Below are 143591 nucleotides of genomic sequence, written 5' to 3'. Positions count from 1 at the left end.
AGTGGACATATGTGGTGGGAGGGAGAGAGAGAGAGAGAGAGAGAGCAGAAGTGTGGAGATGATGGGAGGCTCCGGGAGAAAGAAGAAAACTAAAACTGCTGAAGAGGCTGTTTCTTTGTCAAGGTCAGTATCTCACTTGAGTCTCGTTCCCATTACATGCATGTGTGATTGTGTGTGAGATTGAATAGAACGAAACCCTTTGACACCAAAAAACACGACACGTGGCTTTTGTTAGATGACTTATTAGATGCGTAACAGCGCCGTTATCTTTTGTGCTGGGTTAAGTCAGATTTAATCAACCTAATATTGAAGTTCTCCCAGCTGAAAAGACCGGCCATATGTTACGTTCTGGACTCTGGTACCCAGCATGGTACTGGTGTGCTGGTTTGCCCCGACCAGAATGCTTAACCAGCAAGATGGTCAAAGAGCTTCACCAGAGAATTATTACAAATTCTTCACCATAAAACTGGAGTCCTTGTCAAATGAAACATCAGAATCAGAATCAGAAGAGCTTTATTGCCAAGTGTGCTTGCACACACAAGGAATTTTCTTTGGTGTTGGAAGCTTCTAGTACAGACATTCAACGCAATGACAATACAATATAATACGATTTACAGTCTAAAACATTCTAAATTGTGCATATATAAAATAAAGACTATTTTACAGAAAATGGGGGATAATAACATATAAGAGACATTGTACAGGGTAGTATATAGTAGAATAAACATATTAACAGATTGTATGTACACTTGTGCAAATGGATAATTTAGTAAGTGGAGGTAGTGTTATGTACATGTATACGTGTATGTCGTGATACATGAAGAGATACTTTATTATTCATGTCTGAAACTAGGGATGCACCGATACGTAAATTTAGGCCGATAACCGATAATTCTTTAACATTGGCAGCCGATGACCGATATATTGGCCGATATACCGTATCTAAATATTAATATAAAATTCCCTAAGACTGAAACAAAAGGCAAAAAGTGGACAACTGCTTCTATTTGAAAACAAGGTAACCATTAGTTCTCTTTTTCCCTTGAAAATCATGTACCAAGCCTACTTTACACAAGTTAATGATTCTTTAACCTTCAAACTTTTCTTGTATATTTTCTATTTAATAAATATTTTTTATTTAATAAACAAATTATAGATGTTCTTCCAGAGCAACCCCAGAAATATGTTCTTAATAGCCACATGTCTAACAGGTCTCAAGACAGAAAGCATTCAGACAGCAGTCGGCTTCAAACAATATGCTTTTGTTCCTATAATTTACACACTCATGTATCTACATACTGTACCTACATCAACAATGTTTTGCTACTAGCAGTAAGTGAACGATCAGGACAGAAAGACTGTGAAGTACTGTATTTTAACTGTGAGCAGCGTGCAGCTGAAGAAATTTAACCAGAGGAAATTACTTATGATTTATCGGCTATTATATATTGCCATAAATTTTATTATCGGCCGATACCGATGACATTAAAAATGACCATTTATCTGGCGATACCGATATGGCCCCACACAGGGATTAGAGACTAAACAAGTGTAAGAGCTGTCCAAACTGAAAACAGCTTGCACTGACATATCTCAAAATACATCAGTGCCTTTGTGCTGTCTCAAAATGCACACAAGTAATGTTTTTTGTAAAGCATGTGTGTTAAAACTACATACATTTTCTGATTAAACTAAGGCCTAGTCCTGGTTTAAAATAATCCCAGTCCGGGAAACCGCCCCTTGGTGTTACATACATATTTCATGTCTTGCATTAAAAACCAGCATCGCTGCTTTAATCTGATTGTAAAATAATAATTTACCCATTAAAAAAGATTAATGGATGGACTCTGACCAATCATTCTTAACAACAGCAAGATAATGACACATTACGAGTATTTTATAGATGGAGATTGAGCTATGATTTGTGTTGGGAAGGCAGTGGTTGGCTAAAGGTCAGATATAAGCCTGTCGCTGAAGCCATAGAAGACAGGGCCTGGCCTCCAAAGGCAGTACCATAATAGGCAGTACAAAGCTGTCGGACACCTCATATTTCCCCCATCCACGCAACAACCACAATTCTGCCGCCTCACGTCCAGTGTGTAAATGTCAACTCATGATATATGAATGTACTATTGATGTTGACATAAACTCTTACACACAAGCATGTACATGTGCAGAGACGGACGGGCAGGAGAGAGGGAGGATATTTGTTTACATGCAGTCATTTTTTACATTTACATTTAGTCATTCAGCAGATGCTTTTATCCACAGCGACTTACAGAGAGTTCAGGGAGCAATAAAGCGATATGTCATACAGGAGCAATAATACAATAGGTGCTATAGTTTCAACAAAAGCCAGAACAATACCTGTTGAGAGAAAGAGAGAGGGCTAGTGTTTTTTTTCTCTTTAATTGTTTAATAGTCAGACTTTGCATGTTGATCCAAAAGGTAAAAAAGATCCACACACATGCAGGATAGACCTACAAAGCTAGTAAAAAAATATTATACAGAGGGCAAATGTATATAAAAATAGCAAAAAATAACAATTATAGAACGTTTTCAGTATTATCCCTTCTTCATTGCCATGAGCACTTTTTACATACATTTGACATTAGTATAATACATTTTTATGAGCTTTGTTCCCGATCTTTTTTCCTTTTTGGATTATTGTATGTTTTGGATCTACGCACCAAAACACGTTTGAGATATATGTACTGTTGGGACTAATGTTTGGCGCTACGACCTTCTCTGTTTGTCATTTTTGAATGGAATTATATATATGAAAATATATTTTTTTATATTGAATATACTGTATGTTGAGGTCACTTCATATAACCAAATCACTCATGATTTTCATTCAACTTTAAATAATACATTTTATAATAAAAGTTTTTATTAAAAGATTGTTTTTTATTTATTAAATAAAGTGACATTTTTAATGTATTAATATAAACTATACTTACATTCAGATATATACATTTCTATCATTTTAACTTTAATTCAAATTCACGAACTGACTTGGGCTGCATTTCTCAATAACATTGTCTATTAGCTCGCTACGAAGACTCTAAGGTACACCTTAACTCCAGTTATACCTTTTCTAGGCGTGTTTCCTCAACTATACCTTAGGAGGTTATGTTCTTACATCCCACGTTACCAGGTGCTGAATTAATGGATATCGATCATTTGACAATAAATTATTCACTGCGTTATGTGCGGTAGCGGCGTTCTTTATAAAATAAGCACTTTAGAAATAGTTGAAGTTGCATTTATTATGACTCATAAAAATAAACCAAATTGCAAACTAAATCCATACATGGATATTATTTAATTGTACAAATGTTTACCTCAATTACAAGTCGCTTTCGGAAAAAGCGTCTGCTAAATGACTAAATGTAAATGTGAAATGAGTGTGCGAGCCCGCACTTGTCATGACCCAGATGCAGACAGCGGGTAAGGGGTTAACAGACTTTAATAAATAATACAAAACAAAAACCCACGAGGGAGTAATATAACAAAGATATAAACAGGAACACGGACTAACTAAACTAGACAGGACTAAAAAATAACATTTACCATATATTACACTACACTACACTACACTACACTACACTACACTACACTACACTACACTAATAAGACAGGACCTCACCACATGCAACGAATGACAGATAACAATGAACCAGCACAGGACAGAGAACAAAGGGGTATTAAATAAGTGATCAAATCAAGAGGGGAGAGGTGTGGGGCATGAACTAATAACAAGCACTAACGAGGAAACAAGAGGGCAGGAACAATGACGAGACCGGAGAGAGTATGGCAAGCCAAAAGGGCCAAAACCCCTCTCCCCACATGAAACAAGAGGTTCTGCCATGGCTCTGTCACAAGATCAAGAAAAGCAAGACAAGACGGGGCAGAACCATGAAAGCACTCTCATGCCCAAATGTATCAACCACTACACGAATACTGTGTCTATACCGGACACGCCACGTCCGGTGTGGACAAAATTTTAAATCATAACTTAATGTGTAACTGGCAGTATGGTCATTCAAAGGTTCTCAAACTTTGGGTCAGAGGGTCACGCAAAGCCACTTGCTGTTTTGGTGCATTAAAAAAGTTTATTCCAGCAACTAACAATTAAACTTGTATAGTTCACACGTTTGTTGTGCTTGGACACTGGATGTACAAGCGGCGCGTTTACAGCACGAAGCATGTTGCTTATGGCTGCATTTATTAAAACATTAAAATATAATCAACATTATTAATCACACTTACAATATCAAGGGGAATACGCCTTAATTGTACAGCCCTACAATAAGGTATTTTGATATTGCAATTAAACTGATAAGAAAATTAAAAGTAAAGGGCTGAATGTGTGTTTTCTCCCTATTTTCTATTGAAAAGGTGTGCCATGAGATAGATTATACCTGTGTTTGGGAACCCCTAATTTATCCTATCATATATGTTGCTATAGTGTCTTTTATTCAATAAAAGTGCAGAACGCAGAAGATAGCAGGAAAAACAAAAGAGCTGAATTGAGGGGCTGCTCCGTTGAGTTTGTCTTGACAAAGTTCGACCAACAAGATCCAGAAGCGGCTGAATTTGCTGCCGTGGCAGGTTAACTTTTCTATAATTATAATTGCAGCATAAATTGTAGCCAGGTTTTCACGGATTAAATGCACTAAAATGCGGATGTCGCCGTCGCCGCTGTATCGCTGCAGTTTGACTAAACTTCTTACCACAATCTTTCTCTTTCAATCTAAATTCTCTGGTTTGCCACCTTTAGATAATATGATTAAAAAGCTAACAACCATCAGTGTCATGACAATGATATTCTTTGCATGAAAACACATCAATATACTGGTGTATTTAACTTGCTGTATTTTTTCACAGTGGCCACTAGCGGAATGAACGCTCAACGGCGATAAGGTATAGCTAAGAGTGCTCCAGACCAACCTTCCGAACGTATGACTTTCAGAAAGTATACTTAACTAAGAACGTTTCGGGAAACACAATATTAACGATAAGGTACACTGTAAAACTTTGCTGTAATTTCGCAGCAGGTAGATTTAATGTCGAAGTTTGTTTTAAGCATAAACATACATAGTTTATAAATTTTTCTTTCATAAAACAAGACTTAATATCTTGGGTCACTTTTCTTGTTATGAAAATGTATTGTAATTTAAGAAGTTTTCAATATTTTTACAGAAAACAATAGAAAAATGCTGAGGAATAATGTCATTTTTTGCAGTGTTGCTGTGCTAATGCCAGTCTCTTCTTGCTCATTTCAACACGGTCTCATGAATTGCGTATAAATAACACGCTATTGTATTATCGTGAAATACGTACGCCAAAGTTCGATTTTTGCGTGCATATGATACGCCAATGTTCGCGTGCACCTCGCTGGAGAGCAGCCATTTTGAAACGTACATGAAGAGGAAACGCTGAAATAATAAAAATAATACTGTTAGGTTTAGGGTTTGGGTTAGGTTATAATATGCATGGACGCTAACATTAGATTTAGGGTTTGGGGACAGATTAATAAGACAAAATTGGCGTATCAATTGCACGCGCGCTAAATTGGCGTATCATATGTATGCAAAAATAGGAGTTTTTACGCACGCAAAATCAAACTTTGGCATACGTATTTCACAATAATGCAACGCGCGTGTTATTTATACGCAATTCATGAGACTGGGCTCCTCATTTTGAATCTCAAAAGTCTAAGTGTTTTCATTTTGATTTAAGTAATTGAAGACAATACTAAAAGTATAATTAAATCTATAGTAAGTTACTGGCAAACCTGCTGCAAAAACTACAGCAAAGTTTTAAAGTGTACAGCTTAAGGTATAATTTAAGAAGGATATAGCGCTAAGAAGGTTTCGGGAAACGTTGCCTTGGAATGTACGAGGCATTCAATTCTGAATGGTTCTGAAAATTGACGCACACACTCCAAGCCTTATTCTGTCTTTCTTTTTTATCAGTTTCACTCTTTTCTCATTTCACCCTCTCCACAGCGATGGATTCCTGCAGATTGAGCGGGTCAGGGGAGGTGAGAGGCAGAGCCGTCTCAATGTATCTGCGAGGTGAGTTGATATACGGGTTCTGACCTTTGAGAATCTCATCTCAGATCTTATTCCTCTACACCTGCACCTCATCTCTCCCTCTCTCCCTGTTCTCCCTGCCCTCAGATGAGACGAGACAGATGAGCAACATATTGGAGTTTTGTTCCGCCAATGACAAGCCGCCAAACAGCAGAGTTTTGCTGCGATACACGCTCTCCTGTTTGTCATTCCGGAGATCCGTGTCATTTAGATGTGTGCCAGTTTCTCACTGTAAGCATGCTAAGCTGCGGCTGCCATCTCCTCTGCACAGTTGGATCTCCTCTGAAAACACTGAATTACATTCATGGAATACCCGAGCAAACATCGGCTCGTGCTCCCCGGTGGCCGTATTCAAATAAGATCCAATTTTATCCTGGCGTCGAAGCTGGCAAAAGGTTCGCCCAGAATAGACCTGCGAGCTCAGGGGTCACATACACAAAACACATTCCTGAATACAGTCGACCCCTTCCGCGATATTTCTTTCTGTCTAAGACAACTCCTGTTGGACGTGGTGATTGACGTCTTTTCTCCGGCATTCTTGCCAGTTGGTTTGTATTTCCCCAAAGACGAGAGACTGTATTCAGTCACGATCAGGGCCGAACTGACATGTTTAACCCATTTAAATGTATTATTTCATATCCATGAAATCTGCCTCCCCGCCACCTGGCCAGAGGACTGCACCTGTGCACAATACCGTACCTTTTGCTTTGATAGCATTGACTCGCCTTATTAGTTTATTAGTATGAAACAAAAATGGATCTAGTCTGGGTTATCTGTTTTCTCTAAGGCAAAGGCTTACACGTTCTGTTTGCACACAGGAGCCCAATAAATCATAGCCACACATTTTTATTGCAGTTTTATTAATATTTTGAATTAGCTTTATTTATATAGATGCATAGTATATACTATATATATATATATGTAGAAAAATATAAAAAACAATATATTTTTTTGTTTTATTACAGTATATATATATATATATATATTTCTATATTTTATAAATAAATATATTTATATTTTTTCACATATTTTATATCATAGATTTTACATTAAAGCTTTACTTTTAGCTTGTCATTTCATCTGTTTATTTTTATAATGCTATATAAGATTTTGTTTTCGTTAAGTGTAGTTTGTTCATTTTCAGTTAATAATTTTAGTGCTTCAGCTTATTCAGTTTATTTCTGAAGCAACACTTTTGGTTTTCGTTTAGTTTAAGTTTTGCAAATAATATTTAGGCCATCATTTGATTTCATTTTAATAAACAGAAATGTTTTGATAGTTTTCGTTTTAGAAAACTATAATATGACTGTCAAACTTCAAAAAGGCCCCCAAAACAGGGAAAAGATCACCGCTGATATTCTTTACCATTTCTCCTTGTGTTAAACGGAAGAAAGTCATACCGATGTAGCACAACATGAGTTGATAAATGTTTTACCCTGATGTCCTTCAAAACCTGTATATGACTCTTTCTTCTGTGGAACGCAGAAGAAGATATTTTGAGAAATGTCCGAGTGGTTTTGTGTCCATACAATGGAAGTCAAGGGGAGTCAATGTTGTTTGATAACCAATGTTCTTTAAAATGTCGTCTTTTGTGTGCTGCAGAAATAAGTCATACAGGTTTGGAGTGACATGAGGGTAAATGATTTTAAGTATCTATACCTTTCTAGTTTCTGTACAAACTTAAGTTTAGTTTTAAAGATCTGTATGCTCTTTTTACATCTGCCAAACCGATACAACAATGATGTGATCGTGATAAGGTGTTTCTTTCCCTGCCCCTCTCACGCAGGAAGCTTAAAGCTTCTGTAGGTTATGGGGTTCTTAGGCGCACCAACATGAAAAGAGGCTCCGAGGGACTCAAAGCTGGAGTATCTGAGACGGGTTTTAGCTTCAGGGGGATGAGTCTTAGAGAGCCCTCCACCAGGGCTTTCATGTTACGCCCAACGCTACACATAACCCTCTGTTTCAAAGCTGCAGGGAGCGAATCCACAATCACCTGGGCTATAAATGTACTTCACCGGCACAAAAACCTGACCCTCCATTTCAGGTAATTTTGCCTGTGTTTGTTACAAAACATGGGCTTTTCTTTTAAAAACCAAGATAAAAACAGTGTTCTTGTTTAAAAGCACTAACTCTCTACAGACAGCTGAAAGTGTGCAAGAATAACAATGAACGTGTGCACTTGTGTGCACGTGAATGCACTGTTGTGTGTGTGTGCGTGTGCGTGTGTGTGTGTGTGTGTGTGTGTGTGTGTGTGTGTGTGTGTGTGTGTGTGTGTTACATGCACTTGAGCCCTTCGACCCTGGTTTCTGTGGCAACCGCATCAGTGAGATTGCCGTAGAGCTCGGTTCACTCCTGAGTGTCTTGACTCTCAGCAGTATTGTATCTGCTCTGAATTCATCACATATGTCTGAATACCTGCATCATTTCAACCGCAGGCTCTGTACACGGCACGCACACACACGCTTCTGTTTTCCTCCCACTGGGACAAATTTATCTTCTCATCATCTTTCTGTGATGTGACTTTAGGTGTGACCTCAGCAGATGGGCTCTGCCTGTAAAGCACGGCGTCAAAGGGCCAAGATTCGGAGGCACGCTGAGAAAGCAGCGGTGATAAGCGGCGCCGTTTCATCTTCATTCATCTCACGGGGAATGAGAAAGATGAGAAGTAAGGCACGCTTGACGTGTACTTAATGATCAGAATGGCGCCGTTGGTTACTATTACAGACCTTTGACCCATGGTTTCGATGACATCATTGTCACATTATGACATCATCATGTGCACAAGTCTTGGTGGCTCTTTTTGTATTTTAAAGCCGGAATGTTTAAAGGAACATTACGTCACATTATATTACAAGTTGTGTTTCGCTTTAATTTTCCCAGTTTCTTTATGAAGTTTAACATGTTGAATATGAAAATCACATACTTTTTTTAACATCGACCGTACTCAGAAAAAAAAAAAAAAAAAATTTCATACATTTCGGTATTATTACACGTACGCAGAAATGACAAGGTACTGGCATAACACTGAGCTAAAAACAACAGTTTAACAAATCAGTTACTAAAAATGAGTTGTCCAAAACTTTAGAAGTGTACGTTTGATCGTTTTTGTCTTTTATGACTAGTACTGTACTGTCCTCACGAACCAAGTTCCAGATGTAGTCGCCCATCATCTCTTTATCCCACCTTCCCTGTGCTACAGAAATCTCTAGAATTGACAATTGGAAAATACGTTTTAAAATATGTGAACGTTTTTACAGTTTTTGTTTATTTGCAATATACCGATATATCATAATTAATGATATGCTCAACATTTACTTGAGCTAAAATATACACTAAAACACTGATGCTATACAGTACGTGAAAATAAATATTACCACAATAATTAGCACCACAGAATTGTACAAGAACTATAAAAAGTTGTTTCGTTGCACAACGCCTTCAATGTTACATTTACATTTATTCATCTAGCAGACGCTTTTATGCAAATGCGAGAGAATTTTACATTATGTCAATGTCGTGCTCATGTAAAACAACATATAATCAGTGTCATACAGTGTCTCAGAATTAGGATTTTGCTTTGTTTTAATGTGTTTTTTGTCTTTAAATCGCAGGCGTAATGTGTCCTGACCCGCTCACGTTTTATTGCTTGTTTGGGTAAATCCTGCCCAGCTGAAGTGAGTCACCTGTGTCTCATTCTTCCCCAAGCAAGAATTGCTTATAATATAATTTAGGAATATGTTGTTTTGTAGCTTCTGTTTAATTTGCATGTATAGCGACAGGAAGAGAAGGATTTTGTTCACATTCGAAAAGTTATTTCCATACCGAAGAGCTCTTGTGTTTGAGAACATAATGAAACATCAGGAGGACCACATGAATGCAGCAGCCAGGTTGTAAATGAATGAAATTATCTAGAACCCTGTAGGCAAACTGGAGAGAATGAGCCACATGTCACACAGCTGTATATTTCCATATCCTCTCCAATTAAGGTGCCCGTCCGCATTGGCTAAAAAAAGTGTTAGCCAAATACGATCAAAGAGATTAGTAGCCGGAATACATTTACAGTGTTGCCACATTGATTTCTCATTACGTCGCCGGTCTGCTGAACTTTTTTTCTTTTAGAATTACGATTAATATGATAAAGTTAATGATTTCGTACGTACGCAAGTTATAGCGCTACCACACTGTGATCAATGAAAACCACTATACATTTCAGTAAGATCTGATTGCCTGTCAAAATGATTCACAGGAAGTTTTCTATATTTTAAATCCTCTCATTGCATTTTCAGCTCGTGCCACATGTGAAGGTCAGAAAACTTCGCCATCAAGGCCTATTTAAACTTTCTGCGAAGAAGTGCAGGCTGAACTACTGATGGATTTCAGATGAGTTGTTAGGTCCTGTCTTTCAACTTCAGTCATTGACACCACAAACGACTGGCTGCCTGAGGCTATGAATGACTTATCGTCTGCTGTCCTGGTTGAGTTTTTTCCTGTCAGGAAGAGTTTTCTTATCTTTTGTCCCATCGGCCGCATTCTCTGTCTGAGGTTCAGGGGTTTGCTCGACACCGCTGCGTCAGCAGTTACGACTGCGTGAACCCCTATGCTTACCAACTGGAATTATTTAATAAACCCACCGAATGACTGTCAGATTATTCAGTGTGATTTTTTTAGGTCATTTTAGTGTAGACGTGTGAAAATCTGGTGTTAGTGCTCAATAATTGAAATAATAACATGTATTGAACTACTGCTTCATCGCCGCATTGAATGTTCTAAAAAATCTGATTTTTAAAATTTATAAGGAAAGATTTCAGAAGACAGACACATAATTTAATCATACTAGTGTAGAAAAGATACTACGGTGTGGATTTGAATGTCCTAAAGGAAATACCAGTGTTTGTAAAGTGGTAAAACTGAGTTGTAGCTTTCCTGTAGCTAGCAACGCCAAGGTCATGGGTTCGATCCCAGGGATTGCACATACTCAGAAACAAATGTATAGTATTATGCAATGTAAGTCGCTTTGGATAAAAGCGTAAATGTACTGTAATGTGGGGTTGTTTTAACCCATGGTTAGGTAAAATAACCAATTTTAACCAAAAAATGTCCACATTTGACCCCACTTGGGTTGGAACATTGAGTCTAAACATTGAGAGGTCCGAGGTGATTTACTTGGTTAAAGGGGTCATATGACAGGGCTAAAACGAATATTATGGTTTGTTTTAGATGTAATGCAATGTGTATACACGATTTAAGGTTCATAAACGCTGTATTTTCCACATACCGTGCATGTTTTTATCTCCTCTTTGCCCCGCCTCTCTGAAATGCGTGGATTTTTTACAAAGCTCATGGCTCTGAAAAGCAAGGTGTGCTATGATTGGCCAGTTAACCAGTGTGTAGTGATTGGTCGAATACTGCAAGCGTGTGAGGGAAATGTAACGCCTCTTACCATATTTGGAACATCAGGTTCCTCTTCAATTGTACTGACAGGTACGCCCACCTTACTTGAGTATACATTTGGGCGGTCTCAGTCAAATCATACCATGAACTGATTTGTGGGGGTGTGGTTACATGAGGCGTTTCAGGCAGGTCTGGGTGAGCATTCGCTTTTAGATAGAATGCATCTTTTGTTCCCACACTTAAATTTTTGCAATTTTACGTGTCTAATACATGCATGGGCAACTTTTAACACACCAAAGACACAGAAGAACACATGTTCGTGCCATATGACCCCTTTAAGTTTAGAAACGTTTGAGGAATATCAACAGAGCGAACACTGTAATGATTTTTGTTTTTTCAATCTATTTCTTGACATGTATCCTGAAGAACTCAAACTGAGATAATTCACAGATAAGGCATTTGAATTAATTACAATTTAGATCAACTAAATACCCATCTCACACAAAAATCGTTCGAAACAGAAAATCATGTCGGAGTGACACGGTTTTAAGCACAGCCAAAATATTTCGTTTAATCTCACGAAGCATCTGATTTCAGGGCCCTTGGAGAACCTCTGATGGTCCTATTGTAAGGTTTCTTCAAGCACTACAATTCATCAAGACTTCAACCTTTTTTTAATTTAGAAAACCTATTCTGTTTATTTGAACTACTTTGTTTTTATGATGATTAGTGAAACATTCTTATTTCAATCAGTTCTGAATGTGACACAAACTGTCACCTCTTCTGTCTGCATTTATGCTGAGATCTGCATTCAATTAATTGATGCTCTCTTATGTTTTCAATTATGTTTTAGGCAAAAGTGATTAAAAGATAAGTGCAAAAACGCTGATGTTCCCCTCCAGTAGACTGGAGAGCATCGCTCTGCCTGAGGTAAAGACTTTGAATAAACAACAAAGGTTTGAATCCACCGAGCCAAATTACATTTATTTAAAAGGAAGTCATTCTTTATAAGGGCTTCCTGATAAAAAAACACACATTTGTCCGTTGACCATGTTCAATGACTGTAGCATAGTAGAACTTTCACTATAGTTTACTATAGTCTAAACTACAGTATTTTTTAAAGTGGGAGTGCACATAATTCACATGAAACCCTTACATGCTGGTAAGTAATAAATATACACTTTATTGTGTATATATTACAAAGAAAAAATAATATGGGGGCCTTGTTTGGTATGTTTTTGGGAGGCCTTACTCTGAAGTTTGGAAAGCTCTGCTCTGCTGTGATATTCTTTGGTTTAAAGAATACAGAATTAAGTTCTGTAGAGCTTAGATTCCCATTTTCACCATTTTTCATTCATTTTACGTTCTCAAAAATGCTGGGTTGTTTCAACCCATTGTTGGGCAAAATATGAACAAATTAACCTAGAAAATGTCCGCATTTGACCAGACTACACCCTTAAAAATGAAGGTGCTTCACGATGCCAAGAACCTTTGCTGTTAAAATGGTTCCATAAAGAAACTTTAACATCTGGATAACCTTTCTGTTCCACAAAAGGTTCATTGTGTAACCAAAAATGGTTCTTCCATGGCATCACTGTGATGAACCTTCTAAGCACCTTTATTTTTAAGAGTGTATGGATTGAAATAACCAGCATTTGGTTTTGTTTGTATTTTACCCAACAATAGGTTGAAACAACCCTTTTGAGATCATGTTATTCACCAGACAAAACTCATAGAAAAGTATTTGCACACTTTAGGGAACTATATGTTGATTGGGTTGTTTTATCCCATTGTTGGGTCAACATTTCTGGATTAATGTAACCCAGCGGGTTTGTCCCTTTTTTTGACCCAACGCTGGGTTAAAAATAACCCAGCACACTTAAGGTTAGATGTTTTGTCCCACACTCGGGCTCCAAAACCTCACGTGATTGGTAAATTGGCCTCGACTGAATTCCACAGCAATACCTGAACAGCAATACTTTGAGCATGAAGCCATTTACTTTGTTCCTCGATGTTTCTGTGGTCTCCGGACGCACTTTAATTGAAATTGTCCCCCATTGTTCACGCCGACAGTTTTGATTTACAGAGATAAGCGACTTTGCGGTGACCTTGCTAGGTTGGGACATGGGTCACGGGCTGAGGTGCTTTTGCACGCGTCCTCAATCAACTCTGGCTGGCCGGGATTAAACCGCACCATTGGCCCACAAAGATTAGTCCTTTATTTGCTCGGACTTCTCTTTCTTCTCCGTGGGCAGCGTTCTGAGGAGGGGGGAAGGAAACGTGTAAACAGTGCTTTAGTCAGCAGCCTGGCAGCCCCTTTAGTTCCAAATGACCAATGATATTGATTACCACCTCACTGACCCTCTATTGTACGCTGTTATCAAACCAGAAGCACAAAGCAAAATCATTTACTGTTTACTGTCCCTGAGAGGCTGAAGTTCACCTGTGAAAGATGCAAGCTGTGCGAGGTGAGTTTGAATAACTTTTCAATTCTATCAACAAAAACTTTTACCCCACAGTAGTGAATAAATTATATTTATGAAATCCCAGGAAATGGCTAGTAATAGATTTAATATTTTAATATTTTATGTGTTTTTCACAGACATGAAAATTCATACCGGTTTGAGACAACCTAAGCATAAAAAAATGATGAAAGAATTTTCATTGTCGGGTGAGCTGTCTCTTTAAGTTGTTACTGCACCACTCGAGTCTCAAATGTGTTTGTTCACCTTTTCATTACGGCGGTAAGTCTCAGTCAAGTGTGAAGTGAGTTTATTTCACATTAGGGCTGTTCAGTCATGACCTTGCTTACTGTAATTGATATTAATTGCCTGTCAGACATCTTGTTCTAGACACATACTTGGCCAAATCTTTGCACTCCTGCATAACATGATGAATTATTTAAAAGTCATATATTTCTCATGCCCGCTCAAAAGAAAATTGATTGTATAGAATAAAGCTGCCAAGCTTCTATTGGCCTGTAGCAGTTGCTTTGCTGTTGCATTTCCCACAAATAACTGAATAATTCACTTGTGAGTATCGATCCCATTCATTCATTTATGAATTAAAAGTGTGGGGCATGAAGATGCATTTTGATAAATCTGTAGCGCTGACAGACATTGCAAAGCTGGCTATGTTGTATCGTGAGTCACTTACATAAGGTAACAATGAACCACAACTAGTTTTAATCAGAAACATTGCTATGCAAACTCTACAAAACCCAACTGCAATAAAATATAAATTAAATTAAATGAAAATATTTAAAAAATAAAATAAAATAGCAAACAAGCAAGCAAACTTTATTTATAAAGCACTACAACCACTGAAATGGACCAGAAAATAAAATAAAGTAAAGTAAAAAATAAAATATGTGACCCTGGATCACAAAACCAGTCTTAACTAGAACGGGAACATTTTTAGTAAAAGACAAAAATACATTGTGTGGGTCAAAATTATCAATTTTTCTTTTATGCCAAAAATCATTAGGATATTAAGTAAAGATCATGTTCCATGAAGATATTTTGTAAATTTCCTACCTTAAATATATAAAAACTTTATTTTTGTGAGTGGATGGTCTGCCACAGTGCCCCTGATTAACAACTTCGAAGGCAATTTTCTCAATATTTAGATTTTTTTGTGCTCTCAGATTCCAGAGTTTTAAACGGTTGTATCTCAGCCAGATATTCTCCTATTCTAACAACTCACATATCTATAGATTTATCTATACTTATCTATATATCTATAGATAAGTTTATTTATTCAGCTTTCAGATTATGTAAAAATCTCAATTTCGAAAAATTGACCCATAAGACTGGTTTTGTTGTCCAGGGTCACAATGTGATCCTGGACCCCAAAACCAGTCATAAGTAGCACAGCGCCTCTGATGGATTTTCTCAATATTTTTTTGCACCCTCAGATTCAAGAATTTTAAATAGTTTCATCTCTGCCAAATACTGTCCTATCCTTTCAAAAAAATTGACCCATAAAATAATAAAACAAAACAAAACAAAACAAAGCAATGCAATGCAATACAAATACAATGACACATTTATAATTAGGAAGAATTTGGCAAAATGTTGCAAGTGGAGCTCTTTGAAGACTTCCACCTTAATCCCCTCTGCACCCGTGCCACCCCCTCCACAGCGTTAATTCCTGATGTCTAAGCCTTTCACCTGTCGAAAAGTAGACACAGGGTCAATGCAGAATAACACAGATAGCAGCAGATCGCGCCGTAGCTTTTCTCCCGAATACTTAATCCAGAGTAAATGGAAGGAGGATGAAGGACTATTGTTGGTGAATTGTACGTATATAGTGAATTCACATCTGAAGCTGAATGTTTGTATTTTTCTTATAATGAGCTACACGTAGCATTGTTTGGGTGCTCAACAGTCAATTATATGCAGGAGTAAGTGGGCTGTCGATATCCTCAGGGTGATATGGAAAGCTGACTCACATCATGGCTAAACCTAATCCTGGGGTTTAAAAGAATTTCAGCAGATGTGTCGCTGCGTTCCGTTTAATTTTACAGGCACTGGATTGTAATCAATAACTAATCAATGAAAAAAAAATGTATCGTTTCACATCACGGCTGGTCACCCAACGGTGAAATGAGGAACGGTCAGCTGAAGATTTTCTCGGCACTCTCAAAGATCTATAAAAGCGGAAGATATATTTCATGTTTGTTCTGGCATTGTGTGAGAAGAATGACTCTGCTCGCACTTCTTAAATGGACGCCTCTTTTGATTTACACGGCTAGAACAGGAAGCTTTAGAAAGATGGATGATGTTGACAAGTGAAAAATGGTGGGTGATTTGTGCTCGAGGGTCTCTGAATTTTATCTCGAAGAGGAAAAACGAGAAAGATGAATGTCTCTTGAGATATGAATCTGAATGAATCCGCACATTCGCTTGAAAAACAAAGACAAATTCATGAGGATTATTGTCAATATGTGGTATACACTATTGGACAAAGGTCAGGGCTTGGGAGGGGTTTTATCAATGATCATTAGCATACGACGGACGGTTCGTCATGTCATACAAATTCCATTGGTAATGTGAACCGCATTCTAAAAATTCAGGCCTAGAAATTCCTTTGGTTGTTTCTGCAATATCATTTTTCATTCGGTTCCATTCGATTTGGTTGGTTCTGTTCCTATTTTTCCCAACACCTAGAAATAAGGGGTGCTTCACAATGCCATAGAAGAACCGTTTTTGGCTGTATGGTTCTATAAAGATCCTTTAACGCCCAAAGACACTTTATGTATCACAAAAGGTTCTTCGGACTATAAAAGCGTACGAAAGAATGGTTCTTATGAGAATGGTTCCTTGGGAAACCAAATATTGCTCTTCTGTGGCATCACTTTGAAAAGCCAACTAACTGTTTGTAGGTTTTTAAGAGTGAACCATAGGTTGAAAACCACCCATCATTTTTTAAAGTGTGTGAACCTTGACTCATGATGTTCCTAATACCATGTTTTAGACAAATTCTAAGGCAGTATTGCAGTTATCCCTCATAGAAAAGGCAATCCCAGAATGCATTGTGGCAAGGAGCCTAGATAGCTTATTGGGGGACAGTAAGAATATAATCGATTTGTGTATGATTAGTATTGTTTATACAAAAATGAAAAATATAAATATAAAACAGTTCCATATAATTAAAATCCACTATTGTTTTTAATGTGTGTATTTGTATTTGCTTATTGTGAAATGCTAAAAATAGAACATTCTGTCTAGTTTAAACTGATCTATTATAACAAAACCCTCTTTAAAGTTAAAGACAACCAGGCTTATGTTCACTTGATTGACACTTGCTCGAATTAAGTTCACTTCATAAAGTTTCTGTGGTTTGAAATGAAGTCATTGTCAATCATCCTTTCTTTCACCCTTAATTGAATGTAAATGCTTGTGAACGTTTATTATCTTTTATCTTGTATTTGATTTATTTATTTATATTTGTACAGACAGGCACATTTTGATTGTAAATCTGTCAAAGTTATTCATAATGCACCGCCATTGTATCACATATGCATTAAATGATCTCCTCTTGTGTTGTACCGTAGAAAGAAAGTCATACTTTTTTTAAAGCAACATGAGGGTGAATAAACAATGACAGAATTTTCATTTCTGGTTGCACTCTTCTTGTTGTTGCTTGTTGCCCGGTTAAACTCTGACCCACCCAAAAAACATGACCAAGATCAAGAAACTGCAAACGTGCTAAAACGCACTTGTAATTATTGAGTGGCTTGATACGCGTCGCTCGATCTGTCATTCTCCGTGACACCGTCTGCCCTGCTTCAGCCTGACCTTTTGAAAAACCAGCTGTTCCTTTTTTACAAAATGTGACCGGAGGGGCGGTATTGCCAGACACCGATTGATTAGACGAGCATTAATCAAACAGAGGGATTATCCCTTTCCATTTCTATAGTAAACCAATTATAGCTCTCATCGCAGAGGAAGGTTAACTGGCTGGACGGGCAATCCGTTTAAATGGCTGACGCTCGAGATGTGAGAAAAGGAGAGTGAAGGCAATGTGCGAGATGGAGGAGACGAACACAGAGCCACACGACTGACCATTAAAGTTAATTGAGGAAATGGCCTTAAAAAGGGTACAAAACTCACAGATGCATGGCAACCACCACACTTGGCCCGAAAACGGTCCTGATGATGTTGCGTTTGACCGGGGGAGGATAGATTGAAGCCTCTTGGTTTTTAATGAATTTCACGGGTTTAATGATGATAGCCACTTCTTAAAACTTAATGGCGCTTTGCATCTCGGCAGAACTAAACTGACCTTGTTTAGGGCAACACTGAGTCATTACACCAGACGCCATAAAATTTTAACTGGTTCAATAAGCTATAAATCCTTAATTTGGGGGGAGAGGTCTATTGCTGCCTAATTATCTTTTTATTTAGTTCCAATGCTCGATTATTTCCTGCTCATTTTCATATCCGAGTAATGGGTGGAATGATATTTAATGCGGGTTGCCATTAGGACACTCTGTTATTTCACGGTGGTTTGATCTGGATTTCTAATTTAACCTGCACTTCCGGGCGCTTCATTTATGGCGTCTGTCATTTAGACCGTCTTGGGAGAGCATACCGCTGCTTTTAGGCATCTTTGATGTGCAATGCATCATCGTAACGTTTTCGAAAGTATACTTTTTCGAAAATCTCTAATCTCTTGCATGATTGATCGTATTCTAGTTTATCATCTATTCATCAGGCCAAAACAACATGAATTATTAACATGAATATTCATACTTTCCATATATCCGTAACAGCGGGAAGGCACGGGCCAGCTGGTAAGTAAACAGTCAGGGATGGCAATTTTTTCGCTTTGCTCGGTTGGACATCTAAAAACAATTTCGTGGCCTCATATATTGTTATTCACACATCTAGAACACCGTTGCTGCTTTTAAATGCTCCGCTGGTCCACGTCCCCGCAGATGAGGCCGTACGAACAAGCCGAATTTGAAAAGGTCACCATGCCGATTATTAATGGCATGTCAAATACCAGAGATCTGTATTAGCATTTTAACAATGTTGTCCCGGATATCTAAACGTCTGCTGGCTAAATACGATCTCGGGTCTGATATAAAGATGTGCTTTTAGAAATTCAAACATGCACGCGGGAATATCTGGTTCGTTAAAGAATTGGTTTCCCGCTGTGAAATCTCAGATGGTCATACATCCTAAACACACATGTGAAATATACATGTCATGTTTTGTGGTTATGGGGTGGTCCTGGGGTTTGATTGACAATGTTGCCCCCCAATGTTGACCTTTAGAACTGGGCACAGGTGGTGTTTCTAATGCGTCTCCATTTGGCTCAAAATCACTGTCTGATGTCCTTCATGGGTTTTTAAAAAATTTATAATGCCATCTGTCTATTTGAAGCAAATCCATTCAAATGCGTTTCAAATGAGATGGTGTTTGCAGAGAATAATATAACACAGTGTTTAATGTTTCTATGTTAAGAGATATAAAAATCTGGAATGGAACAAGATTATTGCAAAAATGTACAGCCGAAAAAATGAAGAGATTTCAAAATTATATTCAAAATTAGTTTTTCTGAATTTGCCATTTATGGGTATGTGTTTAGGTAAAAGGATTATTTTTGTTTTAATCTGTGAACTACTAACAATACACTCTTTAAAAAAGGTGCTTCAAAGGGTTCTTCGATGCCAAAGGTTCTTTGTGGCGATAAAAGATTCTTCAGATTATAAAAAAGTAAGAAAGAGATGGTTCTTCAAAGAACCTTTGGCTGAATGATTCTTTGTGGAACCAAAAATGGTTCTTTTCATGGCATCGCTGTGAAGAACCTTTAAAGCACCTTTATTTTTAAGAGTGTAGTTCTCCCAAATTTCAAATAAAAATGTGCATTTTGTGTTTCTACTAAAACTGGAGAACATTGCTGTTGGATGACTTTGTCACTCCCGAGGTTTGATTTTGTTGACATTCAACAGACACTGGACTACGGCCACAACACATCTAGAAATGCTGATTAAATGAAAATTTTAAATGGTCTCTTAATTTTTGCCCTGGCTGTATATGGTTTTAAAATGAATGTTTTTAATTAAAACATTAAATTTGTATAAAATTACACTCAAATTCATAAATAGAGTATTTGCAGCTCCATTTAAATTTTACAAACTTCTAATGAAATTTAAAGAAACATGTCGTTGTGGATTTACTATGATGAGTTCTCAATGCATTTTACATTGTTAAGTAAAGACATGATTTCATTACTCAACATTCAATCTGTCCCCCCGGGACACAGGGCTTTGGGATTTGGACTGAAAGAAAGTGATGAAATATTCATTGCATTAGTAGGAATACATAAATGTTTTCTAATTACAAGCAAATGGTCCCAGCCTGATCTGAATTCAAAACTATTTTACAAGGTGGCTAATTCATATGAATTCATGCAATTATTAACGAAACCTCAATACTGAAGCTCCTCCTCTGAACCATCAGTGGCGTAAAGGCAGATCATACTAAAACCACAATACATTATCTTCACAACAGTGATTTTCAATCCATTAAAATTCTGAAAAAGATTCAGCCAGGAGTCCCTGATGTTTCTTTGAACCGCTTGCCAGTTGGATTCCAGTGACCTTTTTGTCAGTGCTTGATGCCGGACTGAACAGCCCATCATTAAAGCGAACAAATGCCCACAATCCACTGGTGCATTTTAAATAGATGTGAAAGGTCACCAACTGGAAAGGCAATATGTTATAAGTTTCCTCCAAGATGCATCTTTTAGCATAAACAAAGGGCGGTTCTAGGGGAGCCAGTGCCCCTGTGTCAGCACACTTGGCCACCCCACTGGCCCCCCTAAATCTGGAATCGTTTCTGGAATTTTTACCACAACCGAGCAATTTCGGGTGCAATGCACAGTTTGTCCTGCGAGTGGCAAGCAAGCGCGCAAGCAAGACGCAAACAATGTCGAGTCTGTGCGTCTTCAGCAAAATTATGTCTACATCATACAGGTAATGGAAATATTTTGTAAAAATAGAAAGAAAATGCATATCATTACACATCATATTAAAATACTGACCTATATTTTCCGGTGTTGCGCGTGTTAAATCTACATATAAAGCAGTCGTGACTCTATGCCACATTTTCACAATTTTCCCATTTGCAGTTAAAATGAAGAAAAAATTCTAAGGATATGATGTCCTTTTTTAATAAGAAAACTAAAGATAATAGTCAGTCAAGGCTGGAGAAAGAAGATGCTTCTGAAAAAGAGTCAGAAATGCACAAAAGCTTAGAGAACGAAGAAAGTCCAGAAGAACAGAGGACCCATCAGCAAGGTGATTTAGTTGTGCAGAGAGACAACTTTTGTAACCCTGAAATTCCATGTGAAAAACATCCGTTTTTCAGTATTTAGCAGTATTTAGATAACATGGCATTCACATGAAAGTGTGCCAAAACCACATATATCACATGTGAAAATTTTGAAATTTATGTTTTTTTTTCCTTGTGTAAAGGAAATACCTGATAATGTGACTCATGTTTAGATGACTGCTTAAGTTGATTTTTGGATATCTTGTTTGTGGGTAGTTTTTCATTCATGTATGTACATTTAAGATGCAGAAAAGTGCTTAAATGTTATTATTGTTGTCATTGTTATTTTGACTATATACAATGTGTTGTGAAATAAATGACCGTGGAACATTAATTTGAGCTGAACTTGTTTTATTAGCTTATTAGTTTACTTCTAGAGAAAACAGTAATACATGACAGTGAAAAATGACTGAAAATTAATCATGACACATGTTAGTGTGCCCCCTAAAAGCATAAGTGCCTGGCCCCGAACCGCCACTGTATGGGAAACTTCCATGATTCTTCTGCTTTATTGTTCCCCATGGCTCTTCCGTGCCAGAACCTTGTCTTATATCCAGATGGCCACTTCATTAGTCTATGCGGTGATGCTACACTGGACGTGTAAACAGGCATGACAGACCTACGGTTAATTGATATGAATGTGGGTTTCTCACTGGTGAGGTCTCAAGAGCAACCACACTGAAATCATGAATGCAAATAAATGCAGTCACTGTTTTTCACAGTGTTCATTCCTGCAAAATGAAGCTTGTTGACTGCATGCATTGTCACCTGAAGGAATACTTGAAATTATGTTGTTTACCTATCTTCATGTTGTCCCAAATCTATATGACTTACTTTCTGCATACAAAAGGGGAATTTTAAAGAATACCTGGCAACACATTTCTTTATAATGACAGGGATTTAGGGCTAGGGCTGTCAAAGTCCAAATTACATCAAATATCATCACAGTATGTACAGTATGACATAACTAACACAGTAGGCCTATGTGTAATATTATTTTTTTCTTTTTTTGAGGCCATGCGAAGATTTTGAGTGAGCAATCAACCAGAAGGAAGTCATTATTCAGTTATGTAGAATATATGTATGAATGCTTTGATCATGAACCTTACTGATTTTGTCCTGAAGTTCAAATGTCAAAAGAGTAATCTTATGAACTACTTTAATTTTGCATTCTGCTTTTGTTTTCATCCTTTTCTGCAGCTCGAAACTTTATATGACATTCATTGTAATCGCATGTAAAAGAGCAACTAGTGCAATTGTTCAAATTCTCCGTCTCTCTTCCACGTAGAAAAGTCGTTTGAAATGACACGAGGCTGAATAAATAAAGACACGATTTTTCATTCTGGGGTAAACCGTTCCTTTCCAGAGGAAAATGTGACTGGTTACATGACACATGTGACAGACCTCTTGCAAGTGTCTGTTTTTGAGACTCCTTAAAAATGCATTTAAAATGATCTCGCCTCCTGCCAATTATTTTCAGAAAAAAAAGCACTGTTCAGAAGAACTTTTAGACAAGAAAAGGATGTTGGGGAAATAAGATACAGAGCTAATTGGAGCAAAGACACACTTTGAGACAGACAAGCGCTTGAATACGTTTTTGTGCTTGTGTCTTTTGATTGGTATTCCTGGAGACGCTCAGTAGCACGAGTGTCTTGCTCTCAATTCTGCACTTCTGAAGAGCGATTGATACAAATAGAGAGTGCCATTCTGAGTGAGAAGTCTTTATTTAAGTAAATGAAGGACCGGTTTCTCAGACTTTCTCGATAGAAAAGATAAGTACCGTGTTGAACTCAACCTTGACACCTCTTTGGCAAAAATGTATATTTGATCTGTTTCAAGAATGAATGAAATGACCTGAACCCTTTAAATTCACAGAGAGATCAATTCTTCTGGATTTGATTTTATGGAGTATGTAATGAAAGGTCGGTGTGTGCCTATAGTAGACGTTTCAGACCGATTTTTAAGATAATTCATCAAAGATGCCCCAAATACAAATGTACAATTACATCTCATCTTTTTAAGATTTAAAGCGCTACTTTAGCCTCAATTGTGTGTCATTACGATTACTGTGGGCTCGATTCCCAGAGGATAAACTGTGTACCCTGAATGCACTGAAAGTCGCTTTGGATAAAAATACGCTTTCTAATATATAATGACGCAAAAAATGTAAAGGAAAACACGATGCTACAATTTGAGAATCATCTAGCGTGTCCCAGGTCGTATTGCATCTTTTGCTCTGCACTCTCAGGTATTCCAACACAATCTCAACGCAAAACCGTAACTATTTTACGATGTTGCGAATTTTGGCTAATTGTATGAATTCGTACGATCTCGTTCGCACATTTTGGTACGATTTGCTTTCGCGCCAGTGACGGTAAGTTAGGGGCGTGGTTATGGGTGGGGCTTCAGTATTGCTTTTTTTAGTAATCGTACGTTTTTGTACAATTAACAACGTACGCAATCATACGAACAAGACACCTCGTCAAAAAATTACGAATTCCCGTGAGATCAGGTTGGGTGTTCAAAAAAGCATTTATTAAATCAGGCAGTATGGAGGTCAATCTTAATTCTGAAGGTCACTTCTTTATATTTCATTTCAACAAGGTCACGCGGGCTTTGGCGAGCTGTTTAAGTAATTGTGCTTATATTTTCTACACTCTGACAGGTCAATTCCATTATCGGAATTGTAAAGGAATAAATCTGGTTTATTAGATCATTTCCCTCATTTTGAATACAACACAAACTGGCAAAAATGGATGGAGCTGACAGTCGCTTTAATCCCATTCCCAATACATTCATATTCAAAGATGACTTTGATTTGTCAATATTTGTCATAGACATTTGAGTACCAGCACATTTTTGTATTTGATGGTGTTGACACAGAGTGATACAGGCAAGTAAATGGATGCAATCTGTAAACAAAAACAAAATTGAAGAACAAAGATAGAAGATGCAAAAGTCCCAGTAGTGCATAATGTTTAAATACAGCACAGTGCACACATTCTCCATGCATATTATGCATTGTTCATACTATATTAAAGCTCACACGCTCAATATCCCCCATCCACTTCGTTCCTTAATATATAATGAAAATGAAAAGAAATAAAGGTGGATTTGGGGTGGTGGAAGGGTGCCAGAAAAATTGTCACAGGAATCAGGTTTATATTGCATTGTGACTGACAGAGATGGATGGACATGCTCTTCACAGATTTTCATTTAAAGCTCCATTAAATACATTTAATATAAACTTTTCCTTAATTATTCCAATTCATTGATTCACAACGGGGGTACGCATACTCCAGGGAGTACTTGTGGTACTCTTGGGGGATGCCAAAAATGATATATTTTTATACATTTAAAGGTTGTTACATAACATACGATTTACATATATAATATGCAAAAATATTGTGCCGTCTATCATTTGCATTTAAAATTAGTTTGGGGAATTTATGAAAGATAATTGCTTTTCGTCCTCTATGTATTGGTTCACACAAAAAAATCTTTACTTTCTCCTTCGGCCAATTAAAAGTGATTTTGGCAACATCCCCTTCTCAGACAAATGGCCGACAGGTAGAAAAACAGAATCAATGTTTTTCCTCTGGTCATTGGTAACAGCTGTCTCCCTGTCCCCTGATTCCGGGAGGATGCCAAAGACATCAGATACATCAGAGGACCAGCCCCCACCAGCGCAAAGCTCATCCGAAGCCCATCATCTACTTGAATCCCATTATCAGAGACTATTGCTATAGACTGTCTCGCACACACGCAGAGGCGCTTATTCCAATATATATTTACAGCCCCGTGTCTCATCGGATAAAACATTTGAATTTCAAATCTCACCTCGAGAATCAATGTTTACATTACCTCTGGAAGCCACCCCACTCTCGTGAACGTGAATAGTGAGTTTGTTTGTTGCTACGATGAAACAAAGCTAACACGTCCCGCGATTGTTAAACACCCGATCGACGGTCTTTTAGTTTATCTAAACATCAAGACTATTAAAAATTCATAAAAGCCAGAGGCCCAAAACTTCAGAATGATTACACAGGGACAAAATGCCAGAGATGAGAAATTAGTAGAAGCCAAATGCAATTAAAGTTCCTCTCAAGCATATCGTGCGTGTCTGTAGCTCGATTTCATTATGGCGGGATACACCTATTCCTTTGGGCTCCGCGAGAAACCCGCATGAATAAACATGAGGGTGTGTTTTTTGCCAAACGCTAAAGGCCATGATGGCTCCTCTCTTGTGCCTGACAGACCACCTACATCTCATTAACCAAAATCCTTTCTCCTCCCTGTGTCCACATAACTCTGTCATGATCCTCTTATATTCGGCGAGATGTCGAATGTTTCTGTCAATAAAAAGTAAAAGGCCAAACGATTGCAGAGACTGTTTCAATTTTTGGATAAAATAAGCTCTCCAATGTATGTCTATATTAGTCATGACAATAAAACAGCATTGATTGACAATATTGATACAATCAATTTGAAACCAAGATAACAGTAACAGATGATTGTTTTTACAAAGAAACCAGTGTTCAAAACATTTATCATAACAATCATCTCTCTATTTGTTTATCTCCACAATGTGATGTGTTCAGGCTCACAGTCTACAGCATTAACGCAACTAGAACACATATTAAAATCTCCTACGAGCTTCAAGCTGTCTGAGAAAATTCAGTGGGTTGTAAGTGAACAATTCTTTCTCATGCACACTCAAACACACATATACAAAGCAGAAAAGCCCTATCGATCAGAAGACATCTGCAAGGGGAATGTGCTAAACCAAGACAAAGACAGAGCTGGAGACAAACACCTAACATGAAAAACAAATACTGCAGTTGCTGTCCATTAAAGGTCCAGTGTGCCATTTTTTGGAGGAGCTATCGACAGAGATGCAATATAATATCCATAACTACTGTATGTCTTCAGTGGTGTATAAAGACCTTACAAAATTATAAAGACCTTGGTGGCAATTCGCAACCTCACCACTAGATGCCGCTTAATTTCATACACTGAAAATTAATTTCATTATATGCCAAGAATAATTTGGACTGGAGTATACAAAATAAAAAACGATGTTTTGTCAACATCAACCGAAATAGGAATTTTTTAGACAGTAGAATAACACGTACTTAAACTGAGGGTCAAAGTTTGAACTACATTGTGATGCAAACAAACAGATTTCTCCATGCATGGCCCTTTGGAGAGCATCCAAATCTTAATACAAGCCACTAGGATCAAAGCAGAATCCCCACGGGTTTTGTTCACTAACAATCCACTGTCTTATTTATTAGTCCATGACTTGCAAATATAGATCAGAAAGTGAACCAAACAAGACTTGTGGCCTTAATGTTTTCTTTTTCTGTTTTATTGGCTTCTGCAGCTGCTATTTCATAGCACTAGTTCCACAGTTGTCGCGCTATTTTATCCGATTCCACCGCACACTCCACGTCCACGCATGCGCACGTACACAAACAAGTGCGTAATCGCGTCATTTCCACTCATTCTGCTCAATTCGACGATCAAACATTAGCGCAACTATCTGGTTGTAAACGGTATATTTAAGCAAAATGCCCAACATACAGGTATAATAAATTAGTCGAGTGAAGAATGAAGAATGGTTTTACGCAAAGAAAATAAAGTGAATTACCTACCTTCAAAACCACAAGCTCTTCTGAAGCGGTGATTTAATGGCATTTTCAAGTTACAGTAGATCCTCATCATAACCCTGAACTAAATGGGCCTTTCACTGGGCTTAATGGGCCGTTTAAACGATCTGTTTAAAGAAATGTGGAAAAAATAAACACAGAATGTCAAAGTATGCACCGAAGCACGTTAAAATATATTCATAACGCAAATATGCACCTTATTTTGCAGCGAAGCGTTTGAGGGAAGAACCACTAGAGGGCGCAGAAGAGCTACTTTTTAACAGCACACATCTGTAAACTCGATAGAAATATCTAAATTACCACATTTATTATATTTATTTTTACCATAACCTAACCCTAACATTACCATAACATGAACTAATGTTTTAAAGAGGAATATTACACAGTTTATAAAGTAAAATGTTCGAGCTGCCGATCTCGCGCCTGAAAGACGTCAATTCCTGGAGGATGATGTCATTAAGAAACTGGCTTTCGTTAGTTAAAGGGATTTTGAAGTAGACTAATGGGATGTAAAGTTGAATTGAGTTCACAGGGAAAAACGTAGGCTACACATTAATTAACGCAAACAACATTCTTAAGAAAATTATTTAATAATAAATGAAAAAATAAACGCATATTGCACGGCACACCTTAAACCAATATTCACACCTGTTCACTTAACTAATAATACTTACATCTTCAAAAACTGTTGAGTACTGCATAAAAAGAATGACCAATTCCCAAATTGTCACCATTATGGGAACACATTTTCCAAATTGTGCCAGAAATAAAATGCAATAAAATCCAAAAGAATTTCAGCGACCTCAATGTGACTTTTGTATCTCCAGGGTGTAAAGTTGAGAGCACCGCCCACAATGCTTTCTCAATCCTTTGAGGCTCTTAGCTGACCCCATTAGCTACTCTTGATGTGTCACACCAGACTAATCTCTAAAGTCTTTAAAGGAGCTCGAATAACTTCACAGATTTACCAGATTTACAACACTTGGTAATCTTTACACAATGGATTTTAATGTGTGTCTGAATATCTGAATAATATATGAAACCTTGGATGTGGTGTTGAGGATTTTTAAGGGGATCACGTGGTTTCTGCTTGAGATGTCTTCAGAACAATCGACAGTCGAGTGTTCTGTAGGCTAAGTTTGTTTTGATGCAATGCAAATGAATTGATAATTGACTCTGCTGCGAGTGTCCTCAGATAGGCCTACCTCCAAGATTACAAACACGGTGACCGGAAATTAAGGTCAGAGAACTTAACTTTAAACAATTATATGAGCTCAAGTAGGCTAACAAAATACATTAACTCATTAAATCTAATGAATTGGTGATTTAATCCAGAGCAGTTTGGCTGTCAAACCTAGCTAAAAGCAGTTTTCTGTTTGCAGGTGTCAAAATCTGTTAAGAATCTTAAGATTCTGGTGGTTTTCCAGTTCTCTGCTTTTTTCTGTCTTTTTTAGTATACAAAACTTTAGTTTAGTATACATTATTTGCTTTCTGTATCTTACTAGCGAAAAACTACAATAAAATGAGTGCTGTTATATGGCAAGGCTCTTGCTTTGCTTATAAGTATAATATAAATATTATTCTTCAGTGTGTAACAACTCGTCATACAAATACATTCATACATTTTTAACAATTGGACCTATAGACCAGAATATCATAACTATTTGTAAGCTGTTGTGGAGATGTAGTAAGCATATTTGATATAAGCATCTTTACCCTAGCAACCACAGCATAGCAACAGGCATAAAACCGCCGTTTTAAGTGTTGTGCTGCAGTTATAGTGGCAACCTAATATTTGTGGTTTTGAATTCATGGAACGTTGTTTATTGTGGGAACAATTCACGACACACAAGGCATTTTCGTAAATGCGAGAGTTTATTACTTCCAAATATTTTTTTGTTCTTTTTTTCACATGCTTTGTTAACATACAAAAATATATACAGCGCACAATGCCTTCAACAAACCAGCACGAATTTGCATCAGTTTATCCATAATAGATCAGAGAAGAAAAAAAACAGGGAAATATTCAACAACCTGGCTAGCAATTTGGCAGGAACCCCCACCCCCATGAAGAGCTACAGCCACCAAATACTGTGTGTCCCATTACAATTCTGATGCTCACAGGGTACAGCAATGAATACAAATCTGTGATGAAACAGCAGGAAAACAAATATAAACCCAGGACACAACCATCTGCAAACTCGTGTACTGAGCGAGAAGGTGGGAGTGCATGCAAGGTAAGGAGTTCCAAACGTTCCAGAAAGTCCTTGAGTGGATAGGACTGGAGACTGTTATGCTGGGGACACAGAAGACACTTCTGTCTTGCTGGTGGACACTGAGGACTCCTCATCTCCCATGGGGTTTTTACCGCAGAACAGAGTGGTTAGCATGCAGTTACGGAACTGTGAGGAGACACATGAGGGGGGTTAAAAGATTTTGATTTGACTGAGATGAGTGTTTTTACAAAGTGAGCGTACCTGTTTATTTAGCAGCACATAGATAATGGGGTTATAGATGGAGGAACTCTTGGAGAAGAAGGCGGGAATAGCCATGAACTGGGCTGTGAAAGGTGCTCCTTTGTTGAAAAAGATCCAAGCTGCGACAGTTGCATAAGGGGTCCAGGCCACCAGGAAGCCGAATACCATCAGGATGACCATACGTGTCACTTCCCTCTCAGCCTTCTGTGTGGAGGCTGAATCTTGCTGCTGCGCTGCGGCCTGTCAAGTCATAAAGCGTATATCGACTTGTCTAAACGGTTCTATAAAGAACCTTTAACATCTGAAGAACCTTTCTGTCTCTCAAAAGGTTCTTTGTGGCGAAAAAAGGTTCTTGAGATTATCAAAAGGTAAGAAAGAGATGGTTCCTTAAAGAGCCTTTGACTGAATGGTTCTTTTCCGAACCAAAAATTGTTATTCTATGGCATCGCTGTGAAGAACCTTTTAAGCACCTTGAAAATTCTTTCATCATTTACTCACCCTCATGTCATTTCAAACCTGTATGAGTTTTGTTCCTCTGCAGAGCGCAAAAGAAGATTTTTGGAGAACCAAACAACATTGGCCCCCACGGACTTCCATTCTCGGAATATCTTTTTTTGTGTCATAAACCGGTTTGGAATGACGAGGGTGAATAAATGATGAGAGAATTTGTATTTTAAAGTGAGTTATCTCTTTCATTAGTTCTTTTAACACCAGGTTGGTTTGAAAGACACCAACCCATCGCCATAGAATAAGGAGTGCTTTCAAGATTGCTTACCGCCTTCACTGTGCATACAAGGCGTCCATATGTGAAAAAGATGACGGTGACGGGAATGATAAAGTGGCAAACGAACATGTAGATCACATAGGACTCATTGTTGAATTTAGGGCTGAGTGTGTAGTAGTCTGGTCCACATGAACACTGCAGACCCTCGGGAATGTACCTGCAGAAACACACACGCAGAGTCATATTCACGAACAGACCAGTTTAAGTAGTCATTTAGCATAACATTTTTTCTTTCTTAAGCAAACTGAGAACAAAATATTCAAAATGAAATGAACCCAGCTCAGATCGCTAAGCCACATTCCTGTTCTCTATAATACAAGAACAGAGTTACAAAAAGGACACCATCCTTACCTAGACCAGCCGACAAGTGGTGGAGCAGCACAAGCCATGGCCATGAACCAGGTGAAACCTATTCCTGACATGGCATGTCCTGCAGAGAATTTGAAGCTTCCCATGGGTTTACAGACCACAATGTATCGTTCAATGGCCAGCACCACCAGCGACCAGAGAGCTACCTCACCTGGTGGGGAATCAACTTGATCATTAAATCAACATAATATGAAGTCTAAAATGAAGCCTCTGTTATGTAAAAAGTACAAGCAAGCATCTTTCATCATCACTGACCTCCAAGCGTCGCCATAAAACCTTCAACGGCGCATCCCAAGGGTCCCAGAATGAAGTAGCCGTTGACTGCTGAGGTGATGGTGATGGTGAAGCCGAATAACACCATGATCATCCCCGCGACGGCCAGATTGACCAGGATGAAGTTCAACGGCTGCCGGAGCTTCTTGTGTTGCGCCGTGACCACGAGAGTCAAGCCGTTGATGGGAAAACCTAAACAGATGAGCAAAAACATGTAGAACGCTAGAAATTTGAACTGCCACGGGTCTGCCAGGTAGTACTGCGGGTACAGGAAGGGGTCCCGCACCAGCCCCGTACGGTTACTCAAAGGAATGTAGAAGTTGTCCCCCTCGAAGCCATGAACACCAAGCATGTTTTCAGGCATCTTGACGGTTTGAGTGGTTCTCTGCGCCTCTCCTGACTTTCTGTGAATTCTGAATTGTAAAGGTGGTTTTTATACCTTGAGTAAACGGACTTACAGAGATTAATGGGGAAGGAACGAAATGGGATCAGGATGGACACGCAGAAAGTGACGGAGCTAATCTCATGGCCTCATTAGAAGGTGTGAGACATGCCAAACAATCACCTGTTGAGTCCAACAAGAGATCTGCGGGATTATCACAGCATCTGAAAGAGACTTTATAAGAATCTATAGGTAACATTTGACATTAGTTTCAATGTTTGACACGTTGCATAATAATACTTATGCACTTATGCACAAAACGGTTAAAATAGACAAATATAAATACACCATAGCATGGCCAAAAACAACGTAGTGTTGCCATCAATTAAATCTTTTGAAAAATTAAGCATTTATGTATTGTTCTTAATCGTACTCTTGTTTTGTGAAGACCTCCCAAGCGCTTGTATTTTTCACCAAGACACTAAATCCAGATTGAGTGACCGGCCCTTTTATCATCTTCCTCCACAAATGTCAAATGGCATCGTCTGCCTTCAAAAACTGACAGTAAGTGGCAAAAAATGTGGCCGTGACTTGACAAGGATCCACCTTAAATTACAACAGCAGCACTTAATTGTTGTTCGAAAATAGCACATGATGGGCCATTAATGCGCCAAAAGTGCATTTCCAAACTGCTTTCAAAAACCGGGATAGGCTTATTGTGTGACACCAATATTATATGCCTTCATAATGTCATCCAAATGTCAGATGAACTGTACTTATGGGTCAGGAAGATCAAGACGTGATGGATGAGAGACGTTACGCCTTTTTTTGGGCGGCCTCTTTTTCTATTCACGTTAATGGACTTTGACACCCTCCCTTCGCTGGCGTGTTCCATTCAAAGCTGATACAGAGCAAAAAATAACATGATATTGCTTTTCCTGAAAGCTGAAAAGGTTGCCGAGATCTGTCAAACATGTATATCGTTCAGTGATTTTAAGCAAATATTCATGAGAAAAGATGAATAAATGCAGGTTAAAGTTGCTTTAATCCAACTTCCTCTCTGTCACAATGTGACACGTCCCTTTTGCCAGCGTTCCTCAACCCAATCCTGTTGTCTAATTAGAATTAAGCAGACATCACTTAGAATTTAATGTCTCCCTTCATCTGTACAGTAAATAAGATTTAGGCTGTAGTAAATGTCAAATCATTATAAGTGCTTCTTAAGTTTTGGTCTTATTTGTCAAAGCTGGTTTTGGTGTTTTGGGTTTGCAGCAGATATATTCAGTGTTTGTCAATTATTTCCTTTTACAAAAAATCATTTCCACAGGAAAAAAATCAATTTTTTCAGTTTTTTACTGTACTTCTACATACAAAATATTAGTGTGCCAGTGATTTTGCGTGCATGCAAATGAACAGTAGCAGTTTTCAAGTAAATTTTACATTACATTATCATGCTAAATAATGTAAAGAAAATTCTATGAATATAACATTGATATCTTTAATATTGACTGAGTAATGCCATATCAAAGACTAAAATGATCATCAAAAATGAATGGTTGAAATAATAAACAGTTTTTGCTTTATGTAAGACCTCATCCAATCAGACTGTAGGGTCATATGAAGTATTTAAGAATGCCTAACGCTGCTCAAAATGTGCTACATTACCGACATCTTAAGTGATCTAAATTCATGGTGTCAGTTTTGCTGACGTTGCTGATGGGTTTGTCTTGTCGAAAACAGCATATAATGCTCCTAAAATAAAGGAATTTGACCATAACAATATTCCATTATTTGTTTCCTTGCAGAGTTAACCACACATAAACGAACTGTACATTTATAATCATGGCATAAAAATTGTTTCTTCGTGGCAATAAATGCGTTTCACTTACCTCAGCACAAACAGTCATATCTCACTGCAATAGCAGCACCGCCGCTAGGCGTAGTTAAGTGGACACCAGAATGCTGAATAAATTACTCGAAATGTTATGTTTGTACAAATTATCGGAGGCTGTAAGTGACAGGTACATTGCAGCCAAATCATTTTGTTTTCAGGATTTTGCACTCATTAGATCAGCATGGAAGCTATAATATATCTGGGGTGTTGAGACCGTGAGACAGTTTGGCTCTCTACTCTCCTCAACTAAGTGTAAACTGGATTTTTAGACGTAAATCTAGTGAGTGCCCGTAAAATCTGTCCATATACTGAAACTACTCCACTTCGCCACATGCTTCCGATACTGAAATAAATGATGTGGGTGCTGTGGATGCTTCTCATGGTGGGCTTTCTCTGTCTGCTTGGTGTGCGGAGGATAAGCCTACCAGTGTGATCTTTATAGGTTCTCACACAACAGATGGCTTGAGAACGTAATTCATTTGAGTCTTTTCAATGCTTTGACAAGCAATCATTTGCTCTGAAAACAAGTCAACTCTCTTGAGTGTTAGTGAATTAGTTCAAATACGACTTGAGTTCTGCTAGTTCTATAAATTAGAAAACAATCAAGTACAACAGCCGTTTTGTATATTTTGCTCCTTGAATTACACGGTATTTGCCAAGTGTGCTATATAATGTCATTCAGTAACATTTTGAAACATTCACATTCACAAACGGATATGAAAAGCTGAAACAAACATTTAATTTAAAGATTTAAACTACTAAATGTTGGTTGTTATGAACTGGAAAATAAGTTTGAAGACTTGAAACAACAGCACATTTCCTCACAATGTGAACACACAGTCACTTAGGGTTTGATGTTGTCACAGCACCTCTTCAAGAGTCGGGAGCACCTCGCCTTTCAAATAAGCATCTAGATCAAGTTCAGGATCATCCAGATCAAGGCTGAGGAATTTCTCCACCACCTCAGCACACCTGAATCAGAAAAGACAATAAATATTCAAAGCCAAACAGTGTGCTTTGGTTTCTAATGACACACATCCGTTGATTTTCAGCATTTAGGGCACCCCAAAAAAAGTCCACAGGACCTTCATAGCACTCCTAAGAGGTGACAACCCTGTTCCTATAACTGTGTACAAAACATTCCCACGCTTCCCCAGCAACCTTTTTTGAAGTGAACCAATCCACCCTCCATCAGCAAAGTGTAACAAATGTGTACTATTTGTGTGATTGTGCTTTGTACTTGCATTTCAATAGCTAACTAGATTTACATAATTTTATGACAGGTTATAGACCACAGCACAATTTGTAAAAACTGGTCCAGAAGCACTTCCTGTATTATATATATATATATATACTGTATATATATATATATATATATAAATGAAATAAATATATATATTGTTTCTGGTATAAATGATCTGTGAGTATTGTGTTGAAATGTTTGTGTAGTGTTAAAAATTGAAACAGGAAGTTCTTCTGGACCAGCCCTGTTTACGTCATCTTAAGTGGTCTATTTCATCATCATAAGAATGATGCTGTTTTTCTCTGTAGTACCTGCTGTACTGTTCATCTGCAGAGGGACTGTCCATCTTTCTGATTGTACTTCCTGTTCTGTACAACTCCGATACCTGCATAGTAGATTTAGAAGGAAAAATGTCCCTAGTGTCAAAACGGGAATGAATGAAAAATACTAAGCAAGCAAACACTTGGTTAAATGGAACAAAGTCATTTTCAGTCAATGTCATACCTCCACTCCTCTCTTGACCATGGCAGGGGGAACACCTGCCAGAGTGGCGATATTAGCTGCGCAACTCGACTGGCAAATGCCGTTTCTGACTTGGTATAAAAACACCAGCTCTTCTCCTTCTATAGCCGTCTCTAGAGTCTGTCAAACAAAGAATCTACTATACTGCACTGCGTAAGAAATCCGATGGAAATGAAAGAGATCTGTTGTTTTAATATGAGAATACTGTATAGGAAACTAAATCCGGGCACCAATAAAGAGAGCAGTGGGGAATCAGGGAGCAAACCCAGCTGTATGAGGCTGTGGAAGTTTGTTGCCAGGAGTAAGTGAGGACACTCCGACCCACGACGCAACCAGTGACTGAAACATGCGGTCAGGAGAGACAATCCATCCACCTGCATCACACATACACATTGTTTCATGATATTTGTAAGAATCTAAAATCTATTCTAAATGGTGCAATGTTTTACACGCTTACTGTGTTTGTTCCCTTGCCAAATTCATCTACCAAAACAAGAGAATTACCAGTGCTGTTGTTCAAGGAATGAGCCATCTAAAATGAAAACCATGTATCGAAATTACTGGGAAACATTTAAATAATGATATCACAATTCAGTAGTAAAATATTTGAATGACATCATCAACAGCATCTTCTACAGGATCTGTATGAAACGGGTGTGAATGTACACCATTTAGTGAATATCGCTAATACGGTTATTTTCTCTGTGCTTAAAAGAAAACAAGGGGTCCAATTTCAAAATTTGGAAAAATCTATCACATGCATCCACAAAACTAAACATGTCTGGTATGTTGTGACAGATTATGTTATCACCTGGGACAGATGTTACAGCGCTTATGTTTGTTTATTAAGGTGATTTACCTGGTTCAGATCTATCATGAAGGTACTCAGACCCACTGACACAGACTCACGGCTCTGCATACGAGTAAAGATTGCATCCACCAGCCCAATCTCTGCCTCTTTAGCAGGTACGTCTGAGCCGATCAGGGCCATGAACACGATCAGACCCACCTACATAAAACAACCAGAATAAGTCACTGATGAAACACCTGCATACACTGACTATACTCAGGACTATGTGTTTTACGTGACATCCGTATTGCTCGCCTGTTTGAGGTAGATGCTCTTGCCCGAAGAGTTTGGGCCAGTGATCATTTTTACTTTGCCGTCAGTTTCAGAGCTGATGTAAGTGTTTGATACAAACACAGGAGTACACAGCTCCAATAAAGGATGTCTGACATAGAAAAACAGATAAAGAGAGGAGCTTGAAAAGGGCAGTTTATGCCAAATTAGTGAGATTTGTAAAGCCTCTAATAGAGTGTAAATCCTGTAATGTGCACCGTGACTCAATCAAGGCCAGCCTATGGTTCGGTGTCAGGGTTGGACAGCAGTAGCTGTGGTCCTGTGAGGCCTGAGCCAGAGCAATTAAACAGTCCAGCTCGGCACACAGGTTCATGACATTGTAAAGACAGCCGCTCCGCTGGAGCACGGCGGCCTGAAGATCCCTCATTACAGCCATCTCCAAATCTGCATACACAGTTATGTACACATTTTGTGTATTTATTGCGAGAACTGAAGAAAAGCAAGAAAGAAAGAAATGGAGAGAGCAAGAGTGAGACCTATGATGTCACAATGCAGATCTCCCAGCATGTTGTCCAGCTCTTTGGTCCGGGCACTGCGGTAATGCAGTCGGTCCTCCGATAGAAACTGAGAATGAAAACAAAAAATAAGCTCTTGCCAATCCCTTTAAAGACATACAAAGCATTAATGAATCATTATAATTTTTTTACTTAATTTTACAGGCAATAACAGTGCATAATACAATAGATTGTTATTTGTTTTAAATACCAGCGATTGCAAGGCAGCAAAAGAATATGTTAAGGTTTAAAGTCCCCGTGAACCGGAAGTTGCGATAGCTTTTACTTCCGTATTTTGACACATTTCTGAGTGAAATGGAATTTCTAATGAGGAAAAATAGTGGCCGTGGCTTTCATCTTTCTCTGCGATTTGATTGGATGTATAAAAACAGCCGTTGCATTTTTTAAATGGAACTGGCAGCAACTGACAGTTGGAGGGGAGGAGTTAACAAATGCTCCGCCCAAGCCGTCTAACATATGTCATTTAAGATGGATAGTGGTTACAGGAAGGAAGTGCATTTTCAGATTTTAACTAAAGATTATGAGGGCACACGATTTTTAAAAAGAGAATGACCCACATTGATAAACTATTTACGATAAACGTTGCATTATTTCATGAAAAATAGGCATTGTGATTTTTCATTTCACTGGGACTTTAAGGTAAGCTCTGGGTTTTAAGCTTTGGTTCTGCGTAAATGAAATGCAGCATTCGCTATGCCGTTGTCATGACACCCAGTACTTGTTTTCCGTGAGCTCCTCACAAGAATCAATACATAGTCCCTGTGCAGTGTAAACTATAGGGCACACTTCAATATGCAAATATTTAATTATTGCTGTCTGTTACACTATGACCGCTGAACACTTTGTCATTACAACACAACAGGAGATTTTTGATATTTCAAAGTATAATACTTTAGGGGTTTTTGTCACACCGGCCAATAGTGGACCATAAATACATCTTATTAGGCATGAAACTGCTTTTGTATTCATTATTCACCACATCGGCCTATGAGAGGAGATATGAAAACTGAATATGAAAAATATCAAGTATAATTTTTTTTTGTCAGATTAATGCGTTGGTGCAGGGAATATTCCACAAATGTGTCACCACAAAAAAAAACATTTGATGGTAAAACTTAAAGAAAAGTAAAACTGAAGTAGAAAGTTTATGTTACATATAGGTGAGGCTCAAAGATTTCAGTTAAACCTTGTATTATGTTGCAGTTCCTAATAAAGTTACTTGCCAATTGGCAAGCAAATGTCTTTTTACTCACCAGAGCCATTTTACTTGCTTTTGGCACTTGGCTGGTGTTAATTTTGGCTAATGAACAGACCCCTAACCAGAATGCTTCGGAATTATCAATATACCGCTCTCTTTCAAGCACTGTTATGAAAAAACGCTGGCATACTCACAACAAAGTCAAGACCATCAATTTCATAGCTCTGTTTATCCAGCATGGTGGGTAATCTTGGCACTGACAGTAAAAATCCAATCTGTTATCCAACACAAAATCAAATTCCAAAATCATTTACTGTATATTGCCGTCAACACCCATGAAAACATATAAAGGACTTATCTGCTATTAAATTACGGCATCGCTAAAATATGCTAGCATTTTTACAACCTGTTCTTTCTATAATTTCAACGAGAATGGAAAGTCTTACAGTGGTAATAAAAATCCTGTTTAATTCCTAAATGTGCAGAGAATACGAAAGGTTAATTCTCCACCAAAGTGAAAACACTGTGGCTCTATCGTCATATTCTATCATTGCTTGTCATAAAGAGACATTGGCATGCTTTAATTACAAGCTGGGACAATCTGGGGTCAGGGGTCTTGCTCAGGGGCACAGTAGTGACGTGACTGACACTTCATTTATTGGGTCATTTCAACATAGAATTGAACCCGCAACCTTCATGTTAACAGCTCAGGGTCTCAACCATTAGATTTCAGGTCTCAATGTAATGAATGGAGAGCAGCGGTAATCACATCCACACCAGAGGGAGGTAGATGACACTACAGGTGGCGAAACGAGGGTCCAGGTTCTCCAGCTCAGCATGAGCCACGTCTGTGAGGAAATCTGGCAGACCCATCATCCTTCTTTTCTCTAAGAAGAGAATAGAAAACAAATATAAATTGTATAACCATTCATTCATACACTTCCCGATTTAAGGCTGCTGAAATTTTCAGGCTCAAAGTGAGAAAAAAAATGTATCGTAACAATTTATTGGCTGTATTTTCACTGTTAATATAGTTATATTTTATTTGTAATAGCTATGGCTACCAATATATGGTTCACATTTGGTTACTATTCCATCAAAAACAAAAAAGCCATGGGATACCACTCACTCTCGTCAATAACAGGGTTGATGTTCTGCCTAACAATAAATCGGTTCTCGGCTATACTTGCCTCGAAGTCCACCTGCAATGAAAAACAAAAATTCAATTACAATAACTCAGGAAGAATTTATCATACATTTCAATGCAAACAATAACTGAAACATGAGTTAGATGCAGTTGTTAAAGGCACAGTTCACCCAAAAATAAATATTCTGTCGTCATTTACTCACCCTCGAGTTGTTGCAAATCTGTATAAATTTCTTTGTTCCGATGAACACAGAGAAAGATATTTGGAAGAATGCTTATAACCAAACAGTTCTTGGCCACCATTGACTACCATAGTAGGAAAATGACAATGGTAGTCATAAGTGCCCCAGAACTGTTTGTTTTCCTACATTCTTCCAAATATCTTCTTTTGTGTTCAACAGAACAGAGAAATTTATAAAAAAGAAGAATATTTACCTACTATGGTAGTCAATGGTGGCCAAGAACTGTTTGGATACAAGCATTCTTCCGAATATCTTTCTCTGTGTTCATCAGAACAAAGAAATGTATATAGATTTGAAACAACTTGAGGGTGAGTAAATTAAGACAGCACATGTTCCTTTAACAAGTGTTAAATGCATTGCTCCATGTCTTCTCACCACTTTACTGATATATGTGGCGATGTAGAAAAGATCATCGGTGAAGTTTCCGCTGATTTCACTGAAAAGTTGAATGTTTTGGGGCAGAGAGCGAACGGTGTCCATAATGCACACTCCACTGTACACTGTCTGAAAACAGAGAAACACAGTGGACAACAAAACAAGATGTCCGACTCTCTGCAGGAGACACACAGCCACAGTCAATCTGAGTGTTTTGTGAGCACACCTTGTATAGACTTTGCCAGTCGATGACTTTTGTGTTAGAGAGGGACATTCTCTGCAGCAGAGTCTGTATAAAAAAAGCTTTCATTTTCAAGAGACAATAAATAGCCTTTAATAACATAATCAAAACGCCCCCATAGCCATGTTGTATAAATATGCCTGTAAACACTTTTTTGCTAACAAGACATCAAGAGCATAAGCTATAAAGAAAACCTGATGAAAACTTTAAACATTGGCTTATTAAGTTTCACAAAGGTTTAATGAGGAGGCGATAACCGTGACGGATTGGATCTTTCAATCATTTGGATGGCAACTTCTAATGTTGCTCTGTTTTATTAAGAATCAATCATAAACTATAATAATTATAATGTTTTAGACACAAACATCACTATAAAGTGTACCGAGATGCTCTTGATATTCCGCAGGCAGCTCTGTAGTGTCTTGAGTTCGCTAAAGTTACGAGGGGATGTAAAGAAACGGATCACCTCCTGACGCCTCTCCAGCACATTTAGATCTCTAGTAGGTCTGTGGAACCAATGTCTGAGTGGAGAAAATATTTTTCTTGTAGTTTTGAGACTACACACCTTTTAAACATGTTAGATTGTCTGTTATTAAATTAGGAACTTTTACCGTAAAAGCAAAGACCCAGACCTGCTTCGACAGCAATTCAGTACACCTGCAAAAAAAGAATGCCAGCATAACTTTCCCATAATGCATTTGTCAAAAAGACATTTTTACCCAAAAATGAATGCTCCGCCCTTATTTATCTTGTATGGAGATTTACCAGAATTTGGCATTTAATATTTTATGCTCTTTAATATTCAATATTAAACATTTTTAATATTTGTCATCAAAATATGAGTTTGGAATAAGAAGCGAGAGAGCAAAGAATGACTGAATTTTCATTTTTGGGTGGACTCTAGCACCGCAAACAAGAACTTTCAGTAATGTAGTGACATCAGAGATGTTGTTATCGTACTGTAAACACCCCACAGAATAAAGTGTTTTACCGTAAAGACTCATTCCTTCTTTCTCTCCTGACTGCAGTTTATAAACTGAAGGATGCAGCTCAGATTTAAAGATCTGCAGGGCACTAAAAATAGTGTGAACAGTGTGAAACACTCGAACAAATGGAGAGGTGATATCTCATTAACATATTCATAAGACCAACCTGTATGTGTCTCTGTCAATGTATACAATATCTTTCCTGTGACATAAAAAGTTTCAAATTCAACATAAACTGGGTAACAACTGCAATGTTTACGAGCACACTAGAATATAGATACATTTAGGACATATATGAATATGTGGTTGATGTACGTGAATGTCTTACAGTGTGTAGGCCAGAATCTGAAATATGGGAACACCCACAGTGTCATCCAACTCTAGGCCAACTCTCCTTCTTTCCACACACTTCAACAGTCCTCCTATAGACCTCACCTACGAGTGAAAGATCATGTTGTGCCCATTCATTTACCCTGCAATGATATTTCTCCAGCATAAAACACACTCACCATCAGCACTGAGTTTAAAGGGATACAGGAGGAGAGATAGGGAATTTTCTCACTCTCTGTGATAGAAGGAGGGAGAAACGGGAGCTGTGCTGTGAGGAGTCGCTGCTTGCTCAACTCTAAACCTGCAGAGGGCAGGAGAGAGTTATTTCTTGATACTATGTCTCACTAACAGTCAAGCACACATTACATTTTGTTTTATGCTGTAAAAACACAACACAATTTTACATTTTAAGAATCATGATAAAGAACAGAATACAACTATTTCTAATGGCTCACCAAAATTGGCACTTGGAAATATGACCACTTCAGGTCTATAATCTGGATTTAATTCTGAAATGGAGGGGAACCTCAATTAGACAAGGGTTTGATAACAGTCGTTAAAATTATTATTCAAATTACTTGTAAGATTTTACCAAGTTTTTCAATGAACTGGGTCAAGCTGTTCTCCTGTTTGGCACTTGTAATTATGACAGCTGGACTCAGTTCCTGTATGACTGAAACAGTCATTCAGTCATTGTGAAAACAAAAAAAACACACTGGCCACATCATATACTACTGACACGTATACCGTACATTAACCAAATCAAATTTTCAATGTTCGAGAATAATCAAAAACAAAGATTCTGCCAGATAAAACCAACAGACCCTATAAATGCATAATGAATGAAATAGAGAGAGAGAAAATGTAAGGGTGAGAGTAAATGTATGTGTGTGGTGCAGTACCTCTATCTAACAGCTGGAGTTCGCTGTTTTCCATCGTGTCCGGCATGAAATGCAGAGTACAATCACTGTTGTCATAGTAACTCAGTCCAATATGGCTTTGCTGAACAAACACACTCAGAAAAATCTAAAATAAAACAATGTTTTTGACACAATGAAGTGCTTTATAAACGAGTTATTAATTAAAATACTAATAATTATTTACCTCATGACTTTCTTCATCATCATCTCCATCTACACTCACATCTCTAAATTCTACTTCTTGTGAAACACTGCTTTCAGACATATTTTACTGTATAAAAAATTCAGTTAAAGTTTGTATTTTTTTTAATAGTTTACATTTCCTTAAAAGATTTTCCTGACACTACAATAAAGTACTTTAGACCTTCAAATCCGTTGCAAGCTGTTCTTGAGGGCGGATGAATAAACTGTTGTGTTTTTCTAACCGATTTAATCAGTAAATCTGAGGAAGCCGAAGCGCGCGTCACACCTGAGGTAATTCTCTGAAGAAGTTTCTCAAATCGAGCAAAGGTATTAACGAAGTTTTCACCAAATATAATTGACACCAACCCGCTTGTAGATGTTTATACAAACCTAAAATAATCGATTAATTGCTTGGTATGAATGTTTTTTTAATATAAGAGCACGCTAGACGTCTGTCTTGTTTCGTCCTCGGTCCACAAGCAGGCGCCTCACAAACGTGTCCCACCAAACAACGCATGCGCGCGCACGGTTTGCTTTTTACAGCATAATTATTTCACAGGCACAATTGTTATGGTCAAACACGTACCTAAAAATCATTACTGCACAAGAAAAAGTATAGTCCCTGGTGGGGCACAATTGAAATTTTATATTAAGTATTCTAGAAGTTAATAAAACGGCAACTATCAAATACGGTGCATTTTTTATTTAACAGACACATGATTTCCTCCCCCAGTAGCACTTGTATTTTCCACATAATCTGCAGAAAGTGGTGTAAGCAGGTCAATTTTGTCAGTATAGGAAACACAAAATAGTGGTTTGCACACTAGTGGACCCCCCCAAAAATTTTTGAAAATAAGAACACAGCTCTTCTCATACAAGACAATCTCAAAATCTCCTGTTAAAAACACAACACAGAAATAAACACATGCATACAATTTTTCCCAGAACTGAAAAATAAACATTGTTTTTTTTCTGTAAACTCAAGATGAGATAATTTGAAGAATTTAGGAAAACAAACAGTTCTAGGGCACCTCTGACTACCATTTAATTTCTCCTACTATGGTAGTCAATGTCCCAGAACTGAAAATTGCTAACATTCTTCCAAATATCCTTCTCTGTGTTCATCAGACCGAAGTAATTTATACAGGTATGAAATGACACGAGGGTAAGCAAACGATAATTAAATCACTTGTTATAATTTGATTCTGTGGCAAATTAGCAGCACACCAATAAGTGAAGCACTTGCGTTCCGAATGAACATTGCTTTTAAAATGGATAAAACACACGAGACCGTGTAAGTTTCATTTGTCCTTTATTGTAATGCAACAATAGAAAATGGAGATTAGCGGTTAGACTTGGCCACTCTCTCCAGCTCATCTTTCTTCTTGATGGCGTAAGAGTTGGAGGAACCCTGAAATGAACAAAAAACAAACAATTAGAGCAAAAATAAAGACAATCTAAAGGTTGGTATCAAGTAAAATCCTAGATTGTTTATTTCACCTTTGCAGCATTGATGAGCTCATCAGCAAGACATTCTGCAATGGTCTTGATGTTTCTGAAAGCAGCTTCTCTTGCACCCGTGCAGAGCAGCCAGATGGCCTAAAACCAACAGAGCACATGAAAAGATCATGTCATTGCTAACACACTATAAACTTCACCAGGCACTTCTGTGCTGCAGTGTTTCTGAAAATGCACTTTAAAAAAAAACTGACCAAAACATTTCCAAGTTTGTAAAAGAGTAAGTGTAAAAGTCTGACCTGGTTGACTCTACGCAGAGGGGACACATCAACAGCCTGTCTCCTCACGGTTCCAGCACGTCCGATGCGAGTGGAATCCTCACGAGGGCCACTGTTGATGATGGCGTTCACCAGAATTTGCAGGGGATTCTGGGAAAGAGATTAATAGCCAAAGTATAACTTGAAGCCATTCAAAATCTACAAGAAATGGTCTTCTATTACCACAGTAAATCTATTTTGCAAAGCTTTCATCTTCATAAACCACATTCTCATTTTTATAAAAGAGAAAAACTTATGAGCTTCTTTGCAACATTGAAACCAAATCACAAAATTAGCTTCCTCACCTCACCGGTGAGCAGGTGGATGATCTCAAAGGCATGTTTCACGATGCGAACGGTCAGCAGTTTCTTGCCGTTGTTGCGTCCATGCATCATCATGGAGTTAGTGACACGCTCCACGATGGGACACTGAGCCTTACGGAAACGCTTGGCTGCGTATCTGCCGCTTGAGTGGGGGAGGTATTTGGCATATTTCTCCTTTACGGCAATGTAATCCTATAGAAAAAATATGCGTCACGTTAATCTTCTTGGGTGATCTATTCAAAACTTGTATTTTGTAAATTTGTATTTTCGAGCATTTACGTATGTGTCTGGTTCCTAATCAACATACAAGTATAGTCAAACATAACCTTAAAAGAATTGACATAAACAGGCATTAAGCAAGGCAAAAATAAGCTATGGGGTTTATTACGTACCTGCAGGGAGATGTCATTGATCTGCACATCTTCTGTGCTCCATTTGCCAAAAAGTTTGATTTCTGGTGTCTCGGCAACAGCCGGAGTAGCCTCCCAGTCTTCTGCCATCTATTAAAAAGAGAAAGAAAAAACATCATCAGTGACGGACACTTCCGTTTCATTTACTAAATTAATAACATTATTCACACAAAAAAATGAAATATGAGAGTAATAACTTCTAATAATCAACGATTACGGTATATGGACACATGGACCTATAGACATCTTACTTGAGCCTCACTCGGCGGAGTCACAACCGATACTAACTACGGTCTATACGTTTCAAATATGACCAAATTTGTGCCAAACATTCCTAGTTCAACCAGTCAACATAACTTAAATAAACCCAATATACGAAGAGTGAGGTGTCACAAATGTGAGATCGCTCATATTGTCTGTACTGCGGATTTATGGAACGTTTCTGAAATTCATTAAAATAATCTTTCCAACAGATCACACATCACATGAAATGGTCATATCATACATAAAGAACTCTTAACTATCCGGTATGTCTATTTCGAGGTGTGTAGGAACGGTGAAAACGTTTTAGAATGGGGTTTTAATCGTTACCTTCGCAGCGTGTGTGTGTATGGCGCACTCGAGCAGGCGGAAAGGAAGAACGACACGAGGCCGGAGAAAAAAATCACTTCCGCTCAATCCACTTCCAGATCGGAGTCTTCTTCGTCGAGCGTCAATAAAATTAAATGTTGAATTGGCGCCACCTGCTGTTTAAATGTTTTTACATCAATGCATTTGTTGGATGCCAAGTTTATTGCTAGATGATTTAGAAGATATTGTTTTGTCAAGTTATTCAAAAATAACTTGACATCTTCAGTAGATAGAAGATACAGTTATCTTTAATCTTGTGCAACAGTAGATGTGTACCGTTATTTAGTTAGTTACTACATTATTTAGCCAGCAGAGAGCGGTAAAGAATTGATACTGTGCTTAACAAACCTCATGACATGCCAAATTAAAAATGAAGGTTGCCTAAAATATGAACATGTAAATGTACTTTGTAAATGAAGAATAACGCTTAGTGGTTTAAATAAATATGCATACTTAAATTAGTTTTATAACATTTTGGCAACATTTCTATATCATATTTTCATTTAATAATGTCATTGTATAGTTTGTTTAAATTTTATAATCGATATGTAACAAATAATCGAATCAAGCTGATATGAGCCTTTTATGCTTCTTCGGTTTACTTTGGTTTTCCATTCATCATATGTCCCTTTTAGATGTTGTCCAGTTACTCTCAAGTTTGTTGTTTTTCTCATAAAAGCGTCTGCCAAATGAATACATGTACATGTGCCTCTTTGTATTTTAAAACCACAATTAAAATGAGATGTTTAAAAAGGTTTAAGAAGCTTTCAATATATTTCTGTCGTTTTATGCGTTTATTTGTTTATTTATTGTTAATAATTAATAACTTGATAATTATATATGTTAATTTAGGATGGTAAATTAGAGCTTTACATATTGTATCACAATAAGATCACAATTTATGGAGAATATAGTATTTTCAAATAATTGTGTTAAAATTGTACCCGTTTTGTAGTCTCGAACTTTGGATGGCCTGAGGCTTTTAATTTGAAATTGCACTTCCAGTTGTGTTGCGGAAGTTCACGTTGGTGCAGTGGTGACTAGTCTGAATGCAGACGCACGGGTGTCCGCACTGAACAGGCAAAGCAATAACACTCCGAAACTCCTTACTCCAGGATTGACACCGCTCTTCTTAAGAAAAGTCCGAGGCAAACCCAAATAAGGTGTAAAATTGTTTATTTCCACTTGTTGTTTGCTCACCATGTTGTTATTTAAAGTGCATGCAGTGGCCTATCAGATCAAATACAGACCGCAGTTGCATATGGTTACGCATTCAGGCTCTGATGTACATTTCTGTTTGCATGAGAAGATTACAGTAATAGATAAAATTGCATTAGATACTGTGTGCTGTGAGGGATGTTGGCCAACCTGTTATAATTCACACCTTTCTCTTGCACACCAGACGCTGAAATGTCTGAGTCTGAATAATACTGTGTGCATGAATCAAGTGACAGACCAATATATCATATGAGAAAATGTTCAACCTATTTGGTCACTTTTAACCTTTTGCCATAACTAGGTGAATAGTCCTGCCCATAAGCACAAACATTTATTGTTGTCTTTAGGTAACAACACTACACTAGTACGTAAACATAGACTGGGTTGGATGCATATGAGCTCAAAGGTTTTATGTAGTGTGAATACACGTCAGTGCTGCATGATATCGCTGGCAATGCGGTGTTATCATACATTTGCATATATCTCAGCAGGCTATGCAGTGAGCTGTAGCATTTGTTTGGGTTGAGATTTGCGTTGGGTGCACGTAGTGTGTGATCACCAAGTAATGGATTTGGCTGCATTGAACAGCATGGAGATTAACCGGCTGGACGTATGGTGCTGTGACGCACGCATCCCAAAAGCCGTCACATGGACATTTAGAGTCATGTGTCATACTGCAGTGGCTATATAGTATTACTGTAGATAGATATTTGCGTGTCGTTATCTTATAATCTTCAACCAGGTGTTCATAACACTCCGTCTAATGTTTTAAAGTAAATATGTGGCCTCAGGCTTGGACTTGAATGACTGTAAATTAAAATCACTTGTCATAAGGAAATGTGTTATTGTGTGTTTTTGGGAGGAGCTTTGGAAGAATCAGGTCTCTTCATGTCAGTTGATTATTTTACAGGCCTGATGCTTGACAACACCTGTCATGTTTGCGTTTCGCTTGGTTTTACTGCTGTGTGTTTCATAGAGGAAGTCAAAGCACGGCATTATTCGCTGAAGAGGTTTTTGCTGCACATTTCCTGCGTTTGTGGTTTAAGGCTTTTGAGACACCTGAATGTGTCTATGAGTGTGGATGCATATGCAATTGCTTTTTTTATGTAGATGTTAAAAAGAGATTTGGCCCATAAATGAAAGTTCTTTCATCATTTACTCACCCTAATGTCATTCCAAACCTGTATGCGTTTCTTTCTTCTGCAGAACACAAAAGAAGGTATTTGGAAGAATGTTGGTAATCAAGCCCCCACTGACTTCCACTGTTTGGACACAAAACCACTTAGACGTTTCTCAAAATGTCTTATTTTGTGTTCCACAGATGAAAGAGTCATACACAGATTTTGAATGACATGAGGGTGAATGAATGATGACTGAATGTTTATTTTTCTGTGATTCCTTTACACTGCGTTCCAAATTATTATGCAAATTGGATTTAAGTGTCGTAAACATTTAATTTTATATTGTTCAATTAAACTTATGGATGGTATTGTGTCTCAGTGCTCTTTGGATCACTGAAATCAATCTCAGACACCTGTGATAAGTAGTTTGCCAGGTGAGCCCAATTAAAGGAAAACTACTTAAGAAGGACGTTCCACATTATTAAGCAGGCCACAGGTTTCAAGCAATATGGGAAAGAAAAAGGATCTGTCTGCTGTCGAAAAGCGTCAAATAGTGCAATGTCTTGGACAAGGTATGAAAACATTAGATATTTCACGAAAACTTAAGCGATATCATCGTACTGTGAAGACATTTGTGGCTGATTCAGAGCACAGAAGGGTTCGTGCAGATAAAGGCAGAATGAGGAAGGTTTCTTCCAGACAAATTCATCGGATTAAGAGAGCAGCTGCAAAAATGCCATTGCAAAGCAGCAAACAGGTATTTGAAGCTGCTGGTGCCTCGGGAGTCCCGAAAACCTCAAGGTGTAGGATCCTCCAGATGCTTGCAGTTGTGCATAAACCTACTATTCGGCCACCCCTAACCAATGCTCACAAGCAGAAACGGTTGCAGTGGGCCCACACATACATGAAGACTAATTTTCAAACAGTCTTGTTTACTGATGAGTGCCGTGCAACCCTGGATGGTCCAGATGGATGGAGTAGTGGATGGTTGGTGGATGGCCACCATGTCCCAACAAGGCTGCGACGTCAGCAAGGAGGTGGCGGAGTCATGTTTTGGGCTGGAATCATGGGGAGACAGCTGGTGGGCCCCTTTAGGGTCCCTGAAGGTGTGAAAATGAACTCTGCAAGGTATGTAGAGTTTCTGACTGAGCACTTTCTTCCATGGTACAAAAAGAAGAACCATGCCTTCCGTAGCAAAATCATCTTCATGCATGACAATGCACCATCTCATGCTGCAAAGAATACCTCTGTGTCATTGGCTGCTATGGGCATAAAATGAGAGAAACTCATGGTGTGGCCACCATCCTCCCCTGACCTCAACCCTATTGAGAACCTTTGGAGCATCCTCAAGCGAAAGATCTATGATGGTGGGAGGCAGTTAGCATCAAAACAGCAGCTCTGGGAGGCTATTCTGACATCCTGCAAAGAAATTCAATCAGAAACTATCCAAAAACTCACAAGTTCAATGGATGCAAGAATTGTGAAGGTGATATCAAAGAAGGGGTCCTATGTTAACATGTAACTTGCCCTGTTAGGATGTTTTTGATTGAAATAGCTTTTGATTTCAGTAAATATGACCTCCTAATGCTGCAAATTCAACAATTGACCATTTTCAGTTTTTTACAACCTATGAAATGTTTTCAAACTCTGTTGTGCATAATAATTTGGAACAGTGCATTTTGAGTTTTTCATTTTTTAAATAAATACTGTTGTCAGTGGGAGGTTTGTTCAATAAAATTCCAAATGTACCCTAACTGTTGATTACTTGAAAATTATACTGACTGTCATTTGCATCGACAAATTAGGAAAACCAGAGAAAGATATCATTTGCATAATAATTTGGAACGCAGTGTAAGGCTCAGCCTCCACCCAGTTTCATTGGCTATTCTTGAGCAATGGGCCAAGGGTCAGTCATATGTAGCCATAATTCAGACACGTCTGACAGCGTGTGGGTGTCTTTACCTGTTGTGAACTTTGGGCGAGATAGTTGAACAGTGTCGGGTTTGATCAGTGTGTTTGGAGTCAGTCGTTGAGGTGAGTTTTACTTTTGTGAACTGTTAGATCGCAGTTCTAGATGGTAATGTATGACTTTATCAGCTGACGCTCACTTCCGTCTTCCTTCTCGGTTGTCGCTGTTTTTGATTTTAATACATTTTTCTTATTTAAAATTCAAACAGATTTTGTTTTTGCCTTCATCAGCAAAAGCATGTTTGTCGTTAGTTTCTTATTTTGTATAAATGTATTTATTATTTACTCATTCGTTCCGTCATTACATCATTCTTAACACAATTGGTTGGTTTGTTTGTTTCTTTGTTTTTTCATTTGTTTGTCTTTTGTACATTTGATTGTTTCATTCTTTGTGTGACATCACATGTATGTGTTTGTTTTGTTTGTTTGTTCATTTATTTATTTATTTTCTCTCAGTCTCAATCTCTTCTATCTGTTGTGTGTTCAATTTCACAGGTGTGCTCTTTTTTTTACCTGTTTGCCCTGGTTAAACATCACCATGCCGTTCCATTTCCCCACCAAGCCGATCCTCAAAGGTCCAGTGGACATCGTGAAGAATCTAAAGGACAACATCACCGTTCTGGAGAAGCGGGACATCTCGGACAAGAAGGCTGAGAAGGTACCGCACACACGTGTTCTGTGATGTGTTGTTCAGGATTATACAGCAAATTCATATTTAATTTAATCACCCACAGTCATTAATAAAAGTGATGTGTGTGTATTTGTGATGGCAGGCCTCTGAAGAGGTATCCAAATGTCTGCTGGCCATGAAGGATATTCTTTACGGCACTAATGAGAAGGAGCCGCAGACTGAAGCCGTGGCTCAGCTCGCTCAGGAACTGTACAACAGCGGTTTGCTCAGCATCCTCGTTGCAGATCTGCAGCTCATTGACTTTGAGGTCTGTGTATGTGCTCGCTAACAAAGTCCAGGGGCCGGTTGCATAAACTACTTAGACTAGTCTTACAAGTTAGTCATCCAATTTTTTACTTTAAGACTGGTCATAACTTCTTAAAGTCAGTTACATAAAAAGGAAGAGTTGTGTAATTGAAATCTGAAAAGTAATACTGATTGGTCTTAAATAATTGCTAGTCAGTGAGACTAGTTAAGATGCTAAGTTTATGCAACTGGCCCCAGGTATTAACATCCACGTCAAGAGATCCAAGCACAAGTGGATGTTGTAGTCAGGGATGCATCACTTTGCCACCAAAGTGTTGTACTCTTTCAATTGTGCTTAGTTTACTCAAGTCATAATCAAAAAGAAGATTTTTATAAAACATGGACACTCCATTATAAAATAACTCCATGTGATGTATATTTCAAGTGTCCTAAAGGCATGCAAACTAAACTTGGTGAAAACAGAAAAATATATTTCATTAATTGCTAAATTGCTTTTTGAGGTCACTTGAAATGTACAACATGAGTCACATGGAGATATTTTAATGTTTAAAGCTAAAGAGACGGTCCCAGAAAAACACAACACTAAAAATGTGTGTGCTGATTTCCAAAGTACAAAGAAAGATACTGTGGATTTAAACAACATGTGGGTCAGTAAATAATGACACCCTTTTTTTTCTAACACTTGAATGTGTTTTACCATGAATAAATATATTCTGCATATAATTATATTCTCCAAAATCTGTGTAAATGCAAAGACATTAGCAGAATTAATCTGCTCCTATTTAACATGTATTCTTAGATAAATGTTTGTCTCTTGTGTTTGGATCATTTGATCACATCAAATGATGGTATTGGGGGCTTTAAAAAATTCACTTTTATCTCTTCAATTCTCGCTGAAGGAAACATTCATGTGTATTTGTCAGTGCTCTTGTGTGCTTCCTCAGTAACGATTCTGCATGTAATTGTGTTTTTGTAGGGCAAGAAAGACGTAGCGCAAATCTTTAACAACATTCTGAGGCGTCAGATCGGTACGCGGACACCCACTGTAGAATATATGTGCACTCAACAGAACATACTCTTCATGCTGCTAAGAGGGTGAGACAAACACTAACATATATAAAAATAAAAATCTGTCATTAAAAACTCACAACTATAAGACTTACGTTCCGTCTTAAACTATCCCTTTAAGATGGTGTCTTAAAGTTCTGTTGTTGAGATCTCTTTCTGTCGCTGTGCTCCTGTAGTTACGAGTCTCCCGATATCGCTCTGAACTGTGGGATCATGTTGAGAGAATGCATACGGCACGAGCCGCTGGCCAAGATCACCCTGTGCTCGGATCAGTTCTATGACTTCTTTAGATACGTAGAGATGTCCACCTTCGACATCGCCTCAGATGCATTCGCTACTTTTAAAGTGAGTACAAACAGACGTTTGTTTACAGTCTGATTATTTTGTCATCTTCAATCTTATGCATGTTTTCTGAACTGTGTCATTGTTACGTCCGACATATCTGGTTTGTTTGTTTTATTTCTCAGGATTTGTTGACTAGACACAAACTGCTCAGCGCTGATTTTTTGGAGCAGCACTTTGACAGAGTGAGTCACCGGATCTTCTGTCATTGACTCAGTTTGCATCGTTGTCTGTTTCCAAAGGTTCTGATGTCAGTCAATCTGATCTCTATCTGTTTCCTCTCAGAACTCATTGTGTTATTCTGACTCAATTTCGGTTATGAAAAACTGAAAGTGATAAATTTGAGGTTGCACCACAAAGTATGAATGGCATTGCATTAGTCATTTTTATAACTGATATTATTTTTGTGCATCTATAGGTATCATTTACTCCGAAGTTCACTGGTGTTATATTGTATTTTCTCATTTCGTTCTGTATGTGGTCTTCAGTTCTTTAGTGAATATGAGAAACTTCTTCACTCAGAAAACTATGTCACCAAGAGGCAGTCGCTAAAGGTGAGCAACAGGCTGATTTTGTGTATTTATGGCATTATTTTTGTTTATTTGTGCATATTATGTGTGTTTGTGTTCTTGTTTTTATACATTGCGTGGTCCAAATGTCCCCACAATGATAGTAAAAGTCTCACATACGTGCATTGTGTTGCACACCGGCTATCGGTCCCCACAATTCAAACGGATTATTAAACATACTAAATAATGTTTATTTGAAAATGTAAAAATGCAGAAAGTTTTGTGTGATGGTTAGGTTTTGGGCAATAGAATATATAGTTCGTACAGTAAAAACAATTACGTGCATGGAAAGTCCCCACAATGTATAAAAACGAACTGGGTGGTTGTCTTGAGAATGTGTGTTGGTTGTCATTTCTTTGTTGTCATTTTCTTTTCTCAGCTGTTGGGAGAGCTGCTTCTGGACAGGCACAACTTTACCATAATGACGAAGTACATAAGCAAACCAGAGAACCTCAAACTCATGATGAATCTGCTGAGAGACAAGAGCCGCAACATCCAGTTTGAGGCCTTTCACGTTTTTAAGGTTTTTAACACATTGTTAACAGTTATGGCCAAAACATGGACTTAAACATGAAAATTTTTACTAAGTGGTTTGATTCTGTTCGTTCAGGTGTTTGTGGCCAACCCGAACAAGACTCAGCCGATCCTGGACATCCTGCTGAAGAACCAGACCAAACTCATCGAGTTCCTCGGCAAGTTCCAGAACGACCGCACCGACGACGAGCAATTCAGCGACGAGAAGACCTACCTAACCAAACAGATCCGCGACCTCAAAAAGCCCACCCCACAGGACGCCTGAGAAACATAAGAAACCAATGCGTAGAGAACGTCTAGGCAACGTCTGGACAATGTTTGGCTCTCGGGGATGTAAAGTGGCCACAGCACAGGGAATGTTTGAACAGATTTGTGTTTTGCAGAAAGCGATAAACGACGCTTTAGCCAGACAGGTGAAAAATGATGGCAAGGATGAGATGAGTCTTGCTTCGCTGGACATACAACCGCTCCCTCACAAATTTATTCTCACGTTTAAAAAAAAGCAAGCGAATGAACAGAACAGGCGGTTATAGATGCTGCTGCATTGTTATTATTGCACAGTGGAGGGTTTGTACCTTGCACACAAACGCACTCAGATGTCTCTTTATGCTAATTAATGCGTAATATGTGGACGAAGTTGGGATATTAATGAATTCAAAGAATTTGACATGCAAAAGCACTTTACATGTGGTGCATACGTGATGTTTTGCACATTTATGTGTTTGTGAGAGAGAGAGATATTAATCATACATATAAGTAGCTGGTGACTAGGTGAACATGCACATACGTTTATCCATTTTCTCTTTTGGTTCTGGTTTTGTAGATTTCATGCACGCACATCTCACGGTCTGAAGCTATTTTTGAAACCGGTTTTTGAATGAATGCTTTGGTTGATGGTTAGTATATGTGGTTATGCTGTTGACCCTAATTCGACCTGTATTCTTGCTTTCTAGTGGGTGTTTTGTGAGAATGTCATATAAGCAAGTTTTCTTTGGTTCTAACCACAAGTCATGAATTTTAACTAAACTGGTTCCCAGCATTTAGTAAAGCCGCATGATCAATAGATCATTAACTTGCCGTGTCTCAATGATTTGAGAATCTCACAAAACCATGTCCAGGTCATGCTTAACCCCTAAATTAAAAGATGATTATATAAACTAGGAAAAGGATATATTCTGTCATCATTTACTCACCCTGTTGTCATTTTAAACCTGTGATTTTCTTTTGAATAGATATTTGAGATATTTTGAAAAATGTTGGTAACCAAAAACCGTTGGTCCCCATTGACTTCTATTGTAGGGACACAAGTCAATGGGGACCGACGGTTTTCTGTTACGAACATTGTTCAAAATATCTTCTTTTGTGTTCTGCAGAAGAAAGTCATACAGGTTTGAAATGACAAGACAGCATGTACATAATGACAGAATTTTCATTTTGAAGGAGAACTATTCCTTAAGTGTGCATTGCGGTTTGTGTTTTTAAGCATATTTCCACATTTATAATTCTTTCCTTAATTTGTCCTTTTTTATTTTTCTGTCATTCTAGTTTTACTCCATGATTCTCATCACTAATGGTGAATTTAGCAGCTCAATTTTTATAAAAACAACATGTTCTCAAATCACCTTTAATTGGTCTTATGCAACATGTTATGCCATATTAATCCCTTGATGTAGTTGTAAAACTTGATCTGGACAAGTTTTGTGAGATTCACCCGTGTGAGTTTATTTCCTTTAATATGTATTTGGGGAATAACTTATTCAAGGTGAGACATTCTTAGATGCAAAATGATCTGAAGTAGATGCTAGGGAGCAACTCAAGCCCTTACTAGTGCTAATTGAGCGAGCACATCCTCAGTCAACATTTTCATTTAGCTGTAATTTGAACTCAGTACTGTGTAGGTTATATTTACAGTTGTCATTTATTTAAATCGACCTGAATGTCTCGGCTATGACACAAAAGAGAAACTTTTTTGGTAAATCATTTGCAAGCTACATTTGCATTACTGCTGTTTCTCACATGACCACTTGCCATAAACACTTCATTCACGCCCATGAAAGGACGCAATTTATAATGTAACGTTAGCTTGTTTTACATGCAATGGAGAACTTTGTCCGGAGTCTCATAAAACCTGTTCTACAGAAAGTTTACAATACTGGTCAAAGTTAAATGGCATTGGCGTGTCTATATTTAAGATGACTTATGATTAAAAACAAAGTATCTTAACGTTTCTGTACTATAATCTCAGCATATCTCTATGGTGACTAGCAACTCGCAGTAATAGAACGTATCTGTGATTTAGGCCAAACTATAGATTTCATTGGTTGGCATATGTAGGCTAACAGCAGCCGGTTGCGGTCATCTTTCTGGTTAATGGCCAAGAGCATTAAGATTTCTGAGAGTAGAACATTTAACTTGCATATTAGTGCATGTTTATATTTTAAAGCCTTAGGTTACGCATGGTCCTCTAACAGGCCCGAGTCTGTTCAATTCAACCGTCCAACCGAATGTATGTAGGTCCAGCCCAAGTAATGAGCTGTGGGCCCTATGGAAATGGTGGAATTTTATTGAAATTGTCAATCAGTAGTAAGATTAACATTTAGAAATAAAGTTTGAAATAAAATAAATGTTTTTGTGTGTGTGTTTTTGTTTGTTGTCTTTTACAGAGAAAAGGAATGGTAAATTAAGAGAGCATTCCAAATTTTCATTTCAAATCAGCATTTTTAGATGTATTGTGGCCATTTCAGTCCAGTGTCTGTTGAATTTCAACAAACCTCAGAAATGACAAGGTCATGACACATTAATGTAGAAGACTGATAACTAGAAACTTGAAACTGTGAGAAAAAGTTATCACACTTTATTTTAATATTACTGTAATATTGCTTTAAAGTAAATATGAACTTGCTTTCTTTGCAGTATTGTAGGTAAAAAAATACAGAGCATCTTTTCATTTTCTGCATTTGTATTTAAAATTTGGGAGAAATATTGTTACTACACTCTTAAAAGAAAGGTCCTTTCCATCGCTGTGAAGAACCTTAAAGGGGTCATTTTACGCGGCTAAAACGAATATTATCGTTTGTTTTAGATGTATTACAATGTGTATACACGATTTAAGGTTAAAAACGCTGTATTTTCCACATACCGTGCATGTTTGTATCTCCTCTTTGCCCCGCCTCTCTGAAACGCCAGGATATTTTACAAAGCTCATCGCTCTGAAATGCTAGGTGTGCTATGATTGGCCAGTTAACCAGAGCGTAGTGATTGGTCGAATACTGCAATTGTGTGACGGAAATGTAACGCCTCTTACCATATTTGGAACATCAGGTTCCAAAACAATTGTACTGACAGGTACGCCCACATTACTTGCGTGTAGATTTGGGCGGTTTTAATCAAATCACTCCACGAGCTGAAGTCAAGTTGTGGGGGTGTGGTTACACAAGGCGTTTCAGGCAGGTCTGGGTGAGCATTCGCTTCTAGATAAAATACATATTTTGTAACGACACTTAAATTTTTGCAATTTCACGCGTCTAATACATGCATGGGCAACTTATAACACACAAAAGACAAAGAAAAACACGTACTTCCGACGAATGACTCCTAAAGAGTGCACCTAAACACATACCTATAAATAGTCAATTCAGAAAAACTGAAAATAATTTTGAAATTATTTCTTATTTGTTTCGTGGCTGTGTTTAGCCTATGCATCTGCATTTATACATTTAGATGCTTTTATCCAAATCAACTTCCAAAAGAAAAAGCATTTCACATTTTATTTAAGAATTTTATGCCTACGTGTATGTTTATATACACTCACCTAAAGGATTATTAGGAACACCTGTTCAATTTCTCATTAATGCAATTATCTAATCAACCAATCACATGGCAGTTGCTTCAATGCATTTAGGGGTGTGGTCCTGGTCAAGACAATCTCCTGAACTCCAAACTGAATGTCAGAATGGGAAAGAAAGGTGATTTAAGCAATTTTGAGCGTGGCATGGTTGTTGGTGCCAGACGGGCCGGTCTGAGTATTTCACAATCTGCTCAGTTACTGGGATTTTCACGCACAACCATTTCTAGGGTTTACAAAGAATGGTGTGAAAAGGGAAAAACATCCAGTATGCGGCAGTCCTGTGGGCGAAAATGCCTTGTTGATGCTAGAGGTCAGAGGAGAATGGGCCGACTGATTCAAGCTGATAGAAGAGCAACTTTGACTGAAATAACCACTCGTTACAACCGAGGTATGCAGCAAAGCATTTGTGAAGCCACAACACGCACAACCTTGAGGCAGATGGGCTACAACAGCAGAAGACCCCACCGGGTACCACTCATCTCCACTACAAATAGGAAAAAGAGGCTACAATTTGCACGAGCTCACCAAAATTGGACAGTTGAAGACTGGAAAAATGTTGCCTGGTCTGATGAGTCTCGATTTCTGTTGAGACATTCAAATGGTAGAGTCAGAATTTGGCGTAAACAGAATGAGAACATGGATCCATCATGCCTTGTTACCACTGTGCAGGCTGGTGGTGGTGGTGTAATGGTGTGGGGGATGTTTTCTTGGCACACTTTAGGCCCCTTAGTGCCAATTGGGCATCGTTTAAATGCCACGGCCTACCTGAGCATTGTTTCTGACCATGTCCATCCCTTTATGACCACCATGTACCCATCCTCTAATGGCTACTTCCAGCAGGATAATGCACCATGTCACAAAGCTCGAATCATTTCAAATTGGTTTCTTGAACATGACAATGAGTTCACTGTACTAGAATGGCCCCCACAGTCACCAGATCTCAACCCGATAGAACATCTTTGGGATGTGGTGGAACGGGAGCTTCGTGCCCTGGATGTGCATCCCACAAATCTCCATCAACTGCAAGATGCTATCCTATCAATATGGGCCAACATTTCTAAAGAATGCTTTCAGCACCTTGTTGAATCAATGCCACGTAGAATTAAGGCAGTTCTGAAGGCGAAAGGGGGTCAAACACCGTATTAGTATGGTGTTCCTAATAATCCTTTAGGTGAGTGTATAGGCAATTTATTTTCTCAAAAACAAATAATTGTATAATATTCTAATAATTCTATTTATAAAATAATATACATTTAATTGACCATTGTCTAGATATGTTTACTCATGATATTTATAATAATCGTTATATTCCGTCAAAAACACATTTTTACTATCTTAAACCCATGAATAGGGTTAACATTAAACGCTATACTGTAGCTAGATGACGTGAGCGCGCTTCATCATTCCGGGTGGCGCGCATCATCCCAGCCTCGCTTCTACTGTGACTTTAAGATCCATTTTTATATAAATATATAAATAGCTTCTTATTCCGGTGCATTGTAACAAACTGCAAACATACGACCAAAAAGTCAAGGTTAAACAAAGGGATCCACGTCCAGAAAGCCTCTGTTTATTTCCCGTCAACATGGTGAAGATCAGCTTTCAACCCATCACAGGACAAAAAGACGAGAGAGATGGAGACAAGACGCAAATGTTCATCCCGCATCCCGCAAACTTACCGCACGTAAGTATCGCTTTTATAACAAACGACCCACAACAACTGCGGTTTGAAAGAAATAAGATTAAAAAAAAATTGCACGGAAAATATTTCCATAAAACCATACATCACGTCCTTTTGTTGGTTGATATGATCTACATTGCCCCATATGCATACATGTGTACCGGCTATTTGCTTATTTTTTGTATTTGTAGCTGGATTGCATTGAAATGTTGCTTTTGGATTTCATAACAAGAGGATGTAGACAGTGCTGCACCTGCATCCAGACCGCATCAGATTATATCATCATATAACAATGAAAATAACAATAATAGTCCTTTTTAAATGTGAGATTTATCACCGCATGTACCCAATATTTGTATATTTACTGTCATATTTTAATACTTGTTTATATTTAATTATTTATTTATGATTGTGGGAGATGAGAACGTGATGTTGAGGTTTGATGAAAAACATTGATGTTGATATATACATAATATAGCTTAAATAATACGCGTGGTTTTAATATTGGTATTCATTTTATTGCATTAATTGTTACTGTTAAGTTAAGGCCTGTCCTGCTCTTTAGGGCTTGGGATGGGGATGAGATGGTGCAGCATGTTTATGTGTCTATGCAGTACACACACACACTCGCGCACACTCAAGTCCAACAGAGACAAAATGGCAGATGGCTACATTGAGGTGCAATGACTAAAGTCGGCTTTATCTGTTTGACATGTACTGGTTCAGAAATGTGTGTCTATACTCATGGAGTATTGTCTATCAATAGTCTTGCGGCCGGCCCCCAACTCACACTATATTGGTTAGGCCAGTGTTGCGGTGTCAGGATTGCATGAGATTCTCAAATAGTTTTGATAGTGTCACAATTAGCCACAGTGTTTAGCCAGAAAATGCATGTGTGAGTTCTAGGCCAGCTAAGGACATGAGCCAGATGGGTTGCAAGACTGGGGGCGTCATTAGTCATTGCCTATCAGCATCAAACAATCTAAGAATTTCTCGCTGTAGTACGAGAGCACTGAATAATCCATTTTTGGCTGCAGTGGAAACAAGGGAGTGTAGTGCCAGTTGTAGCACGTTTCTCAGCGTGTGGGTGATGATACTGAAATTGGCATGTATATGTGTGTGTGTAGGTGGAAGAGGAACTGGTCCTGCCTGTGGGACGGAAGCGCTCATCTCTGAATGGACTCTGCTGTCTGACAACTGCACTCATTGTCTTTACCTGTAGTCTGATATATGCTTCAATATATATCTACCGATACTACATCATTCCTCAGGTAACACAAATACATACGCATACACTATACTTACTATATGCACTGCAGAGTGCACATTCTGAATCCTGCACGACAGGCTAATCCAAAATATTGGTTCTGGATCAGTGAAAACTGTTGTTTTGTGTACTGGTGTTAAATGTTCTTGATCACACTGTATTATCATTTTATATACTAATGGTACATTTTTTGTAAAGTCAACACTGAAGTCAACACTAATGGTAAAGTCAACACTGTTGTTTTATGTGCTAGTGTAAAATGTTCTAGATCAGTCAACACTGTTGTTTTATGTGCTAGTGTAAAATGTTCTAGATCAGTCAACACTGTTGTTTTATGTGCTAGTGTAAAATGTTCTAGATCAGTCAACACTGTTGTTTTATGTGCTAGTGTAAAATGTTCTAGATCAGTCAACACTGTTGTTTTATGTGCTAGTGTAAAATGTTCTAGATCAGTCAACACTGTTGTTTTATGTGCTAGTGTAAAATGTTCTAGATCAGTCAACACTGTTGTTTTATGTGCTAGTGTAAAATGTTCTAGATCAGTCAACACTGTTGTTTTATGTGCTAGTGTAAAATGTTCTAGATCAGTCAACACTGTTGTTTTATGTGCTAGTGTAAAATGTTCTAGATCAGTCAACACTGTTGTTTTATGTGCTAGTGTAAAATGTTCTAGATCAGTCAACACTGTTGTTTTATGTGCTAGTGTAAAATGTTCTAGATCAGTCAACACTGTTGTTTTATGTGCTAGTGTAAAATGTTCTAGATCAGTCAACACTGTTGTTTTATGTGCTAGTGTAAAATGTTCTAGATCAGTCAACACTGTTGTTTTATGTGCTAGTGTAAAATGTTCTAGATCAGTCAACACTGTTGTTTTATGTGCTAGTGTAAAATGTTCTAGATCAGTCAACACTGTTGTTTTATGTGCTAGTGTAAAATGTTCTAGATCAGTCAACACTGTTGTTTTATGTGCTAGTGTAAAATGTTCTAGATCAGTCAACACTGTTGTTTTATGTGCTAGTGTAAAATGTTCTAGATCAGTCAACACTGTTGTTTTATGTGCTAGTGTAAAATGTTCTAGATCAGTCAACACTGTTGTTTTATGTGCTAGTGTAAAATGTTCTAGATCAGTCAACACTGTTGTTTTATGTGCTAGTGTAAAATGTTCTAGATCAGTCAACACTGTTGTTTTATGTGCTAGTGTAAAATGTTCTAGATCAGTCAACACTGTTGTTTTATGTGCTAGTGTAAAATGTTCTAGATCAGTCAACACTGTTGTTTTATGTGCTAGTGTTAAGGGTTGTAGATCAGTCGGTTACCTCTGTTGTTTTATGTGCCAGTGCCAATGGTTCTACATCAATGAACAGTGATGTGTGATGTGCTACAGGTTCTAACCGAGCTCCGCACATGACATCCAAAAAATTGAAAAAATAATTATATCTTTCCCACTATTTATTAAAGCATACTTTGGTAATTTGTTCCCTCATTTTAGCTAAATCGTGCCTCAATTTCCATAAAAAGAGCAAACAAAATTGGTAAAACATGCTCGCATATGAATAAATCGTGTTTTTATTTTTGGTCAGTCAGTCAACAGTGTTGTTTTATGTGCTACTGTCAAAAGTTCTATATCAGTCAACTCTGTTGTATGTTTTAATGTTAAAGGTGTTAGATGAGTCAACATACTTTTTTATGTGCTAATGTTGAAGTTTGTAAACAAATCAGAAAAATTCCCACAATTATTGATACGTGAGCATGCTTTGCTAATTTGTTTCCTCATTTTAGGTAAATCCTGCCCTGATTTCCCTAAAAGAACGAATTAGTAAAACATGCTTACTTATTAATAAATCACGGGGACAAATTTTTATTTGTGGTCAGTCAACACTGTTGTTTTATATGCTAGTGGTTAAAGTTCTCGATCAGTCAACACCGTTTTATGTTTTAGTGTTAAAGGTGTTAAATTAGTCAACACTGTTGTTTCATGCGCTATTATTAAAAGTTCTAGATGAGTCAATAAAAACAACAGTTTTGTGTTTTAGGTTCCAAATCAGTCAACACTGTTATGTTCTAGTGTTAAATGTTCAAGACCAGTCAACTCTGTTGTTTTATGTGCTAGTGTAAGGTCAGTCAGTGCTGCACTATGTTTAACTCCTTTGAAGTTCTTAATTTTCTAGTTTTCCAAGATTTAAAAAGATTTAAAACCAGTGTTGTTGGTTTATGTGGTTAAATTCTATCTTAAAATCAAGACATTGTTTATTCCTTGTGATACTGCAAGTGGTTTCAATTTTTCTGTCGGTGCTGACACAGATTAGTGTTGATTTACATTATTGTTATTTATCTTCTGGTTTGACAGTATTATTGCTTCGTGAGCTGTTGTTAAGGGTTCTAGATTATTCAGTCCTAATAGTTTTAATACTGGTAATGTAATGTCTCTATGTATATGTATAATACTACATGTAGTAATGGTTCTAGATCTGTCCTGAACTTTTGCAGGTTCCAGATCAAAGTCGCTTCCACTGCCGTGTGGTGTATGAGGATCCTGTGTCTGCTCCGCTGCGAGGGTCCCAGGAGCTGGAGGAGAAAGTAGAGATTTACTTGAAAGAAAATTACGAGCAAATCAGTGTCCCCGTGCCTGACTTCAGCAACACAGACCCTGCAGATATCATTCATGACTTCCACAGGGTAAAACACAAATGTCCATAATTCTCTTTCCTTATCACACACTCATTCAACTTTCATTCAACATCATTATCTTGTGTGTGTTTGTGTGCATGGATGTTTAGGGCCTGACGGCATACCATGACATCGCCTTAGACAAGTGTTATGTCATTGAACTCAACACCACTGTGGTTATGCCCCCACGTAACCTCTGGGAACTTCTGGTCAACGTCAAGGTACTTATTTTGTGTGTGTAAAGGAAGGTAAAAAAACTATTTACATGGTTTTTCTGGTAGATCATGATGTTTGCAATGCTAAGGTCACGAGATACCAGGGAATGCATGTAAATCCTGAAAAGCTGCATTGAATAAAATGCATACATGTACAGTAAATGTATTGTAATTGAATCATACATCTTTTTCTTATATCCTAAATTTCGAATTCTCTTTTTGTAGAAAGGGACTTATCTCCCACAGACGTACATTGTCCAAGAAGAGATGGTTGTGACTGGCCGTGTTAATAACATGCATCAGCTTGGCCGGTTTATTTATCGTCTGTGTAATGGTAAAGACACGTACAGGCTCCGTCGTCGCACCTCACGCCGCCGTAAGTCCATTGTATTTTCTTATATATTATTAGTATATTATTAATAGTATATATTTGTATCACACTGTTTAATAATAGTGAATATATAAAATACGTATGTCAGTCAATGTAAGATATTTTGTAATGTGCGACATATTTTTTACATTAGCTTACAATATTATTGTGTATTTTTTTCTTCTCTAAGGTATCTCCAAGCGCGATGCACAGAACTGTCACCATATCCGTCACTTTGAGAACACATTTGTGGTGGAGACGGTCATTTGTGAGAACCCATAGGCTGCCTGTCCCTTTGCCCCTCCCATTCCTGATGAGATCACATTGTTGGTCTGAGTAGCCACTCCCCTTTGAAAATCACACTCTTGACCTCTGACCCTTCTTGTCTTTAAACCCGCTTTATTCTTTCATTTTGTATTGTCTCTCTGGACGTAATCTTTAATCACATTCAATGGGATGTATCTTAAATGCTTTTCACAGTAGCATCTTGAAGTCTTGATGATGTGTGTCGTTTTTGCATCACTAGTGAAAAAAGTAAAACTACAAAATTACCAACAGATAGTATAGCGTACAAAAATTCACATCATTGTTTGAGCTAAAGTTCAAGCAAACATTTTCGTTTGGTGGTGCGAAAAGGACACACTTTATCTTCACAATTATGAGAAAACAATGGGCATTAAGCTCAGTGTGTGTGTGTGTGTGTGCGTGTGTGTGTGTGTGTGTGTGTGTGTGTGTGTGTGTGTGTGTGTGTGTGTGTGTGTGTGTGTGTGTGTGCGTGCGTGTGCGTGTGCGTGTGCGTGTGTGTGTGTGTGTGTGTTTACACGCATGCCTGCATGCTCATACAGTATATGTGTGACTAGTTGCTTGTGCTCCATCAATTGCCTCTTTGCTCTCATATACAGTATATTCGTGTTGGATCTCATGAATAGGGATGCACCTAAATTTCAGCCATCAGACGTGCTTCTGTGCTCAACTAGTAATGCTAGCAACGCAAGGGTCATGCGTTTAATGCTCAGAGAATGCATAGACTAAAAAATACACACTGTTTTGGCTGAATGCTTATAATTTAAATGAAAAAAAACTGTGCTAAAAAACATTTTCAAACATTATAACAGATTCTTTAACCCAGGAAAAGCAGTGTGAATTTCAAAAGGCTCATTTGAATCTAATGCATTTCATGAAAAAATCTCTGAATTTGTCTTCATTTACATTTTTTAAAATATTTTAACTTGGAAGTCTATATATGAGTGATTTTGAAGGTTATCATATATTTTAGTTGTATTAATGTTTTAGTTATTCCCAACAGAGGCTCTTTTTAAAACGGCATTCTGGCCCAACATGTCCAGAATTGTTTTATTTTGGTGCATCTCTGCTCATGGATATTATAAGTGATCCTAATGGCAGTTAAAGCGTCTGGTTAAAAATAACATTCGTGGTTACATATTTCTTTGCTTGCTTTCACATCTTTGTATCCAGTGCTTTGTCTATAATGTAACTGTATTGCTCTACACCCACTTCCTGTGGCACTTTCTCAGCATGCTTTTTAAGAGAGCAAACGCTTTTTTGAGGATTGTCATATGAACGAAGCCTTAGGCCAGACTCATGCCCTGGACTAAAGTACACTCAAAAGCATTTTGTTTATGTGTGTGTATATATCAAAGTTAACAAATCCTGTTCAGTTAAGTAAAGCAAACATGTAAATAAACCAATAAGTCTGTCACAAATGTCGTTTTAGTGGATTCTCTTGTGAAATGTCAACAGATTAACATCAGCATTTTCACAAACATGAGAATCAGGGATATGTGAATATGAATATTTACAATGAAAATTGTAAAAAGCGCTATATAAATAAAGTTGAGTTGAGTTAAGTTAAGTGACGTCACACATTTTATTATAGTCCTGCAAGTGTCTCGCAGAATACACGACATAACATTTGATTCCAAATCGCCAGCGGACATCTGCAAGGCCCGGGAGGAAGTTTGCAATGACAGACCACTTCGATCAATTGAAATTATATGAAAGAGGAAATGAGAGCTGTCCATGAGCATGATGTGGAAATGATCTGATTTGCAAATGTAGGGTGTGCACCTGCATTAGATAAACATCTGCATTAGATCTTGACTAATTTCCTTTGTAAAATGTCATCAGTCATCAGTCATACACTCGAGACTGTAAACCAGAATGGCCGAATTTTTACGTCAAGGGAATTATTTACTCTGAAATGATTCACTATTACAGTTAACCTGGAGAGAAGTGAAATTAACACTGGGGATACTTTCCTCTGATACACTGACGCATTTCTCTCGTTGACCTTCCTTTGGCCTGTAATGTCACGTTCAAATAAACAGCATTTCCACAAACGACAGTTCTCTTCCCGTTTTATGAAACAGCACTGCATCGCAAGCTAAAAAGTTTGTGCTTACGATAGACAAACATGGAACAAATTCTTAACATGTTTGGATCTCAAGGTTTATTAGGTTTGTGACTCACTATTTTGTACAAAAAGCCACCTTACTGAATCCACTGCGAATAAGATCCAAATCATAACATTGATGATCAAGACAATGGTAGATAATTTTGCATCATTTTAAATTCAATGTATTTGTACAATGCTTTTTATAATACCGTTACAATACTGTTCCACAGAAGCTTTGCAAAGAATTGTTAGCGAACCAAAGGAGACCGAGAAAAAAAAACTACCCAAGATGTTAGATAGACAGAAGACAGAAACCTAAATCCTGAACACCTTCAAATGATACATGTAAAAAGTCGATATTTATTTTACTTTTCCAAAGTCTGAGTGTATCAACAGTAGGTCGATAGAAAACGATTTTTAATAGCTGATGTTAATATTTAGAGAGCAGAGCAGAGCAGAGATATGCCGATATAATATGTACATTTTCAAATAACACGCTTTGACCACAGATTTTACTCCCTACACATTTTTTTTAATTCTCCCTGTCACTATTCATCAGTATTTCTTCTATAATCCAGCTTTAAGCCCTAGTTAAATATTTTTGTCTCTGTTTGTTGACCTTGATTTATTTCCACCTAAATACAAACTACAGGCTGATCACATCTGAAAAAAAAAATATTACAGACACAGAAATGCAGCTTGTCAAATACTGTCAAATACACTTTTTGGGTTTCCAGTAAACATACAATCCATATTATTGCGCTTTAAAATTCATACGGTACTCGAAGGAAATTCAAAAATATCAAAAATAGTATTTTTTGATACTCAGGCTTTTGCATCAGATTGCTCATTTTTTCTAATCGTGGTTTTGCATGTTGTTTTAGTGGTTTTGTAAGGATGTGTTAAAAAAGATGTTGGGTATAGGAACCACAGGGTCAACAAAGCAAAACGGTATCCACCTTTCCACCAAATTGTGTAGTTACAAGCCTGTTCTGAGCAATTGGGGTAATATTTGGACAATGAATGTCCACAAGAAGAATGATAACTTGTTCAAATCTACGTTATTCTGACCACCAGAGAGCATAATAAATCACATCCGTTTTAACCAATGTTTGATTCTGTATCTATGATCAGAAGTATCTTCAGCCTCATTCTTATGACCTTTCCATCGACCTGCTGAGGGAATGGGTAGTCGCATCAACTTTTTTGCCCTTGTCCTGCCAGAATGAGTCCAAAGAGAAATAATAAATGAGTGGATCCAGACAGCAGTTTATGCTCGCTAGGCAGACCAGTGCGTGTAAAACTTCTTGGCCACCTTTCTTGTTCTCTGTATTGTAGTCCAACATCATGAGTTGTAATGCAAATGGCATGAAAAATACAACAAACACCACCATGTTAACCGCAAAGATGAGTATCACGCTCATTTTGTTGTTCACTTTTGTCTTGTCTCCACTCGGACGTTTCCTCAGTGCGCATATGACCATTGCCGTACATACGATATTGACCACAAGGAGTATTAACAAAAATATAGCCTGACCCAGCGCAGATGCGTGTGAGCCCTTAACAATCACTCGAGACTCAAAACACGTTATATTGGAACCACAGGTTGAGGTTTTCAATGCGTCTTGGTAATTTACAATATCCGGAATGCAAAGTAAGGTTAATAAGATCCACACCAGAGCGCAGCACTTGGATGCGAAAGCGGAGGTGCGCAGAGACCGGGAGCGCATCGGAAAAACCAGCGCGAAAAAGCGGTCCAAACTGATTAAAGTGATGAAAACGCAGCTGGTCCTGAAGTTGATCCGAAACAGCATGACTGCCGCGGTGCACGTGCCCGCTCCGAACGGCCACCGGAGCGTTGCGTAAAAGTAGATGCGCAGCGGCAGAGAGAGCGCGAGCAGCAGGTCGGACACGGCGAGGTTGATCATGAGCACTGCGCTAGATGACCGGAGCCCGTGTCTGCGCAACAGGATCCACAGGGACACGCCGTTGAGAGGCAGACCCACGGCCAGCACCAGTCCATACACGACAGCTGACACCAGATAACGGTTCGTCCAATGGAGTTGATCCGTGCAGGTGCTGTTGGTCAAGTTCACGGACATGTTCCAAGATTCTTGCTCAACCCCCACCCCCCCTAAAAACACAGTAGGTTTATGTGATCACCTTTTGAATGGTTCAGAGGTCTTCAAACACCCACAGCAGGAGTGGAGGGGATGCAGCTTATGATGAAGGGTTTATCACTCCGCCCCTTCACTTGAACCTGTCACAGTAAGTTCATAGTCCACGTGGCATCATGGCTTTAGTGGAAACTGAGACTAGGCCTAGTTACAAAGCTTTTTAAAAATACATTTTTTTTCATATTCATCAAAATGAAGATCTTCAAAAGTCTTCAAGAAAGGGTCTTATTTTAAAGTCAATTTGTGTAGGCACATAACTTCAAGTCTGGAAAAATCATTATTTCCATCATGGTTGCTCATGAGAAAAATACAAATTCCTAAACCCACGTTGATCTTTTGCGGCACACATGACCCAGTAATGTGCACTGTAGCTGCCAGTGGCTTTTCCGTGGTTTATAGTTCACAGCTCGTGGGTGACAGCACCGGAAAAACCGATGCACCTGCTTTACATGGCGCGTGTCGCAATAACAAAAGGCCTATCTGTCGCCATAATGTGTGTGAAAGAGAAAGCAGAACATGAGAAGCACAGCCTGTTAACATTCTGAAGCAGAATTTCCTCTGAAACTGTAGCCTGCCTCCAAAGCAACACGTTTCTTTAGAAACAAGGTGAATAAAGTAAAAAGTATTATCTACATGCCGCCAACAAAAAAAGTAGCTGACTAACTTAAGCCACACAATCAATTTAAGACTGAAATATCTTTTTTAAGATTATTTTGCCAGACACAAAACAAAAAAGATCTAACATAAACAACCATACAAAAAGAAGTATAGTATACTTTCACATTATTCACATTTCTACACAAACATGCACACATTTGACCAACACAGAGGCTATAGTAATGACCTCTCTTATGATACAGAATTCATACAACAAGTTTGAAAATTCTGACACTTGAATATAATTTCCAGATACAAGACTAAACATGAGTCAATTGATGAGCCTTTCATACAGTGAAGTTTTCTTCAGTTTGACTGCGTTTGTAGATTTTCAGTGATTTGGCCAACAGAAGAATATCCAAACGTACAAAAGTATTGGTATACTAATATTTAATTTACTACCTTTGATATAAACTTACACTACTGCCCGATTCTGTTGCATTAGCTACGCATTAATAATGTGATTGATTGCTTTCAACCTTCTGGTGGCTATCAAACATTATTGCTATGAAGAAAGGGCCTCCTCTGCTGGTAGGAGAAATGCGAGCGTTTGTTTAAAATCACCATGAAATCAAAACTGACCATTCTTATGGAATATGTGTTTATTATAAATGATTCATCTGTGCAGGTCATTTTTTATTTATAATCTTTTATCAAAAATATTAACCTCCCCTCCCCTTTTTGCAAAATGTACAAGCACTGCCTTGGTTCTAACATTTGTGTACTGTTAAAAACTAAAACACATGTGCAGTGTATTTTATTTCTTATTTATTTCTTATATATGATTGGAGATGTTGAAGTTGTCTGGTCAATTAATTTGTCTGCCATTCAGACACCTCAGCTGGCTTATTCACATCATATATATCGTTTGGAAGACGTAAACAACACTGGTCCAGAAGCACATTGAAAATGTTAGTTCAAACAACAGTTGGCAGCAAGGGTGTCATGCACAAATTGTTTTGAGATGAGATAAAACAGTACCAGATAACACAGCACATGACTTTGTCTTTCTGCCATCATGGTGGTTTTTAAGCATCAGGCGTGTAAGTCTAGTACAGTTTTTAGTTTTAGCAAAGTTTAAATCCACTTTTTTTAAGCATTTTAACCTAAACTTCACAGCCTGTGATCAGATGTATTTTACCTAAAGAAAGTTTTACCAGTAACCAGTTATAAGATCTTTCACATTCCACGGGATTTTGAGTGACATACAGTTACTGTAAAGGATAATAAAATAACACTTAGTTCTTTTAAACAGGTGTCAGTTTGACATTAGACTAAACAAACATAGGAACATTATTAGACATTTAAGGGCAGTTTACACAACACTGTTTTCATGGGAATCTTTTTATGCAGTTTAGCTGTTCATTTACACAACAACACTAACTAACTAACTAACTTTTCAACTTTCAAGTGCACGTTTTTGAAAACAATCCAGTGATAGTCCGTCAAAAAAAAAACCAGAGTGACATTGGCAACTATTGGCTTGGCATGCATAACACAGCACAATTTAGCCTTTTTATTTGTGTTATGTGCAGGGTTTTGACAACATTGTCATCTGTAGGCTACGTGAAACATTTCAAAAATGCACTTTCTAGTTTTGTTGTCAACGTACACTTACGTTGCTTTACGCTTAGAAGAAGTGATATTTCTGTTTCACAAAAGGGTCTTTGGTATTGGAGGCAAATCCTGCCAAATTTAAATAAATAAATTAAACGATGAAAATGAAAACCACATTAGCAATTTCATTATACACAACTGCGTGCACAATATGTGCCAAAATGAAAAATAAAATGATTATATTTTCATTTTAATTTTTACACTGACAATGCGTTGTCCCTGTCAAATTGAAAAAGAAAATGCAATTGGTGATTTGACATGTCATTTTCACTAAAATCTCGAGGCAAGACTGCCAATATGAAAATGATAAGGCAAATGTGAAACAGAAATTGCAAAAACATTTTTTTACAAAGGTTTTTATTAATATTCACGCAATACTGACACAATTCAAATTAAAATGTAAAGTTTGATTCTCATTTTATTTTCAAATTTTATTTGTCAATACCCTTGACCCACATTTTATGACAAATTTATTCCGAAAACCATGAGATTCCAAAAGGTTCACATACTTTTTCTTGCCACTGTATTGTGCGCGCAGTTGTGTATAATGAAATTGCCAATCTGGTTTTCATTTTCATCGTTTAATTTATTTATTTAAATTTGGCAGGATTTGCCTCCCATACTTTGGAGGTTCTTTAGAATATAAAAAAAGTAAGAAAGACATTTTCCTTACAGAACCTTTGAGGAAACAGATGTTGTTGCTTTTAAACAAAAACGTTTTGTAAAACATTTTTTGTGCAACCTATCAAACACGTCTGGTTGGAACAACCTTTTATGCAGTATATAGATGTATTTACGCTGCATATCGTCTACACTGTGTGTACAGTATGCTCTATATCCCCCTCTATTTCCATTCATGTCTGTGTATCTCACTGCCTGTTCTGTCCTCCTTTGCTGTGTCACCTTGGGCGTAATCACCCTTGCATTTGTTTCTTTGCCCGCTGAGGTTTTTTGTAAGTGTTTATGTAAAACCCGTATCCACACATATTTCCATCTCCGTGTTTTTCGACATACTGTAACATAAGTCTCCAAGTTTTGACTCGCCACTTTTCTTCCGGGTCTTTGGTTCTCGAATCCGTGTGTCTCTGGCACGTATGGCCATTCTTCTCTCTCGCTGAGCGGACTCCAGGTTCTCCTTGAGAATAAAATAGTAGCATGCCCCATCTGCCAAGCAATTCACACTGCTTATACAAAGGCTTATATGAATGAAGTAGCGCAGCTGGCGGACGTACAGGTCATGTGAATTCTTGTAATCGTTCTTGGCCTTAAAGTATATCGGCGCTGCTATGTGGTAAGGGATGAAGCATATGAGGAACACCACCAGGTTGCTGAGGACGATCTTTACGCTTTTGTTGTTGCGCAGTTTGGGATCGCCCGGGTTGCGTTCCCTCATATCCCTCAAGATCTGCATCACGCGCACGGAACAGAACACCATCACCACGGCACTGCTGCAAAACACCGTCTCCATAGCAACCACGATCCCACTTTTTCTCCATGTGCCATTGGAAAATTCCCGAAAACAGTGGCTTTTGTTGTTGTCCCTATCGTGAAGCGTGTATATAGGAACGCTACTGGCAAAGACGCCTATCCATACGACCAGACACACAAGACATGCCTTGCGTGGGGATCGCAGACAGCGGGCGGCGAATGGAAACTGTAGGCCAATGTAGCGGTCAACGGCAATGCATACGCTCAACATGATGCTGCCGTAGATGTTGACGTAGACCAGGCTCTCCAGCCAGGAGCAGAAGGGATGACCCAGGGTCCACTGTCTCTCGTACGCGTGTATCTTAAAGGGCAGGGAGAACATCAGCAAGCTGTCGTTTATCATCAGGTTGACGAGGTAAACCGTGGATTCGTTCCAACGCCGAACACGGAAGAGGAGCTGCCACAGAGCGGCCAGGTTCAAAGGGAAACCGGCGACCAGAATGGGCACAAACACGCACCACTGAACCCAGCACACCCTGTCACAATCGGCTGACAGAAACAAGAGAGAAAGATGTCACTTTTAACATTTGTATTCTCCATTCTCTTACAGTAAAGTTAATGTCGTGACTTTTTGAATTATTTAAATAACTTGACATTATATCAACTATCAAGAATTCTTAGCAAATTGTTCAGCCTAATTTTCTTTGAGCATAATAAATGTCACGGGCAAAGTGTTTGTCTTCAACTACTAACATCACCACACGAAACAAAATCTGCTTGAACACACAAGGGAAAGTAAAGTACGCATTTAAAGAACAAACCTGACAACACACGACATCAGAAGTTATTAAACGTGACAACGTAACCAGCCAAAACAGGCAAAATAAAAGTGTGAAATTGTCAAACATCAAACCATGTCAGTTATTTATGGCCTGGTGCATGCTGCAAAGAGGGCGAATGAGGCTAAACCACTAAACTCGTTCTTTAATGTAAGGCTCCAGTTTCATTTAGGAAAGACGCTCAGCTCACATTTACAATTTGCAATGCAACAACTTACAACAAACATAACTGCATTTAATTGTGGGTGTGATGAGCGGTTGTTTTGCAATCAGCAAATCTATGGGATATCACATATTATAACTCATAAGAAGTTGATCAATAACTCAAACTGCATCAAACAGCCGGATAATCTACCTCCTGATTGACCTCTGATTCCCCTAACCTTTTACATTTTTTAAATAAAATCTACAGTTGTGAAACTACACATGTAACAAAGTATACAAGAGTATACCCTGTCTCACCTTAAAATATAATAGAGAAATATTGATATGCATAAATATTTATACATTTTATTTCACTGTAATATTGAACTTTTAAAATTGAAACTAAACCTGAGCTGTAGATGTCGCTGTTATCATGTGCCATCTAAACAAACAATTTCTATTTGAAAATACATGCAAATAACCTAAAGACTGGGAAGAACCATATCCTGGTGTATTTTTATTTCCTTATAATACAAACTATTACTGAGAAACAGAGTCTGTAGTCTGTACAAGGCTTACATCCTTACAATGTAAAAAGGTTTGATTCTGAATTTAATGGTTTAGTGTTGGACGCTCTATCGGTTTTCTATATAAAACATGCCACGCTGAACCACAAGTATGGTGAAAGTTGATTTATATCTTCTCTTGGTATGTATTGAGGTATGAGACACCAGCAGCACTGGAAATTCTCATTGCACCTGGCAAGATGGAAATGTGGTCTGCCTGGGGTTCCCCTTTGACTTTTTATCATTTCTTCCAGAGTACAAATAAATTATTAAACACGTCGGTTGCGATGTAAAACAGATTTTAATTGCATTGACTGTAACCTTTAAATTATTCATTATTAAACAAAATGTTTTGGAAGCTTGACGTGTTCCATAAAGTTTACACGATACCATGGCGCATGTTATAACAAAATACAAACCTATACATAAAATACTACGCATAGCGAATTTATGAACAAATACGTGTATTGATAACTCCAACCATAGCAAGAAACACTTAGCAAAATAACAATTTTGCTAAAAATTTATGAAATAATATTTTAGTATGTACAGTAAAACTGTGGAAACTAGACACCGCATTCAAAACCAATGACAGAGAACAATGGCCTCGTACACAGGTTCAAACACTTAACGTTGCGGTTATAACTGTATTTCGGCGGAAATGATTGTTTTCGTTATTTAAATTGTAACTTACGTTAAACGAGCACGTCGCGTGCGGGTGACTTACTTGAGTTGGAGTTCATTCCCACCGTCAAAACTCAAAAAGTGGTATAAATCGGCGGTGCCTGCTGTTATCTGAAGAAGATTTCTTGAAATATTGCGATAAGAGCGCGACGTTTCCTCTTCAGACCAGCTGAGCTGTACAACAGTCTGACACTTGTGAGTTTTGTAGCCCACATGCGCGCTCACGCACCAGCCTCTGTAACGCACGTGCTGTTTGTTAGTCAAATGAGAACTAGACAAGCAACGTTATTAAATTGACTGACTAACACGGACTGAACCGGTTTTATTCGTCATATTATATAATTTTGTATACAGTTCACCTACGGCTCACTCTATGACGGGGTGCCTTGGAAATTTAACGTAATTGCAAAGTTGCTTGATTTGTTTTCATAAAAATGACTTTTTGATATAGACCTATAGCAAGAAAAACAAATTAGTTTCAATATTTATGTATTAAATACATAGGAAGGTCTTTTGACTGGTAAATGCATCCACAACCCTTACGAAAATTAACCACAATTTTTTTATTCCAATAACGTTGGTTTTGGTTTTTGGTGGAAACGCAGTTTCGACGGTGACGTTTGAGCGACGGGGAGCGGGCGACGGCCTCGTGGGGGATTGTGGGAATGAGACCTGACCTGGCACCTGGGAATCCTACAGCGTTTCGCCGTTGTGAGCGGATTTTCTCCACGGCATTTTATTATTGTATTGTAGTGACGAAATGCACTCCTTCGCGCATTTGACAAGATTTCCAAGTTGCTACATAAAAAAAACATCGTAGAAATGCGAGCTGGGATGTTCTTATCCAGTCAATGGTTAGTTCGTTTTGTGGTTCGTTTTTGTTAGTACAATAAAGAAAACATAGGTCCAAGGACAATGGCGGGTGGTGTAGTTTGAGCAGTGATATGAAGTGATTAGCCGGAGTCTCTGTAGGACTGTACTGTGTGGTTATACGGTGGGATGTTATCTGGCCAAACCAGTAACGCACTAGTAAATCCTACTTGGGTAAGGCCTAAAACACCATTCATACAGGAATTGTGTAATAGTATAAACCGTAAACAGCTAAAGGTAAATGGAAATAGGTACTAATATAGTTTCATTTTTATTGTCTGTTCTTGTTGTCTGGGAACGCAGTCTATGGTCTACCCTGTTGAAAAAACAGCATATTGGTATTGGCTGTTTTGGTATGTTTTGATGCCGGTTTGTGCTGGTCCATTGCTGGTTTAAGATGGTCAAACCAGCATCAAAACATACCTAACCCAGCATATGCTGTTTTTTCAACAGGGCTGTAACTGGAACAACTTGCATAAATCTGTATTGCCTTTTAAATAGTAGCCTATCAAAACACAATGTCTGTTACAGACAACTGGGAAGAGACTTTACACAGGAAGTGAAAGAGAAAGCGTGAAACATTTGTAAAGCCCAAGTACCCACTGTGACTTTCTTTTAACCAACATTTCTTTTCTTTTTCACACCCAGGCAGTGCAGTTTGTCTATTGCAAACATTACCACTAGATGTCGACAAACCGCAAGTGTCTTGGTTTGCTTTGATAACTCAAGTGGAAAAAAAACCAAGTGAACACTAGTAAATACAAACTTTGGCCATTATTTGGCCAGTTACAGTATCTTAGTTGCTTTGTTACACTTTCTTCCAAAAGTATTGATAACAAAGTAAGTGCTTTATCAAAGTATTGTGTCAAAACAGGAACTCGAACAGTATTTCTTCACGCACCGTTAATGAGTAAACGTTATGAAGGTGCGACTGATATTAACACGTTGTTTGGACTTTGATAGCATAGCAGATGACCATTTAGATAATGCTTGACATTGTTTATTTTCAGAACGTTAGCATATGTGGTTTTCGCAAGTAATATTTATAAGAGGTGCTGTGTTCATATTAGCACAGCCTTCTTTTCCCTGGCATTATATAACTAAAAGATTCAGGTGGTTCAATGAATTCACATTTCATCCTGAAAATAAGGATAATTTACTTATTGACCATTTTGTCCTAAAAAGGTTTGATACATTTTTGAGCAAATTTACACGTACACCGAAGTCACATAATCGTTTTTCTCCCACAATTCTATTTTGTAATATAATACTTATCCTTGACCTAGCGAGGTAATAGAAAGAGGCGTATCTGTTTTGTGTATTGTGACAGGTAGCCTGAGGCAGGATGTAATGTTTTTATTTCGTGCTTTAAAGGAAACATTAGGGTTGCATGTCTTCTTTACATCTGCGTGGTTGCATGCGCAGTCCACATTCGGATGTGTATGTGCTTGTGTGCGTCTGTTCTTTTGTATGTGTGTCAATCGGTGTTAATCGCTGAGTGCACAATGGGATTAGACGGGTGCTTTTGGTCGAGGGAGAGTCTGACTTTCTAAATCTCAGTAGTCAGCTGACCGCAGAGAACAGGGTGTTGCAAAGAACGGGACCACAAACTTTGCACTTCTGTTGTTTCAAAAAGCGACAAAATTTTGGTTGAAATTACAAGTATTTTGAAGAATGACAAAATTGTTTTAGATCACATTTGTTTTCAGGGAATGTATCTTTATTTTGCTTTCCCTATTGGCAAATGGTATTGTTTTATTTTAGACGTAATCGTATTACTTTAATTTAAGCTTCAAACAATAATAAATAGTTTGAAAATTGTGTGAAAAAGATAGCCGCTATGGAGAGCCTTTTGACAGAGAAGTTATCTTAAGCACGGGAAAAATCGTTTTGTTGTTTGTTGTTAATGAGACAGAATGGGCGAGGTGTCCGAGTTCATAGCAACATAGAGACGGCTAAAAATACAGGACCTGCTGTTTTAGGTGAGTGACTCTACCTGTTCTATACACACACACACGACACGTAGAGCTCAGAATTGCGCTCAGGCAGAACAGGGTAAGGCAGTGTGACGGAAAGAAAAGAGGGCGGGTTACCGGGGACCTGGGCGGGCGAGAATGAATGAAAGGGAGGAGGGAGAACTTTGACTCTGAGGGCCGGAGGACAGGTTTGCGAAAAGATAGGAGAAGATTCAGAGAGAGAGAGAGAGAGAGAGAGAGAGAGAGAGACAAGCAACAGTTTTGGATCACAAAGCCATGGAACCTGCCAAAGTTAGGAGATAATAGCAACACGCCTTCCCTCTAGGCCGAGGAAAAAAGACAAGGAGAAAAAAGTAGGAGCGCATAACACTGACTGTGGGATTGAATTTGAATAGGAATCCCTGCAGCGTTTGTCTGATGGGGATTATTCTATGAACGTCTGGATCTCGTCTCTGATAGCTGATGTCTGAGAGCATCGCCATGAGGATGACAGCCCTGTTCAGAGGGAGACGGCCTCAGGAAGCCTCCCCCAGAAGTCGGACACCTGCGGCCCACCCGCCCAGTCCGGATGAAGAAGACGACGATGAGGAAACGTTACACGGCAGATCTCCAATTCGCAGGAACTCACGGTTTTACCGCTCAATGAGAAGAACGAGGTTGGCTGCAACTTCAGAACAAGCACAAAGTGAGAACACAACTTTCTGCTTTCTTTACTCATCTCTCTGTCTTGGATTTGTATGGATCTTATGTGTTTGTTTGAAAAAGTGTATTTGATTGACGAATGTTTAGAGATTTCACAGCATTTCGCATGAGGATTTACTGGTGATTAAAGCCACTGAAACCCATATGAATGTAGTGGGTCTAAACAGTGGAGTATTGTTTCTGTGTGTTGAAAACATAGTTTGTTATGGTTTGTGAAGCTTGGCTCAATGGAATTACTTGTCCTTAATTGTATTATCGCTGGTCTGTTTAAGTAAACTAAAACAAAAACTTAACAGAAGGCTAAACTAGAAGAATAAAATGCATTACTATTCAATTACTAGCAACGTATACACTCCTTTGTTTAGACATTTGTGGGCCAGATTGGTTTCTGCGTATTTTATTTACGTTTTACTCTAGTTTATGATTTACTTTGTTTAGTTTAGTTATTGTTTTGAGGTTTTCAATAGTTCATACACACTTATGGATTGCTCAAACAAGTGGTAGTGATTTGTTGAGAGAGAAAGGAGAGCACATGATTTTCCCCTGCGGTGAACTGCAAAGCAGTCGAAACTCGAGAAACTGGTTTAATTGTTCACTGTATGTTTAATTGTTCTCAGAATTGTGCACGTGTGCGTCTGTGTCTTCTTATAGGTGTCTAAGCATCTATATGTCCCTTGGGTTTATTTGCATTACTGTGCCAGTGTTTTGGTATTATTCGAAAGACTATACGAAATGACATTTTGCTGTGCCCCTGGTGATGCTTTTTTAAGAATAGAGATATGATTTAAAGAACCATTACGACTTAGAAAGTGTTAGAAAGATTTGACAGTTTTGACATTTTACTGAAAACATTTGACTTTGGCCCAGGATATTCCTTAATAAGTCTTCATGGCCTTCAGTGTTTTGGGGTTTATTGGGATTTTGAAAACAAGGTGGTTGAAAATACAAAAAACCTGACAAATGTTTAAAATTATATCTACTCAAATGAGCAGGGGTCTAGAGAAAACAGCTTTTTTTCTAGCCAACGTGGAGGATTCTCATGGTGGACGCCATGTTAGTATCACATGACCAGTTAAATATTATCATCTCGATGACTCTGTTTTTGAGTACACTTTGATCTCTTGCAACAGAAGGGGAAAAATGTCACATGTTTAGATATACTATGAAATCCCAATTTTGCGGCTTTTAGTCCGTGTCTGCTAGCTTTTAATTCATCTGTATAGGCCGACTAATGTTCTTCTTTAAAGGTCAAAGGATTAGTTCACCCAAAAATGAAACGTCTTTCAACATTTACTCATTATCATGTCGTTCAAAACCTGTATGATTTTCTTTATTTTGCAGAACACAAAAGAAGATATTTTGAGGAATGTTGGTAACCAAACAGCATTGGCCCCTATTGACTTCCGTTGCGGGAACTCACCGAGACATTTCTTAAAATATTTTCTTTTGTGTTCCACAGAACAAAGAGTCATATACAGGTTTTTGACTCATCCTGCACTATAACAAGAATGTCCTAATACCACCTGTCACCGTCTAGAAAGTAGACAATTATGTAAAGCATTTTATTAATATATTTTATTGAACGTGTTTACATTAGATATTTTGGAAATACAGAAAAGTCTTTGTTACAGCAGGTGTGCAGCTAATGGTTCTTTCATCAACCATTAAAACATTAAATCTAAAGCTGTGTGAAGTCCTTCACCTAATAGCTTGTGGTATGCCACTGTTGCATACTCCGAAATTCCAGCATATTTGACACAATTAATGTTTGCGTATAATAATACCTCACCTGTTTTTCCAGCAAAAGCGGTTTCTTTTGGCTTAAAAAAACAAAACAAATCAAGCTCTGAAAAAGTTGTTCAATAGACTCACTCCAGTTTTCATGTTTCGTCTAAACTACCAACAAGCACACCTTAATATATTTCTATTAATATTTATGGAATAATAATAAAGTATACATTTAATAATATACTGTATATATATGAAGAATAAATATAAAATGAAAAAACGGAACATTTGAAAGAAAATGCGAGTGGTGCATGCCCTACCAAAATTTGTCGCCAAGCTGTTGTGGATGTGAGGTGTACGTGCGATGTTTGACACTTTTTAAACTCAACATTTGACTTGACATATATTCCCAGCTGTAGGCAATACCCAGAATGCACTGCGCTCTTGCTGGTTGAACGCTGTATGGTTTTTGTGGTGCTTCAAAATTGTTATTATCATACTGTATTATGCTATTCTAGTATATTTAAGTAAAATAGTACAAGGGAGATTTTTTAATAAGTCACGCTTTGCACGCAAATTTTGTGTTGTGTACTTGTTGCACATTTGTGTGACTGTTGTGTGTGTGCATGTGAGTGTATAGTGTTTGTGTGAAGATGTGCTTTTCTGGAATTTCTCACGTCTTTTTTATACTCTGACAGTTTTGCATGGATGTGTGAAAAGTGTGTGTGTTTGGTTGCCAGGCAGTGGGGTTTGCAGCCGGTTCTGCTTTAATGATAAAACTGAATATGTCTGGGGTTTTAAAACGCCTCATGACTTACTGTATGTACAGTCTGTATGGTAATCCCTCAGTCTTACTGTACATCATACATCTATACAGAAAAGTAACCTTACACACACAGACACACAATAGACACACGCTAAGGACTTATGTGGACCAGGAAACAATTGTTTCTGACAAAATGTTAATCTTTAATTGTCAATATGTTTTTATTCATAAAGTCCACACACCAATAAAACACTCCCGAGCTTTTGTAGAGCATATGCTAAAGCGTTAAATTTAAGACTGTTAAGCATACGGCTTTCTTCGACTAGCTAAAACTTTTTAAAGCATTTCCAATTGTAGGCGACTGCTGCAAAACGACCACATTTTACTGTTTTTATGCCTCTCTGGGTCTGGTGACACTATTTAAATTTGGGTTTAAAGCAAATTATTAACCAACCATAAAATGCAAAACTTGTAAAAACGTTATTGTGGTAAAACATGACCCATCCATTCGTCATTCCTGAAGGATTCTACTAAACTCTCGACCTCATACCACCTGACATCGGTCAGGGTAAATTTGTTCAGTTAAGTTGATATTTTCTGTATATTATTAAATGCATATATACATCAATTTGTACTGCAAAAGTAAGATTGATTTGAAAGTTAATAGCACACTTATCTTCAAACAATCCGTGTGGTTTTATGGTATTACTCTTGACCTTAATACAACCGGTGTGGTAGTTTGGTCAAATCAGGCTGTTGGAAAGCACCCTTGATGGATTTCGTATAGCCACAAAAATTCTGCATTCCTGTCTGTCGAATGTAAAACACAGTTGTATTGACACATGGGTCAATATTTATCTAAGGACAATGACAAACATGCTTTGGGATCTTCCTGATTTAATAGTGCACTCACAGGCTATGCACACTACACTGCACCCTACCGTGTGCCACTGGCGTATTCCAAGTGAGTATGGAGTTAATGAAGCATTTCACATGTGCCTATTGTCACTGTGACTTCAGAATTTGCAGAGGATTGATATTCATGGACAAACATTTTTTTCAGCGGAGACACAAACACAATTACTGCAAGTTTCATCCGAGGCCCTCGGCACACATTCCTGTGCCCACAACGTTTCAGACCGCACAATGGGTTCTCTGTGTTTGTGTGTGTGTGTGTCTTTCATTTGTGTGTGGTAACAAGGGAATGATCAGTACATTATTTTGTCTGTATTAAAGTCCAAGTATCAGACAAATTCCTTCTTAATTGTATTTTTTTGTTTTGTTCTTTGTAGCCAATGACACGTCTCTGTCAAGAAATGTGTAGTTCTGATACACGTTTCATTAACACATCATTTCTGTGTAATTATGTTCTATTCCGCTCGCGTGTCAAAGATGTTTTTGTTTATAAATTCTTATTAAGTGAACCCCTCCCCTTTTCTCCATTAGGCCCCGCCCCTCCAAACCCAGCAGTTCACCCCGCCTCCTCCAACAGGCTCAGCCCCTCTATGGTGTATAAATCTCCTCTCTCTCCCAGAACGCAACAGTGAGTACACACATTTGCTTTGATATCTTGACAAAAACATACCAGAGATTGTTTGTGCATCATTGTGATGTCCACGGACGAACCCTGCCCTGAAATGAAAACATTTAGGGGGGACTAGCTATGAATGTAAAATAAGCTTCAATCATGATAACCTTCATTATGATAAAAATGTGCATATGACTCATTTCATTTCCGTAATACAACAATGTGAACCAGATTTTTTGGACTACAGCACACAAAGCGCACCTGCTCGTGAATTCCCCTTTGCACAGCATTATGAAACACTGTATTCTTATTTCAGTGTCAAATCTATCATTCTATCTGTATTTGTATTTATCTTTGTGTTTGCTAGGCATTGTGTGTATAGGCGTTTGTGAGTTATTGTGCGGTGTGATATTTGAGTCCATGTAAGATTTGTATGGTATCAGTTACTTGGAATGAGAGAATGTGTGTGTGTCTGTGTGTGTCTGTCTGTGTGTGTCTGTGTGCGTGTGTGTGTGTGTGTGTGTGTGTGTGTGTGTGTGTGTGTGTGTGTGTGTGTGCGTGGTGTGTTGGCGTTCGTGTTGCGCGCGTGTGCGCGGCTGTGTGCGCGTGTGTGCGCGTGTAGTGTGCGTGTGTGTGCGCAGTGTGTAGTGGTGCGTGTGTGTGCGTGTGTGTGTGCGTGTGTGTGGGTGTGTGTGCGTGTGTGCGTGTGCGGGTGTGGGTGGGTGTGGGTGTGTGTGCGTGTGTGTGTGTGTGTGTGTGTGTGTGTGTGTGTGCGTGTGTGTGCGCGTGTGTGTGTGTGTGTGGGTGTGGGTGGGTGGAAGGGCTGAGAAATGAGTGTGTGTGGGTGACTTTGTGTTTGGCTGTGATTCTGTGCATGTGGTCAACAATATCCAGAGTGTTTGTTTATTTATGCGAGTGTGTTTGTTGAGGAGGTTTCGCTAGTGTGAATCGAATAGTTCAAGTACAGTTCTTCAAATCTCTCATTATTTAAAGATTACCAATATTTATACATCTTTATCAGTCCACCTTCTCGCTCTGGAATCTCGTTGCCAAGCAACGGAAGTGCTGTATTGGGAGGAGCTCGGTCTCGGTCTCCTTTGGCGACGCCAGGGGATTCGTCGCGTAGACAAGACATGGAAGAACTGAGCGAGCGGACGAGTAGAGCCTGCACCGTGCGGGACAATGACATGCACACCGCCGACCCCGACAACATCAAACTGAGGTAAGACAACAGAGAGAGAGAGAGATTGGGGGAAATCAGTAAACTGAATTGCTGCAAAAGTTTATTTATTCTTTTTTCAAAGTGTTAAAAGCAATTTAAGTGTATAAATAAATTGCATTCAAAGAAGGTTATGTTACTGAAGTTTTACTGTTTATGTTTTAATGTGTATGTAATGTAAATCAGTGCTGTGTGTGTATCTATATATGAGATCCATTGTGAAAATATTTTATTTTATTCGTTAACCTTATTTTAGTGTGTTTAAAATGTTTCATAACCGTAACGTTTACTTAAATGTTAATTTCAGGATTTGTTATCTCATCCCTTTGCTTCATTGACATCAACAGGCATGAACTTCACAAGTGCGTGTAAAACCTGCTGATCCGTGTTATCTCCGCATTATCCGAGAACGTTCCAAAGATCATCTTGCGTGCTTTAATAAAAGCAAAGAAATCCTTCTTAAATTGTCAGACTTTTAGGTCGTGCATGCATACTGCGTACTACATCAGCCCACAATGTTGCTACTGCATGTTGGAATGTGTGTGTTTGTGCGTAGCCGCTGATGGTTTTGACAGATTCGGGTCGGTCGGGGTTAAATGTAATAAAGCTAGATTGAAATTAAAGCCCGGGAACCAATATTTCCCTCATTTAGAAAGAAAAGTAGGACTTCGACAGCTGTAGGGTGTTGTGGGTGAGGGGTAACACGTTCTGATTTTGGTACACACACTCTTATCGCTTCCAGTCACTGATTGTTAGTTGTTCTGTATTTTCACACGCCTGCTTTTCCTTCCCCGCTCATTCAGGATAGTGAGGAATGGTGACAGTCCGCACAAGATGGCAGTGGAGAATTCTTGCCGCAATCTCAACATCGTGAAGAACGTCGGTGAGTACACAAACAGAGAAAGAGAGAGAGATGCTGATTTCTTTGCCTAACGTTGAACTGTGTAGGCAACTTTATTTGCAGTTTAGTTCACATCATGGATGTTGGATTTGTGTGTTTGTGTGTAGGATGAGGGCAGGTGCACTGTGTGGGTGATGCCTTTTTAAATATATGCTGAAATAACAGCAAGAGTTATCCGTCCGCTTTCTTCGCCAACGCATCATTTCATATCAACTCCATTCGCCTCATTTCTCTCTCGTTCTTACCGCAGATTCATCGGTTTCTCTCTTATTTCCATGCCTTCTCCATGATCCTCAGTTTTTCTCAGTTCCGCTCTCCTCCTCTCACGCTCTCGGTTATATAAGCGACTGTGCCGAACACCCACCTGAAGGTCTTGTTGAATGCGACTACAGGACATTACGCAACACATTTCCTCCGTACAAAGTCACACTTTTGAGAAGCTAACACACACACGCGCTGGTTTCCTGTGTTGTGTTGTTATCAGGTGGCGCTCGGGGAGGTGAAGGGTCCAGAAGGTCATTTCAGATCAGCAGATCGTGTTTATGGATTTTTAGTTTGTTAGAGGACAAAACGTGGTTGCTTTAGCTCGACTGGAGTGTTGTGACGGATTTGATTTGTAACTCTATAGTGGGATGCCTTGAGTCCATATGGCATGCTACAACCCTTCTTGCTTAGTATTATAGTTTGTTTGAAGGAAAAGTTCATCTCAAAACCAAAATTGAACGTTTTGCTGAGAGAAACTAACATCATTTCATGTTTGCTGTAATGTGTTTGTCCGTCCAGATGTTTTGTACCAGGAGTACCGTGACACTTCTAAGCAGCAGGAGATCGAGCAGAGGCGACAGAGAGATGGGCTTCCCGCTGCAGGGTCAGGGGTCGTGGCTGCGCCTGCGTTACAGCTGCAGCTCAGGAACAGTTCGCATTCACTGAGCCTCTGGCAAAACCTGGAGGCCGTGAAGGATAGTGGACTACTGCAAACACTGGAACCAAAAGAGATCATTGTGCAGGAGGTAAGACACGCTGTTGAAGACTCCACAATAGACTTCAGGGCTTTTTCAGTGGCCTTTGCTTTCGAAAGCATGTTTACTATTTAGTTTCTCTATATGGGTTTAAAAAAAATCTTAGAGTCGTAAGCCATGAAATGGCAACACAGCCTGCTCTGAGATGAATCACAATCACAAGGTTTGATTTTAAGATCAAATCAGACAGAAACACAAAGGTACAAGACTACTTATTAAAGGCGGGGTGTCCGATTTCTCTGAGCCGTTGTTGATGGTCAAATCACCAAACAAACACACCCCTACCCCCATCTTTCGCTTTCGTCAGCGCTCGGCTCGGCTAATGTCCGTCCTGTGCACTGTGCGCCTTACTGCTGATTGGCTACAAGGTTGTTTTGGTACTCGGCCCGACTCAGTTGTCTAAAGCGTAATTCGGAAATCGGCTACCCCGCCTTTAAGTTACTAAATAAATATGTGCATGAAAAACAATTAAAAGCTCTGACATGATTACAGATATTAAAACGATAGTTCGCCCAATACAAAAAAATGTATTTCGTTGCTGTCAGACTGAAACATTGTATCTCCTTTTTTATTATTTGACTTTTTTGAGGGGCTGTCAAACGATTAATCCCGATTAATCACATGCAGAATAAAAGTTTGTGTTTACATAATATTTGTCTGTGTACTGTTCATCATAATTTTGTATTAATACAAACATACACGCATGCATATATTAAAGAAAAATATTTTTAAAATGTATAAACGTTTATTTGTAGTTTAAATTATGGGTAAATATAAATAAATAAACATGTAAATATTTTCTAAATATATACACATGTATGCATTTATAAATACAAAATAAATATGCACAGTACATAGACATACTGTATATTATGTAAACACAAACTTTTATTCTGGATGTGATGAGTCGTGATTAATCGTTTGACAGCCCTAGTTTTTCGTAAATCATTGCTATCGGTCACCCTTCATGTTTGGGTTTTGCAAATATTTAGGCAATGAAAGTATTAAAAAGAGCTTGTCAACTTTGACAGCAGTGTTTAATTAAGTCGAGGAGGTCCAATATTGTTTGGTTACCAACGTTCTTCAAAATATCTTCTTTTGACATACAGGTTTAAATTGACATGAATGTGAACTATCCCTTCAATTATTGTCATTTGTCAGTGTCAAGTTCAAAAGCAATGTAATCTTGTTGGCGCAGATAGCCTTGTGGTTAGTGCGCTGACACATAGCACCAGTGCGCTCACGACGACCCATGTTCGAATTTTGTACTCGGTGATCCTTCGCCGATCCTGCGCCCCTGTCTTCTCGCAATGACTTCCTGTCTATTCTCTACTGTACCGTCTGATTAAAGGCGTAAAATCCCTCAAATATAACTTCAAAAAAGCAATGTAATCTGAAGTTTATTGTCAAAGAAGTCAAATATATACAGTACTGAAGTAGTCTGAGAGTGTAGGATGACAGACATTTTCACATCAGACCTTACCTTTGAGGAAGTGGGTGGCAATTGCGTTTCCATGGTAGCAACTATTTTTATTGAATTTTAAATAGACGTGTGGCTTCTACAGAAGCACATACTGTATAATCACTTCATCTCAGAGCCTTGGTATCCTCAAAATCAATTTCTTCTTAGCTTCTTATGCTGTGGTAGGCTGACTGAGACCAGTTGTACTGCACCTATGTATTGTTGTTCTTTTGTTGCACAAATTGCTTCTATTGTTTCCCCTACTTTGTAGGTCGCTTTGGATAAAAGCGTCTGCTAAATGACTAAATGTTAATGTAAATTTCTCTTTAAAATGGAAAAAGTTAAAGATTTTTTGAAGCAGGTAAACATTAGAAGCATTTGCATTTCTCTCTCTCTCTCTTTATTGGCATGATTGCGTGTTCTTATTGACAAAGCATTAAACATATATCAAAAAGACATACAATAAGTACAAACATTAAAGTGAAATTAAAATGAAGTCCAAATAAAGGATAAAATATAGAGTGAAATATAAAATAAAGTATATGTAAATAAACAAATTGTCTGAAATATAAACAATTAGAATATACAGGATATAAAATGTCCATTTTATTTACAATTTATATTTTATGTCTCTTTCTCTCTGTAGGCGATGTTTGAGCTGGTGACCTCAGAAGCGTCGTACTACAAAAGTCTGGAGCTGTTAGAGACCCATTTTCTCCGCAACCCTCTTCTTGTCAACACCTTGAGTCAGTCAGACATGCACTTCCTGTTTTCAAACATTGAGGACATCATGAAGGCAAGCGAGAGGTGTGTTTTGGAGGGATGGGTGTGCGGTCAGCTTTGAGTTTCTTATGCTTGTGGTTTTCCATTGTCTGATTTAATGCTTTAACTCAAAACTCAGGCTGAGCGACATAGTTTTGCAACAGTCGCTAGACCTCAATGACTTCTGCAAAAAATGTTTTTTGATATGCTCTATGATGAAACTTATATAAACTTGTATAGAAAAATGCTTACTAGAAATATATATTTAAAACCATATATTTTTGTCTATATATTTGGAGTAATTTCTCAAATATTATTTAAAAGATATTTCATACACTGTATATTATACTGCATCCCACTATTTTAATTAAGTGGGTTTTAGTCTGCACAGATATTGGAAATGTGTTTTTCTTTCCCCTGAAGTACATTTTGTAAAATATAAAGGTTAATATACGTATATATATATATATTTCAGTTTGGAAAATATATTCTTTCAAATATGCTGTTTAAAACAAATATGCGATTTGTTTCAAATATACTTTAGAATTCTACAAACATTCTTCCCCCTTTACAGGCGAAAATAATCCTCTCATTTACTAAAATACTCATTATGTCCAATAGGCTAAAATTAACCTGCTGATGCAATATGATTCCAGTCAGCCCGCTTTAAACTGTGCAAAACCGCCCACCAATGTGATGATTCATATGCATATGAGTCAGGACTTCGGCTCGGCCTTTCCACACCTCCTTTTGTACCGTACATTGTAAAACTTTAAATTAGAAGACTGATTTTGAATCACTTTTTGTATAATTGTACATTATTCACTGCTAGGCTTAAGCCGATGTACTGTTTCTAACCGTGGCGACGTCATGGTTCCCTCAGGTTCCTCATGGATCTGGAGCACAGGATCGAAGAGTCCATCTTGATCTCAGAAGTGTGTGACATCGTTCAATATCACGCCGTCAACCACTTCCAGGTCTTCATCAGCTACGTCATCAACCAGGTGTACCAGGAGAAGAACTACAGACGGATACTGTAAGACACCATCTTACCTGCTTAAGTGTTTACAGCCGGGATAATCGTTTTTCAATGTTTGGCCCGAGCATTCGATTCTGCATTTGCATACTCAAGTCGACTGTGTTTTTTGGTGTGGCAAGACTTCCTCGGTAAACCAGCTTCACCAGCAAGATCATCCTGTCGACCGAGCACTTCAAAGTTAACCCTGCATAAACCTGATGATAATTCTTATTGATACATTAACATGAGAACAATTCCTTGTTGGTGTCATAACTGACACGCGTGACGTCCAATGTGATGTCTTTTGTAAATAAATACCACACAGTGACTTGACTTGACTGGTGGGTGTGGCTCAGATGAGGATCAACAACAAAACACAGACGTGTCATATGCAATCTTCCCACGCACACGGTTCTCTATACTTTGTGAATGTAACGCTTTATACATCATTTACCTAAGCATGAATATTTTGTCATCGTGTTATGTGTACGCTGGTCCTTGTGTTTGTGTGTGTGTGTGTGTCTCTATGTTGTGGGGTCCAAGTGACCCTACAAAGATGGATGACGGCACAACGGATGAGTTGTAAATCAGCTACATTCATGATTAGCGCTTTCGCCGTTTTGTGTATCCTTGGGTTCCACCCTACAGACTCGTGTGTTCAGATGCTTGCACTTGTTTGTTCGTGTGTGTTTGTAAGCCGTATCAAACCCTTGGGACTTTCTGCTCATGGGTTTGAGGAGTTTAGACCGAGGCCTATAAGTCTTGTGTCGTGTAGTTTGCGCGACACAAATAAAGATGCTTTGTTTAGCACACCACACACGTTTGTGTAGATCTAGGTTAGGGTGAAGTGTGTAAGGCACATCTTGAGTGTCTCTGCACGTTCAGTAATGTCTTTCGGGTTGTTCTGTGACCTAGTTCAGTGCATTTCGGTTTATGTTGTGCTAGCGGCGATATCCCACTAAATGCTAATTATATTGATAATAATTAGATCTGTTTTCTGTTTAAATTAAGCGGTGTAATGAACATTTGAAGAATAAGTTGTATAATGGAAATGGTGCTGTCTGAAGAATTGAAGCTTTACTGACAGGCCGCCTGCTGGAGGAATAGGTGAACTGCACACAATTCACACTTTGATGTTCTTAATATCAGATTGATTTACTACTCTTACTATTTCGTCATCTTGGAATTATAAGGTTCTGTCTGTATTCTGAGCAGTTTTGAGATAACAAGCTTCACAGTTTTTGCATGCCATTTGGCTCTGTAGATAAATCGTTTTGTTTTCTAAAAAAAAGTAAAGAAAAAACATCACAGAATGTGAATAAGTCACAGAATAAGAATATGTGACACAATTGTCATTTAGAACCTTATAATCCCAGGGCGACGATTTGCGTGTTATATAGTTTGTGTACTGTGCAGAATGCATACTACATTTGCCAAAATAGGTGCCATTGTACTGCAAGTAATATATTGCATCCCACACCGCAATGGGCAGTGTGATAAAAGAAATATCCGACCTTTGACCAGTAATAGTGATTTATTGTGAGGATTTATGATTATGACATGGCTCAGGTCATTGTAACCTAACAGGTAATTTGCATATGCAAAGCAGCATCACATGGCAAGATGTTTGTGCATAGGAGACTGACTGTGTAGGGAATGTGAAAAGGTCAATTACATGAAGCACAAAAACCCATGCAACAAAATATAACAATGCATTAATGCATTTGTGTACTTGTTTATTTTTTTACTACTGCAGTTGCTGTATTTCTACATCGCTTCTGTGATGCTCGGGGTGTTTTAGGTGGATACCCTTGTGTTCGTGTGTTGTCACGCAGTTGATAGGGTGTTGCTCACGGGTTGAAAAAGCATGAATAATTATATTAAGACTCTTTGTGTTTGTTTATGTTTGTTTTAAATGGACAGGCTCGTATGTGAACATGTGTTTTTATGTTTCCTTAGACAAGAAAATTCTCTTTTCCGGGAGAATATGTCCATCCTGGAGAATCAACCAAAGGTGAAGGGCCTCTCTTTCACGTCCTTCCTCATTCTTCCCTTCCAGCGAATCACACGGCTCAAACTACTTGTTCAGGTAAGCTTCAGCCAATCGAATATCTGGGAAAATGGGCACAGGGAAAGCATTAGCCAATCAAAAATAATGTATAAAAAATAATGACTATTATTGTTCTGAAATGTATAAAGATGCTTTATGTTCCAGAATATTCTCAAGAAGGTGGAGGAGAATTCAGAAAGAGAGAAGTCTGCGATACTGGCACATCAGGAGTTGGAAAGGGTAAGGTGTGTGTGTGTGTGTGTGTGTGTGTGTGTGTGTGTGTGTGTGTGTGTGTGTGTGTGTGTGTGTGTGTGTGTGTGTGTGTGTGTGTGTGTGTGTGTGTGTGTGTGTTTATTTCAGGGTGTGGTTGTAAGTCTTGCTGTTAGCATGTCTCAAGACTTGCACCTGGCAGGCACACCTTACCCAGCTGTCATCAGTACCAAGGTTACCATGCCACACCTCTTCTCGCCCGAGAAACGCCCAAGACGTCACTTTGATAGCTGTTTGGTAGAATACTTCTGTTTGTTTAATTGTTTTCTTAACATCTTCAAGTAATTATTGCTGCATTCTTGTGTTGTGGAATTATGTAACCCGAGTGCAGAAACATGAATATTTTTCACCTGAACCATTAAAGTCTTCACTTGAATTTGGCAGTTTCTATGGCAGGTCTTAAACCGCCAAAATGGAAGGGCTTAGATGTTAATGACAGCTACATTCATTTCCTTCTAATTTACTTAATTAATGCATGGCTTTTTAGTTCTCAGTTGTTTTCATTTACGTATCAGTGTAGTCTCGGACGTTTCCTCTTACAACTGCTAGGTAGAAATAAAAATGAAACATGTAGACAATTGTTCAAACCCTTGAAGAGTTTGGAGGTGTAAAATGAATGTAGATTGTAGAGGTAAATTAATCTGTATTTGGGTAAATTTGATGAGAAGTATTTGAGTTAATATTGAGATCTTCAAAAATCTTAGCTTGCAGACTTTGCAAATCTAAGCACAGTTTGTTGCATTTTTTGTGCCGTATTTTTTTTTTTACAGTATCTAAAGCAAGCAATGCAATCTCCATTTCATCTCATTGATGTCCTAAAGCAAAAACAAGGGCCAGTTCCTAAGTTTTTTTTCCTGATGATTCATCTGATCATCTGATTCTGGATGTGTTTTTCCGTCTGACTTGTTCTCGTGTGTGGGAGCGTGTTTTTCTAATTGTAATGACAACATGCCCTTAAGTACAGTGAAACCTGAAGAACCAAGGACGTTCCCACAAGAATCACATTCAGAAATGGGCAAAAAAAGTCAATTTTGTTTTACTAAAAATACCAAGAATGTATTTCAAGGTTAGGATTTGGGTTAATCTGAAATGAGTATAATTATCTTCTGCTAAGATTAGATGTGGGATATCCTGTGATAACAGATGTGTTTTTGGCTTTCAGATCGTGAAGGAGTGTAATGAAGGAGTGAGGAAGATGAGTCGTACTGAGGAGCTGATCAGCATTGAGAAAACACTTGAATTCAAGTCAAAGGTACAATGCCAAAGAGAACACACAAAATAACACTAATGTATTAAAGGGATAGTTCACCAAAAAAACTGTATGTGACTCTTTTTTTCTGTGGAACACAAATGAAGATATTTTGAGAAATGTCTCAGTGGTTTACAGTGGAGGTCAATGGGGGCCAATGTTGTTTGGTTACCAACATTCTTCAAAATATCTTCTTTTGTGTTCCGCAGAAGATTTGGTCATACAGGTTTGACATGACATCAGATGAGTAAGTGATGAACACATCTTTATTTCTCAGTGAACAATCCCTTTAAAGTTGAGTCATTACCACAAAACAAATTCTCTCTCCCTTTTCTTCAAGGAATAATTCACACAAAATGAACGATCTGTCATCCTTTAGCTTCATGGCCTGTCATCAAACCCATATGGTTTTCAAAGACTTTACCTAACATGCAAAATACTATTTTTCCACAAGCTCCAAAAATGACTAAATAAAACATTGTTAACATGCCATAACAGTAGTAGGTTTGTATTATATAAAAGTATATAGTATACACGTTTTTAAGCTGTATGTGACTGCCGTTTCTTCCATTATTGAGTGAAAAACGTCCTCTTTGTTTCACATTTAGTCAGTATGAGCTGAAATGGCATTTGTGGTCATTGTCGTCAGTTCTGGTTTGATGCCTTTTGGTGAAACATATTTAAATAAATGCAAATGAGATTTTAAAGCAAGCATATAATGCATCTGTCATGTCTTTGATGTGAATGTCTTTGCAAAGAATAGAAGTCATACAGTTTTGAAAGAATATGTAACGACATTACACGTTCAAGTCTCCTATTCCTTTAACAGAGAGAAAGTCCTGTTTTCTTTTTGTGTATTTTTACTTTTCTATCTGTAGTGTTACTCCTCAGACATGACATGACAATACATCACTTTTTTTAATCTGTATAAGTTCATAACGTGATCATCTGTTGTTCACAGTCAGTGCCTGTGATTTCACATTCACGCTGGCTTCTGAGGAAGGGTGAAGTCCAGCTGATGTCAGGACCCAAGAGCACTAGGACCATGCGCAGCCGCAGACTTTACCAGCCCATTTACCTGTTTCTCTTCAATAACCTGCTGCTCATCACCAAACGCAACTCCAGGTCTGCATTACACTTCACTTCACAGAACATTTACAATTAAAGGGCTAGTTCACGAAAGAATCTGTCATATGACTCTTTCTTCTGTGAAACACAGTACGTTTTGTGTCCATACCATGGAAGTCAATGGGGGTCCAGTGTTGTTTGGTTATTTAAAGTATCTTTGTGTTTCGCAGAAGAAAGTCATACAGGTTTTCCTGACAGTGTTTACACTACACACCTAAAAGACAGATAACATTACTAGTCCTAGTCCAGGTTTTTGCGAATTGCCACGTTTGCCTTTCGTGTATTTATTTGTCATATTTCCGTATGTGTGTGTCAGTGGAGAGAAGTACCAGGTTCTGGACTCCAGCAGTCGCTCCATGTTGAGGACAGAAGATCTGGAGGATCAGGGTCAGATGCTGGCCTGCACATTTGTGCTGAAACTACTGGAGAATCAGGAAGAGAGAGAAGTCAGCTACATGCTCAAGTCTGAAAGCATGTGAGGATAATGTCCACACCACAGAGATACAGAGACACGTTTGCGTTGTGAAGTACTAATGGTGCTCTGAATGTTTGCAGGAGCGACAAACTGCGCTGGATCTACGCTTTGACTCCAAACCGCCGCACAAGATTCCTCTCGACCAGTGCTCACCAACCAGGTCTGTTTTAAAACTTCACAAAACAAAAGCAATGCATCACTCCATTTTGACATTAGTTGTGTGTGTTTGATCATGTTTATCTGCAGGATGTGATTTCTTGTGTGTGTTGGTGTGTGTCAGATTCTCCTCAGGTACAGTGTATTCAGTCGTACTCCTCACAGGAACCGGATGAGCTCTCTGTAGAAATGGCCGATGTGCTTCACATTCTGGAGTGTACAGATGACGGTGAGATCACAAACGCATATTATCACCTATAAGACATTTATTCAAGTGTACTAATTTTAACTACAAATGAAGTTGACATTTTGATGTACTTCCTAAAAATATACTTTAAAGTACACTTTTATAAACTAAGAAGCGGGCCAGTTCAGTCCTAGTTGTACAGAAATAGCACATTTACAAAATACACTATTACTTTTACCTACTACATTAAGTATACTTAATGAATATACTTTAACTTTGCAGAAGTATGCGTAAAGGAGTAGTTCACTTCACAATTTGCCCCCATTGACATTCCACGGTAGGAATAAGAAATGACTATGGAAAGTCCAATTTTGAAGTGAACTACTCCTTTAATAAAATGAACTTGAAGTATACTTAAATGCTCTGGGTTCACTTTCATTTTACCTTTGTAATATACAAAAGTATACAACACACAGTTGTGTTGACTATTGTCTATACTATTCAACACTGCAACTTTTAACACATCTACAAATTTCAAAAATTGAATCCCTTCAAAATAAAGGCGCTACAAAAACTTGCTTGCCATAAAACAAATGTTTTCAGTCTATAATGAAACTTTTGTAAAACTTCCGTGATTAATTTCTGTGGTCTTTATAGAACCATGCAGCCAAAAATGGTTCTTCTATGTCATTATTTAGCACATTTATTTTTATAAGTGTTTCCTGCCAACACTTTTTTTTGTGACATGCCCTTCCTGTTATTCCTTTCTCTAAATGTAAATTGCTTATCACTTTATTTTTCTTCAGGGTGGATTCTGGGTGAGAGGTTGCACGATGGAGAGAGAGGCTGGTTTCCCATCCGTGTGGTGGAGAGGATCATGAGCGCTGAAGTCCGGGCTCAAAATCTTAAAGAGTGTCAACGCATCCAACAAGCTCAGGAAGGAGCGCAGGGGGCCCGAGCCGCCTCTAGGGGGCGACGAACGGCTAAAAGTCCCCAGTACACTCCAAGTTGGACCGACCTGTAGATAAGGAGCTGGAAATGACATCACGTTGACGTTACCATTTGTTCGCTTATTCCTGATCCGGTAACCTGGAAATGATGCCACCTAGATGTCGGGGTAGCACTGGATTGTACCAAGAGTCAATCTGTGTCCAGTGTTTATCAAATACGTGTCCGGTGTCACATTAAAGACTTGGTAGAGTCTTGGAAGAGCTTTTGCACTATAAGCACTTGTGTTTTTCAAATCGCTGCTTCCATACAGTCCTAACACGCTGTTGGCATGAAGGATTTCAACTTTAGCTATCGCAAACAGGGACTTTCTAAAGTTTGCACATTTGAGATGAGCCGAGAACAGAAGGGAGGGGATATAGAAGAAGGTTAATGCTACGGCAGGACTTTTGTAAAGTCATTATGCTTCTCTGGAAAAGGAATGTTTGCGCAGGGTCACACCTTTACTGACAATACAGGTTTATATTCTTTAAACCTCTGAGGATTATTTGGTGTACTGTAAGGATCTCATTTTTCTCCCATCCGCATGAAGAACAACGTTAATAAACTGCACATATCTGGCTTCTGGAATGACATTTGTGTTTGTGAAACATAATGTTTGTGCTACATAAGAGTTTGACACATTGTACAGTCACACACAAACACAATAAAAAACACTCACTTAAACACAGACTTGTAATTTTGCTAATCCAGTCAAACACTGATCTTTTCCAACAGAGAATGTAACTTCCACGAGAGATGTCTCTCGCTGCTCTGGTGGTTTTGTAAGTTTTGGTGTGTGTGCATGTGAAAACTTTTTATGTGGTGTAATGTAATTGCCAAATAATTGTCCCATTTCATTTTGTAAAGCTATATTTATTGTTAATGAAAATAAATCTTGAATGTTAAGACCCAGTCTGACCTCATCTAATAAATGATGAACCCCAGCATGAGAAAGACTGTTGTTCTCTGTTTACTGTTGCCTATGAAAAGATTTTTCTGAAACGTGTCACAACGAATTGTGCATTTAAAAAGCACTTTTTTATTTTCATATTTTACCAAAAGCAGATTACAAACAAGTAGCAAGTCCTCACGAGCGTTTCCTGATGTTTGGTTCTTGCAGAGCACATCAGCTGCAGAACCAACAACACCACTTCCTTTCCCCAAACTAAGACATTATGAGCAGTTTTGGGTGTAACTAGTTACTAAGTAATTAGTTACTGTAATTTAATAACATTTCCCTAGTTAATAATACCACTTTATGTAGTTTTATATTATTTATTTGAATTAAGAGCCGTTTCATGTCTATCCTTGAATCACTTAACAAATCAAGGTTGATGTAGGATATTGAAAGTAATAAGTAATTAAATACTTTTTGGAGAGAGTAATTTGTACAGTAATCTAATTACACTATTGAATATGTAATTAGTAACTAGTAATTAATTACTTTTTCAGAGTAACTTACCCAACACTGATTATGAGTAACATTATATCAACATTCTAATAATATAAAAATATCACTTGAAATAAATTGTGTAATTATTTTTTATGTATAAAATATATATAAACATAAATACACAAAACTTTACCATTTGATCTAAAAAAAGATCCCCGTTGGTAAAGAATGGAACAGTATAAAAGCAAATTTATACAACTATTTTAGATGATCAAATATGATTTATATTATGAACGGACACAAAATTCCAGAGACAGATTATATCAAGGTGAGTGACGTCACAATATCTTGTTATCAATGAACTTCAATAATGTGTTATGGAGATAAAGCTTAAACTGGTTAAAAGCACATTTATTTTATTACGATGAAAAAAAGCTACAAAGACAGATAAAGCTCAAGCAATAAAATTGTATAATTGCAATCATCTTTATGACGATGAAATGGACGGAAACATTATTTTCTATGCTCTACTTCTGTTAATATAATGAAGTTGACAAGACTCAGAAACTGGCCATCTACGTTAGTGGTAGAGGTTTAAATGCAGTTGTGATTGTGCTGGTATGCCAAATTACTACGTTTTTTAAATATTGTTTCTTAAGACTTCATCTTTTAGACGCTAGAGATTAACATTTATATCAATATCATAACTATGATATACGTAGATGATTTAACTTTACAGAAAAACATATTGTGGCCGGTTAGCTCAGTTGGTTAGAGCGTGGTGCTAATAACGCCAAGGTCGCGGGTTCGATCCCCGTACTGGCCAAATGTTTATTTTCAAAAACTGGTGTGTATTTTCATAACGTGTACAGTTTGCGTGATTTCTCTTTACCTTAAAGGGGTGGTTTCCCGGAGAGGGATTATATTAGGACATTAAGGTGGATTTTACAAACATGCATTACAAAGAAACATTGCTTGTGTGCATTTATTTTAGTCCAGATCTAGTCTTGAGCACTGAACGGGAAACCCAAAATGTTTTATTCAACATTTATTCAGTATTTAGCAAAGACTAGAATCTAGTCACTAGATTCACAACATAAAGCTATAACGTTAGACGTTATCATTTAGGATAGGCTTAAAATAACGAAGACTACGCAATTGGCAGTTTTACTGTTGATATGTAATGCAGCTACTGGTTTTCTAAAAGCATATACAGTTGCGTTTACGTTTAATATCCGGATATGATGTTTTGAATTGAAAAACGAAGGGCTCGTCCGGGATTTGAACCCGGGACCTCTCGCACCCAAAGCGAGAATCATACCCCTAGACCAACGAGCCATAAAAGACATCGTTTTGTAATGACAATAAGTACCGTGTACTATACCTGCTGATTCGTGTTGTATTAGAAAAGGCTATGTGTTCACTAGAGCGTTTATGCCTGCGACCTGCGTATTTTTAAATTGTTTCCAACGTAAGCGCCGCATTTTTTAAACCGCTCCGCATTTTTTAAACCGCTAGCAGCAGCTGGTGTTTTACCCCCACGCTCATCGCCGGTGCTCGGCGTTTTTTACACATTCAGTGTATCATAGTAATTAACCAATGCAATGTGCTTCGGCAATGCGCCCGCATTTAGCGCTTTCAGCTGGTCTTTCAATCAGCGCCTCATGATATAAAAAATATAAAGATATGCTCCACACATGTAAGCGTAAGACCTCGTGGCGCAACGGTAGCGCGTCTGACTCCAGATCAGAAGGTTGCGTGTTCAAATCACGTCGGGGTCAATTGTTTTCTGTTCTCTTCCAAGAGTAGTGTCTTTTAGGAAGTTGTTTTGTTCAGTTTTTGGCCGAAAATATTACGTTCTTCCACTGCTTTGTGACTTACGTACTTACACATTTATTTTCACGGTTATAAGTGAACGCTAGGCTGTACAAAAAGGTGCTATTTTAATGTAAAGAAAAACAAATAACATTGAAGGTCTTTGTTTTAAGTAATTACTGACTGAACTTTAAGGTCCGGTTTCACAGGCAAGGTTTAACTTAAGCCAGGACTATGCTTTAGTTAAATTAGGATATTTAAGTCGCTTTTAATAAAATAAATTTGATGAAAAACATTACTGGTGTGCATTTTGAAACAAAACAATGGCAATAACATGTTTTAAGATGTGTTTGGGCAATTTACTTAAGTTAATACAGCTCAAACTTTCATTGTAGTCTGGGATTAGTTTTATGCTTTGTCTGTGAAACTGGCTATAGGAAAAGCAGGGCTCGTCCGGGATTTGAACCCGGGACCTCTCGCACCCTAAGCGAGAATCATACCCCTAGACCAACGAGCCATACAGGAACACTAGTGAAACTACGCTGTCACGATTTATGATCATATTCGTTGCCGTGACGTAACTTTGTGATTCCCGCATTCGTCGTGACGACGTAACATTGGACGTTGTTGAGACATGGTGATTACCTCCTGAAGACATGCCTGGGACGTGCCATATTTCTCGCAGCAACGTACCAAAAAACGTTTCTGGGACGTGATGAGCATGTCCTAACGACCAAACAGTCACGTGTTTTTATTTAATTTTAACAATTATCATCCCTCAAATGGAGGATTAAAATAATTTGCGATTTAATCTGTGCATTAAAGATTCCATTTTATTGGAGTAATTAGTAACACCGTGTTTTTTTTTCCATTGTGTAATTTTTTGTAATGCGCTTAGAAGTTATGATCATTAAATTAATTTCATCATATATTTTAAAGCCGTTTATTTATCAAAGAACCATATTTTTGTGAGATATTACAAACATAATTTTAATAGTTATGATTGCATACATTGTATAAATATTGTAGGAATTTATATGGTTATGTAGTATTTCAGCTCTATCATTCTAAAGCTGCAATCCTGCAAAATCATACCCAACCTCTTAATTTATAACTCATTATTATAAACTTTGTTATGACCATAACAAAACCGTATTCAACAGATTTTTTGATGTAACGTTAATTGCTCATTTACTGATCTTTTGCTATTTTTACCCAAAAGGGTTACAGATTGCATCTTAAATATATACACAGGTTTTATACAGAGGTGCACATTAAAATGTGTGATTTAGTTATGTAACTACTCCTTTTCTCCCTCTTTGCTCTGCGTTGATATTTTAAGGAGACCGGACAACAAAGATTCCTCAGATCACTTTTTATTCTGTATTAATAAAAAGGAAAATTAATGAAAAAGAAAGTCAATCTGTGGCTTTTCTTCACAGTTTCGCCATTGACCTTTCCTCAGATGCGCTTACCGCGAACTGAACTCATATTACAATTTTCAAATAAACTGCATATGATTAAATCAACAATGTTTAACATTTTTCTCAATATACAACATAGAACATTAATTCAAAACGACAATATTAAACAGAAACATGGGTAGAAAACATACCTGTATTAATAAAAAGGAAAACTAATGAAAAAGAAAGTCAATCTGTGGCTTTTCTTCAGTTTCGCCATTGACCTGCCAGTCAAAACGGATAATTTTAGCCACAGACCTTAATTAACGAACACTCTCGAAACAAATACATACTTCATGTTCCACAACCTTTCAATAAGATTTAACTGCATTTTAACTCAAAAATAGATATTAAATCACAAGAAACGAACTTATTTTAAGCTCTGTAGAGAGAGCTCGAGCAGAACTCAGCTTTCCTCAGCTGCGCTTACCGCGAACTGAAGAAAAGCAACCGGAACTTAATTCTTAAAGGGGACAAGTACCATATTTAACAATTACAACAAACACTAAAAAAATGTACATATAAGCATAGAAAACAGCTCAAATAACGGAAATAAATACACAATAATTGATTAAGGGAGAAATTTTGTGTGAAATTAATAAATTGATAACACATCTGTTACATTTACATCCTCTTGATGACACAGAGTTACAGTTCAGTGTCTTCACCATATTTCAAATCTCTTGTCTTTGATAAACTGCTTTCTGTCTTTGATTTTGTTTCCAAAGAGTCTGCAAAGACAAAATACAACTCTCATTAGCAAAGTTTACAATGATAAAACACACACAAGCACACATACACACTTACCGTACGGTCTGAATATTATTGTAAGTGGAAACAACACTGTGGATTCTGTTTGCAAGTTCATCAGTAATACCGTTGTTACTCAGACTGAAAGAAACAATGAAATGGTAAGATTAAAAATAAAGAAATTCAACACAAAGTGCATGTGATCATTTAAACCAGGGGTGGGCAACTGGCGGCCCGCACCATATCAGTATGATCGCTGAAAAATGAAAAGACTGCTGTTAATTCTCCAACCAGGAGAGGGCGCTTGTTTCTGCCGGTCACTAATTAACCGTAGTAGGAGATGTGCGCTATTGAGAACGTTCACCAAAATGAGTAAAAAGAAAAGAAAAATTGACAGTGAAAACCGTGTTTTCCAGGCAAGATGGGAAACAGATTATCTTTTTACCGAGTTTAAGGGGGCCCCATGTGTTTGGTGTGCTTGGAAACGAAATCGGTTATGAAGGATTTCAATTTAAATCGGCATTACGCAACTGCTCACAAAGAAAAATACGAAAGATACACCGATGATGCAAGAACTGCTCTCATTTCAGATTTAAAAGGTAAAATACATCGTCAGCAAAACCTTTTCACTAAATGCATGACGGTTCAAGAATCATCATTGAAGGCATCTTATGCGGTTTCACTCGTGCTTGCGAAAGCGAAAAAGCCGTTATCAGAGTGCGAAACTGTAAAACAGTGCGCGATTGAGATGGCCAAAGCATTTGGAGACGAGAAAATGGCCAAGAACTTTGAATCGGTGTCTTTGTCCCGCCGAACGGTAACACGACGAATTTCTGACATACAGTGTCAAATCCAAGAAAAGCTAAAACAGGAAATAGAAAATTGCAAATACTTTTCCCTCGCGCTGGATGAAAGCACGGATGTGACGGATGTCAGTCAGCTCCTAATCTTTGCAAGAACGATCACCGAAAAATTTGATGTACACGAGGAGCTGTTAAAGTTGGTATCATTACATGGCACTACAAAGGGAGAGGATATTTTTAAATCTGTTGAAATTGCGGTGAATGAGCATGGAGGCTTTGCTAAACTATCTGCTGTTGTTACTGATGGAGCACCAGCAATGCAAGGAAAAAAGTCCGGATTCGCTGGGTTACTTAAGAAAAATGGTGTTAACTGTCCTGTACTGCACTGCATAATACACCAGGTTAGTAGAGTTTTCTTTCATAGTACATTAAATAAAATGAAACGTTGTGTCATGGTCAGTAACTAATTTTCTTTTATAGGAGGCCCTGTGTGCGAAGATTCTTGACTTCAGTCACGTCATGAATGTAGTGACAAAAGTCACTAATCTTATTCGAGGTGGAAACAGGGCACTCAATCACAGGAAGTTTACGGCCTTTTTGGATGAAGTCAGTGCTACTTATGGGGATTTACTGATGCACACAGACATCAGATGGATGAGTCGTGGAAAGTGTCTGGAAAGATTCTTTGCGCTGCGGACCGAAGTCCCTGTGTTTCTGGAGGACAGTATCAAATCGGACACTAGCGCTTACTGCAGCAATCTACGGGATCCAGAATTTCTTTGCGATCTCGCGTTCCTCACAGATATGACTGCGCATCTGAATAATCTGAACACACAGTTACAAGGACGGTCTCAGGCTGTTTCAGATCTCTACGGTCATTTGACTGCTTTCAAGCGTAAACTCATCCTTTTTCACGACGGATTTTCGTCTGATCCGGTAAATTTGACACACTTTTCTGCCTGCGAGGAGATGCGCAAAGATACTCCCGAATGCGAGATGTTTTTTGCAAAGTACAAAAAAGACATCGAAAGTCTACAAGAGCAATTCAGAATTCGCTTCCAGGACTTTCACGCCATGCAGCATCGCATAGACCTCTTCGCAGACCCTCTGAACGCAGCTGTCAGTGAGCAGCCTGGTGAGATGCAGCTAGAACTCTGCGAACTTCAGTCCGACCCCTTCTTCCAGGCAAGGCGCAATGAAAGAGGACTTGAATTTTGGAAACTGCTACCTGAGTCCCGTTTCCCCCTCCTCAGAGATTTTGCACTGTTTATGCTCAGTATGTTTGGCAGCACTTACATCTGTGAAAGTAGTTTCTCAACAATGAAGCACATTAAATCAAAAGACAGAAACAGACTGACAGATGACCATCTCTTTCAGCTACTGCAGGTTGGCTGTACAAACTTTCAGATTGACATTGATTCAATTGTGCACCAGCAGGAGAAGCCACAGGTATCTCATTAAGACTATTTGGCATTAGGAATGTTGTCATGAAATGATCTATAAATTAATGTGTTTGGAGAAATGTATGCACTGAATTGTTTTTATATTCAGTATTTTATTACTATTTTAATTTATTTTTATAGGGATTTAATAACTAATTTTTTCCCAGTTAATAACTGTTTTATATAGCACTTTTAACTGTTCTCAGAGGGTAGTTTAAAAATGTTCTCTTGGCTACTAATCAAAAACAGTGTTTTTGTACCTTGGTTGAAATGCATACATTTGTTTTTATTTAAAAAGTTGGCTGTTTGAATGAGCATAATTGCACAAGTTTTATATTTAAACTCGTGGCATTAATTGTATATTGAGTTCCCTCAATAAAAAGTAAATTGTAAAACGTGTCTGTAGATTAATACAGTAATCTGGCCCCCTGGTATGAAGGAGAAAAAATGCTGGCCCTCATCATTATGAAAGTTGCCCATCCCTGATTTAAACTATCATAATTTCTGTCTGTATTCTTGTTGTGATCTTTAACTCACTCCAGAGTCTGAGTCTTGTGTAGATGTGGTAACAGTGTCTCCATGTATTGATCAGTGAGTTTACAGTGACTGAGGTCCAGTTCTGTCAGACCATCAGAATATTCCAGAAACACCGCCAGCTGTTCACAAGCTCTCTGATCCATCGGAGTGTGACTGAGGTCCAGCTCTTCTCCTAAAGCCTGTGAAAGAGCCTGAGCCCTCCTCACAGAGCTTCTCTTAGTTCCTTTACTGAGACAGCCTAGAACCTGCAGCCGTAGATCTTTACTACAGCTACAAACAGATAAACCAGTTCATTAAGGATTTAAACTTCAGTATTAAATGCTTGAGGAATATTAATACCGTGCCACATTGTAAACTGTGTGTTGAAGGTTATCTGTGTAAGTCACTTCTCTTACCTCAGAAGGACTTTAGACAGAACTGGCAGAAGTTGTTTCATGGCCGTATGAGAGACCTCACAGTCCTCTAAAACCAACTTCACAACACTTTTTGCTGTCTGAATCACAGATGAGATTATTCTACAATCTTTGATGGTCAGCTTCAAATAGTTCTGATTCTTCTGTGTGACTGTCAGATCCAGAGCAGAGCAGCGGGAGAAATCCAGTTTGTTGTGAAGAGCAGAGAGCAGAAGATCTGCTGCCTCCTGCTGATCATCAGAGGAACTGCAGCAATGAAGCAGCTTCAGTAACAGCTGTCTGTCAACACTGACACAAACACACAGATACATTCATCAATAAACCAACAACGGTCTGTCAACACTGTTTACAAACACAACATCTGTATCTAATGTCAGAGATGTTCAAACCTGAGTTGTGTGACTCTGATGAGTAGAGGCAGAAAGCTCTTGAGCTCTTCATCTGGTATGGAGGTCCAGAACAGATCGAGTTTGACAGAGTTGCAGTGCTGTAGAGTGAAGCGCAGAGCTGCACACTGAACTGAATCCAACACTTGACTCTTCAGGTTGATGTAATTCTCAGCTGAACTCAACAGACCGGACACATACTGAGGAGAGCGACTCTCATAAATCTCCACAATGATGGACAGAAAAAAGCTGGGCCTCAACCTACAGAGAATAAGAATCATTCATGTAGGTTCTCAATAAAAACACATGGAGTTCTTGAACATTTGGTGTATTAAGGGGCCGATTAGACAAAACGCATTTTTCATGTTTGAAAACGTGAGGCTGCACCGCTCTGCTTTTTTCAAATGTTGCTAGGCAACCACCGAATCAGCTGAACTGTCCGCTTTGAAACCGTCTATGGCCCGATTCACATTTCGCGTCTTTTCCGCGCGCATATTCGTTATTTTAAATGAAGACGCGCGGCAGCCGCGCGGAAATACGCGCATGCGGTGCGACGCAGTCTTTTTTTCAGAAAGCAGTTTTTTCGCGTTTTCCGCGCGGTTTTAGACGCGAAATGTGAATCGGGCCTAAAGATTCTGATAATATGACCGTTAACAGCAACCGCTGTAGGCTCGATTCACATTTCTATGGCGTTCCATACGGTCCAAAAATATGACTTTGCAGCACACACTCGTCTCACTGAACGTCTCACTCCACATCTTAACTGTTTTTGTATTCTGCTATTTATTGCATTGAATTCAAGACGCAGACGAGACGTTGACGTAACGCAGACGTCACGTAAATCACGTGTGGCAGTGAAGCGTCTATGCAGACGTCACGCGTCATTCACGTGTAGCAGTGAAGTTATTTGTTTTCAGTTTTGCTAACACGTATTGTAACACGCTACTCTACACGGCTTAATGCAGAGTGTCAAGCGTCTACTTTATGGCGTTCCATACGGTCCTAAAAAATGACTTTGCAGTACACACTCGTCTCACTGAACGTCTCACTCCACGTCTTAACTGTTTTTGTATTCTGCTATTTATTGCATTGAATTCAAGACGCAGACGAGACGTTGACGTAACGCAGACGTCACGTAAATCACGTGTGGCCGTGAAGCGTCTATGCAGACGTCACGCGTCATTCACGTGTAGCAGTGAAGTTATTTGTTTTCAGTTTTGCTAACACGTATTGTAACACGCTACTCTACACGGCTTAATGCAGAGTGTCAAGCGTCTACTTTATCGTTAAGGTTAATCACTTTGCATCAACTCCTCTCACTGAACGTGACGTCTGCGTCTGTCCTAGGAACTAATGTTTATGTGTTGTTTCCTTTGACATTCTGTTAATTGTGTTGCGCACTGGCAAGGATCAGCTGTCAATCTTAGTTTATGCTGTTTGTTATGCTTTGTGTAATGTGTTTGTGCAATACATTTAAGTCCAGAACCATTTTATATCTCATTATTATATGTTGTGCATGTTATTGCTGCTTTCTGATGTTTATATGGTTCTGATGCGATCGATTATTGCTGCTGAGTTTTCCGATATAATCATTGAAAACGTACATCATTGTCCATGCTGTAGCGTTGCATTCCTGGGTAATTATGTAATTGCTTACAGCAAATTATTCAGGCACTACTATGTTATTGTTAACTCCATTGTGACTTTTGATTTGTTTCATTGTTTACATGCAATTGTTTTGTTTTTAGCATTTGTTTTTTTCTGCAAAGCTCAGCTTTAGCATCTTTATTTTATCAAACATTATTTTACTTGTTGTTTAATGTGTATGTATTTGCAAGGTTTACTAGTTTACTGGCACATGTCATATTATTGTATTTGTGTTTATTGTTCATATAGTGTTGAATATAAGTTGTGGCCTAATGGTTAGCGATTCGCTCGTGCCAGAAGGTGCTGTTTCGATTCTCAGGGCCGGTGGTAAAGCTTGACATCGCCTTTTTATGTAACTGATTTAAAGATATACTATAAGATGTATAGCTTGCATGTACTGTAAATCGCTTTGGATGAAAGAGTTTGCCAAATGCGTAAATGTAAATAAGTAAGGACCAGTCTAACAGAAAAAAAATTGATGACTAACTTGTAAGACCAGTCTGAGCAGTTTATGCAACCTACACAAGACTTGAAGAACGCTGAAGATCAAATTAAATAGTTCAAATTAAATAGTATGCTGTAATTATGGTTATAGGTAACATAAACTGCACAAAAACTGCACTACTGCGTGGATAAAATAAACCTTCAACAGTGGGCCAGTGAGATGTTTAAAGTTCTGCCTTTGACACGGCTTGGGGCCATCATTTATGGAAATGAGACTGATTTTGACAATTTATGGTCCCTCTTCTTATTGTAGTCTCCCTTAGAATATATCACAGGTTTGTAAAAAAGCGTTGGGTGCTTAAATGGAAAGTTTACTGTTTTTATTTGCTGCTGGAGGTAGGGCTGACGGTAAGTTTTTTGTTTCTTACGCGGTGAAGACGCAACAAATCATGCGGTTTGGCGGTTAATCGCACCCAACAACACACTCCACAAATATACCATTTATAATTTTTTTTTTCAGAGTGCAACATAAAGAGGGTTTTTCTCTGCAGAAGCTGCAGAAAGAACAACAGGGTAACAATATAAACGCACTTGAAACTTGAATAATTTATCGTTTTTAACAGCAAATTATCATTAATATTATATAACTATTAATTAGGCTACATTTATAAAAACAACCTTTTTCAAAGCGCAACACAAAAAGGGAATATCGGGCTAGCCTGTAGTACAAGTGTTCGGCTGTTGTACAACTACTGGTGAATCGCTTTAAGTGAATCGCAAGGTCTTAGTGTTTCGTGCGAGGAAAACCAACATGGTCCGTGTATCATCTGATCATTTGACTATTCCATTGAATATAACAAACGGAAAAAGAAAAAAATAGTCGATATTTCGTTTTTCCGTTTTTCTGTATGCACAAAAACCAAAACGATGTTTTTCTTCTTATTTCATCTTGAAACGGGAAATCCAATAAATAAATACACCAAAACGAAATATCGACTGTTTTTTTTCTTTTTCCGTTTGTTATATTGAATGGAATAATCAAATGATCAGATGATACACGGTCCAGGACCAATTTAATTTAAATAAACGAAAATTTGTTTTTTTATTAGCACAAATATTCGAATATGAAATTATTGAAAAATGCCATATCCCTAAAGTTTATTTAATTGTGTTTGTTATGTATTCATTGCTAAACTGATGCATTTTTGTTAACACATAAGTTAAAAGATTAGTAGAGAGGTGGGTGCCAATTTATTTTCTTTTGTTCTTGTTTTCTCCTGTTAGATAAGGAAGGTAGGGTATTTTGCTGTATTTTGGTTCTTTTTTATTGTGTTAGTCTAGTTAGTTACTTTCCCTACTAGGTAGAGTGTCTTTTGTTTATTATTTTGGCTTAACCCCCCTCTTGAAGCTTGAAACCCTTCAATAATTTTGTTAATAAAATAACTATTTTGCTTCCTTTGACATTTTAGTTTTTTTCAGATCTTTTTTTTAATTGAGTGATCTTAAGTCTTGCAGCTGACACACACACACAACACCATTTTTATTCTGTCACGTGCCTCCTTTTGAACCCTAGATTTATGGCGGTCCTAACAGGTACAGTGCCAGTGTCTGCATGGGAGAGGTGGCAGCAACCAGAAGAAGGTAATGTCATGCGATCTTCTGAAAAGTATTAATTGTGTTAAGTTATATTTTTTATGTTAAATAACCTCAAGTTAAAAGCCTTAAATATAAAGAGGCATTTAGTTGCTAGTTTAAATAAAATCTTAATTTAAGATCAGTAAAATTCATGCGAACATGTATTATTTGGCGTTTTATTACTAACAGTGGCAAACAGAAAGTATGCAATTATTTTCTGTTAATAATTGTTTACACATAGGTGCATGTCAGACTTACATTAACGTTAACAGCCAGTCGGGGGCGCTTGATAGCGTTCACTAAACTCACGGAGGTGGAGCTTGGACTAAATCAAGTCCGTCCGTTTTGCGCTGCAGACGCAGACGTCACGTTTAGCAGGCGCAGACGTCACGTTCATGCAGAGGAATGAGTGAAGTGGCAGACGCAGACGTCACGTTTGGCAGACGCAGACGTCACGTTCAGTGAGACGAGTGTGTGCTGCAAAGTCATTTTTTGGACCGTATGGAACGCCATACCTCAAAACCGCGCGGAAAACGCGAGCTGCACTGCGTTCTCTTTTTTTTCCAAAGCGCCTGGACTGCGTCTCCTGGCGTCTGTCGTCGCTAAGCAACCATGGGCCAGATAGCGTTGAGACGAGGGGTATAAACAAAGGATATATGGATTATATGCACTGAAAATACCTTGCAATAACTCTGCTACTAGATTTAGTTATGCTGTGATCATCTGTGTCTCCATTTTCATTGAGCTTGTCTATATTGGCTGGTTGGTTCTTGTCACATGACCTGCGGTGCGCTTGCGCCTTTCTGAAAAGTTGAGATTTTTTCATCTCGATGCGGCGCCGACGCTCCTGAAAAAAGAGCGCGTCGCACCGCATGCCCCGCCCCCTATTTCCCGCGGTTGCCGCGCGTCTACATTTAAAATAACAATATGTGCGAGAAGACGCGAAATGTGAATCGGCCTTAAAAGGTACACGCAGACGCAGGATTAAGAATTCAGAGGCCCCTGGGCACAAGTGTCTTATGGACCCCCCCATACACACACATGCGCACAATAAAGTTTTAAATTAGCCTAGGGTACTATGTGTATGAAACACCTCTATGTTTCAGGATTACAGGATTACATTGACAAGTTACAAACTATGATCACAACCTGAAGGACAATATCAACACCTGTACACATCCTCCATCATACAGGATTTACACCACATGATTGCAACAAGGCCTTCCTGGACCAGCAACAACAATATTAAGACCTTTCCCTGAATACTGTAACTCACTGGCATATTCAAGCACACACTACCACACCTCAACCTTTTAATTCAGTTCTATCAGATTCTTCCATAATTCAACACAAACATGCCAGATTCACAAAACTGTTCTTAAGAGAAAATATAAGAACTTTCTTCAGATAAATTACAGAAAGTTCTTAAAAAATATTCTTAAATTCAATTCTAAAATACTGTATTTCCATCTTAATTTTTTCAAAGACTAAACGGGCAGGGCAGTCTTTGTCAATGATTATACTACAAGAGTAATTTGTCCATTTGTTAAACTTTATTTGTGTAACAAGCACCTCGCGACTCGCGTTATTATGTAAGCGTGTAATGTGTTACAGTAAACGACATTAACAAGTATTATAAGTATACTTCTTTAGCATATATATTATGACATCTTCATATATATATTTTAAACATTTTGCAATGTATGTAAAAGCACTGTGGATTATCTAATAATGAAGGCTAAATATTGGTCATTTAAGGCAGTTACTGGATCAACATTATATCAATATAAAATAATTCACAAAAGTGATGGAAACGCCAAATTTCGAATTAAAAACGCTTAATTCGCAAAAAAGTTTTTATGCTCGCTTGAGGTGGTTTTTCATTTTTGCGAAAAAGGTTTATGCGAATAATGGGAGATGGAAACGCATTTGCCGAATAAATTCCTCCAAAAACTCACCTAACTGCACTATGAGACGGCCGGTGTAACCTGACTAACCAGTGTAATGATCTTGTGACACAGCATCAGAAATGTTGTGATGGTCATTCTTAAACGCCTGAGCAAAGTCGTCAAGTATTTCTGTAATTGCCTCTTAGACCTATCAGGACTGTGTTTCCCGAACAGCAGGCATCCACAAAAGCAGCGCATTTATTGAGTTTTCTAATCGTCTGTTTGCGCAAGTATTATTATATTTGAAAACTATTATATTCAGTGGCTACTGATATTTAGTGCCAGTTTATTAGGAAGTGACGGTTGACTAGTTGGATGGAAACGGTGCTTATTCGCAAATGTTTTATGCGATATTCCAAATTTGCGCATAAGCTAAATTGGCAATTTTGGATGGAAACCCGGCTAGTGACAGGTTGTTGGAAACGTTCTTTTGTACTCATTTTATTCACAAGTTACCTGTCGTACGGTGCTGCTGCTTCCTGCCGGGAAAGAGAGACCTCGCGCTGGTGGGGCAGCATTGGCGACATTTTCCCACTGAATGAAAGCTAAGGTTTATCCAAAAAGTCGCTAGATTTGTCGCTATGCGCTTCTTCTAAACAAAAGCCGCTGGAGGGCTCGTAAAAGTGATTAAATCAAAAGACAGACTTCCTAATTTAGAAACACTGTTTTGTGTGTGCACCTCCATGTGCGCGGGAGAGAGAAGCGCACGGCAGAATGAATATGGCGTAAACGCTGTTATGTGAAAATGTTCTCCCTTGCCTGGGCCCCAAGCGCGCATGGGCCCCTGGGCCTGTGCCCATAATGCCCATTGGATAATCCGGCCCTGCACGCAGAGGGCGCGTGGAAATAGGGGGAGCGCAAAGTCCAGGAGCTTTGGAAAAAAAGGAGAACGCAGTGCAGCTCGCGTTTTCCGCGTGGTTTTAGACGTGAAATGTGAATCGGGCCCTAGAGCGCTCCAGCAAATCCGCGAGGCGCGGCAGGCGCAAAACGAGAGGCGCCTGGCGCGCATAAACAGCGCGCAAAACGCTCACCGCCAACAGAAAACAATTTAAAAAGGCGCCTCTCACTCCAAAAATGTGTTCTGTGTTATCCGGGCCTTATATTGCAAGATGATTTCAACTTGTTTTGACGCACATACATTAAAAAATATAATTGAAAATCTCTGATAGAACCAGTGGCTCAAAAATGCCAATTTGCTTCCAGATTTTAGGATACCAAACAAAACAGGTGTTGAATTATTTTACCTTTTCAGCTCAATTCTGCCCAACCAAGGCACAAGTTCTATGATGTTTTCACAAAAGATCTTGTTTTTTCTAAAATCCAACTTAAATAGTAGAGATTGATATTGCAGAAAGTAATGAATCTCTTTCCAGGTCAGTGAGCAGGAGGTCAGATCTTCAGACACCTTCTCCATGAAGCAGCGTGTCAGTTCATCATCTTGTGCTTCATACACCACTGACACCAGCTGCTGAAGAGTCTCTGTAGAGAACCTGAACATACACGCAGAACAGGACTTTGTCAGCTTGTAAAACAATCCAGTTTACTTAGCAAAAACAATTCAACAGTGCTGAACACAGACCTGATAGTCTGGAGTCCCTGAAGACACAACAGAGCAGTGACGGACACAGCCTCTAGTTTACATTCAGTAAGATCCAGACATCTGACAGACAGTCGTCTCAAGAGAGAAGTTAAGCTGCTCACAATCCTACTGTGAGTTTGCTTTGAGTCTTTATTGACCACTGAAAGCTCATCTGTGATCAGTGGAGAACAGCCATTAAATGACCTCAGAGCTCTGACCATCATCATCACCATTCTGTCTTCAAGACTGTTAAAGACAAAGTCAAGGATTATGAGGAAAACCACATTATAAATATTACTGCTGAGATGATGCTGATGATGTGTCCTACCTGAGTTTCTGCAGGTGTGTGATGTGTGTGAAGAGTGATCGGACTCCTTTGAGAGAGATGGCTTGTGGTTTTAGAGTCAGGTTTAGTTTTGAAGGTGAGAGGCTCAGTACTCTCCCCACGCATCTGCAGGTGCTGCTGGGTAATTTTCCACTGAGAGTGACTGTAAACATCAGAGCCTGAAGCAGAGGAGTCACCTCGTCTCTCTTTACTTTGAGCCCAAACTCTTTACACAATGATGGAATACATTTCTCAGAATTCCTGCAAATAAAAATAAAAGAATACATTTTTATTACACGGCTTTCTACTGTGCTTGTTTTTAAATGGTCAACGGCAGTCTGTTTTTGACTGCTGACTTCACGTACATGAATTAACTAAGCATCGTAACTATGTAAACGATATATCCTACACTGGTAAGCATGGTAAGGTTGGTGTTCTTTATTCAATATTATTGCACTGTGTGAAGCAAGTTTATTACAAAAAATGGCAAATAAAGCTTAAAAGAAACAGTGGTGTTAAAATACAACACTGCATAAAATAACTACAAAAAGGCAGAATGAACTCTCATTACAGACCTTAATTCAGAGATGTACGGCAGACACTGGAGGAATCCTCTCACTTCACTCTCTTCATGTGTCCAGTCTATCAGCTCTACTGGTTTCTTCTCTGTTTGGAGTTTCAGCACTTCTAGGAGGATGGAGCTCTTTCTCTCTGAGAGGTTTATGATCCAGACTTCAGGAGATGACTGATGATATATTGACTGTAATGCTGGTAGGACACTTCTGCCTGTTTCACTCTCATAGTCCTTCACATGTGAACACAGATCCAGCAGAAAATCACATTGATATTTAAAATAAAAATAATCCTCATCATGTCTATCACAGGGGAAAGATGTGTAGTTGCACACAGATGTCAATAGTTCAGTGTATTTGTCTCCTGTGTCACTCTCTGATGCTGCAGTGAACAGATTCACCAGAAACTGGAATGACGACTTTATGGTTTCTTCTTTATACAAAGTATCTTCGCAAAATCTATAGAAAAAGAGATTTGATCTGTTTATCTCGTCATTAAAAGAATGTATTGTAAATATTCTCAGTCATTTATGGTACAAATGCAAGTAGGTTAAATTCCACACAAAAAGTGATTATCATGTTTCAGTCTTTTCTGTCTACACTGTCAATATTAGTTTGGTTTAGGAAAAGGGATGGGTATCATTTGATTTTTATCAATTCTGATTCTTATTGATTCCCAGGTTCAATTCCAATGTGGTAAAAATTATAAAAGTTAAACATTTATAAAACCATACGGTCATTTAGGCTATAAACTTATTGTATTGTAAAAAAAGTATTACTTTTTTTTTTTAAAGATTTGTTTTTGTCATTTTTGGCTTTATTTGTACAGCTTAGTGACAGAGAGGATAGGAAGCGAAGTGGGAGAGAGAAAGGGGTCGGTTCGGGAAAGGACCACGAGACGGGAATTGAACTCAGGTCGCCCGATGCACAACCACACCACATGTCGGAGCACTGCCCACCAGGCTATCGGCTCCAACTATGAGAAGTATTTTAGGAAAACAAATCATGGTTTAATTTTAGTCAAAGTGCAGAAACCTTGTTTGGCAAATTGATTACCATTTGTATTGACACAAGTTTCATAAAGGTTATATTTTGAGGCGTTTATGCCTTTAATGAGAGAGTACAGTGGAGAGGAGACAGGAAGGCATTGGGAGGAGACGGGGGAGCAGGTTCAGCAAAGGACCATCAAGAAAGATTTTTTGTGGGTATTGGGAAGCACGTATATTATAGGAGGATTTTCTCATGTATTTTTATGTGCCACATTTCCTACTGCCAGTTGGTGGCACTATGACTATAAGTGAAAACTAACATTGGATAAGTCTTCAGGCCAGGACTGAAGTTTGGGGCAGGTTGGACATTGTATGCCTCTGTTACAACAGCTTTCCTGTTTCATGGCGAAACATCAAACTTTGTCAGGTCACCACAGACATGCCCTTCAACGAAAAACTTTTAACTTTATATGTACGATTCAAAAATTGACTTCAGAAACTGGAACATGAAAAAAGAAACTGGACCAGTGTTTACATCTTGCAAAGTACAGAGAAACATATTTATATTCCAAAAATTGGCAATAAAAGCTGTACTTATACTACTGGAATCTCACCTGAGTTGTGAGATGTACGGCAGACACTGGAGGAATCCTCTCACTTCACTCTCTTCATCTGAGCAGCCTCTCAGCTCTACTGGTTTCTTCTCTGTTTGGAGTTTCAGCACTTCTAGGAGGATGGAGCTCTTTCTCTCTGAGAGGTTTATGATCCAGACTTCAGGAGATGACTGATGATATATTGACTGTAATGCTGGTAGGACACTTCTGCCTGTTTCACTCTCATAGTCCTTCACATGTGAACACAGATCCAGCAGAAAATCACATTGATATTTAAAATAAAAATAATCCTCATCATGTCTATCACAGGGGAAAGATGTGTAGTTGCACACAGATGTCAATAGTTCAGTGTATTTGTCTCCTGTGTCACTCTCTGATGCTGCAGTGAACAGATTCACCAGAAACTGGAATGACGACTTTATGGTTTCTTCTTTATACAAAGTATCTTCGCAAAATCTATAGAAAAAGAGATTTGATCTGTTTATCTCGTCATTAAAAGAATGTATTGTAAATATTCTCAGTCATTTATGGTACAAATGCAAGTAGGTTAAATTCCACACAAAAAGTGATTATCATGTTTCAGTCTTTTCTGTCTACACTGTCAATATTAGTTTGGTTTAGGAAAAGGGATGGGTATCATTTGATTTTTATCAATTCTGATTCTTATTGATTCCCAGGTTCAATTCCAATGTGGTAAAAATTATAAAAGTTAAACATTTATAAAACCATACGGTCATTTAGGCTATAAACTTATTGTATTGTAAAAAAAGTATTACTTTTTTTTTTAAAGATTAGTTTTTGCCATTTTTGGCTTTATTTGTACAGCTTAGTGACAGAGAGGACAGGAAGCGAAGTGGGAGAGAGAAAGGGGTGGGTTCGGGAAAGGACCACGAGACGGGAATCGAACTCAGGTCGCCCGATGCACAACCACGCCACATGTCGGAGCACTGCCCACCAGGCTATCGGCTCCAACTATGAGAAGTATTTTAGGAAAACAAATCATGGTTTAATTTTAGTCAAAGTGCAGAAACCTGTTTAGGTAAATTAATTACCATTTGTATTGACACAAGTTTCATAAAGGTTATATTTTGAGGCATTTATGCCTTTAATGAGAGAGTACAGTGGAGAGGAGACAGGAAGGCATTGGGAGGAGACCGTCAAGAAAGATTTTTTGTGGGTATTGGGAAGCGCGTATATTATAGGAGGATTTTCTCATGTATTTTTATGTGCCACATTTCCTACTGCCAGTTGGTGGCACTATGATTATAAGTGAAAACTAACATTGGATAAGTCTTCAGGCCAGGACTGAAGTTTGGGGCAGGTTGGACATTGTATGCCTCTGTTACAACAGCTTTCCTGTTTCATGGCGAAACATCAAACTTTGTCAGGTCACCACAGACATGCCCTTCAACGAAAAACTTTTAACTTTATATGTACGATTCAAAAATGATAGTAAAAATTGACTTCAGAAACTGGAACATGAAAAAAGAAACTGGACCAGTGTTTACATCTTGCAAAGTACAGAGAAACATATTTATATTCCAAAAATTGGCAATAAAAGCTGTACTTATACTACTGGAATCTCACCTGAGTTGTGAGATGTACGGCAGACACTGGAGGAATCCTCTCACTTCACTCTCTTCATCTGAGCAGCCTCTCAGCTCTACTGGTTTCTTCTCTGTTTGGAGTTTCAGCACTTCTAGGAGGATGGAGCTCTTTCTCTCTGAGAGGTTTATGATCCAGACTTCAGGAGATGACTGATGATATATTGACTGTAATGCTGGTAGGACACTTCTGCCTGTTTGACTCTCATAGTTCTTCACATGTGAACACAGATCCAGCAGAAAATCACATTGATCATAATGAACAGATGACAGCAGCATCTTCACCGTTGTTTCTTTCATATCTTTTTGACAGAGAGCAGCTTGCAGACACAATTCCAGTATCAATAATCTCTTTCTTTTTTCCCACAGTTCAAATGATTCATATGGTGGTTTAATAAACCTAAACAAAGATTGAAGAAATTCTGTTAGTGATGACAAAAAAGACAAAAGAAAGTGTCATTGTGGCAGACTTCTCCACGTGTTTCATACGTTTGTTACGCCGATATTCATCTTCATTCATTATAAATATTGTCTGTTTGTAAAACACATGCTGACATGCATACATATTTGTCACAGTTTTAGTCCGTTTCGTTTCGTTTTCTGTGTTCCTGTTTTCCCTCATTAGTTTCCCTGGTGGTTAATTGCCCCACACCTGTTTCTGTCCTCTCTGATTATGTTCTCCATTGTGTTTAAGCCCCGTGTTTGCCTGTGTTCATTGTGCGGTTTAACTTGTGTTACGTGTGGTTGTGTTTCCTCTAGTATACTTTGTGGATTCATTAAATACTTCTTGTGGAATATACTCCTTGTCGTGCGCCTCAATACGCTACATCCCGTTACACATATGATGTAGCCTAGAATAATAACTGTTTTAGAAACAAGGGTATAAGGACTTGATCTGGTGTATTTTCTTTATACTCTTAATTTCTCAAAACTGTTTTATACAACTGGTGAGCATTGATTTGTCAGATTAACTATTAAGCAGTTATGACAAGTTTCTGCAAGTAGGCCTATATTTTGCTCTAAATATATAATATGATCTGAACCTAGAGTAATCCCGAACAATTAAACTGATCATCTTGTGGTTTGTTTTAGTATCAAATGTTCTTCAGTTATCAGTTGTTTTAACACTGGTTATTCAATGAACAGATAATACTGTTACTAAATTCTGAGCAAAAGAAATGTAAAAATTGGCCCATATAGTGATACTTATAGTGACCTTGTATCACGATGCGTATCGTTTCGTGAAGTTGTTGGTGATAAACAGCCCTACAGGGTAGCGTCTCTAAACTCCAACATCTTGAGGTAAGTTGTGGGTAATTTCATCCATTTGAGTGCCCATGCATCTACACTTCGAATATTCTATGGAAATCGTAGACCATCCAGGTACTTTGAGAATACTCATTTCAACATACATACGTGGGACACACTTATTTTAATTTTTAATACAATTTAGGAAGGCTAGTATGCAAATTAGGATGCAGAGAGACATTTTAGATTTCTTGTTATTCACTTTAAGTTTACTATACCAAAATTCGATAAACACACATGAATTGAAATACTAAATAGAAATGTTAGAAAATAGAACACAGAATATCACAACACATGACGATCTATTCATAAAAGTAAAAAGGATGAACCTTTATAACTGATAAATACAGAAAAGCAGAATAACAATCTGTATTATCAAAATGTCACACAAAATAAAGGGATGAAAAAGTGAGTGTTTACACACTAAAAAAATGATAAAAAAGGGATGGAGGAAACTTTCTGTATACTGGACGCGTCACGTCACGCGGTAATGGATCGTCAAGCCCTGTCCAGCCGGCCTTCCAGCCGGCGTCAAGCCCTGTCCAGCCGGCCTTCCAGCCGGTGTCAAGCCCTGTCCAGCCGGCCTTCCAGCCGGCGTCAAGCCCTGTCCAGCCGGCCTTCCAGCCGGCGTCAAGCCCTGTCCAGCCGGCCTTCCAGCCGGCTCAAGCTGTCAGCCGGCCTTCCAGCCGGTCCCCAGTCTGGCAGCCAAGCCGGCCCCGGGAAGACCCCCAGGGTCAAAGACTGTCCCCCCTAGGACTCCTCCTAAGTCCCCCAGGACTCCGCGCCCTCGAGCGCAGCCGGGGACTAAGACTGTTCCTCTTTCTCCCCTCCCCCATGGACTGCCTCCCATGAGCCAGTGTTTGGCCCCTCCCCCTCCCATTGTTTGTTAGTTTTTGATTGTCCCACCCAAGTCCTGTTCGTTTGTCTTGCCCATGTTTGTCCCCTTGATTTTGTTTTCTTTGTTTTGCCTTGTCCTGTCTGTCTCCCAGTCTGTCTTGTCTCGTCCGTCTACCCCTTGGTGAGCACCTGGAGGTGCTCATTAAAGGGGGGGCTTCTGTCATGGCTCTGCTTCATTTAGTCATGTTTTTCTTGGTCCTGTAGCAGAGTCATGCAAGCCTTTGGTTATGTGTGGAGAGAAACATATTATTGTCCTTTTGACAATAATATACGTTCTCTCCAGTGTCTCGTCATTGGCCCCGCTCCTCTCGTTTCCTTGTTATCTTTCCCTGAGTGTTTGATTACCCACACCTGCCTTGTGTCGTTATCCTCTCGTTTGTCTTCCCTATAATCCCTCTTGTTTCTTTGTCCTGTGCTCTTGTATTACGTTTGTATGTGCGTGTATTGATGTCAACCATTACGTCCCATGTGCTCCCGGCCTCATATGCGCCGTATGTTCCTGTTTTCCCCTGTCATTAGTAAGTGTACTAGTTTAGTCTTTGTCTATGTATTTCTAGTTTAGTGTTTAGTTAGCTTGGTCCTGTTGTTCGTTTTATTATTTTGTTACTTTTCGTTTACCCCTCTCGGGTTTTAGTTCTTTTTTGTTTTATAATAAAGTCTTGTCTGTTAACCCATTCACTGCCTGCCTGCATTGGGTTCTTCCACCTACGCCGCTTCGTGACCAGCGCGGCAGAGGGAGAATGCACGTGCTTGAGCGCACACACAGTACAGTAACAGACAACCACACTAAAGAAATACACATGGATATAGATGATTGTATTTTCATTTAGCTTAACTAGTTTATTATTTTCAGCCATTAAAGGGCACATTTATTAATTTCATTTGAGTTTTCAATGTGATCTTATAATTTATGTATTGCACATGTCACTGACGTTTACCAGTTTTGACTATTTTTACCATAAAAAAATAGCCAAAAAAAAGAACCATCAGGGAACGTTACTTTCTGGTTATTTTCTGGTTGCAAAAAATAACCAGAAAATAACCATCAGGGAACGTTACTTTCTGGTTATTTTCTGGTTGCAAAAAATAACCAATACATAACCATCAGGAACGTTATTTCTGGTTATTTTCTGGTTGCAAAAAATAACCAAAAGAACAAGTAACTTTCGTAATCTAAAACACGGGAACGTTACTTTCTGGTTATTAAAAAAAAAACACAGCCTGCAATCGTTCTGGGAACGTTATTTTCTGGTTGGAAAAAATAAAACCTGAAAAGAACGTTCTTAGAACGTTATTTTTTGTTCCCAAAGAAATAACCAAAAGGGAACCAAAAACTAACGTTAGGGGTAAGGTTCTGTGTTTGCTGGGTTTATTCCTAACTTGAAGGTTTTCTCTTTTAGCATTGTGTATTCATTTTCATTCCAATATAATTGTGTTTAGAGATTAGCCTCGCTTAACAACGACATAAAAAACTAGATTATAGTTGGTCATAATATTATAACAACTCACTGAATTGTACATATAAAAACCAAAGACAAATTCTATATTATTACTGGAATCTCACCTAAGTTGAGATGTACGGCAGACACTGGAGGAATCCTCTCACTTCACTCTCTTCATCTGAGCAGCCTCTCAGCTCTACTGGTTTCTTCTCTGTTTGGAGTTTCAGCACTTCTAGGAGGATGGAGCTCTTTCTCTCTGAGAGGTTTATGATCCAGACTTCAGGAGATGACTGATGATATATTGACTGTAATGCTGNGATGGAGCTCTTTCTCTCTGAGAGGTTTATTCTCCAGACTTCAGGAGATGACTGATATATTGACTGTAATGCTGGTAGGACACTTCTGCCTGTTTGACTCTCATAGTTCTTCACATGTGAGTACAGATCCAGCAGAAAATCACATTGATTATACGGATAATTAAAATAATAAAAATGCTCATCATCATGTCTATCACAGGGGAAAGATGTGTAGCTGCACACAGATGTCAATAGTTCAGTGTATTTGTCTCCTGTATCTGTGTCACTCTCTGATGCTGCAGTGAACAGATTCACCAGAAACTGGAATGACGACTTTTTGGTTTCTTCTTTTTTCAAAGTATCTTCGCAAAATCTATAGAAAAAGAGATTTGATCTGTTTATCTCGTCATTAAAAGAATGTATTGTAAATATTCTCAGTCATTTATGGTACAAATGCAAGTAGGTTAAATTCCACAGAAAAAGTGATTATCATGTTTCAGTCTTTTCTGTCTACACTGTCAATATTAGTTTGGTTTAGGAAAAGGGTTGGGTATCGTTTGATTTTGATCAATTCTGATTCTTATTGATTCCCAGGTTCAATTCCAATGTGGTAAAAATTATAAAAGTTAAACGTTTATAAAACCATACGGTCATTTAGGCTATAAACTTATTGTATTGTAAAAAAAGTATTACTTTTTTTTTTAAAGATTAGTTTTTGCCATTTTTGGCTTTATTTGTACAGCTTAGTGACAGAGAGGACAGGAAGCGAAGTGGGAGAGAGAAAGGGGTGGGTTCGGGAAAGGACCACGAGACGGGAATCGAACTCAGGTCGCCCGATGCACAACCACGCCACATGTCGGAGCACTGCCCACCAGGCTATCGGCTCCAACTATGAGAAGTATTTTAGGAAAACAAATCATGGTTTAATTTTAGTCAAAGTGCAGAAACCTGTTTAGGTAAATTAATTACCATTTGTATTGACACAAGTTTCATAAAGGTTATATTTTGAGGCATTTATGCCTTTAATGAGAGAGTACAGTGGAGAGGAGACAGGAAGGCATTGGGAGGAGACCGTCAAGAAAGATTTTTTGTGGGTATTGGGAAGCGCGTATATTATAGGAGGATTTTCTCATGTATTTTTATGTGCCACATTTCCTACTGCCAGTTGGTGGCACTATGATTATAAGTGAAAACTAACATTGGATAAGTCTTCAGGCCAGGACTGAAGTTTGGGGCAGGTTGGACATTGTATGCCTCTGTTACAACAGCTTTCCTGTTTCATGGCGAAACATCAAACTTTGTCAGGTCACCACAGACATGCCCTTCAACGAAAAACTTTTAACTTTATATGTACGATTCAAAAATGATAGTAAAAATTGACTTCAGAAACTGGAACATGAAAAAAGAAACTGGACCAGTGTTTACATCTTGCAAAGTACAGAGAAACATATTTATATTCCAAAAATTGGCAATAAAAGCTGTACTTATACTACTGGAATCTCACCTGAGTTGTGAGATGTACGGCAGACACTGGAGGAATCCTCTCACTTCACTCTCTTCATCTGAGCAGCCTCTCAGCTCTACTGGTTTCTTCTCTGTTTGGAGTTTCAGCACTTCTAGGAGGATGGAGCTCTTTCTCTCTGAGAGGTTTATGATCCAGACTTCAGGAGATGACTGATGATATATTGACTGTAATGCTGGTAGGACACTTCTGCCTGTTTGACTCTCATAGTTCTTCACATGTGAACACAGATCCAGCAGAAAATCACATTGATCATAATGAACAGATGACAGCAGCATCTTCACCGTTGTTTCTTTCATATCTTTTTGACAGAGAGCAGCTTGCAGACACAATTCCAGTATCAATAATCTCTTTCTTTTTTCACACAGTTCAAATGATTCATATGGTGGTTTAATAAACCTAAACAAAGATTGAAGAAATTCTGTTAGTGATGACAAAAAAGACAAAAGAAAGTGTCATTGTGGGAGACTTCTCCGTGTGTTTCATAAATGAGGCCCACTGTACGTTTGTTACGCCGATATTCATCTTCATTCATTATAAATATTGTCTGTTTGTAAAACACATGCTGACATGCATACATATTTGTCACAGTTTTAGTCCGTTTCGTTTCGTTTTCTGTGTTCCTGTTTTCCCTCATTAGTTTCCCTGGTGGTTAATTGCCCCACACCTGTTTCTGTCCTCTCTGATTATGTTCTCCATTGTGTTTAAGCCCCGTGTTTGCCTGTGTTCATTGTGCGGTTTAACTTGTGTTACGTGTGGTTGTGTTTCCTCTAGTATACTTTGTGGATTCATTAAATACTTCTTGTGGAATATACTCCTTGTCGTGCGCCTCAATACGCTACATCCCGTTACACATATGATGTAGCCTAGAATAATAACTGTTTTAGAAACAAGGGTATAAGGACTTGATCTGGTGTATTTTCTTTATACTCGTAATTTCTCAAAACTGTTTTATACAACTGGTGAGCATTGATTTGTCAGATTAACTATCNGAAACCATTATAATCATACCAAAACAATGATGATGTCCACATTAAATGCTGTGTGTTGTGTAAGTAAAGCAGTTATGACAAGTTTCTGCAAGTAGGCCTATATTTTGCTCTAAATATATAATATGATCTGAACCTAGAGTAATCCCGAACAATTAAACTGATCATCTTGTGGTTTGTTTTAGTATCAAATGTTCTTCAGTTATCAGTTGTTTTAACACTGGTTATTCAATGAACAGATAATACTGTTACTAAATTCTGAGCAAAAGAAATGTAAAAATTGGCCCATATAGTGATACTTATAGTGACCTTGTATCACGATGCGTATCGTTTCGTGAAGTTGTTGGTGATAAACAGCCCTACAGGGTAGCGTCTCTAAACTCCAACATCTTGAGGTAAGTTGTGGGTAATTTCATCCATTTGAGTGCCCATGCATCTACACTTCGAATATTCTATGGAAATCGTAGACCATCCAGGTACGTTGAGAATACTCATTTCAACATACATACGTGGGACACACTTATTTTAATTTTTAATACAATTTAGGAAGGCTAGTATGCAAATTAGGATGCAGAGAGACATTTTAGATTTCTTGTTATTCACTTTAAGTTTACTATACCAAAATTCGATAAACACACATGAATTGAAATACTAAATAGAAATGTTAGAAAATAGAACACAGAATATCACAACACATGACGATCTAGTCATAAAAGTAAAAAGGATGAACCTTTATAACTGATAAATACAGAAAAGCAGAATAACAATCTGTATTATCAAAATGTCACACAAAATAAAGGGATGAAAAAGTGAGTGTTTACACACTAAAAAAATGATAAAAAAGGGATGGAGGAAACTTTCTGTATACTGGACGCGTCACGTCACGCGGTAATGGATAAAACCATTATAATCATACCAAAACAATGATGATGTCCACATTAAATGCTGTGTGTTGTGTAAGTAATACGTTTTATTATTTTCCCTGTTTACTTTGTCAAAGTGCACTCATGAAAAATACTGCGGTGTAACTGAGTGTTAACTAAATGAAACTGTAATATATTTAGTATACTTGTAATGCCTATATTTACGAAAAAGAACTTCCAGGCCCAAACTCCTTTTAACAATAATTGATTGGTCCATAGATAATGATCAAACTACAGACATAAATAGGCTTATTTGGTAGTGGGTTTACACCATAAGAAAGGTCTCACGTCCAAACGCGTCATGTGCAAATGTACAATGTCAAATACTTCAAAACAGTGACATAGGCCAGCTCCTGGCAACACCGTTCAGCGTGCACGCCACCATTCACCTGTCCTCAGCTAATACAGCTTCACCCATAAATAGGACATTTGCTTAAATAAACCGTATTCCCACTAATAAATGTGACTACCATAAATACTCAAGTGGTTGCGACCATGACATATTCTAATGCATTATAGTAATTACAGTACCCTTTTCTCTACTCTTCTCTTGCTATGGTAAGTTTCAAAAACACTATACGTCAACACTATAGCATCTAAGAATACTACAGTTTACTGTGGTAAGTAATAAAATATAGGCTACCACAGTATTTTTTCATGTGGGCTGGCAGTTTATTACTGCAATTAATCCACAATAAATTAAATTAACTTATTAATGCTAAAAGTACATGCTTTGATGGTTGAATGTTTCGCTTTAAGCTAAGAGGAAATTATAAATGGTTATATCACCTGTCAAATGTCTATTTAAGAGTTACATTCAGTCCTACATTATTGATGGTGTCATTTTTAGGTTATTGTTCCTGTCGCTTCCCCTAAAATTTTTTGCATCATATTTGCACCTGATGTAATCCAATGTCCAGTCTTAAGACTGAATCACAATTTAACCTTTTTATTTATTTACTTTGTTACAGCATGTTTTTAGTTTTGTGGTCAACAATTCATCCGTGCAAATCAGTTTAAAAAAATCTAAAAGAGAACTTCCGCTATGGAATGGTGATTCTTCTCTGGTGATGTGAGTTTAATGGCTTGGGAAGAACATTCAATAAGCCCTCCAACTGTCAGTCTGCTGTCTGCTCTATTTTCTGAACTAAACACCAAATCTTCCAATCAAATCTCGGTGAAAAAACAAAGCCATGCCCCATATTTTTATAGTTCAATATTCTGTTTCTTTCAGAAATACATTACAATATGTAAGTCAATTGCAACTTCTGGTTCACCCGAACTTTAAACCAAACTCAAAGATGTATATTTTACTCATAACTCTCACCTGAGTTGTGAGATGTACGGCAGACACTGGAGGAATCCTCTCACTTCACTCTCTTCATGTGTCCAGTCTATCAGCTCTACTGGTTTCTTCTCTGTTTGGAGTTTCAGCACTTCTAGGAGGATGGAGCTCTTTCTCTCTGAGAGGTTTATGATCCAGACTTCAGGAGATGACTGATGATATATTGACTGTAATGCTGGTAGGACACTTCTGCCTGTTTGACTCTCATAGTTCTTCACATGTGAACACAGATCCAGCAGAAAATCACATTGATCATAATGAACAGATGACAGCAGCATCTTCACCGTTGTTTCTTTCATATCTTTTTGACAGAGAGCAGCTTGCAGACACAATTCCAGTATCAATAATCTCTTTCTTTTTTCCCACAGTTCAAATGATTCATATGGTGGTTTAATAAACCTAAACAAAGATTGAAGAAATTCTGTTAGTGATGACAAAAAAGACAAAAGAAAGTGTCATTGTGGCAGACTTCTCCGCGTGTTTCATACGTTTGTTACGCCGATATTCATCTTCATTCATTATAAATATTGTCTGTTTGTAAAACACATGCTGACATGCATACATATTTGTCACAGTTTTAGTCCGTTTCGTTTCGTTTTCTGTGTTCCTGTTTTCCCTCATTAGTTTCCCTGGTGGTTAATTGCCCCACACCTGTTTCTGTCCTCTCTGATTATGTTCTCCATTGTGTTTAAGCCCCGTGTTTGCCTGTGTTCATTGTGCGGTTTAACTTGTGTTACGTGTGGTTGTGTTTCCTCTAGTATACTTTGTGGATTCATTAAATACTTCTTGTGGAATATACTCCTTGTCGTGCGCCTCAATACGCTACATCCCGTTACACATATGATGTAGCCTAGAATAATAACTGTTTTAGAAACAAGGGTATAAGGACTTGATCTGGTGTATTTTCTTTTAACTCACAATTTCTCAAAACTGTTTTATACAACTGGTGAGCATTGATTTGTCAGATTAACTATTACAGTTTTTTTCAACTGCTAACAAGCATTGTTCAATACTGAAGCCATATTTTCAAAACTCTTCACACAGTCTGCATTACCAACATGACTGTCGGCCAAACAGTTCATCTCACCTCCAAAACTCACTCCGACCAACAAAACACTTCATCTATGTGTCAAAATAAGATCATTCCAACATAACACTGACAACAATTCTCATTCAGAAAACATGCATGTCACTCATAAAACACTGACCTAAAAATCACTAGCATCAGGGAGCATTACAGAAATTGTGACCTTTTATTTTTAAAGTTTCTTTTCACATAAACAGTATTTTATTATAGAATAACAGATTTTTAATTTATTGAATGTACTAAAGCATACGTATGTAACAAGAATGAATCAGAAATCATTTTTTTCTTTGAATATAGTACTTTACAGTATTTGTGAAAATACTCTAAATAGGTGAAAAAAGAAAATCCTGAAATTCCAGGGCAAAATAAAAAAATATCAAAACAACACGTGTAGTCTAATCACTCATTGTAAAGTCCTGTGAAGGTTCTAGCCCTCCCTCTCTCTTGCATTAGGCCACAAGTTCTCATCAACATCACATCTGATGTCTTCTCTGGCAATGCATCTTGGAAAGTATCTTCTGGAATGTCTAATCCAACCCTGGCAGTCTTCAGGAGAAATGTCTCCACACCCCGCATTCATTGCCTCCAGTAAAGTCATCTGGTCATGTGGATGGTGGTCATAAACCTTCCACCTCCATGCAGAGAAAAACTCCTCTATGGGGTTTACAGTAAGAAGGGGGAGTATGGAGGCAGGAATAATACTGACATCCTGGGATGTGCTGTGAACCAGTCTGTGACTGCAGCAGAGTGGTGGAATGCCACATTATCCCACACCACAACGAAGGTAGGGCAGTTTGATGCCCCTCGCCGTCTCTCCTCTGCTTGCACAAGTTGATTATGCAGGTCATTCAGAAAAGAAATAAGCCTCTCTGTATTGTTCCTTTTCCACACAAATTCAGCCCAAAGAGGTCCTCTTTTACTTTATACCATATGCTCATGTAATTGAAATAACTTCAACACCTGAGTGTGTTTCCTATATGGGAATCAGATGTAATGTATATATTTGCATAACTTTGATCAGCTGTTTCTCATTAGCAATGGAATAAAATACAGGGGGCATATTTGTGTTTCAGTTCACAATATATACTGTATATACAGCTGTTCACTTTGGCTCTAGCCTACAAGTTAGGTTCAGAACATGATGTTATCTGTTCTGACATACAGAGTGAAAGCATATGAAAATTTGGCAGTAAAATGACATTGTTTTGGTCTTGGTTGAGCTTGTGTGTAAAAGAAGTTCAAGCATTTTAAATTTGTGTTAACTGTATGCATTTTGTGTCAAAGCAACAATAAATGTGTTAATTGTATAGTCCACACAGACAGATGTTGTGCTAACTGTGTTAAGAGTTTAGCAAAATTGTTAAAAGTATTGAAAAAATTGTCATAGCGATGGTAAAAAACTGTAAGCAGTTATGACAAGTTTCTGCAAGTAGGCCTATATTTTGCTCTAAATATATAATATGATCTGAACCTAGAGTAATCCCGAACAATTAAACTGATCATCTTGTGGCGGGGCATAGCCAGAACTTTTTTTTTAGAGGTGGCCAGGTAAGACCCAGTGATTTTATTAGGGTGACCAAAAATCCTTCTACTGTCCTTCCTAACTTCTACTGTAATTTACACCAATTCTTCATTACACATAGTTTGCTGGTCAAAAACATACACAACGAACGTAAAGCAAACAATTTATTTGCAATGCTTTCATGTGCTAACATTATTTTAAAATAATTTGCTACCTATCTTTTGCAGTAAGTTAGCATTTTTTATAGAAAATAAACATTGCAGTACCCCAACTTAAACTTGGGACTTGGGAAATGTAATTAATGAATGAAATCCAGTTAAACAAGACTGGTTTTACTGACCTGGGCTGGGTTTCCCAAAAGCATCGTAGCCTTAAGTTGATTTTAGAACCATTGTCACCAATGGAGCTATGATCAACTTAAGGCTACGATGCTTTTGGGAAACCCAGCCCTGATCCTTCTGCTCGCGATGAACTTCCATGGTACACAGACAGTACACTGTCACCGAAGGGCTCTCACTAAATCCTTGGTGTTCGAGTCAGATCCGTGGGCGTGGCTTGTTGGTTTTGACTAAATCCTTGGTGTTTCAAGTCTTACGAAACCTTTACCCTAACCCACACCCTAACCTTACTCTAATCATCTAAACTACCTATGATTGTTAAAATCGCCAAAAAAAACCCACTGTTGCGTGATGACGTCAGACTCGAAACACCAAGGATTTAGTGAGAGCCGTCACGAAGCGGTTAGCAGATATATAGCTATAGCGCTCAGACTGTTTGCGTCAGCGTATGACACCATATTAACGCCAGAGTAATGTTCTCGCGTTACTTTCAGTGCATAAGCTAAATGATCTGCGCAGAATTGCGTAAACTCTGAACACATATTACAACTGAGGTGGCCAGACCATGTGGCTACGCCTGTCTTGTGGTTTGTTTTAGTATCAAATGTTCTTCAGTTATCAGTTGTTTTAACACTGGTTATTCAATGAATAGATAATACTGTTACTAAATTCTGAGCAAAAGAAATGTAAAAATTGGCCCATATAGTGATACTAATAGTGACCTTGTATCACGATGCGAATCATTTCGTGAAGTTGTTGGTGATAAACAGCCCTACAGTGTAGCGTCTCTAAACTCCTACATCTTGAGGTAAGTTGTGGGTAATTTCATCCATTTGAGTGCCCATGCATCTACACTTCTAATATTCTATGGAAATAGTAGACCATCCAGGTACTTTGAGAATACTCATTTCAACATACATACGTGATTTGGGATATACTTATTTTAATAATAATAATTGTGGCTAGTGTGTATTCGAGAAAAACATTTATTTCATAATGTGATTTCTCCCCACTTTCAAATGTTTTACTTCAATGAAACATCAAATTTTGGTGAAATTTTTAAATAAAAGATAAAAATTAGAAACCATGCAGATTTATTTACACAGAATTGTTTGTTTATATTCACCAAGGGGCTATTTTTTTGCCCCCAACTGTACAGTAGTTGATAGATTGGAGTCATACCAAACATTAAATTGACTGACAGATAAATGTACTTTTAATTAGCTCCATTTTTATATTACAGCGAAAGTATCAATTTATTTACCTGCTGATTATGTCTACACTGTGATGTTAACATAAGTGCTGTGTTTTCAGCTCTTTATGCGTGACAGATTCAGTGCGTGTGGAGCTGAAGGGGTTCAAATACAGTGTTATTTGGTGCTTGATAAAGATATTAGAGTGGCGAAAGATCATCAATATGCGCGTATGATGTGTACAGCTCCGTTGTGTAGATTCGCTGCTTGTTTTGAATTATAGAAATGGGCAAATGTTTTAAATGGTTCATTACTGTACAGTATATCTCACAGTCCAGATGGAACGAAGCCAAGGTAGGGATCTGGACCGTTCTCAGCCAATTGGGTTAGGTCAGAGTTTTTTTCAAACCTGTTCCTGGGGACCCACTGCTCTGCACATTTTGCATGTCTCCCTTATCTAACACAGGGGTTCCCAAACTTTTCAGCCCGCGACCCCCAAAATATCAGTGCCAGTGACTCGAGACCCCCACTATCCTCGGAGGTGGTTAAAGTATACAAACGTTGTGCACAAATGCGCACATGCACCTATTCTACCCAAACGTGCATATAATGACAATACAAAAGAGCACAGTCTAACTTAATATTATTTTATAGTTATTTACTCATTACTTTACTTGTTGTTATACATAAACTATTACTACAGATGGTCGAATTTCATCAAACTGATTCGAGTGCTTATTTACATTTACGCATTTGGCAGATGCTTTTATCCAATGCGACTTACATTGCATTATCCTATACATTTGTTTCTAAGTATGTACCACGACCTTGGCGTTGTTAGCGCTATGCTTTTACCACTGAGCTACAGGACAACTTATGTGCCTCTGTTCATACCTGAGGACGATGGCCTCTCTGACTGCGGCACTTCTCCGCTGGCCTCCCTGCGTTGTGTTTTGCCGATATTAATCAACATTTAATTTCGACAAATAAGAATATCCTAAACTTAAAGCCTGAAAAATAATCTGCGTGCACATGGGACTGTTTAACGTAGTGCTGTATGGATTTATGAACCTAATGCGGTTGCTAATGTCATTAATGTGACGTAATCGCCTCAGGGGTCATGATCAAAGGGGAGGAAATTCCTAAGGCTGATGGCTTTTTATTCGCATGGTTTTATTTTTAACTTCACTAATATTTTTATTATACGCTATTTCTAATCATTTAAAAAATGATTTCTGGAAATCATCTTGCAACCTCGCCCTCGCGGCCTTGCGATCCCCCTGGGGAACTGAAGTGTGTTAGTTAAAGCGTCACAAAACCTCCCCTTTCAGCTACAGTCACTCACTGTCGTTTTTGAAAAATGCAATTAAAATGGGCATGAACGCTGTGAGAAGAAAGGTGCGTCCCAAATCGCACACTTGAGGACTATTCTACGCCATTTTTGTAATATAAATAGTGTGAGTAGTGCGTCCACATTTAAAATCCTCAAAAAAAGAAGTGCACTTTAAGTACCCGGAAGATGCACTTTTTCAACCGAAAATATGAAGTGAGGAACTGTGGACACTTTACGCACTCAACGGTAGCAGTTTCGCTTACGTAGTGGAAGGGAGACGGGGCTATCAGACGCTGCTCGAGCAAAACTCTCCTGCTCTCCTGATAACTAAAGTAATGCTCGGCAAAACAGATGAAAACTACATTAATTGTACAATGTTCAAGTTGATTTTTATTCACACGCTCGTCTGGGAAACCGATATACTTCCGGTTAGTATAAAACCGTTTAGTATTCCATTTGGGACGATACTACTCTTCTAAACTTCATACACTACGTGGTTGAGTGCATAGTGTATAGTTTAAGTGCATAGTGCATAGTATGTCATTTGGGACACAGCTGAAGAGCCGTTAAAAACCAGCGAAGGTTCCGGCATGGGAGACGGGCGCTCCAATCACAAGGCGCTGTCATGAATAATTAGGAGAAATGTCTTCTCATTGGTCAAGAAAACAGTCTCATGAATAATAATGAGACACTGACGCGTCATCAATGTACTATAGTACATCGCCACGTCACATCATTTGACGTTGGCCAGATGAGGATTTTAAACCCGGAAGGCAAAAATAGCGCTTAGGTTTCGTGGCGCTTTAAGGGAGACATATGGGCTGCGTCCGAAATCAATAGTATATAATAAATAAATAATATCAAATAAATATAGCGGAAAACTTTAAGGCGGACGTCCGCTTTTTAATGTAAGTGCCAATAAATAAATTTCTCGTGAATAAATTATGTTTTTATCAACTCTCACGTGTAGGTTGTTGTTAATACGTCATAGGTCAAAGAGCATACGGGTCACATGACCATAAAACATGGCGGACGCAGTATGTACAAAATGTATTCATACTACTCCCACTCATACTATATAGAACGTACTGTTTTAACGGCCGATAGGTACTTATTCAAATTCAGTACGTTCTGTCACAGTATGCGATTTCGGACGCAGCCATGCTGTGACCCAATTTGCCTACTTATAGTATGCCCTTAAAGTATGTACTGTTTTTGTCATGGAAAAGTATATATATTTTAGTGCATAGCAAAACAGTATGCACACACTGGGACATACTAACACAAAACAGAAGGGGCTGCCCTTGCCTAGACGACACACGTGATTGTTAACAGTCACGATCATCACAATACAGCCCTTCTTTGCATTTAGGTATTTATTAATTATTTCTTATGTATTTTTTACTGACTGTATACTTACATCAATTACTTCTGTGAAGCATCACTTATTTAATTTTAATAATGCAGTGTAGCGTTACTAACTCTGCCTACTCACGATGTGTTGTGGGCACTGATCTATATACTGATCTATATAAATGACTGGATTGCTCATGACGTCATTACTCTGAAGCTACCGCGCCGCCATATTGGTATGCCCAAACGATCAATTAAATTAATAGGGAGTTATCACATATTAATGATAAAACAGTAATTTACCAGTCCCCGTTTTTATATCTAAAGTCTCACAGTACACTCTTACAATGCAAATGTCTTAAGCATGTAAATGGTTAATTATTATTATTTATCTTATTAGATATAGTGAGTTACGTTCATTTTCATTACAATAGCATACATATCAGATCAGCAGACTAACGAAACACCTTAACATATGACAAATGTGCTTTTTCTGAAATCTAAATACAGGCTGTATCTGTATATGTTCTTTAAATCATACAGCTTTATTTCTAAACATTTACAAGTGCCATTGCAACAGTGTGCAACTCACCTCGATACAAAAACATCAGAAGTAACAATTCATTTAAACACACATGTGAACTAAAAACTTATCGCGCACCTAATAAGCTGAAAACCAGGTTATTTTAGATCGTCATTTTGACTAAGTCAATGGCGCTCTCTGTCAGTTGGGCATACCAAGACGGCGGCATGATCTCTTCCGGTGGCTTCACCTCCTACCGTTGGTTTAGCATTCTAGGCGCAATCCAGTCATTTATATAGATCAGTGGTTGTGGGTAATATCAGCCTTTGAGTGCTAATGGATCTACACTTCTCATTTTTACCAGAAACAGTAGACCATCCGTGTACTTTAAGAATACTCATTTAAAGATACTATGATTTGGGACATACTAATTCTAATTTTAAATACTATTTAGGACGGATAGTATCCGTCCCAGAAAGTTTCATATCTCTCTCTATAAAAAACACCTGATTCAACTCATCAGCTTGTTAGTGTGTTAATTAGGGAGATATCTAAAACATTCTGGTGTAGGTTGATGAGTCGATTCAGGTGTTTCATATAGAGAGAGATATAAAACATTCTGGGAGGGGGGTCCTGAGGACTGGAGTTCAGAACCTCCGCACTAATGGATCCGTCAATCCTGTCCCTCACCCATGGCAACCTGGCCGACCTGTGCGTGCTCACTCAATGGATCCAGGGACGAGCTGACAGGATTACCTCCAGTTAAGTGGCCTGAAATCTACACCTACCAAGCGTGTATAGTAAAGATAAACTGAGAGCGTATACATCTATAGATGCCTGCGTGTACTAACAGTGGCAAACTTTAGCAAATGCATTTACTTGAACACAAACCTGACACATAACATGAGCCTTCTCACTGTTCCCTCTCCCTTTATACAAATGCACTTGTGACAACGAAAGAAGAGATGACAAAATGTTTCCTTTATGTTTAGTTTCTGGCCGATAGTTAACTGCTAGTTGTATAACTAACAAAGTTAGCTAGCATACCCTATGCATTCAAAAGTTAACGCTATGTGAAAAATAACCTTTTCCCCAGTTTCTGATTTGGGCATACACAAGATATTTATAGACACATACCCAAATCATAATCCACACCAACAAAAGACAGTCGTTTTTTTAAGTGTTATGGAGTGAAATGCAATCATTTTTGCATTTTGCGGTTGTGGCACTAAACAACAAGATGATAAAAGCTGCCAAACCTATGGTAAGGACTGTTAAAAGATGGACCAACGAAACAGAGCGGGCCTTACAAGCCTGTTTCGAGTGCACCGATTGGAGTGTTTTTGAAGCTGCTACCAGCGATCTGGACGAGCTCACAGAGACTGTAACATCATACATCAGTTTCTGTGAGGATTTGTGCATTCCTACCAGGACTTCCTTAAAATACAACAATGATAAACCATGGTTCTCAGCAAAACTCAGACAGATTCGCCAAGCCAAGGAGGATGCCTACAGAAAAGGGGACAAAGTCTTGTACAAGCAGGCTAGGAACACATTGACAAAGGAGATCAGAGTGGCTAAGAGAAACTACTCTAAAAAGTTGGAAAACCGGTTTTCAGCCAACGACCCTGCGTCTGTGTGGAAAGGCCTTAAAGACATCACCAACTACAAGCCACCATCCCCCAATTTTGCAGGCAATCAACACCTGGTCAATGATCTGAATGACTTTTACTGCAGATTTGAAAATGCTAACTTTACACCTCACACCAACTCTGACATTCTCTCTACACAACACCTATCACCTTCAGTCACCCCACCTCCTGCACTTCAGATCAGTGAAGAGGATGTGTGCCGAGTCTTTAGGAAACAAAAGACAAGAAAAGCACCAGGCCCAGATGGTATCTCCCCAGCCTGTCTTAAAAGCTGTGCTATTCAACTGGCCTTCATCTTCTCACAGATCTTCAACAGATCACTGGAGCTGTGCACAGTTCCTTCCTGTTTCAAGCGCTCCACCATAATCCCCATCCCAAAGAAACCCAAAATCACAGGACTGAATGACTACAGACCCGTCGCTCTCACATCTGTGGTCATGAAGTCATTCGAGAGACTGGTACTGGCTTATCTGAAGGACATCACAGAACCCTTACTGGACCCCCTGCAGTTTGCCTACAGAGCAAACAGGTCTGTTGAGGATGCAGTTAACATGGGGCTGCATTTTGTCCTGAAACATCTGGATAGACCAGGGACCTATGTGAGGATCCTGTTTGTGGACTTCAGCTCCGCTTTCAACACCATCATCCCATCACTGCTCCAGACAAAGTTAACCCAGCTATCTGTTCCTGGCTCTATCTGTCAGTGGATCACCAGCTTTCTGACAGACAGGCAGCAGTTAGTGAGAATGGGGAAACTCACATCCAGCACCCGCACAATCAGCACTGGCGCCCCCCAGGGGTGCGTTCTCTCCCCACTGCTCTTCTCCCTGTACACAAATGACTGCACTGCCCAGGACCCTTCTGTCAGACTTCTGAATTTCGCAGACGACACCACACTCATTGGCCTCATCCAGGATGGTGATGAGTCTGCGTACAGACAGGAGGTTGAGCAGCTGGTTGTCTGGTGCAGTCATAACAACTTGGAGCTGAACACACTTAAAACAGTGGAGACGATTGTGGACTTCAGGAGAAACCCCCCTGCACTCCCCCCTCTCACCATCATTAAACAGCACTGTGGCAGCAGTGGAGTCATTCAGGTTCCTGGGCACCACCATCTCTCAGAACCTGAAGTGGGACAATCACATTGGCTCCATTGCTAAAAAAGCCCAGCAAAGGTTGTACTTCTTACATCAGCTGAAGAAGTTCAACCTACCACAAACTCTATTAAAACAGTTTTACTCAGCTGTCTTAGAGTCTGTCCTCTGCACATCCATCACTGTCTGGTTTGGCTCAGCCACGACGTCAGCCATCAGAAGACTACAGAGGACGGTTCGGACTGCTGAGAAGATCAATGGTGCTCCCCTGCCCACCCTCCAAGAACTTTATACATCCAGAGTGAGGAAAAGGGCTCAGAAAATCACCCTGGACCTCTCACATCCAAGCCATCATCTCTTCACAATGCTGCCGTCTGGTCGGCGCTACAGAGCACTGAGCACCAAAACAACCAGACACAAAAACAGCTTCTTCCCTCAGGCCATCTACCTCTTGAACAGTTAAATGTTTTTACACACCGTGCAATTAATAACTCTGTGCAATAATAATTAAGTGCAATATTAATTATATCCTCCAGATAATACACTATCTATTTTATACAACAACAATTAAACAATTATACAATTAAACTCCTTATGTAGCCGAATCTGTGCTGGTTTGTATTGGCTGCCTCCAGTTTTCTCTTTGTTTTGCCTCCAGCTAATGCTGTGATGTAAGCGTGACGTCGGCGCAAAAGGGGTCTATATGGTTCATTTTGGTTCTGCAAATTCAAATTTGAGCCACATATAAAGGCTTATTTTAAAGTTAATTTAGAAGGGTTTTACACATAAAAACAAACATAATAACAAAATTCCTTGCTAATAATTATAAATTAAGAAAAACAAACATCTAAAAGAAGCCATTTTCTAATAATGTGAAACACTTCTGACAGGCTAAATGAAATTCACAATGGAGATACACAGTTCAATCAATGGCACGACCACCAAACACCTTTAGCACGTCTGTCTTGTGGCTATACTGTATAAGCAAGTTTAACATGCTCATTTCAGTTTTGAAAATTAAAAAATGAAATAGAAAAAGTCACGGTATTTTAAAGTTAAATGAAAATTTGTGTGGTGGAATTTAATAACGCTATTAAATAAAGTCAGATTATTTTATAAACCATTGTATTAATTAATTATTGTTGTTTTATAGACTTTGAAAGACTTAAAATACGCTGGGCCAGAAGAACTTCCTGTTTCAGTTTTTTTTTACCTACACTAACATTTAAACAAAATACAACCAATAGAACATCTATAACCAAATCAAAATGTTAAACGAATATGTTTAAGATTTAATTATATAATGTGACATTTCAAAAAGTAATAAAATAAAACTGTCTTTTGATTACCAGCAATTATGTTACAAACATCATTCAGTTTCTTGCACAAAATTATTAAATTGTTATTGTCATGAGCCACAGGGATTCATTTTGTTGCCTATAAAGTATCTGCTTTTTGGATACTTAAAGACATGGCCCCAGAGAACTTGTATTTTATCAATCAACCAGTACCATAATTTCAGCTAAACATCTTTACTGTTTTATTAAAAGAACATGTCACCGACATCTTGGATAGCCAGAGGTTGAGTAAGTTACCAGCATTTTGTCATTTTTCAGTAAACAAGTCTTAAGTATAAGCCTATAGTAAAAAGGTTACTCAAAATAAACTACACTCTTACCTGAGTTGTGAGATGTACGGCAGACACTGGAGGAATCCTCTCACTTCACTCTCTTCATGTGTCCAGTCTATCAGCTCTACTGGTTTCTTCTCTGTTTGGAGTTTCAGCACTTCTAGGAGGATGGAGCTCTTTCTCTCTGAGAGGTTTATGATCCAGACTTCAGGAGATGACTGATGATATATTGACTGTAATGCTGGTAGGACACTTCTGCCTGTTTCACTCTCATAGTCCTTCACATGTGAACACAGATCCAACAGAAAACCACAGTTTCCATGGTATATGTATGAAAATAATGACTCCAAAGATGATTCTGTGATTTCTCTCAGTAAGGAAGGCTCTTGCAGACAGAGATTGAATGCTAATAATTTCTTTCTTCTTTCCTGCTTTTCAAAGGAATCACTGCTCGATAAAGGAGACCTGCAAGCAGATTTAAAGGTTTTGTTACACAATTCTAGGAAAATAGAGTTATTTTTTCTCTGAGATGTTTATAGTCCAGTCATGAAAGATCTGACTGATAAATCAGCTGTAAATAGCTGTAACACAAAATATCAAAGGAAAGACAGCATTTTTTCTCTTCTTTATACAAAACTTCACAGCTTTGCACAGATCGTTGGTTCGATCCCCAACGAATATGCAAACCAATAAAATCTTGCTGTCATTTCAGCCTTATAACAACACCTTGTCTGCTCGTATCTCTGCATACTTTCACGACATCTCTTCTTGGATAAAGGAATGTCATCTTTGTCTTAACCTTAACCTTGTCTTAAGATAATTCCTCGTAATCCTGGCCAACCTATCGATTAAACACCACTTTACACTTCAGCCTGTATCCTCAACTATTACGCATGGAAGGAACTTAGGGGTAGTGTTTGGTGACCAGCTGAAAATTATGTCCAACATCAAACAACACTCAGTCATGCAGGTACGTGCTGTTTAACATCAGGAAAATTAGACCTTTCCTGTCTGAACATGCTTCTCAGCTTCTATTCCAAGCCCTTGTCATATTTTAAAGTTGGCATGAAACGGAAGTAGCGATTGTCTTTTCTTCCATATTGGCTATATAGAGGGTATGCATTGACGTCACTTTCTCACGTGAACACGCCGGGACATGCCCCCCTTGAGCGCCAGGACATGTTCCCCTGAGTGGTAAAACACACAGCAAAATGCCTGATGAGAATAGGAGAAACAAAGAAACCGGGACTAAAACACGCAAATATTTGCTGAAATTACAAGCAGCTGGACTCAATGGTGATTCTTACGACATCTCTATGACTTACATAGGAATCAGGTGTTCCCCTTCAGTCGGTCTCTCAACGTTGTGTTAAAAGACAGACTGGGGTTTGATCTTGAGAACCTATCATCTCCGAGAGGAATTTAAAACGCCAATGGGCTTGGCGAATGGCACATGCAAGCCAGTCTCCGCCCCGTGCATATGGGTATAAAAGGGAGGTGGCGGCGGCCATTCACTCATCTTTTGTTCTTCGGAACCTGCATGATGGTACATGTCAAGCGATTCTTCTCTCTGAGAATTCTCCTTCCAGACTACTGGATCTACAACGTGAAGCAGCGGATTTGTCCCTCTCGGTAGCGGGCTTCCCCTGGGCGTCTCGGCAGCTAGCCGCAGATATTTCTAAAAGAGCAAATTTCCTCTCACAGTCTGCGCTGTCTTCGGGCATGTCTCGCAGCTGTGTTCTTGGGTATGACAGACTCATCCCCGATGAGGGACTCATCCAGACAACCCTGTCTGCTTCCCGAGCGAGTTCGACTGCCGCTTCGGCGAGGTCGACCGCTTCGGCGAGCGACGGGGGTGATTGGGGATTCCCATGGATGTCACTCCACCAGTTTCGGCTCGCAGACCATCCCTGCCCCGGCACGCTCACCTGGCTCGTCCCTGATGGGCGGCGGTGTACCGTCCCATAGCGGGCAGACTCGACAACGGGATGGGGACGCCCTGCAGGGGTGGGGTGCCGTTTGCAACGGGCATGCAGTATCGGGCAGTGGACGGGTCCCCGGCTGCGGTGGCACATCAACTGCCTAGAGTTGTTGGCTGTCGTTTTAGCACTGAGGAGGTTCCAACCCCTCGTGCAGGACAAACACGTGCTGGTCCAGTCGGACAGCACGACTGCCGTGGCGTACATCAATCACCAAGGCGGCATACGCTCACGGCAGATGTCACAACTCGCCCGACGCCTCCTCCTCTGGGGTCAGCAGGTGATCATGTCCCTGCGAGCCTATTCATCCCGGGCGACCTGAACCAGACAGCTGATGCGCTCTCTCATCAGGGGATGCTCCACGGAGAATGGCGCCAGAGTGGCGCCATCCTTACGCAGTCCAGCTCATATGGGAGCGGTTCGGCCATGCACAGGTGGACCTGTTTGCCTCCCTGGACTCCACCCATTGCCCGCTTTGGTACTCCCTGACCGAGGGACCTCTCGGCACGGATGCCTTAGCACACAGCTGGCCGCGGGACAAGCGGAAGCACGCCTTCCCCCCAGTGAGCCTCCTTGCACAGGTCCTGTGGAAGGTCAGGAAAGAGGGGCACCGAGTACTGTTAGTTGCACCTCACTGGCCCAACCAGACTTGGTTCTCAGACCTGGTGGTTCTGACAGCAGTTCCCCCCTGGCCGATTCCCTTGACGAAGGACCTTCTGTCGCAGGGGAGGGGCACGGTGTGGCACCCCAAGCCAGGCCTCTGGAATCTCCACGTCTGGCCCCTGGATGGGACGAGGAGACCTTGAGTGGTTTGCCGCCAGCAGTCCGCGAGACCGTCCTGCAGGCTAGAGCCCCCACCACTCCTCTTCTCGTCCTGGTGTTCTTCCCATGGGGAGAACCCACGGAGTTGCTACTCTCATGGTAGCGTTCACTTGTGACTCGCTAGTCTAGTCAGTGTCGCTCCACTTGAGGTCGCGATACGGCTCAGCACCGTGGCGTGTTAAGATAGGTCCCCAGTCTGTCTCTCAACACAACGTCGAGAGACCAACTGAAGGGGAACGCTTCTTCATGCCACAACGCTTTGCCGACCCGTTGCAGTGACTGGGAGATGTCTCTCAGGTTCTCAAGTTCAAACCCCAGTCTGTCTCTCAACACAACGTCTCGTTCCCTCCATCAGGGAACGGAGGTTACAGTCGTAACCGAGATGTTCCTGGACACTGAAATGTTGCGAGGAATTGCGTTTTCTGATATTGTAAGCAGTAATTTTGCTGAGTTTTTTACCACCCAGGAGGGCACGCACCGGTGTGCTCACAGGGTGTTCACGTGGTAAAGTGACGACACGTCCATACCCTCTATAGTTGACGCATCCACACTAGCGTGTGGGTGTGCCATGGGCGGAGCTAACATTTTATACATAAATGTCACGTTTTTACTCAGACACGCCTCCTCGGTCGGTGGCAAAACATTGGAAAATGACTGCATTTAATAGTAAAACAGCCAAACCGGATTTAACCAAGCTATTATCTGCTGAAATTAAAAGCAGCTGGACTGTGATCCTTACAACGTACCTATGACTATGGTCTAATGAAATGTTGCGCGGAATCATGTTTTCTGAGCTCGTTTTGACGCCAGGGAAGCACACAGAGCCTGAAGTAAACATTTATAACACATTATACCACGGGGCTGTTGAATGCTTCAATCTGATTGGCTGACAAACTTTCTATGGGTATGCATTAACTTTCGGTAAATGGACACCTATGAAGGTGTTCCAGGTCTGCTGACCGCATTACGCATTGCTGACTCCATCCAAGGCAATTCCATCACCACCCAAGTAAAAGGCGACCATCTGGCTGGCCCAGCTCAGACAATTCCATCCCCAGCCGAGAGCAAAGACGGACTACCTGTCACATAAATGCTAAATTTACAATACTTGGTATTTAATGCTAAACTTACATCACACGACAGCAGTTTGAAGTTATGGCTGCACTCGGTGACTTTGATTGGAGGTAGCTGGGTGGGTGTTGTAGGGAGGTGGGGGGGGCTTGTTGGTTGTGGTTCGGGGCGTTTCATTTGTTGGGACTGTGTGGGTCTGGTCTGGTTGGTCTTGTTTTGTGGTCGATGTCGGACAACAGAGGAATAAAGTTAATTATGCCATTACTACTTTTCCCTGGTTGTTCCTCTGTTGTCTGTTGTTGATCGCGGAATGGGACCGGGTTGGACCTGCACGGTTTCGGCGGGTGGGGCTTCCTGGGTCGCGGCTCGTGGGCTCTCCCTGTTCTTCGTGGACGTTGCTCGGTGGCTTTGGTCGGGGTCACTGAGTGCAGCTATGACACGTCAGAGGAGATCTGGCCCTCCCGGATGAGCCTGGTTTCTCCCGAGGTTTTTTTTTCTCCATTTATTCATCATTGGAGTTTGGGTTCCTCGCACAGCAGAGCAGTGCAGTGTTGGCTTGCTCACCGGGAGACTGCATTTATTTATTCATTTATTTATTAGATATTATTTATTATAATGATCTTGCTTGGTCTATAAACACCATGCACTGTGCTGTGTTTTACCTTTCTGTGTTTTTCTTATTTGATCCTGTAAAGCTGCTTTGGAACAATGCACATTGTGAAAAGCGCTATATAAATAAAATTGAATTGAATTGAAATTACAGTTCCATATCACTTCGCCAAGTTTAGCCTACTGTCCACCAGTGAATACGTATCTAACAACAGACAAAGTGACAGGCAAATTCCATTGTCTGAGAAGAAATAACTATTAATATTTATGGACAGCATGAACATTTGAACTACAATGGCGAGAGCACTGTACAGGACTGTTCAGACGAAAAACTAAAGCATATATCAAAGGTAACGGCAAACTACATGACACAATCAGCGGGTTAAAGATAAAACACGAAGTACAAAAATAACAACAACAACAACATCTTAAATCCGTAAACACACAGCAGGAAGCTTTCTATGCCACTGCGAGAACCGCAGCTGGCGCAGAAACCTCCGAGTCACTTTTTTCTCTTAATACTTTTCTTATACGACAGGGGTGTTAAATACGACGAAAACAAATCAAATATAGATACTTGTCTTTTCACTCTCAGTGAAGCAAACGCGTGTGCATGTGCACTGTCTGTCTTCCTCTCGCTCTCGGAAAACTGCATATGCAGACTCGAGCAACGCCTTCAGATGAGATGAGTAAGAAATTAGTCCTACCAGCAAGTGCATTCCGGGACAAATACCATACAAATGTCTTGAGATAAAACATCGTAACAACGTCTTGTGGTGTTGTGACCTGTGGTATAAGCGGAATAATTGACGACGGGCCGTTCAATTATCGAAAGTTAATGCACACCCGAGGTGTAACCGCTTCGCATCATGGCCACATTACCACCTCGGGGCTGTGCATTAACTTTCGATAATTGAACGGCCCGTCGTCAATTATTCCTTACTTATGTGATTCAGTAAATTGACTTTTTAATTTAAGCCTAAATTGCTGTTCTAAATGACAATTATTCATGTGTTAATATTTACGTGTCATACGAAATACAGTACATTTGCGTATAATGTGTTAATGCTCTTTTCCCACAGCGTATTTATGTTTGAGCACACAAGGCAAAACTTTCGTGTAAAAACTTGGAGGTAAAAATTCATCAAATCTGACAAGACGTTCATTTGACAAGCTTGCTTTACATTAGTTGTGTTATACAATTTAAATCAGAGCATTGTAGTGGTGTTACATGCAATAACGAAATGCATTACAAAATGAATATTTACAGTATTTATTATTTGCTTCCCCATTATCTATTATGGAACAAATCCCCTTTAGAAACTTTGAGATCGCAGATCTTTCCGGGTTGTTGACGTCCCGTTGACAAATTAACTTTAAGGGTGCAACAAAGGTCATCGCTCTTTTCCCTGCAACATAGCTATTTATTCATTTATTTACTTGGTCCCATTATCACAGATTTTCAACACAGTGTATACTGAGCTAACACTATCACGCATGTGTTTGTAGAACTAAGATCAATTACTTACATATCACCATGCATGATTTTTTAATAAATGCTGGCAAAGCTTTACATTTACGCAAAATAGAAAACTGTAAAACTCAGCCAGGAAAAAATATTACGCTACGATTCAACAGAAAAGGGAACATACCATGAGTCAGACACAAATCCATTTTCAGTGCCTGTTACACCGGGATCCAGTTGTTTTTTGAGAATTTAATAGATTTTTCATTCTTAAAATTCATCACATGTATTTTAAAGTATCATTGGATTGTGTTAGCGGCCCGTAAAATAAAAAAGAATATTAGTAGCATATTGTGGCAAGGGGGGCGTGGTTCAGCGAGGTCTACAGCGTGAGAGAGAGCCGGGAGACGAGTGGTGAGTAATTGGGGCAAGTGCAAATGACGAACACCAAATGAGTTTGTCTAGACCTCTAAATCCCCCGCTGAGTCCATATCTGGTGGGTTCGTTCTGTCACGAAACAGAAGGACTCAAATTCAGGGGTAGAGAATCAAAAAGGTTTATTAACAAACAAATCAACAAAAGTAAAGTAAAAAGAAACCAATAACACGGCTGAGCAAAAAAGTCTGTGGAAGTCCGAAAGGAAAACAGGACGTGCGCTGCCTGCGCCTACGTCCACTGTGTCGGCAGTGCGCTGAGCCGTTGAGGGAAGACAGCACTCTCCCTCTAGCCACACTGTCCGAAACCGAGCTGGCTATATTCCTGCCTGAAAAGGCTAAATCCCCCCCCACCCTGCGAATCCTGGACAGAGTTTAAGAATGTTAAACAGACAGGAACACAGGCGGAAAGAATACACAAACATAAAACGAACCCACACAGAATGAAGGCAGGGAACAGGATTAAATAGGAAGGGGAAATAGGTTGCAGGTGTGGGCAGATGAGACACGCAGCACCGCGAGTAAGGCTGATTGTGCAGCAGGGAGGGGTAACGGCCAAAACAAAGTGCCCCGTGTTGCTGATAGTGACAGCACATGGGAGAGTGGAGGAAGAAAACAAAAACAATAAGTGTAAAAAGTAACATAATGTGACAATTGGTTCTAACAAGTGATGCATGTTTGTTGCTGGATTGCAGTTATAAAGTTACTCCACATTAAATGCAAAGTAAAAATGTTGTGTTTAAAAGAGAAATGGTCAAATTACATGGTGGTTGTTTGTCTTTCTCCTGCTGCTGTAGTGCAGCCATGATTTCTTCTTTGAGACTACTGTGAACTATCCTCTAATTATTTAGAGGAACTATGTGATTAAAGGTTTTCAGGCTGTTACAAACCTTACCACACACTGCCTATCATATGCTCCAACAACTTCAGAAGGCAATACTTAAAGAAACTGAATGCCTGATTTGCTGAGAAATTGGATTGATTAGCTCTGCCTTTATCGTTCTCTAATTGAAAGGTTCATATTCATAACGACCAAACTTTCTGCTTATTATTAATAAAGTGCTGGTAATGTATGTGTACAATAAACATTTAGTTTGGAAATGTGTAAGCTAGATAATACATAGGCCCTAATAAAAACTTAACTTGAAATTGCCACCTCCACACCACCCAAAAGTGTAATAAAATGTGGTTCAACAAACACATAGACGGCTTTTTTTTTACTTTTGATTTTCCCTAGAACGTGCTAACTACATTGCACAATTACAGTAGATAAGTCCTATCTTCACATAGAAAAGGTATTACACATTGCACAAAAACACGTTAAACAAATATATTCACCTACCACATGCACATCGGGTGAAAATAATTAGCCTAAACATTTCGAAAACAAGCGCATGCTACAAAAACGAGCCATTGGGTGACATTTCAGCACCTGACAAACGGATAGCGACTCTTAAGTAGCACTTAAAGCACTGCTATGTGCAGTCGTGTTAAGTGCATTTTTGGAAATGCGCGTGAAACGATGATGAATGTAGGAGCCATTTAAGGCTATGTGTCTTTTGTCCATTGGGGGCGCTGTAACACTCCTATATTAGAGCACTTGGCTAATCAGATGGGACATGTGGTGGTAGGAAGGCAAACAGTCTTTTGACCGTGGTAAACAAACTATCCTACAATAGCTTTGTGTCAAAGGAGGAAAGGTGCTGAAACGATTCTTGTCAGGGTTTGAGTGGGGAAGAACCCAAGCGCAGGCAGCAGCAGTGAAGGGGTTAACAAAGGTATTTATTTAACAAAAGACAAAACAAAAACCCACGAGGGGGCAAAGCAATAACAACAAAAAACAGAGACAAAGACTAACTACACATTAGACTAACCAAACACTAGACATGAACTAAACTCAACACTTAGACTAGACGGAGGAATTCACAACAGGACACAGGCATGAAGAACAGGAAGGCACATGAGAGGAACGGTATACACACCATGGATACACAGCCAGAATACACAACGAACGAGCACAGGACAATGAACACGAGGGCATTTTATAGGGAGACAAACAAAGGATAATTAACAAGGGACAGGTGTAGAGGATTAAACACTGATGGAAAGCTAACGATGAACGAGAGGGCGGGAAAAGACACGCGACACCGGAGAGAGAGTATATGGAAGGCCGTAAGTGCCAAAATGTCTCTCTCCACACAAAACCTAAGGCTTTGTCATGACTCTGCCACGAGATCAAGA

At 38.7% G+C, this 143591-nt stretch overlaps 10 protein-coding genes and 4 non-coding genes across 15 annotated transcripts; 6 read left to right on the top strand and 8 right to left on the bottom strand.

The window, feature by feature from the left end:
• Positions 1-28877: 28877 nt before the first annotated feature.
• Positions 28878-31309, bottom strand: LOC130565104 (green-sensitive opsin-2-like). Its single transcript, XM_057351662.1, has 5 exons — positions 30901-31309; positions 30628-30796; positions 30268-30433; positions 29493-29732; positions 28878-29417 (listed from the first exon to the last, which is right to left on the bottom strand). Exons 1-5 carry the CDS (start codon positions 31280-31282, stop codon positions 29307-29309), a joined length of 1068 nt encoding a protein of 355 aa, XP_057207645.1. The 5' UTR covers positions 31283-31309; the 3' UTR covers positions 28878-29306.
• Positions 31310-33608: 2299 nt separating this feature from the next.
• Positions 33609-42364, bottom strand: msh5 (mutS homolog 5). The gene is made up of 24 exons (XM_057351661.1): positions 42239-42364; positions 42037-42160; positions 41727-41807; positions 41590-41643; positions 41314-41435; positions 41133-41239; positions 40971-41006; positions 40810-40892; positions 40430-40475; positions 40201-40339; positions 39804-39866; positions 39578-39706; positions 38943-39015; positions 38591-38700; positions 38008-38088; positions 36577-36664; positions 36298-36484; positions 36065-36191; positions 35819-35968; positions 35417-35491; positions 35190-35333; positions 34942-35079; positions 34749-34822; positions 33609-34166 (listed from the first exon to the last, which is right to left on the bottom strand). Exons 1-24 carry the CDS (start codon positions 42317-42319, stop codon positions 34055-34057), a joined length of 2424 nt encoding a protein of 807 aa, XP_057207644.1. The 5' UTR covers positions 42320-42364; the 3' UTR covers positions 33609-34054.
• A 1168-nt stretch (positions 42365-43532) lies between these two features.
• rps5 (ribosomal protein S5) lies at positions 43533-45444 on the bottom strand. Its single transcript, XM_057351326.1, has 6 exons — positions 45337-45444; positions 44728-44835; positions 44318-44527; positions 43995-44123; positions 43738-43836; positions 43533-43648 (listed from the first exon to the last, which is right to left on the bottom strand). Exons 2-6 carry the CDS (start codon positions 44833-44835, stop codon positions 43580-43582), a joined length of 615 nt encoding a protein of 204 aa, XP_057207309.1. The 5' UTR covers positions 45337-45444; the 3' UTR covers positions 43533-43579.
• A 955-nt stretch (positions 45445-46399) lies between these two features.
• On the top strand, positions 46400-55746 carry cab39 (calcium binding protein 39). Its single transcript, XM_057351775.1, has 9 exons — positions 46400-46538; positions 50178-50340; positions 50456-50620; positions 51596-51714; positions 51864-52032; positions 52155-52214; positions 52518-52583; positions 52978-53121; positions 53209-55746. The coding sequence occupies exons 2-9, from the start codon at positions 50221-50223 to the stop codon at positions 53395-53397; spliced, it is 1032 nt and encodes a 343-aa protein (XP_057207758.1). The 5' UTR covers positions 46400-46538; positions 50178-50220; the 3' UTR covers positions 53398-55746.
• Positions 55747-58369: 2623 nt separating this feature from the next.
• On the top strand, positions 58370-65034 carry itm2ca (integral membrane protein 2Ca). Its single transcript, XM_057351658.1, has 6 exons — positions 58370-58663; positions 59788-59931; positions 62415-62603; positions 62705-62815; positions 63035-63185; positions 63370-65034. Exons 1-6 carry the CDS (start codon positions 58565-58567, stop codon positions 63459-63461), a joined length of 786 nt encoding a protein of 261 aa, XP_057207641.1. The 5' UTR covers positions 58370-58564; the 3' UTR covers positions 63462-65034.
• A 546-nt stretch (positions 65035-65580) lies between these two features.
• lpar5b (lysophosphatidic acid receptor 5b) lies at positions 65581-67783 on the bottom strand. Its single transcript, XM_057351657.1, has one exon. The coding sequence runs from the start codon at positions 67695-67697 to the stop codon at positions 66750-66752; it is 948 nt and encodes a 315-aa protein (XP_057207640.1). The 5' UTR covers positions 67698-67783; the 3' UTR covers positions 65581-66749.
• Positions 67784-69030: 1247 nt separating this feature from the next.
• gpr55a (G protein-coupled receptor 55a) lies at positions 69031-73935 on the bottom strand. The gene is made up of 2 exons (XM_057351355.1): positions 73751-73935; positions 69031-72023 (listed from the first exon to the last, which is right to left on the bottom strand). Exons 1-2 carry the CDS (start codon positions 73764-73766, stop codon positions 71008-71010), a joined length of 1032 nt encoding a protein of 343 aa, XP_057207338.1. The 5' UTR covers positions 73767-73935; the 3' UTR covers positions 69031-71007.
• Positions 73936-76006: 2071 nt separating this feature from the next.
• On the top strand, positions 76007-95136 carry ngef (neuronal guanine nucleotide exchange factor). Of its 2 annotated transcripts, none has more exons than XM_057351307.1 (16): positions 76007-76559; positions 77013-77238; positions 81196-81292; positions 82299-82499; positions 83300-83379; positions 84181-84407; positions 86525-86685; positions 87524-87676; positions 89618-89747; positions 89874-89948; positions 91141-91230; positions 92189-92352; positions 92672-92830; positions 92911-92990; positions 93111-93215; positions 93980-95136. In XM_057351307.1, the coding sequence occupies exons 2-16, from the start codon at positions 77016-77018 to the stop codon at positions 94195-94197; spliced, it is 2163 nt and encodes a 720-aa protein (XP_057207290.1). In that variant the 5' UTR covers positions 76007-76559; positions 77013-77015; the 3' UTR covers positions 94198-95136. The 2 variants fall into 2 exon arrangements, with proteins under 2 accessions (XP_057207290.1, XP_057207289.1); XM_057351306.1 differs by having other exon boundaries at positions 76949-77238.
• A 1172-nt stretch (positions 95137-96308) lies between these two features.
• Positions 96309-96382, top strand: trnai-aau (transfer RNA isoleucine (anticodon AAU)). Its single transcript has one exon. It is a non-coding gene; the product is annotated as a tRNA-Ile (tRNA).
• A 440-nt stretch (positions 96383-96822) lies between these two features.
• On the bottom strand, positions 96823-96894 carry trnap-ugg (transfer RNA proline (anticodon UGG)). Its single transcript has one exon. It is a non-coding gene; the product is annotated as a tRNA-Pro (tRNA).
• A 371-nt stretch (positions 96895-97265) lies between these two features.
• On the top strand, positions 97266-97337 carry trnaw-cca (transfer RNA tryptophan (anticodon CCA)). The gene has a single exon. It is a non-coding gene; the product is annotated as a tRNA-Trp (tRNA).
• Positions 97338-97816: 479 nt separating this feature from the next.
• On the bottom strand, positions 97817-97888 carry trnap-agg (transfer RNA proline (anticodon AGG)). Its single transcript has one exon. It is a non-coding gene; the product is annotated as a tRNA-Pro (tRNA).
• An 843-nt stretch (positions 97889-98731) lies between these two features.
• Positions 98732-135468, bottom strand: LOC130564546 (uncharacterized). Its single transcript, XM_057350672.1, has 14 exons — positions 135019-135468; positions 123228-123644; positions 119971-120387; positions 114507-114923; positions 112920-113375; positions 111320-111775; positions 110748-111005; positions 110420-110665; positions 110085-110330; positions 103169-103426; positions 102762-103067; positions 102367-102636; positions 99642-99725; positions 98732-99565 (listed from the first exon to the last, which is right to left on the bottom strand). Exons 2-14 carry the CDS (start codon positions 123542-123544, stop codon positions 99499-99501), a joined length of 3798 nt encoding a protein of 1265 aa, XP_057206655.1. The 5' UTR covers positions 123545-123644; positions 135019-135468; the 3' UTR covers positions 98732-99498.
• On the top strand, positions 99732-102356 carry LOC130564547 (general transcription factor II-I repeat domain-containing protein 2B-like). The gene is made up of 2 exons (XM_057350673.1): positions 99732-100788; positions 100868-102356. The coding sequence occupies exons 1-2, from the start codon at positions 100048-100050 to the stop codon at positions 101846-101848; spliced, it is 1722 nt and encodes a 573-aa protein (XP_057206656.1). The 5' UTR covers positions 99732-100047; the 3' UTR covers positions 101849-102356.
• Positions 135469-143591: the final 8123 nt, after the last annotated feature.

The sequence above is a fragment of the Triplophysa rosa genome, linkage group LG14 (assembly GCF_024868665.1).
Source record: "Triplophysa rosa linkage group LG14, Trosa_1v2, whole genome shotgun sequence".
NCBI classification, from domain to species: Eukaryota; Metazoa; Chordata; class Actinopteri; order Cypriniformes; family Nemacheilidae; genus Triplophysa; species Triplophysa rosa.
This window is presented reverse-complemented; position numbering and strand designations above follow the sequence as displayed.

What these genes read in the sequence shown, in the direction of transcription:
- LOC130564546 (XM_057350672.1), bottom strand. Translation starts at nt 123,544, where the DNA reads ATGAAAGAAACAACGGTGAAGATGCTGCTGTCATCTGTTCATTATGAT. An exon ending in CCGTACATCTCACAACTCAG is followed by an intron (nt 114,924 to 119,970) that starts GTGAGATTCCAG and finishes ATCTTTGTTTAG; the next exon opens with GTTTATTAAACCACCATATG. An exon ending in AATAATATTCAGACCGTACG is followed by an intron (nt 99,566 to 99,641) that starts GTAAGTGTGTAT and finishes TTGTCTTTGCAG; the next exon opens with ACTCTTTGGAAACAAAATCA.
- LOC130564547 (XM_057350673.1), top strand. Translation starts at nt 100,048, where the DNA reads ATGTGTTTGGTGTGCTTGGAAACGAAATCGGTTATGAAGGATTTCAAT. An exon ending in TGCACTGCATAATACACCAG is followed by an intron (nt 100,789 to 100,867) that starts GTTAGTAGAGTT and finishes TTTCTTTTATAG; the next exon opens with GAGGCCCTGTGTGCGAAGAT.
- cab39 (XM_057351775.1), top strand. Translation starts at nt 50,221, where the DNA reads ATGCCGTTCCATTTCCCCACCAAGCCGATCCTCAAAGGTCCAGTGGAC. An exon ending in CGGACAAGAAGGCTGAGAAG is followed by an intron (nt 50,341 to 50,455) that starts GTACCGCACACA and finishes TTGTGATGGCAG; the next exon opens with GCCTCTGAAGAGGTATCCAA. An exon ending in ATGCATTCGCTACTTTTAAA is followed by an intron (nt 52,033 to 52,154) that starts GTGAGTACAAAC and finishes TTTATTTCTCAG; the next exon opens with GATTTGTTGACTAGACACAA.
- LOC130565104 (XM_057351662.1), bottom strand. Translation starts at nt 31,282, where the DNA reads ATGCCTGAAAACATGCTTGGTGTTCATGGCTTCGAGGGGGACAACTTC. An exon ending in TTTTATGGCGACGCTTGGAG is followed by an intron (nt 30,797 to 30,900) that starts GTCAGTGATGAT and finishes ATTCCCCACCAG; the next exon opens with GTGAGGTAGCTCTCTGGTCG. An exon ending in CCACTTGTCGGCTGGTCTAG is followed by an intron (nt 30,434 to 30,627) that starts GTAAGGATGGTG and finishes GTGTTTCTGCAG; the next exon opens with GTACATTCCCGAGGGTCTGC.
- itm2ca (XM_057351658.1), top strand. Translation starts at nt 58,565, where the DNA reads ATGGTGAAGATCAGCTTTCAACCCATCACAGGACAAAAAGACGAGAGA. An exon ending in ATCCCGCAAACTTACCGCAC is followed by an intron (nt 58,664 to 59,787) that starts GTAAGTATCGCT and finishes GTGTGTGTGTAG; the next exon opens with GTGGAAGAGGAACTGGTCCT. An exon ending in GATACTACATCATTCCTCAG is followed by an intron (nt 59,932 to 62,414) that starts GTAACACAAATA and finishes GAACTTTTGCAG; the next exon opens with GTTCCAGATCAAAGTCGCTT.
- msh5 (XM_057351661.1), bottom strand. Translation starts at nt 42,319, where the DNA reads ATGTCTGAAAGCAGTGTTTCACAAGAAGTAGAATTTAGAGATGTGAGT. An exon ending in ACTGGCAAAGTCTATACAAG is followed by an intron (nt 39,707 to 39,803) that starts GTGTGCTCACAA and finishes CTCTGTTTTCAG; the next exon opens with ACAGTGTACAGTGGAGTGTG. An exon ending in AGAGCATCTACCTCAAACAG is followed by an intron (nt 35,969 to 36,064) that starts GCGAGCAATACG and finishes TGTTTTATGTAG; the next exon opens with GTGGGTCTGATCGTGTTCAT.
- lpar5b (XM_057351657.1), bottom strand. Translation starts at nt 67,697, where the DNA reads ATGTCCGTGAACTTGACCAACAGCACCTGCACGGATCAACTCCATTGG.
- rps5 (XM_057351326.1), bottom strand. Translation starts at nt 44,835, where the DNA reads ATGGCAGAAGACTGGGAGGCTACTCCGGCTGTTGCCGAGACACCAGAA. An exon ending in TCAATGACATCTCCCTGCAG is followed by an intron (nt 44,528 to 44,727) that starts GTACGTAATAAA and finishes TTTTTTCTATAG; the next exon opens with GATTACATTGCCGTAAAGGA. An exon ending in TCCACCTGCTCACCGGTGAG is followed by an intron (nt 44,124 to 44,317) that starts GTGAGGAAGCTA and finishes TCTCTTTCCCAG; the next exon opens with AATCCCCTGCAAATTCTGGT.
- ngef (XM_057351307.1), top strand. Translation starts at nt 77,016, where the DNA reads ATGTCTGAGAGCATCGCCATGAGGATGACAGCCCTGTTCAGAGGGAGA. An exon ending in CCCGACAACATCAAACTGAG is followed by an intron (nt 82,500 to 83,299) that starts GTAAGACAACAG and finishes CCGCTCATTCAG; the next exon opens with GATAGTGAGGAATGGTGACA. An exon ending in CACATCAGGAGTTGGAAAGG is followed by an intron (nt 89,949 to 91,140) that starts GTAAGGTGTGTG and finishes TTTGGCTTTCAG; the next exon opens with ATCGTGAAGGAGTGTAATGA.